General features: G+C 39.4%; 2 protein-coding genes and 1 pseudogene across 4 annotated transcripts; 1 reads left to right on the top strand and 2 right to left on the bottom strand.

Moving 5' to 3' along the window:
* The first annotated feature begins 19771 nt into the window (after positions 1-19771).
* Positions 19772-113682, top strand: LOC149835959 (CAAX prenyl protease 1 homolog). 2 transcript variants are annotated; one of them, XM_090008877.1, is made up of 14 exons: positions 19772-19864; positions 19987-20018; positions 27037-27184; positions 27375-27459; positions 27546-27641; positions 28145-28210; positions 28354-28452; positions 28646-28759; positions 28940-29050; positions 51910-52002; positions 60312-60425; positions 112867-112938; positions 113022-113087; positions 113159-113682. In XM_090008877.1, exons 2-14 carry the CDS (start codon positions 19988-19990, stop codon positions 113273-113275), a joined length of 1212 nt encoding a protein of 403 aa, XP_089865003.1. In that variant the 5' UTR covers positions 19772-19864; position 19987; the 3' UTR covers positions 113276-113682. The 2 variants fall into 2 exon arrangements, with proteins under 2 accessions (XP_089865003.1, XP_089865004.1); XM_090008878.1 differs by adding an exon at positions 30257-30319 and having other exon boundaries at positions 19778-20018.
* A 4218-nt stretch (positions 113683-117900) lies between these two features.
* Positions 117901-120805, bottom strand: LOC149835960 (putative serine/threonine-protein kinase At1g01540). The gene is made up of 7 exons (XM_090008879.1): positions 120060-120805; positions 119537-119641; positions 119230-119352; positions 118946-119116; positions 118724-118853; positions 118424-118633; positions 117901-118332 (listed from the first exon to the last, which is right to left on the bottom strand). The coding sequence occupies exons 1-7, from the start codon at positions 120692-120694 to the stop codon at positions 118198-118200; spliced, it is 1509 nt and encodes a 502-aa protein (XP_089865005.1). The 5' UTR covers positions 120695-120805; the 3' UTR covers positions 117901-118197.
* Positions 120806-136848: 16043 nt separating this feature from the next.
* On the bottom strand, positions 136849-139347 carry LOC149835961 (pentatricopeptide repeat-containing protein At1g11290, chloroplastic pseudogene; annotated as a pseudogene). Its single transcript, XR_016432669.1, has 2 exons — positions 139012-139347; positions 136849-138920 (listed from the first exon to the last, which is right to left on the bottom strand). The product of XR_016432669.1 is annotated as a pentatricopeptide repeat-containing protein At1g11290, chloroplastic pseudogene (transcript).
* Positions 139348-144179: the final 4832 nt, after the last annotated feature.

Below are 144179 nucleotides of genomic sequence, written 5' to 3' on the forward strand. Positions count from 1 at the left end.
ATTTGCTCTTTGTGGTTAATCACAATAGAAGTTGCATGAAATCAATCATATATCATAATTTAATTATTGATTATAATACTCAAATTGATTCATTTTAGTAACCTATTTACAACTCCACACATTAACAAGAATATGCATGGAACCGGCCATATATCACACAACAATCATTGAATAACACAAATTAATTCATTTTAGTAAACTAGATACAATACACAATAATAGATAACTAATCCACTAATGCATTGAATACATGATTATTAATTGCATTATCCAAGCTAATTATCTTTCAAACATGCTTCACAAGCACACACATATATCACAATTTAATAATTGAATCGCAGTATTCAAATCGGTTATCTTACAAATATGCTTCACACACATACCACAATCTGATCATTGAATTGCATATTGGAATTAGTTATCTTACAAACATGTCTCATGCACACACATATATGAAAATTTAATTATTTAATTGTAATATTTAAATTAATTATCTTACAAACATGTTTTACACACACATACATATATGATAATTTAATCATTAAAATGCAATATTCAATTTGATTATCTTATAAACATGCTTCACACACATATCATAATTTAATCATTGAAGTATAATATTCAAATTAGTTATCTTACAAACATTCTTTACACACATATATATATATGACAATTTAACAAATGATTTAATGTAATATTGAAATTGATTGCAAACATATTGCATACACTAACAAATTAAGAAAGTATATATTCATGAGCACTGGACTTTGTTTGTCATTGTGACCTATTCGTCAAAACATGCACTTCCTCTTCTAAGGAACGATCTTTCATCTCCTTCTCCACCCTCTCTGCCTCAACCTCCTTAGGATCCTTCACCATGTCCACCTCAACCTCCTCATTTTTTTGAGGATCCTCCTTTACCATCTTACCAACCATACCCTCTCTCTACCTCACCCATCGACTCCTCCACTTGCTGAGGTTGTTTCTCTATCCTGTCACCACCATCAACATCAATCTCAACCTCAGACTCAACATTGGCTTCTTCGTTTGCTAGAGGCAATTCTTTTCTCTTCTCCACAATCTCCTTCACATCAACCTTGACACCCTCCTCTTGATAAGGTTTTTTCTCCATCCTTGTCACCCTCCTCTTGCTAAGTTTTTTTCTCCATTTTTGTCACCCTCACGATGTTCACATTCTCCCTATCCATGTCACCACTTTTACTTTAGGTGGCAACATCTCTTGCTTTCTCTAGTCATGCATGCTGGTTAGTAACTACTAAAGACTTCAATGTCAATAGTTCATTGCACTTCTTTACCACTGATTTCTCACTAACATCCCCCTCTTTAAATGCTTTATAGATGTGAGACATGATTTTAGACACTACATTTTAACTTTTCGTACAACAACAACCTTTTTTAATGACATTGAATATGTTTGTTGTTGCTTATTTGAACACAACAATCTCGACTTTATCTTATTAATGTTGCATTTGTTATAAAATATATCAGTCATCCATATTCTTGGCCACAAAGAAAGTTTTCTTTCATGCAACAACAACCTTTTTTAATGCCATTGAATATGTTTGTTGTTGCTTATTTGAACACAACAATCTCGACTTCATCTTATTAATGCTGCATTTGTTATGAAATATATCAGTCATCCATATTCTTGGCCACAAAGAAAGTTTTCTTTCTATCCACGTGTCAAGCCTCTTATGTACTTCATAGTAGGATGAATTAGCTAGTGTGTAATCTATCAGTTGCTTTGTTCTATCAGTAGGTGTTGGTGCCCCTACAACTTCACTTGTCATGTTTATAATAAATAAACAAGTTCCTACACAAACAAATTTGATAATTGAGGTAAACAAGCAAACAAAAGAGAAACAAAATAAGCTATTGGAATAGACTATTTCACATGGAATCAAATTGCAAAAAACAAACATAATAAGCCATTGAAAATACAAAAATAACTTTAAAATCATCTAAGTGTTCTCTAGTCATCTTTATAATACAAGATAAATAACCAAATTCAAGGATAGAGACATACCAAATTAATGATAAAAAGCAGGCAAAAGAGATTCACATGATAATGAATTAAACAAAAAAAAAGAATAGGCTATTGAACATGCAAAGATAACTTGAGAACCATGCAATTGTTTCACAAATTAATTGATTCGCCAATGTTTTAAAAAAAACTGATTCATGCCATTGTTTTAAAAAATAATTGAAACTATTACAAAAAGTGAAACAAGCGCTTACTAGAATATCTCACCACTGATGATGTACTGGATGCTAAAAAAAATGCCGATGATGTGCCACCGCATAATGGAGATAAAGCAATAATGTCGAACATTCACCAAAAAATATTGCTAGGGAAAATAGGTTAGAGACTACAATTACCCTAATTTTATGCAAAAGTAGCCCTTAAACATAAAACTCACATTTTGAATATATGAAGTATTGCATTTTATGAGTGTATGGAGATTCATAAATATCAGGTGGACGTTTACAAATTTGTGAGGACATTCACATGCACATGTCATTTAATTAAATACTCCTGACATAAGTTCTCAGATATAGTATGACCCTCGTAAAACATTTTTGTAAATGTCTCCAAAATGTGCGAACCTTCTTTAACTAAATACTCTTGATGTAAGTCCACAAATATAGTATAATTGTCGTAAATAATTTTTGCAAATGTTTCCAAAATGTGTGAACCTCCTTTAACTAAATACTTTTGTTGTAAGTCTACAAATATAGTATTACCCTCACAAATCATTTTTGTGAATATCCCCAAAATATGTTAACCTCATTTAACTAAATACTTTCAACGTAAGTTCTCAAATATAGTATGACCCTCATAAATAATTTTTGCTAATGTCCACAAAATGGGTGAACACCCTTTAACTAAATACTCTTGACATAAGTTGACACTTATAGTATGACCCTCACAAATCATTTTTTTGAATGTCCCCAAAATGTGTGAACCTCCATTAACTCTCCTAACGTATGTCTGCAAATGTAATATGACATTCACAAATCATTCATATCTTAATTATATTTGTTTTGCATTAAAAGGAGTTATGCATATTATGCTTGCGAATGTGGCACATTTGTGAATTCTAATTTTTGTGGATATATGTCCAGACCTTATGTGATTTTAGTAAAAGGAGGTTCATCCATTTAGGGACATTTGCAAAAATAATTTTCGAAGGTCGTACTATATTTGCTAAGTTACATCGGGAGTATTGAGATTCATACATTTAGAGACATTCACAAAAATAATTTGTAATTCTATATTTATAGAAGGCCAAAAATGTCATAAAAAGTCAAGAATCATACATTTTGGATATAAGTAGGATTTTGGTAAATTGTGAAGCATTTTGAATAACATGCCATTTTTAAAAGGACACTACGATTATTTTTCATATTTTTTTATGTTTGTATTTGTATATTGTTATATATGCATTAATTGTTTTCTCAAGATTCTTATGAAAAAAAAGGTTTCCTTCAAAATTTCACGAGATTTTCAAGAACAAAACTTGTGACATTGGCCAGGTAACCCCAATGACCCTGATTGGATGACATCTCAAAACTTAGTTTGGTGGCTTTTTTTGTGCCACCAAACCAAGTATTGGTAAACGTGGTTTGGGGTTATGACCTGATCCTGACCCGTACTGGATCTAATAGGGTCAAGATTTGGTTACAAAGAAGGGGTCCAATTAACCATCCAAAGTCATCCCCACGAGGTCCGATTATTAAATGGGTCGGGTATGGTTTATGAAATTTTATACCAAACTTAAGTTCAACCCTAGTTCTGGTTAAGATTCACAATTTTTCAATGTAAACAACTTAAAAATTATTAATATTTTTTGGGTATGAACCAGGTCGAGTTTATGTAATTCTTATCAAATCCGGGTATGGTTATTCTTATGAAAAATCTGGTCGGACTCGAGTCTGGATCCAATACCCACATTATTTAGTCGGATTCAGATTTGAACCCACCCATTTTAGTGGGGTTCCGACCGTTGACACTCTCTTTGTAGGGGGGGGGGGGGGTGTTCCCAAACTCCTCACCACCTCTCTTTCCCTCCATAAAGTGAACCCCAACTACACCTTCCTTGGTATGGCCATTTTCTACTGGCTAGAAAATGGTTGGACTAGTACCTCCCTCACCCCACGATAGGTCATTTTTCCAGTCATAAGTGATAAGTTTTATGGCTGGGTCAACTAAACTGGTATCACTCTCATCCAACAATACTAATCTGTCCATTTTTTTGGCCAGTTTTTGTTTTTCGTTTTTTTTGTGTGTGTTTTGGAGTTGGCCGGCCTTTTGTGACTAGTTGTCTTGAAAATGGCTGGACTTCTTATTTATTTGTTCTTTTTCTGTTTTCTTTTAGTTTTTTATGACATTAAGCTATTTTTGCGAGCCAACCACCAGCGCTGGTGAAAAATGGTTTGTATAGTGCAGCCCTTGATGGGCAACCACCAGCGCAGCTATTTCCAAGCTAGTTGATGACCAAAAAATGACTAGGCCCAATTTTCATTTTTTTTTATTTTTTAGTTTTTGAAAACCAAAAACCTAGAAAACTATTTTTTTTCCAGCCAAACACAATTAAAGTCCAAGATTTTGTCCAACCTCTTGACATCCAGCCCTAATGAGAATTCAACTTCAAGACCTCTTGGTTATGATAGTATATGTTTTCCCTTTGCCTTATTCGGCCTGAAAAGTGGTACTAGTGGGTAGCACTCAAAACGGGTCAATTTAGGGTTGATCACATGTTGGATTCAAGTGCATGGTGGAGGGTCATGCAAGCAAGAAACAATAGACTTTTCCGTGAGGTTGCTTTATTGAGATCGATACTGCTTGAAATCCAACGTGACCTTTACTTTGCTGCTGCTGCAATGTGGTCTCGGACTGGTGTGGACAGAGGCGTAGCTAGGGGGGGGGCAGGACTGGGCTGTAGCCCAGTCCTGCCTCCCGAAACAGTTATTTTTTTTTTTAAAAGCCCAGTCCTAGCCCAGCCCTGATTCCATATGAAATAGATTTTTATCCATTTTTTAGCCCAGCCCTGACTGCAGCAATAGTTTGATTTGTCCATATGAAATAGATTTTTATTAATAATTGTAGACATTTTTTATTTTATCTCAACTTTTTTTTTTCGGGGGCGCTGCCCGTGGACCCCCGACTATCACACAATTTTTTTTTTCTACACCCCTGTTTGCCCCCCCCCCCCCCTCCTCGCATGAATCCTAGCTACGCCCCTGGGTGTGGAGTGGATTGGGGTGCAACGCCTTGGTCCTTTTTTTTTTGGACAGAGAAAGCTGGGGTGAGGCAGACCCCTACGAGTTATACAACCATACCATTTTTTTTTTTGCTATTTACTTTTTAAACTCCCTTTTTTAATTAAATAGCCTTTTAACCCTAAGCAATTATTTAAAGATGTATGCTAAGGAATGTGGTTTCCCAGACCCAAAGGGGTTTGGCGTAGTGGGATGTGATCTAAGCCGCTAGACAGGCGGTCTAGGTTCAAATCTTATGGGTGTTTTTTGCGCAAGCCTAAGCGTGGCAACTCCCGGGAGGCAAGGGGTAAACTCACAAAGTTTTATGCTGCTAGGACAGTGATCGTAAGTATGGCAGGTAGAGCCAACGGAGCTAGGTCTCTGATCCTAATGGTGGTTTTTCCGTGTAAATATAAAAAAAATGTGGTTTTCCAAAACAGGTAAATTTTGGATAGTGCACTCAACTGTTTCTGCTTCACATCCATCGTCAGATATCCAGTCATTACGGAGGAGCATGTAAATTAAAATCAATAATGATATTGAGATATCACAAAATTATCCTGTTTTTCTAGATAAATGGATGCATCCGGACATTCCATTTGACGTTCCACATGGCAGTAGCAAGGAAAACACTCTAACCAAACACATCCACTCGAAGTATTGAGCAATATAAGCTCGATGGTTATCTACAAAACAGTAATGCATAGAGATGCACATACAATATGCTTGTGGCCATGCCCATACATAGACTGACAAAGTACATTTTTTTTTTTATTACAAGTGTCTTTAACACCCATTCAACTAATATCCAATCAAATGCCCAACATAATGCAATGTTAACTATCTCAAAGAATTGCCTTAGCAGTTGTGAGTTTCAATCAAAATAACCAAGATATAAACTTAATTTCCCCTGATGATACAAAACAATCCCATTCCCCCCCTTTCATCTTGAGTCAACCCGCCTCTTCATAAGTTGACACCATTGATAAAGCAAAAGAGAAAATAGTGCTAATATCACTGTATTTCCATCACCTTTTATTTACACCAAGGAGTGATTAGTAATGGCACTTCCTTGGACCCATTTGGGGTACGAACTTGCAACGTCATTAACTGCACCCGCCAGATAAGCCGAACCCCTGTTGTCATAGGGATGGCAGTGGACTAAGGACGTAGGACATGAAACGGGAATGGAGATGGGGATGAAGGTTAAAATAAAAACCCGTGTGGGGGATGGAAGCAGGGATGGACTTACACTTTCTCCCACCCTGCCCTGCCCCCACCTTGTCTCTGATCTCCGTTAGTAAAATAACTAAAATACCTTTGAGGATGGCGGTGAACCGGGGAGAAATGGGGCCCCGCCCCCACCTCATCCCGTTTGGACAGTGGATGGAGTACATAAAACCGGGATGAAGGTGGGGATGGAGGTTAAAATCAAAACCTGTGCGGGGATGGAAGGCAAAATTTTGAGACAGGGAGACGGTGGAGACCTTGTCCCCCTTCCCAGTCCACTGCCATCCCTAGTTGGTCATGCAAGGGTTAATTTTTTTGTATCCCTGTATGCATCCTCATACCCGCAACTTTCCTTTTGTCTGGTATTTTTCATCTTCTTGCCTCTTTTGTATTCCCTGTTTTGTTTCTTTAATAAATTTATATATTCATAAAAAAAAAACTTTCAACGAGTGTTGGCTGATGGTGTGTTTCCATGACATTGCTGGTTATTCTTTACCTTGGGACCAAATTGGTTATTGGGCAGTCAAAATTGTAATTGGCGTACCCGAGGATATCCATGTAGTGGGATCACCTTTGGTTGAGTTATTACGCGGAAGTGCTAGGGTAGGTCAATCCACTTTGACCCGTTTTTATAGTTTATACACTTTTGCATTACCTCTTCAGGACGGTCACAATAAAGTTTACAAGTCATTTTCAGATGTAATTGAAGGCAAAGAGGAAAGATTTCACGAGACTCTACTTGGTAAACAGGTCGATTATTTGGGTCGTTTCGTCATTGTGGTAGGCCCTTCGCTTTCATTGCATCGATGTGGATTACCTCGAGAAATAGCAATAGAGCTTTTTCAGACATTTGTAATTCATGGTCTAATCACACAAAATCTTGCTTCCAACATAAGGCTTGCTAAAAGTAAAATTCGGAAAAAAGAACCCATTGTATGGGAAATACTTCAAGGAGTTATGCAGGGGCATCCTGTATTGCTAAATAGAGCACCTACTTTGCATAGATTAGGCATACAGAAGTTCCAACCTATTTTAGTAGAGGGGCGAGCTATTTGTTTACATCCATTGGTTTGTAAGGGATTCAATGCAGACTTCGATGGAGATCAAATGGTTGTTCATGTACCTTTATCTTTGGAAGCTCAAGCAGAAGCTCGTTTACTTATGTTTTCTCATACAAATCTCTTGTCTCCAGCCATTGGGGATCCCATTTCCGTACCAACTCAAGATATGCTTATGGGACTCTATGTATTAACAATGGGGAATCGTAGAGGTATTTGTGCAAATAGGTATAATCCATGTAACCCCAGAAACTACCAAAATGAAAGAATTGGTCATAATAAATATAAGTATAGGAAAGAGAAAGAACCCTATTTTTGTAGTTCCTACGATACACTTAGGGCTTATCGGCAGAAAGGGATTGATTTATATAGTACTTTATGGCTACGGTGGTGACTAGATCAACATGTCATTGCCTCAATAAATAGAGAAATTTTTATCAAAGTTCAATATGAATCTTTGGGCACTTATCATGAGATTTATGATCACTATCGAGTAGTAAGAAGTGTAAAAAAAAGAATGTTTTGTATATACATTCGAACCACTATTGGTCATATTTCTTTTTATTGAGAAATAGAAGAAGCCCCATCCTCCTCTATTTGTTGCAGGTCGAGGGTTCCTTCTCCTTCCCCTTCTTCAAACCCTGATTCGTATTTTTCATATAGAAATCTCTGATCAATGATAGAACAAGATCCATTTTGCATTATATCTAACTGATTCCTTGGTTTGGACCGAAAAAGCAATGTCACTCGATCATTATTAAACTGACTGCATTATGTCTGTGAGCATCCCACCAGAGCGCTTTCTAATAGGCCATGAACTAGAGCAGAATCTCACTGAAGCTACCTTTGTTTTTTGAACTTGAGGGAAACACAATAATGTGGAAGATTTATTGAAATTATAATTATAAATTTAATGTCCAACTAATCAATGTGGAAGATTTATTTTTTATAAATCTAGGGTCCAAGTAATCCAAGTAACCCTAAACAAAGTTTCTGTAAAGTTTCACTTCTTAATATCCTATTAATTTAGATAATGGGGGAATTTGTGGATGTTTTGAGTTGCTATAAAAATCTGTTTTGTTACTTCTGGTCGTAGATAAAATATATGGTGGTTTTGTAGCACAATGCCATACAGTGGTACACATCTGACCACTAAATGGTAGATCAACATATTGAACATGGTTTATTTACTATGTTAGAAGATATTTTTTTCGTGTTTTATATACTATAAGATTTAATTTGATCTTTGAGATGATGAAAAAACAAGGCTCACAATTCATGAAAATAAAAATGATTTAAACTTTGACTCAAATATCATGTTAGAGTCAACTTTATCAAGTGAAAATAATAACTTAAATGTGTTAAGAGTTTTTGCTTTTAGAATTAGATTTGTGTAAATCAAGTGCATATAACCATAAGTTATGGTTGTAAATTACCACAATCCTTTCCAGTTCACCGATCCATCCATGAGTAATCCACTTCTTCGTGCTTGTTGGCATTTCAAAAACCTGTTGTTCATTGGCAAACTTGCATAACTGACCTTGTGCTCATTCAAACGGAAGGGAGCTCCGGCCCGGTGCAGCTCCAAGTGCAGTGAGACCTTGTGCTCTCGATCCTTAGATCACCAGTTGATCAACGAGCAGTTAGGGGACTTTGAGGCACCAGAACACCGGATTGAGGGTGACAGAGAGGAACCGGCCATGGCAGGCGAGTCAGAGGACCAGATACGGGGCCCTGGGGGCCGACTCCACCTCCCCTAACAATTCTGCCAATGAAACTAGTGTCATGGAATGTTAGGGGGTTGGGCCTGCTGGCAGATTTTGGAAGTTCTAAGAGTTCAAAAAATATATGTGGCCATCCTGATGGAAACCAAGGTCACTAGATCAAATATCGAAGATTGAAAAAGAATTTTCACATTTTGACATACACAAGAATTTCGATGCAGTAGAGAATAGCAGAATAATCTGTGTATGGAATAAGTGCACAGTCAAGTGCTGGGTATGGACCAATTCATGACAATGATTGTAGACCTTCCTACCACGGTTGTAGTGGCGACAGGCACATACGAGTGTAATGAACAGGGGCGTAGCTAGGATTTATGTGAGGGGGGGGCAAACAGGGGTGTAGAAAAAAAAAATTATTTGTGTGATAGTCGGGGGTTCGGGGGCAGTGCCCCCGATTTTTTTTTTTGACATAAAATAAAAAATGGCTACAATTATTAATAAAAATCTATTTCATATGGACAAATCAAACTATTTGCTGCAGTAAGTGCTGGGCTAGGACTGGGCTTGGCTAAAAAATGGATAAAAATCTATTTCATATGGAATCAGGGCAGGGCTAGGACTGGGCTTTTAAAAAAAAAAAAAAATTAACTGTTTGGGGGAGGCAGGACTGGGCTACAGCCCAGTCCTGCCCCCCCCCCCCCCCCCTAGCTACGCCCCTGGTAATGAAGCGATAGAAATGCAAGAATTGTGGCAACAGTTAAAGCAACATCCCCGTGAATTGTTTCGAGGGATTGAAACACTACACGTTCCACTATGGAATGGATAGAGTCTAGAGCTAGACATGTGGATAGTGAAGTATTTAACCATATGATTGCATCATGCAGGTTAATGGATATCCAAATTCCTAATTCAGTACCAACATGGTAGAATCAACAAAAAGGACTTGGCTTCTGGTTGGATACAGGTATTTCCTAACACTGAAGGTAAACTCATTCTTAGGGTGATTTTCATATTACAATAACATTCATATATATATATATATATATATATATATATATATATATATATATATATATATATATATATATATATATATATTGTTCCATCTTATAGGCCATCCCCATCATTTAAATTTTTTAATTGTTGGGCCCTAAAAAAAGATGGTGAATAAGTCATTAGTGGTAATTGGGGTTCAAAGGTACGGGGATGTGCTAGGTGTGTTCTCATATGAGGTCAGCATAGAGCCCATAAAAAGGAAGTTCATTAAGTGGGTTAAGTTGTTCATAGGCATCGTCCCAAGAAGAATTAAATTCATCTATGCAACTCTTGAGACATGCCAAGCACAGATAGAGAAAGGGGATCCCAAAAGTATAGTTAAGGAGTTTCAATTGAAGATGGCCTTCAACTCCTTCATGAAATTGAAGAATCTATGTGAAAACAGGAAGCAAGATGTCGATGGCTAGAAGAAGGGGGTTGTAGCAAGGCATTCTTTCATTCCCTTTACAAGAGAAACATCATGAGGAATTGTATTACCTCTCTCACTCTAGACGATGACTGTATGACTCATTCTTCAGATGAGATTGATGCAAAGACAATTCAATACTTCACTTTCCTCTTCCATAAGACTTATCAACATGGTCCCTCTCACGAGGGAGCAAGATTAGAGGGTCAACGAAGAAGAGAATATGATGTTTGTCCAAGAAGTAACTGAGGAGGAAGTAAAGAAGGTAGTGTTCAAAATGGATGTTAATAGCGCCCTAGGCCTAATTTTGCTTGTCATGGCAAGACTTACGAGATACCTCAACCTCTTAGTTTCAAAGGGGCTCATCCTTACAGCATCCATCAAATAATTTCAATGGCATCACTCATTTTATGTCTATGATGTTGTGTTCTTATGAGACAATAAACAATCAGTACCTAGTTTTCTTGAAAGCATGGGATCATTCGAGACGACATCTAGACTCTAGATAAGCAATGATAAAACTATCTTCGTCCCTTGCAACTTATCCCACAATACTACAATTACCATTTCTAGTTGGAGTGGTTGGCAGATCAAGGAGCTCCCTCTTACTTAGGTTTGCTGATTTTTATGGGGCGAATGAAAAGGACAATGTGTGAGCCTCTCATTTCAAAGTTTTGAGCCAAGGTGAAAATGTGGAATGAAAAACAACTCTCAGATGGCAGCTAGAGTGGTGTTGATAAGATCAGTTCTCCAATCCTTTTCCCTATATTGGATGGGATCATTTCTTCTTCCATTGAATTTTATTAATTTCATAGAGTGCATCATTCACAAGTTCTTATGTCAAAATGAGGCATCAAGGAATCATGCTCACCTTATGTGTTGGGAGAATGTTTGCTAGTCCTGATAGCAAGGGGGCCTTAGCCTTCACGATCTAAAGGAGATGAATATCGCTTGTCTTGTTAATTAGCTTGAAGGGTTGCAAATCAAGTGAAAACTCTATGGGTGCAGTTGATCGAAGCCAAATATCTAAAGGAGGAATCACTATGGGTTTCCAATTGTAATGGAAGAGGCTTTACTGGGTGGAAAGAAGTTGAGCATGGGGCAATTGTTAGCCTCCTCCCACCAAATACTAAGGAGGTCATGTAATTAATAAAACTTAAAAATCAACTGATCTTTGAAGGTGAAAGAAAGAACAAATCAAAACTTAGGAAGAAAGGCCTTCATGTGATGAGAGAGCAAGCCCTAATGCATTTTAAAGAATTTGGGTGACCCTATAACTGCAAGGAGGAGATGTTTGGAATGTTGGTTCCCACTAAAATCCGGTTGGACTCAGGCAAGCATTTGTGGGATACATCACCATTCGATCCCACTGCAGATTTCATTTTACTGCAGCTTGTTTCTCCAAGCCGGTTACCATGGAGAACAAAGAGTGGAGCGGGTTAACTGAATTTTTTTTAAATTAACTGAACCTGGGTTTAATATCATTTTAGAGACTGAACGAGCAGACCTTGCATCCAAGCTCAACAGATACTTAGAAGGGCAACACCAGGGGCATGATGTTCCTCAATAAGGAGGAGGATATATAATTTTGTAGCAATTATACTAATTTTAATGAATCTGGTAGGGGTCTGCCTAACCCCAGCTTGCCTGCATAACTGACTCGTTCTTCTTCAATATCCACCTCGACTTATTTATTTTATCGATAGCAATGTGCTCATAAAGGAGCAGACAAAATATTTAAAGCACCACAGATGCCACACAGGCACCCAAAAAAAAGAAAGAGTTAACGTAAAATTGTTAAGAACTTAAATTTGCTTTGTGGTAGTCAATACAATGATCACACGTTGAAGTATAAAGGACAAAAGGCATGATCATAATCACTTGAAAGCGTGATGCCCATTTGCATGAATCTATGTAAAAATACAAAAGAAGACGTGATGCTGAAGTAGTAAAGTGTCGAGCTCAATAGTGACAAACGTTAAAAACGGCAAAATTACGTTTTTCAAAAACTCGCAAGAATTTTTAAAAAATCATAAATTTTGCATTTTTTCTGCAAAATATCGGCAATAAAAAATGTAATTAAAAAATATGTAAAATATTTTTATAAGAAAATATTAATAAAAATATTTTAAAATAAAAAATACAGTTTTTTTATGATAAATAGTCATTTAAAACATAAATATCACATTTAAATCATGGTATTTATGTTTTTTTCGTAAATCTCACGATATTTTGAAAATCTCACAAGAAATTGCCATTTTAAACTTTCAGACAATTTCTCATGATATTCGATAAATAGCCGTTTAAAACATAAATATCATATTTAAATCGTGGTATTTATGTTTTTTTCATAAATCTCATGATATGTTGAAAATCTCACAAGAAATTGTCTTTTTAAACTTTCAAACAATTTCTCGTGATATTGTCGCGAGATTTTCATAAATCTCATGATATTTGTCACTATGGTCAAGCTTCATCCATCTATTACATGCATATTTTATAGTTTTTTAAGGCAATCTGCGGTTAGGCAAGAATGCAAGAATTGTATTAGCAAAAGTTAACGGGTACATAGGGATCACAAATTCACCTTGTACCCAAGGTTTCTTATGGCAACGCCCTTTACAAACACTTAAGGAAAACAAAAAGGTATTTACATCAAGTAACAAAAAGTGGAAATTTTGACAGTCTGAAACATGCACCCTCGTCTAAGTTGGCACCATCCTTGACGACAATCGTGCATGGTACTCTTCGACAAGTTGATGATGCTTTCACATGCTGGTTACTTTCTCCTAAGTAGCTTAACTATATGGGAGACATTTTCACTACATTAAGTACTTTACTTCACCAAGGTAGTTGTTGGAGTGATTGAGGATGACTTTCAGTTTTGTGCTTGGAACATTGACTATTGAAGGTGTGCATTATGAGATAAGAGTACACTGAGATATGCCCAATTGTAGATCTCCTTAATCTTTATGGAATGACTCCAAGTTGGATACGTGAAAAACAAAAAGACGGGATCCAACTTGCATGCCAAGTTCTCAGCAAACTTTGTGATGGTGGAGGGGCCATAATATTTGCGAATGAAGCCTTGGTGGTATCCTTGAAAACAATTGTGCATTCCGGGGAAGGGCTTCACCAACACCGCATCTCCAATACAAACTTTGCAAATTGATGCTTCTGATCTGCCGATTTCTTCATGCGCTTTGTCACCTTGTTCATATACACCTTCGCCATCTCTGCTTGATCATGCTAGTTTCTGATAAACTGGTACGCATAAGGCACTTTCCCACATCCTCAGTAGTCTACCCAAAAGAACTTTGACCCATTATGCTTTGCTTAGAATAGCACAGACACTCCAAAGGGTGTTTTGGATGGTTGAATAATCTTGGCTTCTAGCATGCCATTCAAATGTTTTCATAATTCCTTTAACTTAGTATGGTATGATGCCATTGCGGGTGGTTGTGCACCCAATAGTAACTTGATCCCATGATATACCTCTATCTATGGATGTAGCTTCCTCAACAGTTTGGTAGGTATTACATCACTAAACTTCTTCAACACTAGTGCTAATTCCACTAGAACGTCAACAACATTCCCTTCTTCAATCTCGTGGATCGTCATGAAAAAGTCTCATCACCTCTCTTGAGACCCTTCAGTTAAAGCGCAGACACAAAGTGCTCGCAAGGCTTTACCATAGATAGTGTGGCAATCATGCAAGATTGCTTCTCATCCTCAAAACTGATAACATTCCTATGAGGTTTCGATATTGCCTTATTGCTTTATAGGAATTTCATTCCAAGGATCACCCTTGCTACATGCCCAATTTTAGGAAATGCTTAAGGATCCGTGATTCAGGATCCACACGCCCTGTCCAGCAAGTAAAGAGGGTGGTCTAGGCCCAGGTGGGACCCAGACAACTGACGTGGCACTTTTATAAAGACTGAGTCACCAGGTGGGCCTTAGGAGGGGCATGAATTAAGAAGTCCTAGGGGACGTCCTATTCTAGAGAGCCCTATCTAATTGTATTAGTTATTATTTTCTTTAAGGCTTATTTAATATTGTTTCTCGGTAGTGAGGGAGTTATGGTTAGTGTAGATCTCTCTCTCATTTAGTTTCTTGTTGGTTTCTTGAGTAGTTACATTTGATTATGGATTAGGTCATCTCTCCAATCTATAAAAGAGGGTTGGGGAACACTTTGATTATCATGAAATAAAATTGATTACTTCTTGGAATCTCTCTTCTCTCTTTCATACATCCTTACAGCCATGATCTCTTTCCCTTCTCTCTCTCCTCCATACGTCCCTACCCCTTGATGTCTTCCTCTCCCTCGAGTACACGTCAGCATGTCCCTAGCTGGTAGTCCAGAATCATCAGAGGGCCCAAGCCCTTTGTGAAACTTCTTATCATTTTGAAGCCACCCCTACTCGAAAAATCGTACGAGAACCCTATCAGTCGTTTTGCTTATCAACCTCTCCAAACTTATCTCAGGTATTTTGTCAGCCCTAGATATTTTACTCTATCTCTAACCCTAGTTGCAACCTTAACCCAATCCCTATTTTTTTTTTGAATCCCTGAGACCCAAAATCGCACTCTACCAACCTTGCAAATCATACTGTTGAGCCTATTGACCTCTCCAACCACCCAACCACCCAACCGAATTTCCTGAGCCCCAATACCTATACCAGACCCCATTCCACAACCTTAGGTGTGTAACACCCCAATTTTTAAGTCTCAAAATCATGGTATTTTTTTTATATTTTTAAATACTTTTATAAAATTGCAGTAAAATAATCAAATAGGCCTAAAACTTGACGCATAACTTCTTGTTTACATTCGCATTCACACATGCAAATGAACTTAGAAATTAGACCTTCATGTATGAAATAAATGTTCATATATGTTTAACATTAATAATAAGAGTCCAATTATCAAATCAAATATCAGAGTTTTTGAGCAACTAAAATGCTTTTATTACAGCACTTCGAAGGTTTGAGAAAAGTATGACTCAGTCCCCATCGCAACCTCCCACCATTGCACGTGAGCTCATTCACTTCTAAAAAATATTAAAATTTTATAGGGTCAGACAAAACTTGTCTCAATAGGGTAGAGCTATACTAAATATGTAATCTAGAATTCATAAGAAGGAATTGCTTGAGATTTCTATGCGTTTAACAAATCAAATACGACAAATTTCGACAGATATTACAAATATCTCAAGTGAGCATGAAATTGCAAAAGTTAACATTTATTTATCATTCATTCATACTTAAATAAGTAAAAATGCATGTACTTACCAATGCAGAAGTTATTCATATACATAAACCAATTCTTATCTTTAATTATCTTTTCTTTCTTATATTATGCATGCCATGATTTTCTAATGCTTACATACTTAGGTTCATCTTCTTAGTCCCGTGGGTACAAACACACTCATATACGTTGATCATGGTTGTGACACATGCTGTATTTTTATACATGGGTGGCTTTGGCCTATCCGAACACTTTTCACTAGTACCAGGTGAGGGATGACAAGTGTGAAAGAAGCTCCCTTCGCTACTATCCTGATGCATCAGACTTTCACTCATGAATTTCTTTTCCTACGCTACAGTCTATTGCAGAGGGTTTTTCCTATCTTCGTACTAGGAGAGGAACACCCTTCAGTGCTCAAAGACATATTCTCATGAAGTCATTTGTACCGCTTGCCTTTTTCTTGCAAGCTCTTACTTTAGTGCTACAAGTTTTACTTATTTAAATTAAATGGCTTATACGCAACACCATATTTGTAACACCCTAAATATTTAGCTTTAAAATTTTGGAATAATTTTTTTTTTATAAACAACAGCGAAAAAACTTTATTAAATCCTTAGTCAAATTATTTGGGCGGGTTACAAGTAATAGCACAGACTCAAGGCATTTAAGTAAAATAAATTCTTGCATTGCAATACTACAAGTTATCATTTACAACTTAAAGATTTATTATAAGTAAGAAATCCTCAGGACATCCAACGAAGATATGGTCACATGGCACTGTCCGCAGCGATGACCGCAATTGCTCGCCATATTGTTTTCCTGAAAATATATTAATCGAGAAGGAGTCAGACTACCACATCTGAGTAAGAAGCATAATATCTATATGAATGTGCAGAGTGTCATGTGTAGAAGTATATATGCAACATGTTTAGATAAAACTAATAACCATTGAAGTGATAAATGTACAGATTACTAAAGTCAAGTATTTCATGATTAATTTTCATCAATATCAAAGCATGAAACATCATATGCACAAACCATATTCATACAAGTAATAACAACTTTAGAACTAATGTGGATGTACACCTGACTTAACTAAAACACTTCATGTAAAGTGTGCATAAAACACAAACACCAATGTTCAACACATCGTTCATAAGTTATCACAATTTTCATGTAAAGGAAAACCAATTTGAATCCTGCACCACAGGAATCACAGCTTACTCTAACAATTGCAACATCAAGCAGTATGCAACTACTTGAAGATTTTTCTTAATGCACTAACTTTAAATACTTTTCTTTACGCACTAAATTTCAACAACAATTTTTTTTTAGACATATTCTTCTTTAAATGCTCAATTACAACTAAACTCTCTAAGGCACATCTTTAAATTTTCATCTCTTGCAAAAATCGTTCTCGTCATGACTCATGTTCTATTGATATATGCTTTCTAGTAATTCACATAAAATAATGAGTTTTTTTCCTCGTTTGGGTCTCAAATTCAAGGATTAACTAATTATATATATTATTAATTTGATCTAAGATTCTTGGAAATTAATGTATTATAGATTGCCTTCAATCATGCCGTATGTCTTACTTACGGGATTTAGGGTCTCATATATCTATACTTATATATATATACATATACATTTACATATACATATACATATACATATACATATACATATACATATACATATACATATACATATACATATGTATAATGCATATCTATATGCGAAAACCTCGTAATTAATACAAGCAAATTACCTTCACTGAATCACATCATGCATTGCCTTTTTTCAGAAAAAAAGAAAAAAAAAACTCGGGTCTTACAATACCTTCACCTCTAAGGTACTGGTCCATCAAGTAAATAAAAATTTCAAGTTTTGAGTGCCCTTATACTTCGCACGCTTGGGCAACTTGATACACGACCTATCCCCATGTGCCATATTTTCTCCAATTGAGACAATTCTCAATTGTCGCTATAGCTAGTCATTTTTTTTTCGGACCTCGGTCGTCTCCTTAACCATGGTGTTGAACCTTTCTAAAAGATCATCAAATTTGGTGGCAAGACTGTCGATAGAGTCTTCCACTCCCTCACTGCATTTTTGATCTCATGATCAAGCGTCTCAAAATCAATATTAGCAACGTCGACCAACTACGCCACATTGGTCACAACATTTGTCAATTTGGCAACATCGTTCACCAAAACTGAGACACGACGATCAACAATGAACTCTTCTTGAGGAGGAACCTGACTATATGAAGGAATACACTTCTGCTTCTTCAAAGGCATTGCCAATCCAAATGTCGATAATGCTTTGACACCAACTTGTCATGCGCTAAAAGCAAAGGCCTCCATGATGTGCCTCGGTATACCTCAACGGTGAAATGATATTTCAAATGCATAATAAAAACTGAGCTAATCGTCACTTGTCAAGCGTGTGAGCACAATCACACAAGCACACACACAATCACATAAAGAGAGTGAGGAAACAAAGAGAATTGAAGAAAGTAAAAACATAAGGACTTCTATTAGCAAAAGTGAACGAGTACATAGGGACCCCAAATTCACCTAGTACATGGGGTTCTTAGGGCAAAACCCTTTACAAGCACTTAAAGAAAGTAAAGAGGTACTCATGTGATTTAGAATCACATAAGATTTAGAAAGTGAATTTCATTTGAATAGTACCCCAAAAGCAACCAAAGATAGTTTTTTTTTGTACAAAACCTAAAAAATAAGCCTCATAAAAGTGAGTTGACAGAAAACCCCAAAATGAGATTTAAAAAGAGAATCTCATTTGTCTCATGAAATTTTGAAAGTGAATCTCTTTTGAATAATATTTTCACTTTTAAGGCACATTTGAAAGTGAAAAAAAATATAGAAAAAGTGATACAAATTTAAAAAATCTGCACAATTTTTTCAACCCTTCTACACGAGATATTTGAAAGAGTTGTTCTAAAAAATATACATTTTGATACAAAACATTCCTTCATATGAAAGGTGGAGAAATGTTTTCTATCAAGAGAAAATGATGAGGTCCACTCCCACTACAAATCTCACCCCCACCCCCACGTTGATTTTCTACTATCCATCGCCACCATTCATCTCACCACTAACAGTACCACCCTCCATCACCACCTCCCCAAAAAATGGCTCCGGAGAAGAACCACTACCACTACCACCATCTTTCACAATGATTTTTCACCACCACCATCCATCTCAACACCACTCACCTTCCGAAAAATCATCCTCCCCACCATCAATTACCACCATCCATCACTACCCACCGTCACCCACATCCCAAAAAATAACGTTAGAAAAACTCCACCACCACCTCACGATGATTTTTCACCACTACCATCTATCTCATCACCACCACCACCACCACCTCCTATCATCACCCGCCTCCTAAAACACTATGCTGGAGAAGCTACACAGTGCCTTTATTTTTCTCATGCAAACCCAAACAAGTAAAAAAAAATTATCGTATCAAAACTTCTAATAGGCAAAATTTCCTTTTCCTATTAGAGTTTTTGTTGCTTCCAAATGTGCCTTAAAAAACTCAACCAAACGTAACACAAGTAACAAAAAGTGAAAAGCTTGGGAACATTGCACACTGCTTGCTTCATCAGGAAAAAGAAAAAAACGAAAAAAGTAACCGTTTGCTAGTAAATATTTTTGAAGTCGCCGCCTGTTTGTAATTTCTGTCAGAAAGAAAAGGCTCAACAGACTCTGACGATCGCAGGCTCTTTACCCTGTAATTTGAGTGATCAAGACAGCGGAGTCTTCGCTGCGAGGTTTGATTGGCAAAAAGCTTCCGCGGGAAGCTCCCAGTTCTTGAAGCTGAAGGTTTTTCTCTCTCGCCCTTCCTTCGATTCGGCGACCAATGCTTCGTTCTCGATTATTCTGAAACTCTCTCTCTCTCTCTCTCTCTCCCTGTGCTTGTTGATCGCCATTCCGATTTCAAAAAGGATGACGTTTCCTTACATGGAAGCCGTTCTAGGTGCGTCTTTTCCCCTTCTTTTCCTCCTCTTTCTCTTACTCCTTTTTTGCTTTCTTTCTTTACTCCCTTTTAATGAGTTTCGATCTGTGTTTTTCGCCGTCGTTATTGATGTTATTGGATGAGTATTGGTTTCCTTGTTCTTTTTAATTTTCCTTTATGCGTTTTTTATGGTTCCGATGGGTACTTTATGTCAATCTTCTGTGATAGGGTTGAGACTGTGGTTCTAATGATGCTGTTCTGATGAGATTGTTGGTATCAATCTGTTTTTCTGGATTAGGGTTTGTTAATTTTTTGTTCGTTCGTTTAGTTTCTCTGGATTTGTTGCAACTGTTTCTGCGAGTGACGTGCGGGAGGAGATGTGTTATTACTAGATGTTTGGGATGAGTATGTGCTGCAAGATTGTTCACAGTGGAAAAAACAAGAAAGAAAATAAAAAAAGGGCTGCCTTGAACTAGGCGTTTTTGTATTTCGATGCTGAAAGCCCTCGCAAAATTGTGCAATTCTTCTGTGGGTTTTGGTTTTAGTTGTTTGCACTACTGGATGTGATGGTTGTGAGATGATGTGATTGCTGCTGCTCGGACAGCATTAAGCTACTCTGCGGAAGAAGTTCTATAATTGTCAGATGTTCTCATTGTTCTTTTGTATGTGTATGGATACCCCAATCGGATACTGATATAAGTACAATAAGTCCAGGAAAGAGGTTTTAGATTCTGGATAAGTAGCTCTAGGTTTTAGTCCAGACATTCCAGAACTGTGATTGGTTGAATTAAGAGCACGATCTGTCTGATTGACCGAACTGCAATCTTGGATATGGCCGTTGTTGAAATGCCATAGAAAATTTCAGTTATCATGATTAGATAGGAACTATTTGAACTTCAAGTGCGTCCTACTCCAAATTGTCTACCGTCTCTCACCCCACCATTTCATAATGGTATTCAACTCAGTAACACGGTCTCCATAGATCTACCATCACCTACTTCCTTCCCATCATAGTTACCGGTACGGTATCAGTCTTGGCTATTTCTTGGTGATATGTCTCCTCAACAGATTTTGGAAGTGTTTTTTCTCGAGAAAAACCTTGGGGAAAAGTCTTGAAATTTCAAAAAATCGTAAAAGTTTAAAGAATAATACAAAAGGTTGTAATTGTCTCGGGCCGATCTTTCAGAATGGGCATGTGCAATGCGGAGCTCTACTAAGTGGAAAATGCATCGAGTGTAGGAACGTGCGGCATGCATTCGCTTGATCAGTGACGTGTTGATAGCACGACATGCGATAGGCATCGGTATCGTCGTTAGTGCATCGCTGTGTGGCAGCACAAACATAGAGCATTATTCGATTAAGCAGTGCCAGCGGATCGGAGTATGTTGCCTTTGGAGATTTGGTTAAGGACCTTTCAGCTTGCAAGATGAGTTTCCACATGTAGCGGTTGGACGCACGAGAGTGCGTGTGAGTTAGGGCTAATTCTCCCATGAATCACCTTAGGTGATTCCAATCGAGTATGATTACTCGGGGCTAGGCGAGTGAATGCCTAGGCGTCGACGAATGAGTCAGGGTGGTGCTCTTTGCTATGGTGTTCAATCATCAACTGGTTTTCGGACTCGGGGCCACAAGGTCTTGTTCCTTCAGTGGCAGGGTTTTGCTATGTTGTGCGCTTGGAGCCTCAAGACACTTCATGGCACGCAAGGTTAAGGAAAAGTTTGTGTCTCTTTCAGAAGTGATAGCTGGTATGGGACAACTATGCACTAAGCGGCATGGACTACATGGAATGCACATTTGGAAATGCGCTTGATTAGCTTTCACTAGGCAGTTGCGCATGGGGTGGTGTGCCGACACTAGGGATGGCAGTGGGGTGGGGCGGGGCGGGGGACAAGGTCTCCACCCCCGCCCTGCCTCAAAATTTTATCCTCCACCCCCGCCCCGCCTCCGCGGCGGGGATGGATTTTATCCTCCACCCCCGCCTTCATCCCCGTTTCATGTCCTCCATCCTCGGTTCAAACAGGGATGAGGCGGGGCGGGGTTGGGATATTGCGGGGAAAAGTGGTCGGGGCGGGGTTGGGTCGGGGATGAGGCGGGGATCGTGGCGGGGACGGGGCGGGGCGGGGAAAAGTTCACGTCCATCCCCGGACGGGGATGAATTTTAACCTTCGTCCCCGCCTCCATCCCCGTTTCATACCCTTCATCCCCGGTCCAAACGGGGCGAGGCGGGGCCCCGCTTTCCCCTGGTCCACTGCCATCCCTAGCCGGCACATGGAAACATGTTGTTACGCGGCCTTTGGCCGTTAGGCTGTCCAGCTTGGCGCGCCGCAGGTTTGCGAAGCATTCTATGCCCGTGATAGAGTGATAAGTAGGCTTACGGCGGTAAGGAAGGATCGTCGCGTCTTATTGGCTTATTGAAAAAAGTAAGCCCATGACAAATTGGCATTCACGGAGACCTTGTTCTTCATTATGTGCGACACTGAAGAGGACATCGATGGTTTAATCTTGGTTACGTAATTTTGCGCAGCTGAAGTGTAGTTGACCGAGCATAGAAGCAAGATGTTGGCAGGATGGTATGAGACATCTTGTCGATGATAAGTAGAAGTGTAAGGTTGTTGTTCAGTTGTTTAAGAGAATATAGATAAGCCAAAGATTCCTACCAGTTATGCGTTAGGCTCACTGGTGGAGTGTGACGTTTGCCTTGTGCATGCAGAGTGCACGTTGGATTCAGCTGGATGGATTTGCACCTTTGGCTATGGGAGACTCAATTAAACTTCTAGATACTCTCCCAAGATTGTGGGTTAGCGGAGTGCCCACGTTGAGCAAAAGACTCTTTGCTTTGGTCCCTTGAGTTGGCAGATCTTCAATGAATTGCGCATGTAGAAAAAGTTGTTGTTCGTGGCTCGTTGGTTCTTGCGGGAACGTTTTGCTGACTTTAAGAGAGAGTTCAGCGTGCTGACTTCGAGAGTGAAGTGTAACATTGGGGCAAAGTGCCCTTGTGAAGACGAGTGCCCAGGAAGACACTTTGGAGGACCGCATTGGGGTGATACGCAAGAAGGCATCCTCCACTTGAGGACTAGTTTGGACCAGTAGAAAACCACAAGTTGGTGCTTAAGGGAGTTGATATCCCTGCGGCACACATGGGTGACCGTTTTTCTCTGTGATGACCACAAAGGGCTTGGACTTGCCCTTGTTGGGGTTGGAAGGCACCCCAACCATGAGCATCAAGACGACAAGTTTGTCGTGCGAGCGAGGATGACCTGCTTGTGTTTGAGACTGCACTGAGGTCTCACGAGCAGAGAATGCTCGATGCTGATAGAGCAGAAGACCACTGTCTAAGTGATCAGTGATGCATTAAAGATATGGACTTGGCGTGTTAAAGGTTGTGGTGACGGTGAATGTAAAGCAAAACAAGTTGAGTAGGCTGAAAAAAAAGAGTAAACCAAAGATAAGTACAAAGGAAAATTGATATATCAGTGAAGACTGTGTTCTTACCTGTACCAGCATTGTCGAGGACGACAATGGTTTTGGGTGGGGGAGAATGTCCCGGGCCGATCTTTCGGAATGTGCATGTGCAATGCGGAGCTCCATTAAGTGGAAAATGCATCGAGTGTAGGAACGTGTGGTATGTGTTCGCTTGATCAGTGACATGCGGTGGTAGCACGACATGTGATAGGCATCAATATCGTCGTTAGTGCATCGCTGTGTGACGGTACAGACGTGGAGCATTGTTCGGTTAAGCAGTGCCAACGGATCAAAGTATGTTGCCTTTGAAGATTTGGTTAAGGACCTTTCGGCTTGCAAGATGATTTTCCACGCGTAGCGGTTGGACGCACGGGGGTGCGTGTGGGTTAGGGATAATTGCCCCAAGAATCACCTTAGGTGATTCCAATCGAGTATGGTAACTCGGGGCTAGGCGAGTGAATGCCTAGGCGCCGACGAATGAGTCTGGGTGGTGCTCTTCGCTATGATGTTCAATCATCAACTGGTCTTCGGACTGGGGGCCGCAAGGTCTTGTTCCTTCAGTGGCGGGGTTTTGCTATGTCGTGCACATAGAGCCGCAAGACACTTCATGGCACGCAAGGCTAAGACAAAGTTTGTGTCTCTTTCGGAAGTGATAGCTGGTATGAGACAACTATGCACTAAGCAGCATGGACTACATGAAATGCACATTTGGAAATGTTCTTGATCAACTTCCTCTAGGCAGCTGCGCATGGGGTGGTGCGCCGGGCCAATGAAAATGATTCAACATATGGAAACATGTTGTTACGCGGCCTTTGGCCGTTAGGCTGTCCAACTTGGGCAGCTTGGCGCGTCGCGGGTTTGCGAAACATTCTATGCCCGTGACAGAGCGATAAGTAGGCTTACGACGGTAAGGAAGGATCGTCGCACCGCATTGGCTTATTGAAAAAGTAAGCCCGTGACAGTAATAGCTCTTTTCTTATATAAATACAAAGAACAATTAGAAAAGTTTTTAAAATACAAAAGAAACAAAGGATACAAAGATATATACTTAAAAATGTACAGAAATGAAATTTTATTCGAAAATATCATGATTCTACCATGATAATATCTTGATATTAGTCTGATGTTTAAGTTATGGTAATATTTTTTTTTTAAATATCACTATATTTTCATAATTTGTATTGGTTTTCATGAAAATCTTGTTAATATCACAATATTTTCAAATATCATTGATATTGGTAACTATGCTTCACACTAATTTACATGTGCCTACCTTGACTAGTGCATATTCTCTCTGGTCAAGGGTAGCTTACCTGAGTTCAATTTCAAGTCTTTTCCATGATATGTTGCATAAATAATAATTCCTACAGCCTAAACAATGTTATAAATGTTGTATCTTATTGTACTGTATGATGTAGAATATCGGTCTATCAGCCCATAGGTTAATATGATTTATGCTAACAAATGATTAAGGGTTATCAAAATGTATCGGTTTGTATTGTACGATACAACCTGTATTGTATGATTCAACATTGAGGAGAACTTAAAGTTCTTGGCGTTTGGAAAAAGTGATGTCCAGCCACTTTATAGGTGTTTTTTAAGGCAAATATGTTGTTTTGAGTCTTTTGACCCATTTACACAAAAAATCTCAAAACACCCTACCCTCTTGCATTTGTGTCTTACAAATCCTGTCAGGGTCACCTCCATGCATAAGCCGAAGCCCATCATAGGCCCTGGGGGCAAGTGCAATTATCTTCATGTTGAATGTTGAAGAGGACCCTAACGCTCAAAATTGTGAGGTAAGAGGCTCAATCTATGCCATTTTAATGGGTTCTTCACTTTTTCTTATTCGGTCTTTCTTCTTCTTTTGCCAACCCTTATTTTAGATCTTTTAGGTCAGATCTGTTGATAGAGGGAGGAAGAAAACTGGCATGGCGAAATTGCAAAGCAGTTGACTTTGGAGGCGACTGTAGGGATTTCTGAAATGCCATTTGTGCAATCTATAATTCATGGTTAACATATATTTTCTACGACCATGTCCTATCCACACATTCCACCCAATTTTTGTGTTGAATTTGTTCTCTTTGCAGAAGAAGGTAGAAGAAAGACACAAACATAGTCCACATTCACTCCTAGGCATTGCTAGAGGTCATCCTTGATTTGGACTATCACAAAAATACGGGTACGACCTGAAATGTGGCATGAGTTTGAGATGTGTGTTTGTAAATTTTTGAAAAATAGAACAGTTCACAATTTTTTGTTTAATTTTTAATCAATAAAAATTTTATAATAAAATAAATTAAAAATAAAATAATAGTTGCACATGTTATAGTCTGTTTAATTTTGTCTGGTTGTGTCACCTGAGACTCACAACCAAAATGGCGTGTCTTTGTGACATTGGAGTTTGAAGATGAATGATTCGATATGATCAAGATGACTCATCACTATCACTGCCAACTTTAGGGACTGGAGAAAATGATTGAGCTGAAGAAAAAGCATTGAAAATGAAATGTTGAAGATTTTACATTCCAAAATTTTGGAAGTAATCTAGGCTTCTAAGCTGCAATAACTCTGGCTCTAATGTGTTTTATGGCTTTTCTCAAATTTTATGTGATCATGAATCATGATGACCTTATGCATGTCTAGTATTTTATTTAATTTATAACTATTTTTTTCTTATTTATTTGTATCAGATTATTTAGTTGTTCATCACTTCGTTGTTATATATTTACTAGTTAGTTGTTTCTTGGTACTTATTTTGTTTGGTGTTGTGTTGATGTATTCAAAATTTAGACGTGTTAATGCTTTGATGTGGCTGTTCTATTAATTAATTTGTTTTGATAGTTGTTGTTACTTAGCATGTTATAGTAATGTACAAATTGCTTTAATTGATGTTGTAGCAGTTTTAATGCTTAAATTTGTTTTTGTTTTTTTAATTTTGTTCTGATTTTTTTTCTTGGATTTTTAAAAGCCTTTTTGCTGTATCTTATGATATGATACAATATGGTCTGGTACAATCATATCTTAGACCCTTCAAATATGAGTTCTGATATGTTTTTCACAAAATTGAACTAAAGTTTTTGTGTCGAAGAAGATTGGGGCATAGAAATGATTCTCACCAGCACAGATTAGGTTTAGATCCATGCACACAGGAAATGGCATTAATATAATGTATCAAATGCAATAACAGTGTCCATGTTTCAGATTAGTCTCCCTAATGGCTTAGTATGTACATGCAGGCTTGCAGCTATGTAGAATGTCTGAAGCAGTCTCTAAGACTTGAATTTAGTTTTTTTATGAAGTAGATTTAGGGGAGAACTGTAGTCCTGTTAATTGGTATTCAATATACTCTCTGTGGGTAGGATAGGGTTTGACTCCATGTCTTACATTGAATCTGGGCATTTGTTTATGGCTTTTGGAAATAGGTGCCTCTCCTTTATTCCTATCAAGATTGACCTCGATGCCATCTCCACAGTGCCATTTACATAATTGTTTGTGACATGTTCATTTCTGAATGCATAAAGTAGCTATAATATGTGTACCATGTCCTCTGTTACTGATGTTTCAATTACTGCAGGTTTTATGATTTTAATGTACATTTTTGAGACATATTTGGACATAAGGCAGCATTCAACATTGAAGCTGCCTACCCTTCCTAAACCTTTGGTAGGGGTAGTGAGTCAGGAGAAATTTGAGAAATCTCGTGTCTATAGCCTTGATAAGAGGTACGTTATTTCTTATTTAAATTATTGGCATATTGTGTTTATGGGGATTTTCTCGGACATCTCGTTTTGCCTATTCAATTTGACGTAAATATGCTTAGTGTTTCCAGGACATGGTTATTGTTCTCCTTGCAGTCTTTAGGTCAGATTATATATATATATGGGGCTGATCATGCATTGTATCTTGTTTCAGCCGTTTCCATTTTGTTCATGAAGCAGTGACAATTTTGATGGACTCAGCCATCCTGTACTTTGGTGCATTGCCGTGGTGTTGGAAGGTATGTGCTCTTGTTGGCATTTGTGTGTTATTGCTTATCTCGTTTTCATTTCGTTCAGCTTTTCTAATCTTTGTTTTTGGTTGCAGAAATCAGCAGAACTTTTAGTATTCATAAGCTTGAATGCTGAGAATGAGATACTTCATACGCTAGCTTTCTTGGCTGGTGTCATGCTTTGGTCACAGGTACCATTTTGACATTTGAAGATTTTTGGGTGAGGATAAGCTTGGTGTCCATAAGAGATACTTTTATTATGCTTATAACAGTTTTTGCACAGACATTCTTAGCCTTCAAAATTAACATTGCTCTGTCTTTGTCTTTCTTTGTTTTTCTATATAAATGATTAATAGTCTACTTAGTATTTACATCAGATATATACAAACCTGCAATGTGCTTTTGGGATAAAAATCCCTAGAAATTTCTTGTTTAGTCTATTTCGTTGTCCAAAATGTTGAAAAATCTCTGGAAAATTTCTTCTTGCATTGAACCTTTGATGCTGATGAATTCTAGTCAAGTTTTATTACAATATTTTTGCTTTAGGTTATTTCTCATCCAGTTGTTGGCATGAATTGTTGAAAAATCAAATCCCTTCTTGAACATCATTATGTACCAATTTGGATGATGCTTATTTATCTATTATCTTATGATTCCAAGTGATTTCTACTGAATTCTGATTATCATCTTACAGATAATTGACCTGCCATTTTCACTGTACTCCACTTTTTTGATCGAGGCTCGCCATGGCTTTAATAAAGTTCGTGCTCTTGTATTTTTTGTTTTTATGCATTTTACTTGTACCACATTTGTTTTCCAACATGTGAGAAATAAACAGAATTTGATCTTTATTTGTCATTCTTTGTTCATTTCATACTGAATTTTTTGCTTCCTTGTCTGCAGCAAACGATATGGTTGTTCTTCAGGGACATGTTCAAGGGAATGTGTCTGTCAATTGTGCTTGGTCCACCTATTGTATCTGCAATAATTGTAATAGTGCAGGTATCCTTAATGGTGCACCTTACAGTGCTTGCTGAGCAATTCTGCTATAATATGGCTTTGTACTGTTAGTTGTTATAAGCTTTTGATGTAACTTTCTGTTCATGAACCACTCTTTTTTATGTTTTAGTTATACAAAGTAAATTGGAGTGTGTTTTTTTGTGAATACCACTGACTTTGCTTGTTTATGCAACAGAAAGGGGGTCCATACTTAGCAATATATCTTTGGGCCTTTGTGTTTGTGCTGTCTCTTTTGATGATGACCCTATATCCTATTCTGATAGCACCATTGTTCAATAAATTCATTCCTGTGAGTATATTCTTTCTATACGTTGATTGAAACTAAATTACATGGCTATGTATCTTTGAAAGCCCTGTATAATCAACCCATGCTAAAATATTTGCTACTCTTCTTTTTCTAGGCTTTTTATTGTTATTATTGATTTTTTCTCGCTATCTTATTCATCTTGTTTGATGTTCCCACCAAAAGCTTCCTGAAGGAGAACTGAGACAGAAGATTGAGAAACTGGCTTCATCACTCAAGTTCCCTCTGAAGAAACTGTTTGTAGTTGATGGATCCACAAGATCAAGCCATAGTAATGTAAGCATAAATATTTGCACCATATTCTCAATTTTTTGTTGTTGATATCTTGATACTACTGTTTGTAGTTCATTGTTTTGGTTAATAAATAGAAATAGACTCGACCTAATTCTTGCTGTTATTTCAGCATAAATTTGTTTAGAATCTCACCAAGTCTGTTTTTTAAGATGTTTATACTCTTAAACACGTGTATGAAGGCCAATGAGTTCATCCTCCTGTAGTTTATTTGGTCATTTAGCACTGGTTTCTACTATCTTCATTGTTAAACTTCTAACATGTCTTATTTGGACCTTTGTGCATGTTAAAGATCTGCAGCGAAAATGTTGAGAATTTGATAAATGTATTTCTATATCATAAATATGAGATAAGCAAGCTGAACATTTTGAGTACGATATTACAAAAATGGAAAATGATAAAAGAACTTGCAGTGGCTTGTCAAATGACGGTAAAATGGTTTTCGTTAAGCTTAATAAGCTTGAAAGAAGTTAGCTGTGGACATTTTGGAATATACCTTGACAAGAATTTTCTTATTTCCTTTCTTACTGGAAGTTGTCGTCCAGCTGTTTTATTTTACTTTGTAACCTTATCCAATGAGTGTAGCTGAGATGCGGATGCTTAGATGGATGTGTGGAAATACAATAAAAGATAAGATTCGGAACGAAGAGATACGTAAGAAGGTAGGTGTTGCACCCATTGAAAATAAGATGCGAGAGAATCGTTTACGGTGGTTTGGACATGTTCGGCGAAGGCCTAATGATGCTCCAGTTAGAAGGTTGGAGAAATGGGAAAATATATTAGTTAAAAGAGGTCGGGGTAGGCCTAGGAAGACTTGGATGGAGATGATAGGAAAGGATATGAATGCTTTGAACCTCACCGAGGACATGGCGTTGGATAGAAATGATTGGAGGAAAAGGATTCATGTGGAAGACCCAAAATGAATTTCTTTTTTGGTTCATATCGCTGACCCCAATTGTTTTGGGATGAAGGCGTAGTTGTTGTTGTTGTTGTTGTTGTTGTTGTAACCTTATCCAATATCAAATAAAACCATTTAACTGTAGCTTATATCTGTTTTCCCTTTATGTGATATTGTCACTGGTATTCTTTTGTAAATTTTGTCGGTTATCCTACAGATTGAGTGTTTCTTCATAAATGTGATGTTTTTGATCTTGTATTATGTTGAAGTTTTTTATTTTTATTTATTGGCAGTCATATATGTATGGTTTTTTCAATAACAAGAGAATTGTTCTCTATGATACATTAATTCAACAGGTAAGATAGTTTCTAATAGTTTGTAATCTGTTTTGTTCGTTTTTCTTTTTGAAGAGATCTCCAATTCATCTTATTAAGTGCTGCTTGTCATTATCCAATGTTACTGGTGAAATTGAAGTGTTTCTCTTTCTTTTGAAAATAAAAACCCACTTACTGGGCAGATCTTTCCAATACCTCTTGAGTCGGTTCGGTTGTTGTACCAGGAGCCTCTTTTTTGCAGTCATTCATATGGTTCTTGGGGATAGCTTATGGTGTAACATGATGGCTCCTTAGGGGCTTCCGACCCATCAAGCTCGTCCTCATGGACTGCATATGAAAGAAATGCAGAAAAAAGGTGGCCATGGCTGGTTGTCTTGAGAAAGCATTCAACCTTTTGTTTTCTTGTTCAAGGGCTTGTAATGCAATGAAAGGAATGTACAATTCTCAAAATTTGAAAGACAAAAGGGTATGAATCTAAACTTGAACATGAAACATGGATGATGTGGGAGGATTCAGTTGTTGAATTTGGATTTTTAATGTTTTAAAGCCTGATCAATTTGACAAGTTGCTATTGGAAGTGAACATATACGGGGAATATTTAGCTCCAAAGCATGTGATCTGGTACCAAATTGCAACCAGTCAAGTAGAGTCCAGGGCTGCACTTGCACCAAGATTGGATTGATGACTTAACATTAACCTCCTCCCGGTTTGGTGCTTTATAGACACCTCATTTTGGACCACACAATAAGTCAAGAGTTAGTTAAAGCCCCAACATGTTTACCACCAACCTATGAGGTTATCAGAAAATAATATTAAGACCACCTTTGCATAGTTAGTTTGCTATGCTGTTAGGCTTGGCTAGTGGCAGACATCTACCACAACCAAGTGGACCAGGGTTCCCTTGGGCAAGGTCAAAAGAATCACTCTAGGCAGGGCAGACATGATTTTTTGAGGTAGATCTATATTGGGGATAAATGCTTTTGGAGAACTCACAAGGGAGCAAAGTTTTATCCATGGTTGCCAGTTGAGGAAGCGGGAGCGGGAAGCGATACGGGAAGCGGGAGCGGGAAGCGAGGCACTTTCAAAATTTTAGGAAGCGGGGAAGCGTGGGACCACTTAGGAGCGATTCGGGAAGTGTCTCGGAAGCGACCTAGGAAGCGTCTCGGAAGCGACCTAGGAAGTGTCTCGGAAGCGAGGGGGAAGCGAAAAAAATAAAAATAAAAAATACAAAAAAATTGAAAAAAAACAAGGGAAGCGTGGGGGAAGCGAGGGGGAAGCGCGCTTCCCATTAAAGGGAAGCGCGTCCCCCATTAAAGGGAAACACGTCCCCCATTACAGGGAAGCACGCTTCCCAAAAAAGGGAGACGCTTCCCCCCACGCTTCGGAAGCGCGACGTTCCGCGCTTCCGAAGCACGCTTCGGGGAAGCGCGCTTCCCCTTTTAGCTAGGCGCTTCCGGTAACCCTGGTTTTATCTCATAAGCATATGGAGCTACTCCAACTCCGTTGATGAGAACATATGGAACATGCCACAAATTTTGGCCAAAAGTTAAAGACGTATGGAAGTTGCATTCTTTTCCATGCCAGCTTCACCTCCCAATGATAGATCTGAGTTTTTCGTTTTTATTTTTTATTTTTATCATGTTATGGAGACCATTATTTCTTTGTGAAAGGACAATGCTGTCCTCGTAGATAGTAGTATAAAGGTCACAAAGTAGAATATCTTCTTATCGTTTTTCATCCTCTTTCTTCACTTTTATCCTTTCACTGAAAAAACCTAATCCTAGCTTAAATCTTTAAAGATATTCAAACCACCCTCATCTCTTACCTCATCTTTTTTCTAACATATCATTCATGGCTTTGTAGCATTACTATTCAACTAGCAACAGCCCAATTATCACATTTCTGCCCATGGGTGGCAAGCATTGCTCCTTCTCTTCATCATGGCCCATGCTGTAGCCTAGTAAAAATCTATGTCTATGTTAAACTCTTCTCTCTTTAGAAAGAGAGATATGAACCACTGTTTTGTTGTGGGTATGGGAAACCATGTGGAGTCCAAATCATCAGTTGGTAAGAAATAAAAGAAAGAAAAAGAGAGAACGGTTATTGGGTTTTCTTGTGTAACAAGAAAGGGGGCAGAGGAACATGAGGTAAAGAGAGCCTAAGTTTTTTGTTGTGAAGAAAGAAAAGCCAAAAGAAGAGGAAAATTCTTTGGGTCCTTGTTGTGGACTTTTTTGTTGAGTCTTTATCTTGAGAATTAGGTTTTGGCTTGCAATTTCGTGAAGCCATGCACTGTAAAAATTTGACTAGTGTATTCCCAGGCCTACCAAACATCCGGCAGGCTGCTCATTTCATCACCCAGGAGGTGTGCACAGCTGCCCTATGGGCTAGTCGACTTGAGCCGGTTAGCTGGTTGTCCAATAGCTTGCTGCTGCTGCTGAGAGAGAGAGAGAGAGAGAGAGAGAGAGAGAGAGAGAGAGAGAGAGAGAGAGAGAGAGAGAGAGAGAGAGAGGACTTGGGGATTACATCAGCCTCTGAACTCAATTTTATTCATCCATAACTCTGACCCTGGTTACAATAATTACATACATACTCAACAATAAACCATAATTGATCAAATTGGATCCGAACTTGACTCAGTTATATCTGGCCCAAACTAAACTACTCGATTCATCCCAATAAACAATGAACTTGAGATCCCCTGCTGGGCCACCTTAACGTAACCAACTTCATAGACTAATAAAAAGGATGCCTATTAGAGATCAAACTATTTATCCTTATAATCTGTTCTGTTGATTTAATGAAGAAAAGCATTCTTTGCTATTGCTTTGTATACATAGGCTTTGGCCACACTATGTAAATCTTATATCTGGTGTGTTTGCATATTATTTTACTCTATTGTTATTTGTAGTTTTTTCTTTTATTTATCACCGATTAAAGGACTTGGAGATTTTCACATTGCCTTACATAAGTGAGTGATTGTGGACAGGTTGGCACATTCCTCTCCATCAGGAGAGGGAAACACTGGGATATCTAGTGTCACCGATATGGCCAATATTTTAAAATATCGCTATAATATCACCAATATCGGGCCAACCAATATTATCGGCAATATTTGGCGATATTTTCAAAATATCGTGATAATATCATGATATTTTTGGGAGAAAACTCATTTTTTAAATTTTAAGCATACATTTTCAATTTTTTTTGTTTTTATTTTTTATTTTTTGAGAGAGTACCTTTGCTCTTCCTCCTCTTCTTTCTTCTTATTCTTCTCCTCTTCTTTCTTTCTTCCTTTTCTTCTTCTTGGATCTAATTCTAAGAGAGAGAAGGTACTAAATCTCCCTTTACCTCTTCTTTTAAGAAAGAGAGAAAAGGGGGTTGTACTCCCTTTTCTCTTCTCTTCTTTTAATAAAAGAAAGGAAAGGAGGTTGAATTCCCTTTCTTCTCTTTTAATAAAAGAAAGAAGAGAAAGGGGTTGTGCTCCCTTTCCTCTTCTCTTCTTTTAATAAAAGGAGGGGATCTTTCCTAAAAGGGAAAGGGGGTCCTTACCCTCTTTTTTCTTCTATTATTTTAAGAAAAAAAGGAAAAGGATGGGGGTTTTGGCAACCCCCTTCCAAAATTTTCCTTCCATTTAAAAAAGACTCATTAAAGAGAGTTGGTGGGAGGAGGAAAAAAAATCAAAATTGCCCCTCCAACCAACCTCTCAATATGGTTCCATCTTAACTAGATCCAAAATATAAGGAAATAACGATCCAAATATAAGGAAATGACTGGATCCAAGTTATTTCCTTATATTTTTCCAAGAATACCTATTATTTTCTTATACTTATTATTTTTCATATTTTTAAAACTCCTAAGATTTTTCCGAGATTTTCAAACTCTTGAAAATCTCTCTGAAAAAATACCCTTGCCAAGAAACTACCTTGAGCGATATAGGTGAGTATGATGCAAACCAAATGGACTAGATGCCTCTAATCTTTACTGTCTAAACTCTCATCTTTCGGGTACATAATACTCCAACATGATTTTGCACATGCCTTGTCCTCAAGGCATGACTAACATGATCTACAAATGTTTTTCTTCTATGTCGATCACATTGTCCACGACGTACATGTGCAAAGACTTGTGTCAATACATGGTTTTATCATTCCTTGCAATCGTAGCAAACACACTGCTTCCTTTGCTCGACCATTTGTTTAGGCAATAACTTTCAAATCATCATGTCAGTCGGGGTGGCTGACCGTGGAGCCCCAAACTTTTCCTATATTTCGGATCCATTTGCAATTTGGAGATTGCTTGCTGCTCGAGGTGACTTAAACACAATGGTTTTAATCCACTCATCGATGTCGGATGCCTTAATTTACTCACCAAGTTTTGTTTCTCCTCCACTGGTGCCAAGTTATAACTATCCAACAACAATTGAAGCCATGTGGCTTGGACCTTGATCACAATGTCTTCTCGTACTTCACCAATAAATGAGTCAATCAATTCATCTTCCATCCAACTGGTTGTCAAAACTGGCGTGTTTTGATGTAGAAACCGAGAAGAGGAGAGAGAGAGAGAGAGAGAGAGAGAGAGAGAGAGAGAGAGAGAGAGAGAGAGAGAGAGAGAGAGAGAGAGAGAGAGACTTTGGTGAAATCGGCAGCCTTTTCTTTTCTGTGTAGCTGCACTAATACTTCATTAAGATAAATAGGGTTAGAGTATTTTTACATGGACAAAATTGTCATGTGTTAGTAAAACAAATTACATTAGAGTATACACGATTCATATGGATCTCCTACTGGATCCATATCTGATCCATATTCTAATACCCTCCCTCAAGTTGTGCATGGGAGTGAACCATGTGCAACTTGTTCTTCAGGTACCAAAAACGGTTGCTTGTGAGACCTTTAGTGAACATATCAGCGACTTGGTCTTCTGAAGGCACATAAACCGGCTCAATCTCTTTGTCTGCTATCTTTTGTCTGATGAAATGTTGGTCAACCTCAATATGCTTAGTCCGACTGTGATGAACCAGATTTAATGCAATTTGTATAGCGCTTCTATTATCACACATAAGAGTCGATCTTGAGATATCCTCTCGCATCTCTGTAAGTAGATGCCTAATCCAGGTCACTTCTGCTGTGGTAGCTGCCATAGATCTATACTCTGCCTCTGTGCTAGATCTTGCCACAACCTTTTGTTTTCTGCTACTCCATGAGACAAGATTCCTTCCAATGAAAACACAGTATCCTGAAGTAGACCTTCTTTCATCTGGATCTTCTGCCCAGTCTGCATCTGTATAGGCCAATATGTCATGTTTTGGTGTCTCCAAAGGAGATTGAGCATATGTGAGTCCATCACCCACCGTGCCTTTTAGATAACGAAGGATACGTTTGACAACATCCATGTGACCAGTCTTCGGTTTATGCATGAACTGAGATACTTGATTTACAGAATATACAATGTCTGGTCTAGTAAAAGTAAGGTACTGTAACATGCCCACTAAGCTGCGATAATTGCTTGCATCAGGATATAACTCACCATCACAAATACTGAGCTTTTGATTGACAACACTGGGTGTAGGCACAAGTTTGCAATCCGTCATTCCTGCTTTGGCCAGAAGATCAAGAGTATATTTGTGTTGAGTTAATGACATTTTTCCATCCTGTCTGTCCACCTCTACACCAAGAAAATATCTCAGTTCTCCAAGGTCTTTCATTTTGAACCGCATGCTTAGTAAAGTTTTAACTCATTGAATATGATCTGGAGCATTACCGGTGATCACTATATCATCAACATATATGAGTAAGAAAACCATAGTGGTTTCATCCCCGTATATGAATAGAGAATGATCTAGTTGGGAACAAATGAAACCGTGGTTCTGAATCTCTAAGGAGAAACTCTCAAACCATGACCTAGAGGCTTGCTTTAAACCATACAATGCTCTGGTTAATTTGCATACATATTCTTGTGGGTCTCCATCTGCATAGCCTTGAGGCTGCTCCGTGTAAACTTCTTCTTTCAAATCCCCATGAAGGAATGCATTTTTAACATCAAGTTGACTAAGGGGCCACCCATGTTCAATTGCCAGGCCAAGAATCATACGAATAGTTCCCATTTTCACTACTGGGCTGAACGTCTCATCATAATTTTGACCATATTCTTGAGTAAAACCTTTGGCAACAAGACGTGCCTTGTATCGTTCAATGCTACCATCTGGTTTGTACTTAATCTTATACACCCATTTTGAGCCAACAACATTTTTATCGGGGGGACGACCAACTATCTCCCATGTTTGACACTCATGAAGCGCCTCGATCTCTTCATTCATTGCTTCAATCCATTTGTTAGATTGAGCAGCTTGACAAAACCCAAGTGGTTCTTCGTGTTTTTCAATCTGGGATAGAAGGATCTGAAAATCCATAGAGAAGTTATCATAAATCACCCATTTTTCAATAGGATGCCTTATCCTGCCTTATCTTCTTGGTGCCTCTTTATTACTGGACAATGCCTCTTGTTCTCCAACAGATTCATCTATTTGCTCTTTGGGTCTCCTGGTATAGACATTTTCTTTGTATCTCGGACATTCTGTTTCTGATGCCTTATCTGAAGCTGTCTCATCATGTACGCTTTCAGGAACCAAAGTGGTATGTTCTGTAATATGTGAAATAAGTTCAACACTGAGCCATGGATCATACCAATTAGCAGCTGCGTCAATATGTTCACGATTGTGGTCTGCTTTATTTTCTAGAAAATTATTTTCATCAAAGACAACATTTCTGAAAATTCTGATCTTCTTATTGGCGGGGTCATAGCACCTGTAACCCTTGTGTTCATCTGTATAACCTACAAATTGGCAGATAAAGGCTTTGTCCTGAAATTTAGTTCTCATCGATTTATCAATGTGTACATAACATTTGCATCCAAAAACTCGTAACTCATCATAGTCAGGTTGTACACCAAAAAGAACATAATAGGGAGACTGATCTTCAAGGATAGGCATAGGAAGACGATTTATCACATGAGTGGCAGTGTGAAATGCTTCTGTCCAAAGACTAATAGGCAAGTTGCAACCATGCATCATACTCATTGCACTTTCCACAATATGTCTGTGTTTACGTTCAGCAATCTCATTTTGTTGTGGAGTGTACGGGCAATAAACTCTACGATGTATCCCATTTTCTTGGAGAAAATCTAAAATTTCTTTGGAGGAATACTCACCACCTCCATCACATTGGAGAATTTGAATATTTTTTGAGAATTGAGTTTTAACGTAGGCATGAAAGTAACGGAAAATAAGAAAAACCTCTGATTTGTGTTTCATAAAGAATATCCAGGTAAAGCGAGAGAAACTGTCAATAAATGATACATAATATTTACTTCCAGAAGAGGAAGGATTAGGGGCTGGGCCCCAAACATCAGAACATATTATCTCAAAAGGTATGAAAGCTCTTTTATTTATTTGATGAAAAGGAAGTACATGACTTTTGCAAATCTGACAACTAGGACACACTTTATCCTTTAATGAAGGTGAAACAGACTCTGAAAGGAAACCATTGGACACTAACTTTTCAATAAAGACTTTACTACAATGACCAAGACGAGAATGCCAGAGATCTGGATAAACTTAGGACACTTTTAGAGACATGATCAAACTTGGGCTTCAGGACATTGGAGGCTGGATCTTCATTGAAGACATATATGTCTCCACGTCGCTCTCCTTTAGCAAACATCTCCTTCGTTTGAAGATCCTTGACAAAGACAGAAGTTGGAGTAAATTCCACAGATGAATTGGTAGAATCAACAAGCTTAGAAACAAAGATAATGTTTTTCTTTATATTTGGTGCATGAACAACATTAGATAAAGGAATGGAGGAAGACTCAGACAAAGGGATAAGAACATTGCCTACATTTGAAATAGGGTGGTGAGTCCCATCTCCAGTTACAATATTAGATTTACCAAAATAGGGAATCAAAGTAGAGAACTTACCTGCATTGCCAGTGACATTGCTGCCCCAGAGTCCACATACCATATCCCATCATCACTCTGTTTCAGGTTCAAGTTGGCCATAGCAGACAAAAGGAGATCCTTAGCATCATCACTGACCCGAAAGGTACCTGCAGTTTCTGATGTGCCAACATTTCTATTGCTTTGTATTCTATTACGATTTTGGGGGTTGTACCAACATTTGGCTTTAATGTGACCACGTTTGTTGCACTGGTAGCATGTGGGAATAGTTTTTGAAAAGCTGGCAGTGAAATTTGGTGTAGGTAACAACCCACGTCCACCCTGGATTTGTGCTCCTCTGCCTCTACCGCGCCCTCCTCGTGCACGATCAACAATCATCCCTGTGGCAAGAACATCATGTGTAAATGGTTGTCCGACCGAAGCATCTGACATGCCTTTTAAAGACATCTTGTACTGGAATAGCTTAGCGCGTAAATCTTCAAAACTGGGCAACGTCGGCAAGCACAATAAAGAAGTGACAAGAACATGATACTCTGATCCTAGGGCATTCAATGTCTGCTGCACTTTTTCTTTGTCTGACACTGGATATCCAACAATGGCCAATTGATCTGTGATACTTTTGACTTGATTTAAAAATTCAATAATGGTCATTGCCCCCTTTTTCAAAAGTTGAAATTCACGTTTGAGAAATAACACCTTAGCCTCTGATATCTGAGAGTAGGTCTGAGCTAGAGTCTCCCACAATACTTTAGCTGTGCAATCATCAAGAATAAAAACTAATACTTCTTGCGACAATGTGGAAGTGATGTACGCAACGAGAGCCTGATCTCGCTTCATCCAAGCAACAAATGCAGGGTTGCGAATGATGTTTGGCAATCTTTCGTCCTCTTTGGCTTGTTGTGTGATAGATTCTGGAGGCGTCGGAATGGAGCCATCCAAATGACCTGAAAGGTCTTGACTTCGAATGAAGGGAGTAATCTGCCTTTTCCAGGTCAGGTAATTGTTTGTGTTTAACTTTTCGGAAACTAGTTGCCCCAAGAAATTGGAAGAAAGAACAAAGTTTGTTGAACTATCCATTTGCAGAAATTTATGGCAGAGATAGACTTTATGACAGAAAGATCGAGGTTGGCTGAAATGAGAGATAGACTTTATGACAGAAAGATCAAGGTTGGCTGAAATGAGACTGATATCATAAAGGACTCAGAAATTGGCTTTATGATAGAAGAACCTGAGAAGGTCACGACAAGATTTTAAAGAATGTCACAACAGGGTATTGGACAGCTGATTTGGGTATTGTCTCAGTGTTTGTGAGAAAAATAAGGAACCATGAGCAGATCTGAGTATATTCAGATCTGTGAATGGAATAGCGAGCCTTGAATGGAGTTGTAGGGGTGTGTTAAAAAAAATGTGTAACCAGACCAGAGCAGATTCTCGTGAAACAAGGACAACACACACAAAAGAAAGGGGAGAGCTTGGCTGGATTGACCAGTCTAGACAAAAAAAGAAAAGAAAGAAAACTCGAAACAGAGGAACTCGACTGGGGTGACCAGTCCAGAACAGACCAGATTTACGTGTGAAACAGGGAAAACTTGTAAATAGAGGAACTCGGCTGGGGTGAATGATCAGTCCAGATCAGATTCACGTGAGGAGAGAGACCATGCTAGATTCACGTGAAAGAATATGTGGAATCAACTTTTCCAGAAATAACGAGAGGAAATAGGAATAACGAGGAGAGAAACCTAAAGGAAAAGGAGAAACAGGTCGTGAGCTATCGAGGAGGAGAACTTACCTTTTGGAAATGAAGCGTGACCTGACGAGAATGAGGATGCAGCTTTTCACGTCTCTGATGGAACTCGTTTTACTCCCAGTACTGTCGCTGCTTTGATACCATGTCAAAACTGGCGTGTTTTGATGTAGAAATCGAGAAGAGGAGAGAGAGAGAGAGAGAGAGAGAGAGAGAGAGAGAGAGAGAGAGAGAGAGAGAGAGAGAGAGAGAGAGACTTTGGTGAAATCGGCAGCCTTTTCTTTTCTGTGTAGCTGCACTAATACTTCATTAAGATAAATAGGGTTAGAGTATTTTTACATAGACAAAACTGTCCTGTGTTAGTAAAACAAATTACATTAGAGTATACACGATCCATATGGATCTCCTACTGGATCCATATCTGATCCATATTCTAATACTGGTAACCATGTTACATAAATTTTGGAATTTCACTTGATATTCTTGCATGTTACTTGTTTGGTGAAATTTTTATAAGGTGACATTAAAAAGTGGCTTGAGCTTTATGGTTATCGCTAATCCCATCTATGATTTGTACCATCTAAACTACCCAATAATGTCATTATCAAAATGGAATGATGGCAACAATGACCATTTGAACCTTTAATACTTGAAAAATGGCTGCCTTAAGGACCCAACTTAAGAGGCCTTTCTTGAAAACCTGATTAGAATCCAACCAGATTGTGCAGGTTTGGATCGACCCACCTATAGTGAATGAACCCTCCATCTCACATTTGATTTATGGTTGATTGCACTTTGTATTTGTCAGACATTGTCATGATTGAAAATTAGTCCAACAAAGTTTTCAATGCCTCATGATACAAAATCTGCCTTGCATGACATCTTGTTGAACCTTCATCTTACATTCCTGGTCTATCATGAGATTTTTACTTTAAGATCCTTTATGGTTATCATGGCCGACTGAGGATTGTTGCTTTGATACCTACAACGCTCCAAAATTTTAACCCCAAAATAAAGCTATTAAAAAAAAAGAAACACAACAGAAAAATTAGTTTTGGTTTCAATTAGAATTTGGGGTGGGTTACAAATATTCAATCTCAACACTATCATTCAATAAACCAAATTGAATCATTCACCAAATAAATAAATCATTTACGGAACAAGTCTTAATAAAATTTAAATGTTCAAAACACCTCGGGAACATAAAATTAGTGGTTCTTTGCGCCATCTGCAGTATCCCGCAAACGCTCTAGTCGGCTTACTCTTGACCTAAAAATGTATAATATTCGTGTGTTAGACTTCAACGAGTCTCGTTAGATTCACAATAACAGTGCATGTATCTAGTGTATTAAGGATGCAAGATCATACGCCATTTAGAACATATTCATAGTAGTTCCATATCATAATACAATTAAATGGACAAGATATGACAACTAAATCCATGCAACAATAATTCAGAACATGTAAATAACTACAATATAACATTTACAATATCAAGGCATATTTCAGTATAAATTCAACATAAAGTTAATCTGCTCAAGTATAATATTTTGTTTCTCTATTTAACCTCTTGCGGGTACTTGTAGGCCAAGGCAACCGTAACAAAGGAAATTACTCAGAAGTTTATTTTAAATAACCCTAGTGACTAATTGAAATTGAAATCCAAGGAGGGCGGTGTAATAACCGAGATAAACTTTCCAAAGGCCAAACCAAAACAGGATGCATTCTTAACTTCTGTAGAAGAATATAGACCTATCACCTTGACAAATTGGTAGTTTGCTCCTTAACTTTGAGGATTGGGGACTAACCAAGCCATTACCACTCGAAGCATAACAACAAAAATGTTCAAAAGAGTTTTGTACCACCTACCATCTCCAAGGTTAGCCCATATCTAAATGAGTTATCGATTATTATTATTAGAGGGTTTATTGCATTACCTCACACGTGGCCAAATAATCCGGCACCCGTGACTCAATAGCCCAAGTACCCATTCTGGGGTAATTTACCACATTGTCTTACTGGCATGAGCCCCACACTACATATTCACGGTAGCTTCAAATTTTTTATTAACTCATTTAGGTTAACCCATTTAGTATGCTCGGATGCCTTTAAACCAATCGAGCATTTAATTAAGTTACGTGTGCATGTATATCAATTTTATAATTCGATGCACTTGGAGCACCCCACTGGTTTATTTAAACCACATGCTTAGTCTCGGGCAAACCCATGTGTGTGCATATCATTCATGCCTCACAACTCGGTCACATCACATGCCACACCACGTAACTCGTGCACATATGACACCACAGGCTCACTCAGGACCCAACACCTGAGCCTGCACAAATTTTTAATATATATATATATATATATATATATATATATATATTCACGTGCTGCACATTGTTATCATATCATTAACATGTTGCAAATAAAATAACATGCTGCACCTATGCTTGGCATTCACATGTCATCCGCATAGGCATATCATTAAACTGCCCATGACATTAGCATAGGCACAACATTGTGTAAAAATTCTGATTTTCCTGTTTAAACACAACCCAATACCAGCATAACAATTCAGGTTTTTCCTATGCACATACGCAGCATGATATATACATGTAAGTTCAGATTTTTCTTACAACATAGTATGCACATATGTATTCAAGATTTTACTATGCACATTCACAGCCTTATTTATGCTGGTAAATTCAGGATTTTACTGTGCACACATGGAACACAGTACATGCACATGCATTCAGGATTTTACTATGCACAGCATAACACATGCATATGAATTCAGGTTTCTACTGTGCACACACAGCAAAGTGCATGCACATGCATTCAGGGTATTACTAAGCACATCCACAGCAAAAATGCATATTAATTTCAGGTTTTTACTATGTACATGTACAGTACAACATATCTTTATAAACTTCAGGTTTATCATATGCACATGCACAGCACATCATATGCATACAAGTTCAGGTTTATCATATGCACATGCATAGCACAGCATATGCATATAAACTCAGGTTTATTCCTGTGTACAATCACAGCATAGCATATGCCTAGTATATGCAGAAGATTTCAGATTTTTCAATGCACATACACAACAAATTGTATGCCTTTAACTTCAGGAACTTCCAATACACATACACAGCATAGTGTATGCCTGTAAATTCAGGAATTTCTGATGCACAAACACAACATATTGTGTGACTATAAATTCTGAATTTCCTAATGCACATACATAGTATAATACATGCATATGCATTCATGATCAGATATGAATTTACAGTTTTACAGATTTGTCATCATATAGATTTGTACAGTCATTAACACATATGGGTTAGTACAGTCATAAACACATATAGATCTGTACAGTCATAAAACATGTGGATCGGTACAGTTATAAACACAAATCTGTACAATCATAAACACATAAATCTGTACATGGATTTACATATTCATACAATATGAATATGCAGATTCACGAACGCATATAGATCTGCACATTCATTAGCACCGTAATACACATGAATATGCATAATCACGAACACATATGGGTCTGCACATTCGTTTACACATGGAACTGCACATTCATTAACATATTCACATGAATATGAATATGCAGATTCACAATGGATCTGCACATTCATTGACATATTCATACACATATGAATATGCAGAGTCGCGAACATGTATGGATCTGCACATTCATTAACACCTTTATACATGTGAATATTCACGAACACACATGGATCTGCACATTCATTTACACATGGATTTGCAGATCCATCCAAGCACACCCACACACTTGTTAGAGCAAACCTACCTTAACGTTGGGAACAAGAACACCAAAAACATGTGAATGGCCGGAATGATTGGATCTGTTGGATCAACACACCTCCTCCAACGTGCAGCTGTACTTCTAATGTTCAGCAGTAACCTCCAAGCTTCAATGGAGGCTCCTTCCAAACTGTGTGGAAGGAAGAAGAGAGAGAGAGAGAGAGAGAGAGAGAGAGAGAGAGAGAGGTCTTTTTGTATAGGGTCAACATCCTATTTGGAACTTTCCCTTATCCTTTGTTTGCTTAGGATTCCTTCCTAAATGAGTCTCTCCTCAAAACATGTGGGAGGGAGGGGATCTCTACTAGTACTTACCTAAATCCCAAAATCTTTATTTAAGTTACCCATACCAATGAAATCCTTGGAGTAGGTAATTAAAATTCCCCAATTAACTTAACTAATTAGGGCCCTATTAGATTTAATTAGTTAATTAGGTTCTTCATGTCCAGTAGGTAGGGACATCCACCCTACTTGGGTTGCCTTAACTTAATTGGATCCACCCTATAATGGGATGCAATATCTAAGAGGGGACCCACATAGGGGCGTCCCACCCTATGGGTCACTAAAGATCCAGATTAAATCCAAATTTGGATCCAGTTAAATTCCAAATTCAAATGGGCATTTAATCTAGATTCAACTCCAATTAAATCCCAAATTCAAATTGGAATTCAATTAAACTCGAAATTCAAATTAACTCCAAATAAATTCTAAATTCAAATGCACACTTAATCTAAATTCAAATATAATTAAATTCCAAATTCAAATATACATTTAATCTAAATCCAAATCTAATTGAATCCCAATTTGTAATTAAATCCCAATTCACATTGGAATTCAATTTAACTCAAAATTCAAATTAACTCCAAATAGCCTTAAAATTCTAATTAAAATTTAAATTAATATGAGACATAAAATTTCATTTATATTTATGAAATTTTATGGAAAAATTCGCAGATATTACATACCAGCTGATATGTGCTGAACCCAATAACCTTATGCCAATCTCATCAAATTTGGAAATTTGCGACTAGAATTTGGATGGCAGGTAATAGGGTTATTAACTTATTTGCGACTATTGATGGGCATGAAACATGCCAAGCATGCTCATTGAGAGAGAGAGAGAGAGAGAGAGAGAGAGAGAGAGAGAGAGAGAGAGAGAGAGAGAGAGAGAGAGAGAGAGAGATGAGTTCGTTGGAGGAAACTCTAACCTCTTTGTTGTGGAAAACAATTTATTTTAGCCATTAAACTGTATCATCAACATTCAGTACAAGAGATTATATAAGCTAGAATCCCTGTAAAGTGTAAACCCTATCTAATTGGAACCCTCCACAGTGGGTCCATGGCTGTCATGGGGACAATTTTTTGCGTTGCTCTCATGAGGTTGAGCCTTCTACAGGCAGAGATACAACAACCTGTCCATGAAACATCAAGGGAGCGTCGACCTGCGAGGGTGCATAAGACTTGATATGGATTTAAGGGACTTATACTGAGGGATTAACTCATACAAAGGCACATTCAAGGGGTATAGAGGCTTCATTGGCTCATTTTAATACTATATGCTTGCTGTTCCCAGATACTTGCCATAGTTCTGATACGTTCTATATATAGGGCCCTGGATATACATCTTATACAAGTAATATAGTACAGATGGCACTATGACCGAATACAAGTGGCGTTCCAACCTTGCCCATATAGCCCACATCTCTGCAGTACTTTGTTGTAGTTTCTGAAGGTCATTCTCGTTGAATCCCTCAATGAACCAGCTTCCCTTCCCAACTTGCTCGCCAGTCTTCATTGTTTGCATGCCCTGTCTTGCACAACTCTTACCATGCCAACACATGCATATACAATGTGCTGCATGCCAAGCCTGCGCAAGGCAGTCCTGTGCGCCTCTCACCTAGCCTATCCATGTACTTGCCTTGTGCTGCATGTCAGGCTTGCTCATGATGGTGCCTGCAGCCACTCCACTACAAGCTTACCTTTATTGCAAGGGCCACACATTTTAGAGTTTGCAATGCTACCCAATGCTGCACAACCGCTAAGTCTGAACAGTTTGTGCCCACAACATCACACCATGCTGTGCTAATGTGAAGTTTGAGCTCATAGCACCATGTTGCATTGCACAACTCCAAGTTCGTGCATTCAGCACCACCCTGTGCTACGTAGCTACCAAGCTTGAAGGATTTTGCAACCAATATCTATCTGCTACAGCTTCTGCACCATTGTGGTGGCACTATCCGCCAGGTAAGTCCTAGTGTTAGAGGCCTTACCCACCCATAGACTTCGAGCAATGTAACTTTTACAACCCAAACCATGGCCCATTAGAAGGCTTCTGCGAAAGATTATTGTCTGCTGCAGCCGTTGCACCAATGTGGGTGCACCATCTGCTAGATAGGTCAGTGTTATAGGCCTTCCCCGATCAGAGGCTTCGAGCAACCCAACTTTTACAACCCAAATTAGGACTCATTAGACTCCAACTAATCAAAACCCCAAACCCATAAGAAGCCAACTCAAAACCCAAAACCAAGATCCCTAAAACCAAATAGATGCCTGTAACCTTTAATCCCTAAACTCTAATATCCCGTTCTGTAACATTCCATTATCTATAGGGACATTTATAATTTGTTAACAAAAAGAAAAGAAAAGATAATGTGATACACAAGTGCATTACAAGATCAGTCTAAATGTTGGTCTCTCCATGCACATGGTTTCATCTACTAAATAGAGCCCCTAGCCAAGTCTCTTAAATGTGCCTTTTTCTTGGTATCTTCAGCAAACACATATTTTGATCCTGTTTGATATTGGAAATGGATCCATCTAGTTATGCCAATGTGCTACTTCCTGTCTTAACAATTTGGAGGAAGGGATCAACTTTTCCACCCAATAGCAACTTTTGTCCTGGTAATGCTTGAGAAATCTGTCCATGTTAAACTATGTCACATGGGTGCGGGGGTGCGGCAGGGGCAAAAATGTAATATATATATATATATATATATGTGTGTGTGTGTGTGTGTGTGTGTGTGTGTGTGTGTGTGTGTGTGTGTGTGTGTGTGTGTGTGTGTCCGGGGGTTCCCTCGACGCGGGTCGGGGGTCCAATTTTTTTGCTGGTGTGTTTGTTTGAAGACTCGTTACCCACGTTCTGCTTGTTGTGTACTTTGAGGCAACAGGACAAAATTGATGAAACGAAAGGATTCTCAATCTGATCGACCCAGTCTGCTGCGTTCTGCTGACTGTCATGATTCAATCATGTCTGAAACTCCCTGGTCTTCACGAAAAAAAATATAAGCGCAAGGTTTGATGTGGTTTGTTGGAGAGAGAGTATTCATGAGGCCTATGACTCCACTGCCACGCCATAGGATTCTTCAAATTTCATTTTATATACAACTGCACAACAACTAAAAGAAATTTATTGGATTGGACATGTGGAAAAGAGAGGTCTACAAAAGGCTACAGCTAGAGCACCCATCTCGTCAGGAGAACAGTGAATACTAATAGCCAGCAAGGCTACCACCATCATTATCATTTATTATGGAGAGAGAAAATCCTTTATGAAAAAGAAGGATCTGGATTGAAAAGGCTCTTCAATTTTAGATGGTTTTAAAAGTGCCGCTTTATAAAACAAGAGCAGCAGCTGTCAGCAGATTTTTTTTTTAAAATTCCGCAACCCATTTCATAGGGCAATTTTTTTTTAAAAAAAAAATCCAAGAAAAAAGGACCTAAATGATCCTGGGTGCGGTCAACACACCTAGGATCGGGTTGACCGCACCCGGTGTCGCACCCGCACCCGCGTCGAGTCACGTCGACGCGGGTGCGACACCCTGCTAGCCGAATCCCTGTGACATAGATGTTAAACCTGTAAGGAGCCGCTCCGAAGGAAATGGCAGATCATCTGAGTTGCTATGTCACATGGGTGCGGGTGCGGGGATGCGGCAAAAATATATAAATATATTATATATATATATATATATATATAAAGTCCAAAAGTTGGACATAAATGACCCTGGGTGCGTTGACTGCACCTAGGGTCAAGTTGACCGCATCGGGTGCGGCACCTAGTTGGAGAATCCATGTGACATATAGGGCAAAAAAATTTCTTGCAATTTTTTTTTAAGTCCGAAAAATTGGACCAAAATGACCCTGGGTGCGTTGACCACACCCAAGGTCGGGTTGACTGCACCCTGTGCCGCACCCGCGTCGCGTCGCATCGATGCGGGTGACGCACCCTGCTAGTCGAATCCCTGTGACATAGTTGAGTTGTTATTTGTCATTTTCTCATGACTTGGCAAAATTAAAATATGATTTGGATTTGATTTGCTTGAGTCTTGACTCAAAGTCTCAAACCCAAGTTTTCATCATTGTTGTAAGGAGATTAATGGTGGAACGAGGATGTCAAATTAGCTATTAAGGTTAAAAGAGAGTTATAGAAATCTAAGTAAGAGTCGTGATAATGAGAATTTGGAGAAGTATATGATAGCAAAGAAGGAAGCTAAAAAAGTAGTTCGAAACGCGAGAGATAAGGTATATAAGGAGGTTTATGACAAGTTGGATACCAAAGAGGGCGAGAAGGATATTTATAGGCTTGCAAAGATGAGAGATAGGAAATCGAGGAATTTGGGTATGGTTAGATGTATCAAAGATGAAACGCAAAGGGTTTTAGTCAAAGATGAGGAGATTAAGGAGAGATGGAAAGATTATTTTGATAAGCTATTTAATGGAGAAAATGAAATCAAGAAGTGCAATTTGCTCAGATGGTATACCTATCGAGGCATGGAAATGCTTGGTTGAGAAAGGTTTAGAATGGTTGACAAATCTTTTTAATAAGATTTGACGGACAAATACGATGCCTAATGAGTGGAGGAAGAGTACTTTGGTGCCTCTATATAAGAATAAGGGTGATATACAAGATTGCACAAACTATTGTGGTATAAAACTCATGAGTCATACTGTGAAACTTTGGGAGAGGGTGATTGAGTATAGGTTGAGGAAGGTTGTCATGATATCGGAGAATCAATTTGGTTTTATGCCTGGAAGATCAACTATGGAAGCTATACATCTTCTTAGACAACTTATTGAGAGATATAGAGAGAGGAACAAAGATTTGCATATGGTTTTTATTGATTTGGAGAAGGCATACGATAGAGAACCTAGGGATGTTCTCTGGTGGAAAATGATGAAGAAAGGTGTTTCTCTCAAGTACATTAGTATAATTAAAGATATGTATGAAGGAGTAGTAACCAATGTCCGCACTTGTGGAGGGGTGACAACCAATTTTCCTATAACGGTTGGGTTACATCAAGATTCTGCATTAAGCCCTTTCCTATTTGCTATAGTGATGGATGAGCTTACGAGATCAATTCAAGAAAATGCGCCGTGGTGTATATTGTTTGCTGATGATATTGTTTTGTTTGATGAGTCTATAGCTGGGGTTAATGCTAAGTTAGAATTATGGAGATAAACATTGGAAGCAAGAGGTTTTAAGTTGAGTAAGAGTAAGACATAATATATGGAATGTCGGTTTAGTAAGCAACAAAGTAGTGATGAGGGTGTAGTGAAGCTTGGTGAACAAGAAATACCGATGGATGACTGTTTCAAATATTTAGGATCTATCATTCAAAGGTATGGAGAAATTGATGGAGATGTAAATCATAAGATAAAGGTTGGGTGGATGAAATGGAAAAGTGCAACTGGAGTGTTGTGCGATCGTAGAATGCCATTGCGGTTGAAGGGAAAGTTTTATAGGACGACAATTAGGCCCACTTTACTATATGGTACGGAATGTTGGGCTGCCAAGAGACATTATATTAAAAAAATGAGTGTAGCTGAGATGCGTATGCTTAAATGAATGTGTGGAAATACAATAAAAGATAAGATTCTAAACGAGGAGATACGTAAGAAGGTAGGCATTGCATCCATTGAAAATAAGATCAGAGATAATCGTTTACGGTGGTTTGTATATATTCGACGAAGGCCTAATGATGCTCCAGTTAGAAGGATGGAGAACTGGGAAAATATATTAGTTAAAAGAGGTCGGGGTAGGCCTAAAAAGACTTGGATGAAGATGATAGGAAAGGATATGAATGCTTTGAACCTCATTGAGGACATGGCATTGGATAAAAATGATTGGAGGAGAAGGATTCATGTGGAAGACCCAGAATGATTTTCTTTTTTGGTTCATATCGCCGACCCTAATTGTTTTGGGATGAAGGCGTAATTGTTGTTGTTGTATGGAGCTTAATGGAATTACCTGAAGTTTTTAAAATATTGGTTAGAACACATGGAAGAGTCTACTTTATCACTTTATTCTGTGGTAGAGCTAGACCAATGCATTCTACTGATTATAAGCCAAAATATATTATCTCATTGGCAATGGTTCATTGTCTCCGGAAAGTTTATATATATATATATATATAGGGTCAATATTTGGTGTTATTGAAGGTACAAAACTATTGAGCTAGAAATCAGAAGTTCAAGCTTCATTGACTCAATCTGACCACATAGATGTGTTCAACATGATTTGTTTGCTAAGGATCAAACCTTGGATCACATTATTTTGATCTAAAAATATGATTTTTTGACTCATGAAAATTTTGTACCTTGTGGACCATTGAATTTTGAAAGCTTACATGTCATAATCACATGATTCAAAACTCATTTTCTGCTAAACAAACCTTGTTGATCACACATCCATAAGGTCTAATCCAGTGTGACAAATATAGCGAGAAATACAAATTTCTTGCAAAAACATCGCGAGAAATTCATCAAATGATAAAAACTTTGTTAATTTCGTGAGCAATTGAAATTCTCGTGAGATTATCGTTTGTGGCTAAATATCGCGGTATTTTGAAAATCTTGCGAAAACATGTTTTTTTTTGTTTATTGTTTTTAAACAAAATATGCTGCTTTCCTCTTCCCCCATGGTCTTTCCCCTCTCTGCGTCTTTCCTCTCTCCTCTCTCCTCTCTCAACATCTGAGCCCCAGCCACATTGGAGCTCAGACTGCTGGTAAACGGTTGAAATTTTTTGGCATAGCGTGACTGACCAGTGAGTCCAACTCGCTCTCTCTCTCTCTCTCTATGACAAAACCCTAGCCTCCCTTTCTCTTAGATGTGGTTATATGGTGGTTTGTGGTGGGTTGGATGATGATGATTTTCTTGCTTCAGAGTTGTGCTTAACGCAATACCATTATGTTGGGAAGATGGAAAAGATAGTGATTTTCTTCCCCAACAGATTAAGAAATTTTCCTGTAGCTCTATGTGAATTCCCTTCACCCGTTTCTAAATGAGTTGTATTTGCAACTCATGCCTTATGTAGCTCACCGTTCTTGTAAGCTCTATGGTCTCAACCGCATGTCCAACACGATAAGCATGCATGGCACCAGCTTTAGACACAACTTTCTTAAAATACAATGCAGAATCACCATACTGGAGCTTTTCAGCCAGACTCTTTGCTGTTTGATTCTGATTATTGAGGGCATCAACATCAATTTGGTTATATGTAAGGAGAAGCCCCACAATTTCTGAACGGGATTTCATTGTTGCAATATGCGGAGCTGTATTTCCTCTCTCATTCTTCTCATTGAGTATGGATGGATTAACACGTAATAAGGGGTCCTATCGAAAACACGTAATAAAGGGTACCTTTTAATATAATAGATTTTATTTTTTTCTTTCATCTAAAATTTAATTGTCTAATCATTTTATTTTTAATTATTTTTGAAAATTTTGAGATATTATTTGATTTTTGTAATTTTTTCTGAGTTTTTGCAGATAAAAAATCGAAAAATATATAAAATTTTGAAAATCTCACGAGAAATTCACAGACAAATTGCCATTTTAAACTTTTGTCACTATGGTCTGATCTACAAAAAAACTAAAAAATATGAAAAATTGTGATTTATACAAAATAATTCTGTGCCTTCAATGGATCCAAATATTAACCAATATATGTATATATATGTATGCATGTATGTATGCAATAGGTATTTAAGGATAATTCTTGGTATTATTTTGGTTTTACTGATCCTTCTTATTTTGTACAACACTAATTATTCTTGCACTTTGGAATGCTGCAGTGTAAAAATGAGGAGGAAGTGGTTGCTGTTATTGCTCATGAATTGGGGCATTGGAAACTAAATCACACGATGTACTCATTCATTGCTGTTCAGGTTTGTTATTTTAGAAGGTGACTTTTACTGTTGAAGTGTTTGTTTGTATCTTTGTTTGATTAGCTTTTATGTTAGTTGTATGCTTAGCTTTCTTAACTTTTCTGTTTTTCCATATAACTATAAGCAGTAGCCCTAAGTATACTAGTCAAATGAAAAATGCAAAGCTGTAGAACAGAAGGTTCAGGTGTCTGGAGGTTGGACAACTGGAGGATTGCAAAAACTGTTTGGATGTTGATTTAGTTGTTATATGAACTTTGAAAGTTTAGTAGGACCCATGGGTTTTTATTGGATCTGTATTCATTGGCATCAGTTCTGGCTCATGTTCAAATCTGTCATGTACTATCATCCTTGTTGATTATATTAATAAACTCGGTAGTTGTAATTCGGTGTTGGCCTAATGCTCAGGTGAATGGTGCGCACTAGGTAGGCACCTAAGGGTCTGTTAAAAAGAAAAGTTCAATTTTTGTTTATGTAAGATACCACAAAATATGAAATCATCGTGTAGACTTTTTTAGATTTATTGGATTTGTTATATTTATTTGATTAAAAAAGCTTTCCAGTTGGTCTATTTGAGCACCTATGGCTATCTAGCACTTTGACTGCATGAAGCAATCCCAATGACCTAGCTTGAACTGATTGTCCAAACAGTAAAAGCATGAAACTACATTTTTTTTGAACCCAGAAGCTGGGCATCCCAGATGAAGCACAACAAGAATATAGGGCTAATTAAATCTCCTAAGTTAGATAAATCCTTAATGCTGGAATACTTGGTTTCACCATTTATTTTATAAACCATTAGATCTTTACAGAGCATGCTATTTTTCGTATAGCCAGTCAACCATTACAACCATCACAACTAAGAGCTGTTCTACTATTACAAGTATTAAAATTAAGAACATGGTTAATAGTCTTGGTTATTTTGTTTAGAAGTTTCTATATCCTTCATATGTGAGGGTTTATACAATTCTTCATATGTTAAGGGTTTATACAACTAATCTGGTGCTTAATAGATGATTGCATATTGTTTTTTCTTAGCATAGTTTCCCATATCAACTACGAGGAAACAGTTTTAATTGGGAATTTTGTGGGAAAATAAAATTGTTATTATTAATTGAGAAGATGAGCAACAACTAAAAAAGCAAACTCAAACCGAAAAGGGCGGGCTAGAACATATAATCCTTTCAGGTCCTAACCAAGATAGGTCACTGTTGGGCCATTTGACCTCATGTTTGAAAATATCCTTTCTAATGTGACGATTGATGGTCGAGACTCGAGAGCAGGGTAGTCTTCCCATAAACAACCTTTCATTCCTCTCAAGCCAATTGTACCACCAAGCCGACAAGAGCCACCATTTCCATATGAAACACTATCTCATACAGGTATACAACTTTTGTAAAACCCAAAAGTAAAGATCGATTTGAGAATGTGATGGCAAGGATATAGGAGAGGTTGGGCCAGTTTTTTTTGAATAACCATTGGAAGGCTGGACAATACCAAAGATCTTCAAAACACATGTAGCATATGCTAGCTTGCTGAATACCGTTCCTCTTCATGTTGCATTTGAGAGTTTATCTTGTCCAATGAGATTAACCAGGCAAAACTTTTTGCTCAAGGGGTGGGTGGGGGGAGAGGGAAGCTCCAAATGGCGCCCTTGAGAAATAGCTCCACATCCGAGTGACTAAGGGTGCATTGGCTGACATTCAAAATGTTATTATCAGACCCAATTTTTCTGAAAACCATATCTTGAGGGTGTTTGCTTGACAATAAATTTCAAAACTAAATTTCCATAATGATATTTTGGCATAAAAATCAAGTTTTTGAGAAAATGGGACAGACCTGTTTTTTCAAAGCCTCTTTTGAAAATAACAGGCGGTCTTTTCCTCTCCCTTTACGCCATGAGGACATATTCTTAGCCTTCTTTTGAGGGTTTCTTATAGGTACCAGACCCCCCCCCCCCCCCCCCCCCCTTCGGCAGGGGCATGGGAGGCAGAGGAAGGCTGCCTAAAAAAAATGGGCTGTTCCAATGGTGCTGGCACCCTTCCACCTTCCTTTGTCTTACTCTCAGACATAACCTCTCTTGGTCGATGATTTGGGGAACCTCCATAAATGCTATTGGAGTGGCAATTTCTAGCCATAAGATATTAGAGAAGAGGAAAAATTCTGGTCTTGAGATTTTTAGCCTTTAGATGTTGGCGGGGGTGGTGGGCATGGATGGCCCATTGCAGCTGCTATCGTGAGGTGGATGGCGACACCATTTCATGCAGTGGAGGAGCTACAGTGGCTTCCAACTTTTTGCTCAAGGGGTGGGTGGGGGGAGAGGGAAGCTCCAAATGGCACCCTTGAGAAATAGCTCCACATCCGAGTGACTAAGGGTGCATTGGCTGACATTCAAAATGTTATTATCAGACCCAATTTTTCTGAAAACCATATCTTGAGGGTGTTTGCTTGACAATAAATTTCAAAACTAAATTTCCATAATGATATTTTGGCATAAAAATCAAGTTTTTGAGAAAATGGGACAGACCTGTTTTTTCAAAGCCTCTTTTGAAAATAACAGGCGGTCTTTTCCTCTCCCTTTACGCCATGAGGACATATTCTTAGCCTTCTTTTGAGGGTTTCTTATAGGTACCAGACCCCCCCCCCCCTTCGGCAGGGGCATGGGAGGCAGAGGAAGGCTGCCTAAAAAAAATGGGCTGTTCCAATGGTGCTGGCACCCTTCCACCTTCCTTTGTCTTACTCTCAGACATAACCTCTCTTGGTCGATGATTTGGGGAACCTCCATAAATGCTATTGGAGTGGCAATTTCTAGCCATAAGATATTAGAGAAGAGGAAAAATTCTGGTCTTGAGATTTTTAGCCTTTAGATGTTGGCGGGGGTGGTGGGCATGGATGGCCCATTGCAGCTGCTATCGTGAGGTGGATGGCGACACCATTTCATGCAGTGGAGGAGCTACAGTGGCTTCCAACTTTTTGCTCAAGGGGTGGGTGGGGGGAGAGGGAAGCTCCAAATGGCGCCCTTGAGAAATAGCTCCACATCCGAGTGACTAAGGGTGCATTGGCTGACATTCAAAATGTTATTATCAGACCCAATTTTTCTGAAAACCATATCTTGAGGGTGTTTGCTTGACAATAAATTTCAAAACTAAATTTCCATAATGATATTTTGGCATAAAAATCAAGTTTTTGAGAAAATGGGACAGACCTGTTTTTTCAAAGCCTCTTTTGAAAATAACAGGCGGTCTTTTCCTCTCCCTTTACGCCATGAGGACATATTCTTAGCCTTCTTTTGAGGGTTTCTTATAGGTACCAGACCCCCCCCCCCCTTCGGCAGGGGCATGGGAGGCAGAGGAAGGCTGCCTAAAAAAAATGGGCTATTCCAATGGTGCTGGCACCCTTCCACCTTCCTTTGTCTTACTCTCAGACATAACCTCTCTTGGTCGATGATTTGGGGAACCTCCATAAATGCTATTGGAGTGGCAATTTCTAGCCATAAGATATTAGAGAAGAGGAAAAATTCTGGTCTTGAGATTTTTAGCCTTTAGATGTTGGCGGGGGTGGTGGGCATGGATGGCCCATTGCAGCTGCTATCGTGAGGTGGATGGCGACACCATTTCATGCAGTGGAGGAGCTACAGTGGCTTCCAACTGAAGAGAATGGGGGTTGTAGGTGGGCAGTTGTGTTCTACGAGCTGCCACAGTTGGTGGAGCTAGGGCTAAGGTTTGGGGAGGAGGATCAAGTGGTAAAAAACTGGTAACAGTAGTTTCTGTTATGGTGGTGATGGTTCTCTGTCCAACCAAAAACTGATGTCTGCTTCTCCCTGCCCACCTGTGTAGCTGTGCAGAGAGAGAGAGAGAGAGAGAGAGAGAGAGAGAGAGAGAGAGAGAGAGAGAGAGATTAAAAAACCCTGTAATTTTTTAAGCACCAAATCTGGTCTTAAAAGATTAGTTTTCAACTAGATTTTTTCGAATCATTTTTTTTAATCAAAGCATTAAAAAATGTCATCCGATTGGGGCCTAAAACAAACATTAAAAAAAACCCTGTAATTTTTTAAGCGCCAAATCTGGTCTTAAAAGAGTAGTTTTCAACTAATTTTTTTTTTTGAATATTTTTTTAATCAACTCTTTAAAAAATGTCATCCAAATGGGCCCTAAAACAACAGGTGAATGAAACCACCAGATAAGAGCCATTTATAGTCCTCTTCCAGAGGTAAGTATCAGCCTCTTCAAGTTCCATCATCACTGCCACTCTAATATGTGAAACCAGTCTTGGAATTCTTGGTTAAAGGGTAGGAATCATCGTCCCTTTGATTCCAGCAGTCTTTGACTAGAATAATTTTATCCTTGGCAGTGTGAAATAAGGAAGGAAACATCTCAGCAAGGGTTTGGTTCTCACACCACCTGCCTGTCCAGAACAACGCTCTGTCTCCAAAACCTTCAAACAGTCTTTCCAAATGTTGGAACCATGCATCCACTTGTTTACGATGTTCCATTGTAAATGGTATGGACTTAGACCGGACTTGGCTTTCATGAGAGTTGTCCACTGGTTGTCTACCTTGCACAAGCCTCACCACCACTTAGTGTAACGCCCCAAAATTTCGACTTGTGATTTCGAAAACATTATCGAAAAACCTTTCAAAGATTTAAAGTTTTTACTTTTAAAATCGACAACGGAAGACATTTAGAAAGGAGCACAAGTCAACAAATCCTGGGTACGTTAGCTGAAAAACCATCATTCACATAAACCACAACTTAAAGGAATTGAGGAAATAAGGCAATAGATTAAAAATCTACAGTTTATTACAAAATGAGCATCCTTCCAAAGTTCATTAATCTAAAGAAAATTCAAAAAGACTCAGAGCCAAGCCGCCAACAGAAAGAAGATAAATCTTGAGCCATATTGCACCACGCCATCGGCCGCCTGTGAAGTCCTACTCATCACCTGCCCATGAAATGGGTCAGTTTCATTACAAACCAGTAGGTACACGAATAGATAAGTATAATGAAAATAAAACAGGACATTCATGAGATAAGCAGTTATGATATTAAAACAATCAATACAATTGTAATCTATTCTAACAAGTGTAATATGTGCAAAGAGCTATTGTTTGAATCATTTCAAGCAGTGTAAGTCTCAATCATCTACAATTATTCAAGAAGATATTCTTTATGTTCTGATATTAACTGGCCTGTGGGTATGCACATACGCGAAATATAGAAACAACCGAGACCGATCCAGGGGTTTATTATGTCAGGTGTTTTCATTAACCCAGATGGCTGACTGAGTCCGCTCCTAAGGGGACGGTCAATGACCAAGAGAGTAAATCCCCAAAGGCATTCGTGGCCCATGGATGCATCCAACTTCTGCAGAAGTACCTGGGAGTTACCACCTAGGATAATTTATGGTAATCCCAATTCTCCTAACTCCGATGACGGGGGAAGCCGAGTCTTTTGCCCGTGGGGTGGTTGTTAACAACCTGTCCATCAAAGTTTTTGTACCATCCATCCTCTCCCTTGATGAACCGTGAAGGTCGAATGGGTACGACGGAGGTTTCTTAACCGCCGCCCCATCTTACATGCTCTGGTCTATTAGACCCACTCGAGCATCTTGCCTGTGAAGGCGAATTGTCATCATTTATGTGATCTCAGTATTTTGCTAAATGCACGCATCGAGGTTGCTGTAACCTCATCATCCAACCATCGTAACCCATATGGGACGTATTTGTCCAAAACTACGATCGTACCTTCCTAGAGGTACGACTACGATGAGAGGGCAACATATAATGTTTTATGATTCTTTTGGTTCATATATGACATGTATTGCTCTTTTAGCAATTGGCCTGTGAAGGCCGGTATTATCTTATTGATATCAATAAAGTGTTGATGGTTCACTTCGAGGTACTCAATGACCTCCCGTACTATTTGTATCATACCTGCCTTAAGGTCTGATTACTATAGTAAGTTCATGGGTTTCTTGATAGATAACCCATCACAGTGTTTCATAAAAATCAGTATTATACTTGGCATCCTCGAATACTAAAAAGCAAGAAGTCTCATACAAGATTCATATAACCAATAAGGTAAGGCATCTACAGTAACTTACAACAGTGAGCAAGGCGGAAATACAGTAATAAGATCTTTCTAGCAATGAGTCTACTCATAGAGCTCACAATAAGCATGTAATTTCCAAAAGCATACGGATGCGGAAACACAACACAGACAATCACCAGTTAAGTAATCCTACAGCTAAGCATGTATGCCAAATAAACCATTTGATCATAAAGTCCTTATATCTTATTTCATTCATACAAACTCTTCGTGCGACTTTCCCCTACTTCGGGATGTCGTGAGCTGCGTGCGTCTACGAGTGTAGATGATACGAGGCTCAGGCCGCGGAGCCAGAGCAGGGTTCGATGCGAAGTCTGCAAAGGTGTGCGTATTCAATTATGATAAATAAAATTTTATGGTGCAACGGGGACCAGGGTAGGATTAGGCGACTGGGGATTTTGGCCCCTTCCTACAGAACAACAAATGGCAGGGCCCTCGGCCCCTGCCTGACAAAATAGTGAATGGCAGGGGCCTCGGCCCCTGCCTGACAGAACAGCCGACAGGGGCCTCAGCCCCTGCCTCAAGAAGGCGACCAGTGACAGGGCCTCGGCCCCTTTGCTTGCCAACACTGAATGGCAGGGGTCTCGGCCCCTGCCAAACAAATTAATAAACAGCGGGGGGCTTCGGCCCCCGCCAGGCGGAACAGAGAATGACAGGGGGACAAGCCCCTGCGTGCTGAGAACCAAGGGGCAGCAGGGGGATATCCCCTGCCCGGCAAAACAAAGGGCGACAGGGGGCGAGCCCCTGCCTGCCCAGCAAAACAAACGGCGACAGGGGCATTGCCTTGCCTGCCCAGCAAAACAAAGGGCGACAGGGGCATTGCCCCTGTCAGCCGAGGCAGGAAGGCGGCAGGGGCATTACCCCTGCGTGCCAAAACCCCAGAGGCAGCGGGGGCGAGCCCCTGCCTGTCGGGAAACAGGAAGCGGCAGGGGCATTGCCCCTGCCTACTGGTGATCGAGAGGCGACAGGGGGACTAACCCCTGCCAGAGAGAAAGAGAGGGCTCGGGACGGGGGTGACAGGGGAAACCGACCTCCCGTCGGTTTCCCTATCACCCACAGGGGTGAGGGGGTGTCGCAGGGGCCATTGGTCCCCTGCCGGCACTCCGGCGCACCCCCGAAGGGAAGAGGGGACGACAGGGGCCTCGCAGGCCACCTGTCGGGCCTTCGATGAGCACAGGAGAGGCGGGAGGGCGCGACAGGGGCCGCGCGCCGCCTGTCAGCCTCCCGGCGAGGTGATAGAGAGGGGGTGAGGAGGAGAAAAGGGAGGAGAACGACGTACCTGGGAGGCGGTTGCCGGCGTCGGCGTGGGTCGCAGTGACGGCGGCGCTGGAGGCGTGCGCAGGGAAGGAGGAAGTCGGCACGGGGGGGAGCGAAAGCCTTCGAGAGGGAGGCGTGCCTCCCCTCGCCCTCCCTCGTTGAACTTAAAGGCTCCAGGGGGCGATGAAAGGGGAAACCCCGATGGGTTTCCCTAATCCTTCCGAAAACGAAGGTGGAAGGGGGGGGGGGGGCGCTCGGGAAGAGGATTTAAAATCCTCTTCCTGAGTCGGGTTATTAAAACCCTAATGAAAAGGGGCCCGGGTCGGGTCCCGACCCGGCCCGGGTCCAATAAAATAATTTTTTTTAAAAGAAACGTGGGTTTTACACTTAGCCAAACAGAAACAGCTTCATTGAGTAAAGTCCTTTAGTCCCAACCCACCATGCTCCATGGGAAATTGGATATGCTCCCAACACTCTTGATGGGCGCCCTTTCTATAAGAGGTCTTGAATGAGCTTTGAATTTCTGCTAGCAGTCTTCCTTAGGATCCTGAAGATTGAAGCGAGGAATATGGGCATTCTGAAATTACAAATTTTGCTAGCGTGGTTCTGCCTGCAAGACGGGTATCATGATGACCACACCTGGATTTTGGTAGTGATGTTGTCCTCCACTTTTCTGTTAATTTTGAATTGGATAAGAATTGTGTATATGAAATGCAACATAATGTATGTCAGGTAATCCTTTTTTATACAAGGGATGAAACACGTATTGAAACCAAACCACTTTTATATCTAATAATTTAGTACAAGTGTTCTCATAATCTAACAATGTCTGGAGTCTGGACCATTTGTATGAACTTTGTTTCTTTAGCACAAAGCTTTAAATGCTATTTCTGCTTTCTTGCATCTCGTGTTCCACATGTTTTAAGCCGCCTCTCTGTCGGAATGTAGGTTCTCACTTTTCTGCAATTCGGGGGGTACACACTTGTAAGGAACTCAAAGGACCTCTTTCACAGTTTTGGGTTTGAAACACAACCTGTGCTTATTGGGCTTATAATTTTTCAGGTGCTGCCTCTTTTTCCTCTCTTTGTTTTTTGGTCCAATCCTTTACCAGAAAGCTAACACAGAAAAGAATTTATGATTGGATAGCTTAACAGTGTTAGTCTAACTAATATTTCATTTTATCCTGGAATACCTCTTAAGAATAGACCACCATTGTCTTGTTTAGGTTTAGTTTATTACTTGATTGCAACATGCATTTGAATATTAATCCACACATGCTTTTTCTTAATAATGCCCCTGTTGGCTTATCAACTTCATTCATTAACTTCAGCTGCCAACTAGCAGCTGCTGGTGTTTGGTACACTTTCTATTATTACATATGGTCCCTTTCCTGTAAACCTGTGTTTGATCGATATAGCTAAAAGGACAGAGGACATGCTATTCTTGCATAATTTTCCACTAAGAATAGACTATATGGGGACATGAAATGGAAGTAACATAGCTGTGTATGAATTGCACACCAGTTATCTTTATCTTATGCTTGCTGGGTAGCATGGTAATTAAGTAGCATGCTTTCTTATGATATTTATTTACTAATTAACCTCATGATTTATTCTCCATTTTGGGCTGCCCCTTTGCAGTTCAATATCTTTTGGTATATACTTACTACTTTCCATCCTGTCGTTAATGGAACGAAGCTTAAATGTTATGAATAACTTTGTTCTAATATGCAGTCTGCAATGGTGCATACAGTGGATGCAGTTAAGATCGATAGGTCTTCCACTGTAGGACTGTTTCAAAAAGAAACTTTTAAGAAAAAAGTAATCCTGGATTATATATATTCTCTTTTGAGGAAGAAGGAAAAGTTGTTTTTTTCACAAAGAAATAACCAAGATATTCAATCTAAAACTTCCAAAACTATTGTATTCACAAATATGACAAAAAAGAAACCCTGAGCTTGTTGATTAAGGAGACTTTATTCAATGACGAAAGAACATTGAAAATTTAAAAATCTATAGTAGATAAAGAATCATGATGATTTTTATTCAGTTTTGCTGCAAGACTCAACTTCAGGGACCCAGCTTTGGCTACAATGCAAAACATTTCCAGAACCATCTTCCACATAACTCTGGATCAGCTCTGCCCCATCTTCAAATCTTTGAGTCTTGATCTTGCACCATTTTTCTTGCCCTTCCAATTTGACCTATTCATCAAGGTCCTGGTTATTTGATAAAAATGGTTCAGATTTGAGTTCTTTGAAAAGCAATTTCCGTTAACTAATTCGAGTACTTTTTTGGGGAGTTGTGGCCTGTGTGATTAGCTTGCAAACCTGGACTGGAATATGCAATTTTATGTCTTTAAATCTGTTTAGCCTATAGTAGAGCTTTCTTCGCCCAAAAAGCGTATTGTTGGTACCATTTTGGAACACCAAACCCTCTATTTCATTTAGCTAGAATTTGTTGATCATAGAGAAAGAAATTAATAATGGCAGTGTGATTGGTCCAGACTCTGGTCGGTATGGAAGGGAGGGGCATTATCTTCTGGATTTGAGAGGTTGTCTGTTGTTTCAACTAAGCTGCTTATACTTTCTTTGTTGGTGAACATAGCGGATTTGGTAGAAGGTCTACAGAATTCCCAAATTTATGTACTCGTGCTATCTTGAGTAAGCCTCTCTTAAGCACTTCACTAACTTGTGGAACTCATGAGGCTCCTTGGGACTTGTTCCAAAAGGCTTCTTATTTGCTACACTTAAGATCAGATCTGAACAATATTGTATGGTCCCTACTGTTATTAACTTAATGGAAAAATGTGCTATGGCATCATACTCATGTAAGAAAAGAGATAGGGTCAGGATTACTAGAAAAAGCTATGGTTTTCTATCAAGGAGGGTAAATCTGCTTGCCTTAGACTCCTGTCCACAGGTTATCAGAAGATTTGAACTAGTATTGGATGATTTAGAGAGTTTTGGAGGAGATTGAGTGTGTGTTTGAACGTGCGCTAAACTTCTCCCTTCTCTGCGGGGGAGAAGTTTACCAGGGGAAACAAGTTGCTGGGGGTAAATGGTGACTTTTTACTAGGGCTGCACACCAGCCAAGCCAAGCCTGAGGCTCTGCTGTTCAAGGTTGGTTTGGTACCTTTGGTACCAGGCTTGGTCTCCTCTTTAGCTTGACTTGGCTAAGCTTGGGTGTCTATTGTGGTACTGAATCACCGTAACCTATGCTATATGCTTTTGATATACATAGATTTAACCTCTAAGAGCAAAGAAGTACCCTTGGAGTCACGTTTGGCATGTTCTATTTACTATCTTCATGTTAGTCTAGCATGATGCAATGGGCTATTTTTAAACCACTTCCATCTTCATGAATTGTGAGCTATTGATTTTTCACTATCTTAAAAACTGAACTGAAAAACACCCCAAAAACCTCAGTTCGCTTGTGGTAGGCTCTTAACTTTGGTTGGCACCTACTTCCCAGTCTCTCTCTCTCTATATATATAATGTTAAGGAATGTAATGCCTATATTACAAGTTTGTGTACTACCCTCTTTACTTTGTATGTTTTATTATAAAGGGGTATTTTTGTAACATAGCTATAGGGATCATAGTCAACTATTTTTCTTCTCTTGTGTAGCCAAAAGGGGACGTCCTCTATTTGTTGTATTCTCCCATTATTTGAACCTAATGGAAGTTTTTCATTGCATCTATTCTCTTCTCTCTCGTTGTTATCTTGTTGCACATGGTATCAGAGCCATGGCTGCAAGACTGGGAGGAGAATCATTCTGCTGGTGATAGGAAGAAGATTTCATTCAGTTGCTGGAACAAGAGTCCTGCTGACATCATCCCTTGGGATTCGTGCCATACAATCCGAGTGGGCTTTTGGGCTTTTGTCGTAAGGATTTGCTAGCCCTCAATTTTAGAAGATTTCTGAATAAAAAATCAGGGCAATCGGTTGAGTATTTGATTTTCTACAGTTTTTTCAGCATTTTATGGATATTAGGGCCTTCTACATCCAGATTTGAGTTTTTTACTCAGTCTGATCTTATCAGTCTGTGTTTGGGCTCAAATGAATTGGGTTTTGGTCGTTTTTTATGCAAGAGGGCAGTCAGATGTGATTTGGGTGGTTGGTTTTCACATTTGGCTCAGTTTTGAAATGCCTTTTGGGTGTTACTAGAGGCTTTTGCATAGTTTTGGGCTGTTTCTCCTTATCAGCATGCTGAGATACTTGTATTTTGAGAAGTTGGTGATTTGAATATTATTGTGAATAATATATTTGATGATATGGATGTGATGTATGCAGTTTGGGTGTGATTTCGCTATTGTTTCATGCCTAAACTTGGTGCCGATAGCTGAACATTAGTTTTGTTGTGAAGCCAATTTTGTAGAACTTGTTATTTGGTGTTTTTTGTGCTGGTCTGTGTATATATATTGCATATATGCTCTTGGTTTCATGTAGTTGGTGTTTTTTGTGCAGCAATTACATTCTAGTTTGGGGGTTGTGGAAAGATGGAGAAAGGAGACCCTATCTAATTCACTCTGGTGAAACTTGATGGGGCCAACTATGCTTTTTTGGTCTGACTTTATGGTTGCCATAATTGATGAGAAGGGATTGAGGCTTTCTTGACAGGAATAGTGTGAAACCGAAAGAAGGTGATCTGAATTATGATTCATTGATGGAGTGGAAAATGAATAATGTTAAAGTGAAATCTTGGATTCTCGGGTCGGTAGAGTAAAGGATTGCTATGAATATCTCTAAGTTTCAGGAATCCAAGGATGCATGAGGTTATCTGTAGCGGGTTTATATGCTAGAAAACTGGGCAAGACAATATTGGTTGATGTAAGACTTGAGGTCCTTGAGTCAAGGAGGCAAATCTGTCTAAGATTTCTATTCTAAGATGCAACAACTGTGGGGTTCCTTGGCCTTGATTGAGAGCAACAAAAAGTGTGATAAGTGCAAGGATTGTAAGACCTATGTGGATGATGAAACACAGTCTAAGGAGAATGTGAGAGTGATAGAATTGTTGGTGGGGCTTCATCTTGAGTTTGATAATGTGAGAAGTGCGATTATACACAAGACATTCCTTCCTCTTATCATTTAGGCTCTTTGAGCTTATTTATGAGGAGACTAAGATAAAGTCCCTTCAGTCCTTTCCTACATGCTATGTCACATGGGTGCGGGTACGGGTGCGACACGGGTGTGGAGCAATTTCAAAATTTTGGACACGGGGACACGACTATATATATATATAACAATAATAAGATCCGACCTCGATACCGTCTTGGATTCGGATTCGGACTCGACCCGAGTCCAAATTAATTTTAATAAATGGACAAAAATAGACTCGGTCAAAGTTGACTGAGTCCAAAATGTGGATGGATTTAGCCCCGATGTGTTGACCGAGTCCAGCACTTAGTTGACCGTGTCCGCCCCATGTCCGAAGCCGCACCGACCTTTTAGCCGAGTCCGTGTGACTTAGCCTACATGTGACTTTGTTATGGTTGCATCCAAGCAGTAGCTATGGTGGTACAAAGTCCGGTGTATCTAAGTTTGATATGAGTAAGGAGATGAGGCACGCGAAAAAGACATGCCCAGGATTGAAAAGAGTGCGAGGATGGTTTGAAGTGCATTAGTTTCCAGTGTTGTAGGTGGTGAAAGTAGTATTGGAAGGGATAAAGAGTGCATTGGCTGTAACGCCCCGAAATTTAACCCAATTTTTTTTTTTTTTAAAAAGCGGAAACAACTAATAATTCTCGGGTTAAGCATTTCAGAACGATACAGGAAGGTAAAAGCAAACCACACCATTTATTTCTACTTCAATAATAATAAAATCCAACATCAGAGTTTTCACATTGTGAGTCTCAAAACAAAAATCTCAATCTGAAAGAAAGCAGAACCGCCAGGGAACAAATAGATAAAGTCTCGGTCAGCGCCTCATCCCGCATCGCTCATAGAACTACTCTTCTCCTGAAAATAATAGAAATTATAGGAATTAGACTACCACGTCTAAGTAGGAAAACTGTAATTATTCTTGCAAGTAGATCATGTGTCAAGTGTGATGTGAGTGTCGTGTTTGAATTACAGTCTAAACATAAACACATAAGGAATTCAATGCAATAGCAATCATAGACATATATCTGAATAGAAAGGTAGATTATGTAACAGTTATACTTAAGCACAAAAAGCATTTTATGCAACTACAACAATTAAGCAAGGTATTAAGCAATTAAAGCAGAACTTACACTAACATGAACAACATCCATAATATGAATTCAATTAACTAATAAATACACAATTCAGGATGTCGTTTCATCATAAGCACCGAATATAAAACATGATGAAAGAGTAAGCAATTGTCTCTTTAATGACTCCCACACAGTGATACCTAACTGTTCTAGTAAATGTTTATCTTTTCTTATCCCGCGGGTACACACGGGCCAAGGCAACCATCACAGAAGAGAATGTCCGGGGGTATATTATTCAGGGTTGTTTTATTAACCCGAACCTTCTAACTGTGACTGAAATCCCAAGGGAGCGGCCAGTGACCGAGAGAAACTCCCAAAGGCCAAAACCAAGACAGGATGCATCCCTAACTTCTGCAGAAGAACATGGAACTACCGCCTAGGACACAATTGGTAGTCCGGGTCCCCCGACTCTGAGGACTGGGACCAACGAGTCGCTTTACGCTCGAAACCAAACACATGTCCCCAGAGTTTTGTACCACTTACCCTCTCCAAGGTAAGCCCGAAACTGAGTGGGTTAATCTTTTCATTAGTTAATTTCCCGAAGTATGGGGCATTTCCCCAACTTCTTTCTACTATCATAGTAGTAGGATTCTCAACCTTAGTCATTCTACCCAGGTGTATATAACAGTCTCAGTCATTTGTCATTTTAATTGCATAACCCACCCACAGTGCTCCGGTGCCTTTAAACCAGTCAAGCACACAAGTTATTATTTAATTTCCTTACCAATATACTTGAACCAGACCACACACCTTCATTAGGTACTAACATGTATCGGGTAGTCCAATCTGTCTTGCCCATTAGGCAAGGCACATGTCTAAAGATTGCAGCGTACACCAAGTTATGTGTTGAATTGACATCTAATATGTAACAACTTCTATGTATGCTCAGCATAATTTATTATCATGTAGGGTCTCACTATGACAATTCCCAACAAACCTGGTAACTACCAGTATCTTCAATAGTTAACATGAGTTATCATAAGCATGCCATATCTCCCAACATAATACATAGACAAAAATAGGCTAACAGGAGTTTACCTAGACAAGTTAGGGTTTATGTAATGGAATAGTGTCAATCGGTCAGCATAATCATGCTATATTTTACAGGATGAAACCATTAGCATCAGTCAACATAAATTATGTTATGTTTAACATAGGTTTACATAATAATTTAATCAACATAGGCTAATTATAACTATGCTAAGTTCAGCATAACTTTACAGACTAAACCATCAACATTGGGCAATAACAAGAGTATCAAGTGGGTGATCAGAATTAGCATGGAAGACTTATAATCACAAAGCAACAGCTGTTCCAATCGGCCAGCATCAACATGCTATATTTTACAGAATGAAACCATTAGCATCAGTCAACATAAATTATGTGATGTTTAACATAGGTTTACATAATAATTTAATCAACATAGGCTGATTATAAACTATGCTAAGTTCAGCATCATTTTCCAGAATACTTTAACTATGAGAAAGAAACTTATGAGACTGTGACATATAGAATTTCACCCAACATCATGCATACAATTATACACTCTTATACATGGTTTCAAGTACTCAGACCTGATCACATCTAACAACTAATAGAAAACTACGGACTTAATAGAAAACCCCAAATTAACGTATTGCTCTAGTCTTATAACCATCAAAATAGCATAACATCTCTATACTGTCATACACTTAGAGATTTGTTATTTCAACAAAACACACATTCCTAATTTACTATTTTAATATGTCAATCATGCAAACTCACCATTTACTGTTTAAAACATGTCCCCAATTCCGATCAATAAATCATGAATCATGCATATACAAGATGGAAACATGAATCATCCCACAGTGATTTATCACAGTTCCTAATACGATTTATTCAGGAAAGACCCAAATCCATTTTCTATAGAACACCCTAAGAGTTCAAACCCTGACTATATGTATGATTCCCGGAAATTTCTGAAGTATACCTACTTTAATGATACACAAATGTCATCACTGTACACATGTAATCCGAGGAATTTAATTCTGATAAAAATGCATCAAGTATGGTTACCGGTAGTTAAAACATAGGTATTCAGTCTTAATAGCATTTAATAACAGCATATTAATCGAGAAAATGACCGGAAAGAAATCTGATAACCATTGTTATGAAATCTTAAATGAACCAGACTCAAGGAATCCGCTAACCTGTTATAAGTAAATTTCTATTATAACAGAATTTCTATTATTTAGGAACCATTTCACATTTTAACAACTTGTGCATCATAATGGCAACTCATATAACTAAAACTCATAAAATGTATTACAGTATACAAAATGATTGCAGCAATGATTCAACACAATATCAAATCCTAATTTGACACAGTCATGCACATTTTCAGACTTGGAAAGATTGCATAAAAACCCACAGACCAAGGTTAAGAAAAACCTAGTTCGAACTAGGGTTTTTGATAAAAAAAAAAGATAGAGTTTTCCATCTAACTTTCGATCAAAGTATCTAATCCTAGAATGAAGCAAAACACCCAATCGGTAAGAAAAACACAGTTTTCCCCAATCTCCGATCTTATTGACTGTTCGGCAACCAAAACCCCCCTTAAATCAGTCGTTTTGGTTTTTTTTTTTTTGACAACCCACACCCCACCCAATCCATGATCGACCTGAAGAAACATTAGAGAAACCCTACCATTTTCCCGGTGAGGTTGTTGCGGCAGCTACGAGAGGGGTCGGTCGGCCTGGACAGCACCACCACCGGCGAGGTTGGCTCCTCACTGCAAGGCCTCGAGCTGCGGCTTGGGATTGGAGGGAGCTTCGAGGTTTAGAAAGGTAGAAAAGGGTGAGAGAGAGAGAGAATGGGACAGCGAGAGAGGGAGAAGGAAGAGGTCGGGGTCCCCCTTTGTAGGTGGGTGCCCCCCCGAAAAGGAAGGGAAGCACACCCTCCCGGCGGCTGCGGGGTGCTCCCCCACCTCCCATCATCTTAGGTGTTAGGGTTCGGCTGAACCCTAACACTCGTTATCGCAGGGGAGAGGGTTTTCCCTCAAAAAAAAATTTATCGGGCAACCCATATCGGGTTGCCCCCCATTAACCCCTCTTTAATTTTAACAGGGGGGGTGGATCGGGTCCGGGTCCGAACCACGACCCGAAATGCTGGACCCAAATTTGATTTGGGTCCGGGTCGCTTAAACAGCAGTGGACCCAAGGGTTGGATCCACTTGGGTCTGAACCAAGGATTTGAAATATTTAATTTCTTAAATATTTATTTATATAATATTACTAAAATATTCTAATATCCAAAATTTTCTTTTGGGTCCAATAACGGATCCTAGGCCCAAATCCACATAATTCTTAAGTTTTAGTGTAAAATTTGTGGTTCTTACATTGGCAGCTGCATCACCCTCCACTTCTGATATCCAGTCTTCTGTCCACTCAAGGCTAGACCAACTATAACAGCTTCTTTCCTTATCCACCTCCTCGATTGCAACTACTCCTTCAGGTACCTCTGGTTGTGCCTTCATAGGTATCCCTAGTATTAGTTCTGGCTGGTTAGTAGACTCAGGAGCGTCATGCCATGTCTATATTAACAAATTGCAAATCATGCTGTGGTGCCTTTCACACTGCAGATGAATCTCTTATGAAAGTTGCTAAAGTCGATTAATTCACTCTTGATTCTAATCCTTGTGAAAAACTCAATGTTCCTATAAAGTTTTCTTAGTTCCATCTCTAGCCATGAATTTACTTTTTGTTGGTCAAGTTACCCAGTCCAACTGTGGTGCTGTGTTCATCCCTAATTGTTGTTTTGTGTAGGATCGGTCGTGAGGGAAGAAGATTGGGATTATGCATCTTTCCTTTCTCCACTAAGAAATCCTGCAAGTTGTGCCCCACAGACTCTCCCCGTGAATATGAGCGAAGTATCTTCACCTTACCGGCAAATTGAGTATCAAGATACACAAAATTTCTTAAAGATATTAAATAACTCACTCATATTTTTTATAAAGTAAATCCATATATATCTGGTAAAATCATCAATACATGTCAGAAAGTACATGGACCCTCCTTTTGACATCACAGGGGATAAACCCCAAACATCAGAATGGACAAGATCAGTGTTGTGAAAAGCGTTGAGGCGTAGCGAGGCGCTCCACCAAAATCTGAGGCGAGGCGCAAGCCTCAAGGCGCAAAGCGTAAGCCTCAAAAAAATTTTTTTAAACTTAAAAAAACTATAAAAATTATCTAAAATTATAAATAAATAAGAAATGCTTTATTGATGAAGCACCAACCAACATGAAATAAAAAATCTCAAATAAATACGGAAAACATATGAGATTAACATGTAAAAGTAACATTAATGTAACTAATGCAAATGTATTTAATTCTAATATCTTTCATGTAGAAAAGCGCCACTGACGGGCCTGAAGTAAGGTCATTCAAAATGTGGCCACTGAACCACCAACTCAATAAGGGTGTACCCACAAACGAAAGAGTTTGAGATGGGAGTTTGTAAAATTTTTGAAACATAGCACATGAGAACACCAATTTTTTTGACTTTTTAATCAATACACAAGAATAATTTTGTGATATTTTACTGCATCTTTTATACATTTCTATCGAAATAATTCAAAATATATATTAAAAGCTACTTTTTGTATTCTTACGCAGAGAAACCGTCCCCAAACTTTTGCTCCCCAACATTTCCTATGGAAAAAAAGATTTGTGCAGCTTTACCATCCAGCTATCTCATTCACCCCACTGTTAGGGATTGTAAGCGAACAGAGCAGCTCACTGCTCGGCTCAGTTGGCTCGCACAAAGCTCATTCAGACTTGAGCTCAGTGAGATGAGCAATAAGCAAAAAGCAGTTCGTGCAATATAAGTGAAACGAGCACGATTAGGTTTATCATATGCCAACAAACATAAGAGTAAATGAACTGGTTATGCAGATATGATAAAAACAATGAGGTCACTGGTTCATTTTTGTTGTGGCTTCTTGTAAAAAAAAACCTATTTCTGCTTAACGAGCCAACTCAGTTTTGGCTAACTCGAGCTTGTGCAAGCTCATGTTCAGCTAGGCTGTAATCGAACCGAGCCCGAACAAGGCTTTCAGTTTGGTTCGTTTACCCACTGCTCTTCTCTATAAACATTGGTACAACCAACTTCCCAACCTTGGTCTCAAGGTCTACGAAGGGGGTCGGGCCTGCCGGAATAAGTCGCACGACAGGGGTCGTGCCCCTGCCTGCTACAAAGATTCAAGAGAGGGAGGCAGACACGAAGGAAAAATAATGAAGGGGGTCGGGTTACCTTGGGTATGGCTGCTTCCGGCGTCGAAGCTGATTTCGGTGTCGCAGCAGCTTCCGGCGTCGCAGTTGCTTCCGGCGAGAAGGAGGAGGCCGATAAGGGAGAGACGCTAGAGAGGGACTGTGAGAGAGAAGGAGAGGGGCTGTGAGAAAGAGAGAGAGGGAGAGGGGCCTCGAGAGAGAGGGAGAGATTGTGAGAGATGAGAAAGAGAGGGCCTGCGAGACATTAGGGCCCCCGACCCTCGTTAGGGTCGGGGGCAAGAATTTAATTATGGTCAAATGAGGGCTTTGACCCTCATTTGACCATAATCACGAGGCGTGCGCGCCTCACCGTGAGGCGCGCCTCGCCTCGAGGCGTACGCCTCAAGGCCTATGAGGCGTACGCCTCTATGCATTTACGCTTCAAGCCTGTGCCTCAAGGCACAAAAGCCCTCGCCTTGAGGCGAGGCGCGCTTTTTGCGCCTTGAGGCACGTTTTTAATAACACTGGACAAGATCAAAAGGACAAGCATACTCAACTTCTCTAAGATTGAATAAGAGCATGACCCTTGGACAACCTACAACTCTCACAACACTTGACCTCGTCAGACACTCCACGAGTACAACTATCACCCAAAACACCAAAAGACAACATAAAATGCAACCTTGAACTAGACACATGACCCAACCATCGATGCCACAAGACTGAAGACTTGAAAATTGTAGTACTTGTACACCAAAACAAAATGGAGTTGCTGAATTAAAGAACATGCACATACTTGAAACTACGATACATTTTTTGTTTAACACTGAAATTCCTAAGGAGTATTGGGCTGAAGTTGTGGGAGTTGCATTACGTTTGATAAGTAGGATGCCATAAAGAATTATTGGAAAGATGTCAGCATATAAGAAGCTATTCGGAAGGGAGCCTGACTATAACATGTTGAGGGTATTTGGAAGTACTTGCTTTGTTCTTGTTCCTTCCTAGTGTAGAGATAAGTTGTCACTAAGAATAATTAAGTGTTGTTTTATTGGGTATCTAGAGGGGCAGAAAGGATATATAGATGTTTCGACCTTGTGGGTAAGAAAGTTTGGACTTTTGGGCATGTAGAATTCTTGGAGCACATGCCATATTATATGGGTAAACATCAAGTTGAGAGTTTTGAGTCTATTTTTTCTTTGTTCCTTTCTCCGAAGATCTTGAAAAGGATAAGGAGTGGATTGCATATAGTAGAAGACCAGTAGATGTCCCTACCCATTCTTTCCTTGGGCAACATGATTAGGAAGATGGAGCCTCATCTGCACCGAGTCCCAGGGTTCTCCAAGTCGATCTTGAAGAACAAGCAACTAAACTCTCTCATGTTCCTCCTATTGCTCAGATGCGTAGAAGCTCCCGTCTTTCAAATTCCTCCCACTCACTTTGTTTTTTATGAATCTTTTTCTGCTACTCACCAAGTATTCTTAGCCATGATACATTCCTATTATTAACCTAAGTCTTATGCTGAAGTTGTGTTAGAGCTTGAGTGGCAGAAAGCCATGTGTGAAGAGTTGGAGGCGCTAAAAAGAATGAAAGTCTTGGAGTTGGTAAAGCCACCACATGAGAAAAATATGGTTGGATGCAAATGGGTAGACAAGATCAAAACCATGGCAAACATATCAATAAAAAGGTACAAAGCTCGCCTTTAGCAAAGGGATATACTCAGCAATCCAGGATAGACTTTGCTGAGACCTTTGCACCAGTTGCACATATGACCACTATCAGAACGTTATTAGCAGTGGCTGCAGTTAGAATGCGGGAGTTGTGGCAGTTAGATGTCAAAAATGACTTTTTGAATGGAGATCTGGAAGTATACATAGAGTTGCCCCAAGGAGTGGATGATAAGGAGGGCAAGTTGAAGAGAGCTTTGTATGCTTTGAAGCAAGCTCAAAGAGTTTGGTTTGACAAATTCAGTACTGCAATTATGAGATTGAGGTTCAAACAAAACCTTCATGATCTTGCACTATTTGTTTTATCCTTTACTCAAGGGAAGGGCATACTTTTGTTGTATGTAGATACGATAATTGTAGGGGATGACAAAATCATGATTGAGAATGTGAAATCTTGGCTGGTGCAAAGTTTTATGATAAAAGACTTGGGCAAATTAAAGTATTTCTTGGGACTCGAGGTTGCATACTCTTAGAGAAGTTATTTGTTGACTCAAAATAAGTATGCTGCTGATTTGATTGGTAAAGCAAGGCTAACTGAAGACAAGAAGCAGGTGGATACTCCATGGTGAACTTGATGACTACTGTATATAGACAGTTGGTAGGTATGATCCAGAACCTGATCCGTTCAGATGCACATCAGGTCAGATCCAAGAAGCTGTCGATAAGATAAGATCTAAGGATAAATCCCAAGCTCAAAGGAAAGTTGACATGTAGCTGGCAGAATGGAACACTAAAGAGGAAAGGAAAGCTCAACAGATTGATATACAATTGGATAAATCCAAGGTAAAAAGGAAAGCTTACCATGAGACACATTTGGCCATTGCCAATAGAAGTCCATCCTCATCCGTATCAATTGAGAAGGAGAATCCTAAGAGAAGGAAAGAAGATGATACTGATAAGAGAAAGATAGTCTCTTTATCAGGAAGTGATTCTCATTTGAGAAAGTGTGTATATAATTGTACATGTTTGGTGAAAGAAAAATAAGTTTTATCGTGTTTTATTCCTGGACGTAGGCTCGTGTGGCCAAACCACATAAACATGGCTCTCTTGTTTCCCTTCTTCTTCTTCTTCTTCTTCTTCTTCTCTCTCTCTCTCTCTTTCTTTTGGCTTATGGTACCAGAGCCTCTCCCATCAGAGTGATTAATGGTTTGCAGCTTTGGCCACGATATCCGTCTCGTTGTCCAAATATCCTTACCAGTGATGTAAAACGATGCCAACTTTGTTTCTATCAAGTTTTCTCATACCAATTATCTTCTTTGGAAGATCCAAGTTCTTGGTCTCATTGGGAGCCAAGATCTTCAAGGTTTTATCGATGGGAGTGTAACTATGCCCGAGCAGTTTTCTGTTGATGGAAATGGTGTTCGTTGTGCCAATCCTGATTATGTTGCATGTAAGAAATCTGACTGGTTGCTTCATGGTTGGATTACCGGAACCCTGAATAAGGAGGTTCTCGGTTTTGTTGTGGGTCTAGATATTGCTGTGCAGGTCTGGTCCTGTAAGAACCACAAATTTTACACTAAAAACTTAAGAATTATGTGGATTTGGGCCTAGGATCCGTTATTGGACCCAAAAGAAAATTTCGGATATTAGAATATTTTAGTAATATTATATAATTAAATATTTAAAGAAATTAAATACTTCAAATACTCGGTTCAGACCCAAGTGGATCCAACCTTTGGGTCCACTGCTGTTTAAGCGACCCGGACCCAAATCAAATTTGGGTCCAGCATTTCGGGTCGTGGTTCGGACCCGGACCCGATCCACCCCCCCTGTTAAAAAAAATAAATTAAAGAGGGGTTAATAAGGGGGGGGCAACCCGATATGGGTTGCCCGATAAAATGCTTTTGAGGGGAAACCCTCTCCCCTGCGATAACGAGTGTTAGGGTTCAGCCGAACCCTAACACCTAAAATGATGGGAGGTGGGGAAACACCCCGCAGCCGCCGGGCTTCCTTCCTTTTTGGAAGGTCACCCACCTACAAAGGGGGACCCGAACCCTTTCTTCTCCCTCTCTCGCTGTCCCATTCTCTCTCTCACTCTTTTCTACCTTTCTAAACCTCGAAGCCCCCTCCAATCCCAAGCCGCAGCTCGAGGCCTTGCAGTGAGGAGCCAACTTCGCCGGTGGTGGTGCTGTCCAAGCCGACCGACCCCTCTCGTGGATGCCGCAACAACCTCGCCGGATAATAGTAGGTTACTGTTTTTTTTTTCCTGTAGGTAACTCGCGTGTTGGGGGTGTAAATGAGTGGGAGGGGGGGGATCGAAAATCCCCAAATCACGAGGGGTGTTGTGACAGTTGGGGGATTTCGGTAAATCCCACGCCAGAAAACCCCCAAACCCTAACCCTAAAGTCTCAAATCCACATCGATTTGGGTGGGTTCAACTCTTGGTTGTATACTGTAATACATTTTATGAGTTTTAGTTATACGAGATGCCATTATGATGCACAAGTTGTTAAAATATGAAATGGTTCCTAAATAATAGAAACTCTTTTATAATAGAAATTTACTTATAACAGGTTAGCCGGTCCCTTGAGTATGGTTCATTTAAGATTACGTAACAATGGTTATCAAATTCCTGTGATGCATAACTGAATCTGTGTAAATGAGTAAGGTCTAACCTGTTATCAGATTTTCTTTCCAGTCATTTTCTCTATTAATATGCTGTTATAAAATGCTATTAAGACTGAATACCTATGTTTTAACTACCTATAACCATACTTTATTCAGTTTTATCAGAATTGAATTCCTCTGATTTCATGTGTACAGTGATGACATTTGTGTATCATTAAAGTAGGTATACTTTAGGAATTTCCTGGTAATCATACATATAGTCAAGGTTTGAACTCTTAGGGTGTTCTATAGAAAATGGATGTGGGTCTTTCCTGAATAGATCGTATTAGGAACTGTGATAAATCACTGTGGGATGATTCATGTTTCCATCTTGTATATGCATGATTCATGATTTATTGATCGGAATTGGGGACATGTTTTAAACAGTAAATGGTGAGTTTGCATGATTGACATATTAAAATAGTAAATTAGGAATGTGTGTTTTGTTGAAATAACAAATCTCTAAGTGTATGACAGTATAGAGATGTTATGCTATTTTAATGGTTATAATACTAGAGCAATACGTTAATTTGGGGTTTTCTATTAAGTCCGTAGTTTTCTATTAGTTGTTAGATGTGATCAGATCTGAGTACCTGAAACCATGTATAAGGGTGTATAATTGTATGCATGATGTTGGGTGAAATTCTATATGTCACAGTCTCATAAGTTTCTTTCTCATAGTCAAAGTATTCTGGAAAATGAAGCTGAACTTAGCATAGTTTATAATCAGCCTATGTTGATTAAATTATTATGTAAACCTATGTTAAACATCACATAATTTATGTTGACTGATGCTAATGGTTTCATTCTGTAAAATATAGCATGTTTATGCTGGCCGATTGACACTATTCCATTATGTAAACCCTAACTTGTGTAGGTAAATTCCTGTTAGTTTATTTTGTCTATGTATTATGTTGGGAGATGTGGCATGCTTATGATAACTCATGTCAACTATTGAAGATACTGGTAGTTACCAGGTTTGTTGGAAATTGTCATAATGAGACCCTACATGATAATAAATTATGCTGAGCATACATAGAAGTGGTTACATATTAGATGTTGATTCAACACATAACTTGGTGTACACTGAAATCTTTAGACATGTGCCTTGCCTAATGGGCAAGACAGATTGGACTACCCGATCCGGGTTAAGTACCTAATGAAGGTGTGTGGTCTGGTTCAAGTATGTTGGTAATGAAATTAAATAATAACTTGTGTGCTTGACTGGGTTAAAGGCACCAGAGCACTGTGGGTGGGTTATGTAATTAAAATGACCGAGACTGTTATATACACCTGGGTAGAATGACTAAGGTTGAGAATCCTACTACTATGATAATAGAAAGAAGTTGGGGAAATGCCCCATACTTCGGGAAATTAACTAATGAAAAGAGTAACCCACTCAGTTTCGGGCTTACCTTGGAGAGGGTAAGTGGTACAAAACTCTGGGGACATGTGTTTGGTTTCGAGCGTAAAGCGACTCGTTGGTCCCAGTCCTCAGAGTCGGGGGACCCGGACTACCAATTGTGTCCTAGGCGGTAGTTCTATGTTCTTCTGCAGAAGTTAGGGATGCATCCTGTCTTGGTTTTGGCCTTTGGGAGTTTCTCTCGGTCACTGGCCGCTCCCTTGGGATTTCAGTCACAGTTAGAAGGTTCGGGTTAATAAAACAACCCTGAATAATATACCCCCGGACATTCTCTTCTGTGATGGTTGCCTTGGCCCGTGTGTACCCGCGGGATAAGAAAAGATAAACACTAACTAGAACAGTTAGGTATCACTGTGTGGGAGTCATTAAAGAGACAATTGCTTACTCTTTCATCATGTTTTATATTCGGTGCTTATGATGAAACGACATCCTAATTTGTGTATTTATTAGTTAATTGAATTCATATTATGGATGTTGTTCATGTTAGTGTAAGTTCTGCCTTAATTGCTTAATACCTTACTTGCTCAATTGGTGAAGTTGCCTAAAATGCTTTTTGTGCTTAAGTATAGCTGTTACATAATTTACCTTTTTATATAGGTCTGTTATTGCTGTTACATCGAATTACTTATGTGTTTATATTTAAACTGAAATTCAACCACGACACCCACATCACACACCTGACACATGATCTACTTGCAAGAATAATTACAGTTTTCCTACTTAGACGTGGTAGTCTAATTCCTATAATTTTTATTATTTTCAGGCACAGAGTAGTCCATAAGCGAAACGGGATGAGGCGCAGACCGAGACTTGATCTATTTGTTCTCTGGCGGTTCTGCTTACTTTCAGATTGAGATTTTTGTTTTGAGATTCAATGTGAAAACTCTGATGTTGGATTTTATTATTATTGAAGTGGAAATAAATGGTGTGGTTTGCTTTTACCTTCCTGTATCGTTCTGAAATGCTTAACCCGAGAATTATTAGTTGTTTCCGCTTTAAAAAAAAAAAAATCCTCAAAAATCTGGGTTAAAATTTCGGGGCGTTACAGTTATAGTATCAGAGCCTGGGAACAATAAATCAAAGTTCACGGTCATGCCACATCCTGAGATCGCTCTGTGAGTATATTTTATTTATTTTAGTAGCCATGATAATTACATTGTTTCTCCTATACAAGTATAAATATATATACCTGTAATGACTTTTGAAACACTATAATGCAAAGATAGTAAAACTGTGTGTATTGAAATGGTTATTAGATGTACCGTCGATCCCAAGCTAGTTCGAGCACGGCGAACGAATGACAGGACCAAAGGGGTTTCGTGATGGAAACTCTCGGAAATCTGGCTCAAACCATGGACACCCAAATGCGCCATCAGGCGGAGTTAGCCGCAGCCATAAGTGAGAGGCATAATACGAACACAATCACCTATGAGATGTTCTTGAAGTTGAACCCGCCTACCTTCTCAGGCAAGGCTGATCCTGAATTAGCTGAGAATTGGATTGCAGAGACAGAACGAGCTTTTCGGGTTCTGTCTGTTCCCGAGGATAAGCAAACGGACTTCGGCACTTACCGCTTGACGGAAGATGCACAGAAATGGTGGGACACAACCCGAACCATCCACTTTGCCGGAGAAGATACTATTCCATGGGAAGAATTCAAGCGGACATTTCTAGAGACATATTTCCCCCAGTACGCTCGTGATCAGAAGCATCAGGAGTTCTTGGAGCTTACACAAGGAAATATGAATTTGGTGGAATACACTACCAAATTTCGGACCTTGGAGCGTTATTGCCCAAATTTGTTCGCGAATGATAAAGCCAGAGCAACTAGGTATGTCCGCGGACTCAAGGACGGATTGCGACCACGAGTGATGATAAATCTGCCATCCACCCTCGCACAAGCCATTGAAGTGGCTACTATGCTGAATGAAAAATGTGAGAGATCAAGGAAGAGTCAAAAGGACACACCGGGGAAACGGGGAGCCGGTCCGCCGCAGCACCACAGTGGCAAGAAGTACCAGCCACCTTACAAGAAGCAAAAGTACAATGGTGGAAATCGTCCTCCGCAGCAACAAGGACAAAATCGGGTGTGCCAGAAGTGCAACCGGTCCCACTACGGACAACCTTGCCCTAGAGACACCGGAGCATGTCTCTACTGTGGAAAAATGGGTCATTATGTCCGTCAGTGCCACAAGAAGATGGCAGATATGCAGAAACGTAATGCCGGAGGAGGACAGCAACATCAACCATCTCAGCCGCAGCAAACTGTTAAAATGTATCCATCCATTGTTGTAATTAGATATATTTTATATATATAAAAGATGATACATATACATATATGGTATATATGTATATGTATCCTCCTATTTATATATATATATATAATATATTTTCCTTTTGTTTAGCCGTAGGGGTATTTTAGTCTTTTCCTCTGTTTTACGCACATTCACTTTATGAATGTGATTGTAATTTATTTTATTTTTATTTTTCTTTTATTTTTTATTTCTTTTTTCTCAAGTACCAAAAGGTACCTTGGGGGGCCCACTCAAATAGACGTTGGGCCCCTTCCAACGGTCACATTTGTGACCGTTGGAGGGGCTCCAACGTCTATGAGTGGAGCCCCTCCAAGGCTCCTTTTTGTTGTTATAAATAGGGGCTCTCCCCTTTGTATTTCTTAATCCTTGAGGGAGCTCTTGCTCCATTGTAACGGGGTTTTTACCCCTTCTCCATTATTTCTTCAATGATATGCAACTTATGACTTTATGTCATATTTTTCCCTTTTTATGGGTTTTATGTGTTAGCACATTATGTGCTTGTGTTGTTTCCCTTTAATGGGTATATTTGCACTTCACGTGCATAGGTATGGGTTCATTATTGAACCCAATGTTTTTCAAGTCATTTTCTAACACAAACACCACAGCAAAATGCACAGAAGAGGGTGCCGGGACGAGTATATGCCACCACTGCGGAAGAGTTGGAGAAAGGAAATCTGGTACAAGGTACTGTATTTGTCAATGGCTGTGCTGCACTTGTCCTATTTGACTGTGGTGCTACACATTCGTTCATATCCGTAGAATTTGCAAAATTACTTGGTGCACATACTGAATCTCTGAAACATGAACTATATGTGTACAATCCAATAGGATATAATTCGATATGTGTAAACTACATCCCTGATGTCATAATTGTACTTGAAGGGCAGAACTTACCTGCTGACCTAATCTTGCTCGATATGACTGAATATGATGTCATTTTGGGGATGGATTGGCTATATGAACATTATGCCAACGTTCTCTGTCGACAAGGGAAAGTGGTTTCGTCCCGACCAGGATTGCCAAAGGTTGAGTTTCGACTCTCTAGACCTACAGTGAAGGGCCGAATTGTATCGATATTAAAGGTTCAGAAGTATGTGCGACAGGGGTGCCGAGCATTCCTAGTAAATGTATTCTCCTGCGAGTCTAAAGTCACACCATTAGAAGAACTTGAAGTGGTTCGTGAATTCCCGGAAGTGTTTCCGGATGAGTTGCCTGGACTACCTCCACTGCGTGAGGTGGATTTTCATATCGAGTTGGTGCCTGGGACGACACCGATCTCGAAAGCGCCTTATCGTATGGCCCCAGTAGAGTTGGAGGAGCTGAAGAAACAACTCCAGGAGTTGATGGAGCAAGGTTTCATCAGACCGAGCGTATCACCCTGGGGAGCACCAGTTCTTTTTGTGAAAAAGAAAGATGGTTCTATGAGGCTGTGTATAGACTATCGGATGTTGAATCAAGCAACAGTCAAAAATAAGTATCCCCTACCTCGCATTGAAGACTTGTTCGACCAATTGCAAAAGGCTAAGGTGTTTTCAAAAATCGATCTTAGATCTGGGTATCACCAACTTCGGATCAAGGACGAGGATATTCCCAAGACCGCCTTTAGAACACGGTACGGTCACTACGAGTTCGTAGTTATGCCATTCGGACTGACAAATGCTCCTGCCGCATTCATGGATTTGATGAATCGGGTATTCAGAGAATACTTGGATACTTTTGTGATTGTTTTTATTGATGATATACTTATATACTCTGAAAGCGTAGAGCAATATCGTGAACATTTGAGGATCGTATTGGGGACTCTCAAGGAACACCAGTTGTTCGCCAAATTCTCCAAGTGCGAATTCTGGTTCGAGAAGGTCATGTTCTTGGGTCATGTCATATCGCGAGACGGAGTCGCTGTAGACCCGGCTAAGGTTGAAGCTGTATTAAATTGGGGTCAACCGAAGAATATCAGTGATATCAGGAGTTTTCTGGGATTAGCAGGCTATTATAGAAGATTCATTCAGGACTTTTCACGGATTGCTATGCCCATGACCAAGCTCCTGAGGAAAGGAATCAAGTTCGAATGGACGGATAAGTGTGAAGAGAGTTTCCAAATCTTAAAGAAGAAGCTGACCACCGCACCAGTGTTGGCTTTACCTTCAGGTCATGGTGGTTTTGTGGTCTACTCAGACGCATCAGGTACTGGGTTAGGATGTGTTTTAATGCAGAATGGTAAGGTGATAGCGTACGCCTCTCGCCAATTAAAGATTCATGAGCGAAACTATCCAACTCATGATCTCGAATTGGCAACCGTAGTGTTCGCTTTGAAAATATGGCGACATTACCTGTATGGGGAACAATTCGAGGTATTTACTGATCACAAAAGTCTCAAGTACCTGTTTTCCCAGAAAGAGTTGAACATGCGACAACGACGATGGTTAGAGTTTATAAAGGATTACGATTTTACCATTTCCTATCACCCAGGAAAGGCAAATGTGGTAGCTGACTCTCTCAGCCGAAAAGCTGGTTGCAGTTTGTCTAGTCTTTTGACAAAGGGGTGGAATTTGGTAGAGGAATTCATTGATTGGAAACCGTTCGCAGAGGTCGTGGGAAGTATCAAATTATCTAATTTGTCTGCTCACCCGGAGATCCTTACAAAGATTATTGAAGGTCAGAAAGAGGATCCCCAGTATGAGAAACTGAAGTCACTAGCCCAACAAGAAAATTCACACTTCTCACTCAAAGAAGATGGCAGTATCTGGATGAAAAAGCGACTTTGGGTCCCTAGTGACCCCAAGTTGAAAGAAGAACTATTGGGAGAAGCACATAGGTCCAAGTACACCATACACCCGGGGGGCACAAAAATGTTTAAAGATTTACAACGAGGGTATTGGTGGAATGGAATGAAGCGTGAGGTCTCAAGTTATGTCTCGAAGTGTTTGACTTGTCAGCAAGTCAAGGTAGAACATCAAAAACCTGGTGGAATGATGCAGCAAATGGAGATTCCACAGTGGAAATGGGAAGAAATCACCATGGACTTCGTGGTGGGTTTGCCCAAAACACGGAAACAACATGACGCTATATGGATAATAGTGGATCGACTAACCAAATCGGCTCACTTTCTACCCATACGAATAAATCAATCCCTCGAGAGCTTAGCAGACTTATACATCAGAGAGGTTGTTCGACTGCATGGAGTACCAGTTTCTATTATCTCAGATCGAGATCCTCGATTTACTTCGCGATTTTGGGGTCAGTTGCAACAGGCCTTAGGTACAAAACTGAAGCTGAGTACTGCTTTTCATCCCCAGACTGACGGACAATCAGAGAGGACTATCCAGACACTAGAAGATATGCTGCGAGCATGTATGCTGGATTGGAAAGGGGAGTGGGACAAGCATGTTATTTTAGCCGAATATGCTTACAATAATAGTTACCATGCGAGTATCGGCATGGCTCCTTTCGAAGCTCTGTATGGAAGACCATGTAGATCACCTGTGTATTGGGATGAAATTGGTGAACGGTCGGTAGAATCACCAATCGTGTTACAACATTATACCCAACAGATCAAAATGATAAGAGATAGACTGCTCACAGCTCAAAGTCGACAAAAAAGTTATGCAGATCAAAGGCGCAGGGAGCTCACTTTTGATGTGGGGGATCGAGTCTTTGTAAAGGTATCACCCACCAAAAGTGTGTTTCGTTTTGGTAAGAAAGGAAAATTGAGTCCCAGATATGTCGGACCTTTTGAGATTTTGGAACGGATTGGAGAAACGGCCTATCGTGTAGCCCTACCTCCTCAGTATGCTCAGATACATAACGTATTCCATGTATCTATGTTAAGAAAATATCTTCAAGATCCGTCACGTCATCCAGTATGAGGACGTAGATATAAGGGAAGACCTAACAATGGAAGAAAAACCAGTGGAGATATTGGAACGAAGTGAGCGAATCTTGAGATCAAAGACCATTCCTCTCGTCAAGGTGAGATGGCAACACCATGGCATCGATGAAAGCACGTGGGAACCAGAGGCTAATATGAGAGAAAAATACCCCGAGCTGTTCGAGTAAACACCGACAGGTAAATTTCGAGGACGAAATTTTTTTTAGGAGGAAAGGATGTAAGAACCACAAATTTTACACTAAAAACTTAAGAATTATGTGGATTTGGGCCTAGGATCCGTTATTGGACCCAAAAGAAAATTTCGGATATTAGAATATTTTAGTAATATTATATAATTAAATATTTAAAGAAATTAAATACTTCAAATACTCGGTTCAGACCCAAGTGGATCCAACCTTTGGGTCCACTGCTGTTTAAGCGACCCGGACCCAAATCAAATTTGGGTCCAGCATTTCGGGTCGTGGTTCGGACCCGGACCCGATCCACCCCCCTGTTAAAAAAAAAAAAAAATTAAAGAGGGGTTAATAAGGGGGGGGGGGGGGGGGGCAACCCGATATGGGTTGCCCGATAAAATGCTTTTGAGGGGAAACCCTCTCCCCTGCGATAACGAGTGTTAGGGTTCAGCCGAACCCTAACACCTAAAATGATGGGAGGTGGGGAAACACCCCGCAGCCGCCGGGCTTCCTTCCTTTTTGGAAGGTCACCCACCTACAAAGGGGGACCCGAACCCTTTCTTCTCCCTCTCTCGCTGTCCCATTCTCTCTCTCACTCTTTTCTACCTTTCTAAACCTCGAAGCCCCCTACAATCCCAAGCCGCAGCTCGAGGCCTTGCAGTGAGGAGCCAACTTCGTCGGTGGTGGTGCTGTCCAAGCCGACCGACCCCTCTCGTGGATGCCGCAACAACCTCGCCGGATAATAGTAGGTTACTGTTTTTTTTTCCTGTAGGTAACTCGCGTGTTGGGGGTGTAAATGAGTGGGAGGGGGGGGATCGAAAATCCCCAAATCACGAGGGGTGTTGTGACAGTTGGGGGATTTCGGTAAATCCCACGCCAGAAAACCCCCAAACCCTAACCCTAAAGTCTCAAATCCACATCGATTTGGGTGGGTTCAACTCTTGGTTGTATACTGTAATACATTTTATGAGTTTTAGTTATACGAGATGCCATTATGATGCACAAGTTGTTAAAATATGAAATGGTTCCTAAATAATAGAAACTCTTTTATAATAGAAATTTACTTATAACAGGTTAGCCGGTCCCTTGAGTATGGTTCATTTAAGATTACGTAACAATGGTTATCAAATTCCTGTGATGCATAACTGAATCTGTGTAAATGAGTAAGGTCTAACCTGTTATCAGATTTTCTTTCCAGTCATTTTCTCTATTAATATGCTGTTATAAAATGCTATTAAGACTGAATACCTATGTTTTAACTACCTATAACCATACTTTATTCAGTTTTATCAGAATTGAATTCCTCTGATTTCATGTGTACAGTGATGACATTTGTGTATCATTAAAGTAGGTATACTTTAGGAATTTCCTGGTAATCATACATATAGTCAAGGTTTGAACTCTTAGGGTGTTCTATAGAAAATGGATGTGGGTCTTTCCTGAATAGATCGTATTAGGAACTGTGATAAATCACTGTGGGATGATTCATGTTTCCATCTTGTATATGCATGATTCATGATTTATTGATCGGAATTGGGGACATGTTTTAAACAGTAAATGGTGAGTTTGCATGATTGACATATTAAAATAGTAAATTAGGAATGTGTGTTTTGTTGAAATAACAAATCTCTAAGTGTATGACAGTATAGAGATGTTATGCTATTTTAATGGTTATAATACTAGAGCAATACGTTAATTTGGGGTTTTCTATTAAGTCCGTAGTTTTCTATTAGTTGTTAGATGTGATCAGATCTGAGTACTTGAAACCATGTATAAGGGTGTATAATTGTATGCATGATGTTGGGTGAAATTCTATATGTCACAGTCTCATAAGTTTCTTTCTCATAGTCAAAGTATTCTGGAAAATGAAGCTGAACTTAGCATAGTTTATAATCAGCCTATGTTGATTAAATTATTATGTAAACCTATGTTAAACATCACATAATTTATGTTGACTGATGCTAATGGTTTCATTCTGTAAAATATAACATGTTTATGCTGGCCGATTGACACTATTCCATTATGTAAACCCTAACTTGTGTAGGTAAATTCCTGGTAGTTTATTTTGTCTATGTATTATGTTGGGAGATGTGGCATGCTTATGATAACTCATGTCAACTATTGAAGATACTGGTAGTTACCAGGTTTGTTGGAAATTGTCATAATGAGACCCTACATGATAATAAATTATGCTGAGCATACATAGAAGTGGTTACATATTAGATGTTGATTCAACACATAACTTGGTGTACACTGAAATCTTTAGACATGTGCCTTGCCTAATGGGCAAGACAGATTGGACTACCCGATCCGGGTTAAGTACCTAATGAAGGTGTGTGGTCTGGTTCAAGTATGTTGGTAATGAAATTAAATAATAACTTGTGTGCTTGACTGGGTTAAAGGCACCAGAGCACTGTGGGTGGGTTATGTAATTAAAATGACCGAGACTGTTATATACACCTGGGTAGAATGACTAAGGTTGAGAATCCTACTACTATGATAATAGAAAGAAGTTGGGGAAATGCCCCATACTTCGGGAAATTAACTAATGAAAAGAGTAACCCACTCAGTTTCGGGCTTACCTTGGAGAGGGTAAGTGGTACAAAACTCTGGGGACATGTGTTTGGTTTCGAGCGTAAAGCGACTCGTTGGTCCCAGTCCTCAGAGTCGGGGGACCCGGACTACCAATTGTGTCCTAGGCGGTAGTTCTATGTTCTTCTGCAGAAGTTAGGGATGCATCCTGTCTTGGTTTTGGCCTTTGGGAGTTTCTCTCGGTCACTGGCCGCTCCCTTGGGATTTCAGTCACAGTTAGAAGGTTCGGGTTAATAAAACAACCCTGAATAATATACCCCCGGACATTCTCTTCTGTGATGGTTGCCTTGGCCCGTGTGTACCCGCGGGATAAGAAAAGATAAACACTAACTAGAACAGTTAGGTATCACTGTGTGGGAGTCATTAAAGAGACAATTGCTTACTCTTTCATCATGTTTTATATTCGGTGCTTATGATGAAACGACATCCTAATTTGTGTATTTATTAGTTAATTGAATTCATATTATGGATGTTGTTCATGTTAGTGTAAGTTCTGTCTTAATTGCTTAATACCTTACTTGCTCAATTGGTGAAGTTGCCTAAAATGCTTTTTGTGCTTAAGTATAGCTGTTACATAATTTACCTTTTTATATAGGTCTGTTATTGCTGTTACATCGAATTACTTATGTGTTTATATTTAGACTGAAATTCAACCACGACACCCACATCACACACCTGACACATGATCTACTTGCAAGAATAATTACAGTTTTCCTACTTAGACGTGGTAGTCTAATTCCTATAATTTTTATTATTTTCAGGCACAGAGTAGTCCATAAGCGAAACGGGATGAGGCGCAGACCGAGACTTGATCTATTTGTTCCCTGGCGGTTCTGCTTACTTTCAGATTGAGATTTTTGTTTTGAGATTCAATGTGAAAACTCTGATGTTGGATTTTATTATTATTGAAGTGGAAATAAATGGTGTGGTTTGCTTTTACCTTCCTGTATCGTTCTGAAATGCTTAACCCGAGAATTATTAGTTGTTTCCGCTTTAAAAAAAAAAAAAAAATCCTCAAAAATCTGGGTTAAAATTTCGGGGCGTTACAGGTCCACTTTGGAAGAAGCTTTCGCTCTTGATTCTCAAGAGTGAGAGTGCTACTTGATTAAGAAATTGCAGACGCACCACAAGAAAAGGAACCAGTCTATTGCCGAGTACATTAGCTCGTTCAAAATCATTTGTGACGAGCTTGCTGCTACTGTAAAGCCCATCAACGACTGAATCAAAGTCTTCTCTTTATTGAATGGGCTCAAACAACGCCATTAAGCTTTTGTCACCATTATGTTGAAGCCACCGATCCTAACATATCAGCAGCTGGTCCCTCTTCTCCAGAGCTATAATACGCTCAAATAAATTCAGAACCCTGAGAATCACATTGCCATAAATCAGAATATGGCTTTCGTGGCTCAACGTCAAGCAAAAAACAACTATAGCAGGGGCGGCTTTCAAAATCAGTTTACTTCAAGAAGTCGGAGATTTACCCAAGTTGGGCAGCAATCTACTTGCCAAGCCCAACAAAATCAAGGCCAGAACTCATCCAACAACCAGCAGGGGAAATCCAACAAGGTGAACCAGAGGCAGCAAAAGGACAAAGGTGTCGTGTGTCATATTTGTCTCAAATCCAATCACACAACGCTCAAGTGCTATCGTAGGTTCAATCAGTTGTATCAAGCTCGTGATATCCTTCAAGCACTTGCTGCTATGTCCATCTCTGATAACCAAGCCCATGCTTGGTTCCCCGATATAGGAGCAAGCTCTCATGTGACTGCCGATCCAGGTGTAAAAATGTCTTCAAAGAGACAATTGTGCACAAAGGCACTAAGTCTTCAATATGTAATGTGTGCACAAAGGCACAAAATGAGAACTTGAAACAAGTGTGCACAACACAAATGCTCAAAGGCATACAAAATAAAATGAATCTTTATTGAAATGAATAGGAGCTTTTGCTAAAAAGCTTAAGGAATAGAAAGGGGGTTTACCCCTATATATACTACACAAGGAGCAAAGGAGGGGCTCCAAAATAGTCGTTGGAGCCCCTCCAACGGTCAGAAATCTGACCGGAGGGGTCCCAACGCCTATTTGTGGGGCCCCTTAAAAATGAAAAAGAAAGAAATAAAAAAGGAAAAAGGAAAAAGAAAAAAGAAAAAAGAAAAAGAAAAAGAAAAAGAAAAAGAAAAAGAAAAAGAAAATAAATAAATAAATTACAAATATATTAAAAAAGATGAATATGCGCAAAAGAAAGTGAAACGACAAAATTACCCTTATCGGGTATTACAAAATGAATACACTTATATATATATATATATATATACATATTTTAACACCCCCTCTCAAGCTTACGGTGCAATGACCGAAAGTTTGCCAAGGATAAAATGGAAGCGCGGTGAATACGTCTTAGTGAAAAAAATCAGCTTGTTGATATTCTGATGTCACGTAAGGCAGATCAATGATATTTTTTAGATATTCTTCTCTAACATAGTGACAGTCCATCTCGATATGCTTTGTGAGCTCATGAAAAGTGTCATTCTTTGCAATATATATATAGCACTCTTGTTGTCATAGCATAACTTTATAGGCCCTTGAACACTAGCCCCCATATCTTTCAGTAACTGTTGAATCCAAACAATTTTCATGATGGTGGTTGCCATGGCTTGATACTCAGCCTCCGTGGAAGATAACGACACTTTTTGTTGTTTCTTGCATCTCCACAAAACCAAAGATTCTCCTAAAAAGACACAAAAACCAGTGGTGAAGTGACAATTATTTGGGTCACCTCCCCAATCAGAGTCAGTGTAAGCAATTAAATTTAACTCAGAAGACTGGGATAGAAATACTCCCTTATTTATAGATCCCTTCACATATCTGATGATCCGAAGCACAACACTCAGGGAGATATCTGGCCTGATAATACTAAGATACATTAATGAACTAACAAGTTGCCTGTAAGGAGTAGGATTTTCTAGAGGAATCCCATCATCAATATTCATTTTTGTTCCTACTACTTTAGGAGTATCACAAGTTTTGTCATCTAAAATGTCTGACCTGTCAATGATCTCACAAGCAAGTTTAGTTTGAGACAAAAAATACCCCCTCTGAGAATAAGCAACTTCAATGCCCAAAAAATGTCAGAAATCTTAAGTCTGACATGTCAAATTTTTCTGTTAGAGTAGATTTGGTACTTTTGATTCTTATTGCATCATCTCCTGTGATTAGCATATCATCAACATATAATAATAAAATTATAATTACCAACATCAGAGTTCTTGACAAATAGAGCAGTGTTAGTGTAACATGAAACAAAATTATTTTCTACCATTACAATGGTAAATCGATCATACCAAGCCTTAGGAGCTTGCTTCAATCCATAAAGAGCTTTTTGAAGACAAAAAACTTTACCTTTAGGCACATTCATACCCGGAGGAGCATTCATATAGACTTCTTCATGAGCTATGGCTCAGACAACAACTGAAATTATGTGGGTAAAATCAGTTTTGACTGACCTTCAGGTGAAAGTATCCCTACCTATGACGATGGTGTGTGACAATAGGGCTGCTACATATATTGCCAACAACCCAGTTTTTCATGAAAGGACCAAACATATTGAAGTTGATTGTCACTACGTACGTGACCTGGTTCAGGCTGGTTATATTTGCACAGATCATGTATCCTCCGAAGATCAAGTAGTTGATGTCTTTACCAAGGCTCTAGCGAGGCCTAGTTTCTCTCATTGTTGTGACAAGCTGAGCATGATTGATATCTATGCTCCAGCTTGAGGGGGAGTGTTAAGATTAGTCGACCATCTGAAGCTTCTTTTATTCTTAGTTGTTTTTTTAGTATTTTATATATAATGAGGGACCCATATGTAATTTTCTTTTTAGGCTAACCTCTATTTAAACTAGAGGAGATTAGCCCTAATGAATTAACTTTCCCTCTCTCTCTCTCTCTCTGCCGACCTCTCTCTCTCTCTGCCTCGGTTCCTGTGTGCTTAATTAAAGTTTCAACAATAGGCATTACATTCCCCCTCAAACTTGAGATGATGAGAACACAAATATTCCACGTTTGAAAAGAAAGGGTTAGAATGTTTTTAAAGGTAAACTCTTGGCGAAATAATTCACTATCGGACTAGCGATTCCAATGTAATACAATGATAGGATCACTTCCAAGTAGGCACTACGAGTGAAGTGTCAATCTATCTCAATGTGCTTGATTCTCTCATGAAATTCTGGATTTTTGGATAGATGAATAGTACTTCGGTTGTCACAATACAAGGTAGTAGCACCCTCAACAATAACTCACATATCTTGAAATAACTATCTCAACCATGTATTTGCCGCAATGACCTGAGCCATAGCACAAAATTTTGCTTCTGTTGTGGACAAAGCAACTCTCTACTGCATTTTGCTCTTCCACAATATCAAGGAATCTCTCAAAAATATGCAAAACCCAATAGTGGAGTGTCGGTCTTGTGAGTAAGAGCTTTCAATTCTAACGTAGAAGCATGTTAAAATGTAACATGTAAATACATATATAATATATATTATTTTATAATATATATATTATATTTATATTTTTTATTTCTTTTTAATATTTCTTTTTCATTTTCTTTATTTCTATTTTTTTCTAGTTCACTTTGAACTAGAAAAGTCATTTGTCATCATTGTCATGAATCGAGGGCACTATAGGCCTCAATGTCCAAAGTTAAAAAGAAGAGAAGAAAAAAAGTTGCATCTGATGAATCCGAGTCAAAAGATCAAAAGAAACCTGTATCAATGGCTCAATTGTTGGAAATTCTTCAACATCTTCTCAAAGGGATATCCTCCTCAACTGAAGCCTCAACTGGAGCGGTTGTTGCATCTTTCTCTGGTCCAGGTAACTTTCCTTGGCTTTTAGATTCTGGTGCCTCTTTTCACATAACCCCGAATGTCAATTGTCTATCCGAATGCCTTAAAAATAACTCAAGTGTGTCAAAAGTTTTTATAGCTGACGGCACATCGATTAAAATAAAAGGAGTAGAATGCTTTAAAATTTTTCAAAAATCCAAAAAAATTGTTATTCCAGAAGTTAGATATATCCCTAAACTAAATTTGAATCTCTTATCTGTTTCGCAAATATCTGACTATGAATATAATATCTCATTCTTTTCTCATGGTTGTTGGATACATGATCGTCAGTCAGGGAAGCTGATTAAGAAAGGCCATAGAGAAGGAGGATTCTATTACATATACTTTTTGGAATTGCCCAAGAATGCATTTTGTTATAATGTTCATAAATTGGAATTGGACTTATGGTATAAAAGACTTGGCCATCCTCACATGTCTAAAATTCAATATTTTCCAAGTTTGAAAATTTTTTGTAATTCTGAAAGCTTTTCTTATAAAGACTGCATTCTTGGCAAAATGAAAAGATAATCTTTTTTTAGTAGAACTTTTGTCTCTTCACGACCACTTGAGTTAATCCATTTGGATGTTTGGGGCCCTGCACCAATTATATCCAAAGGTGGTTTTGCATATTATGTCATTTTTGTTGATGACTTTTCTAGACATACTTGGATTTATTTTCTTAAACATAAATCTGAAGTTTTTGCAACTTTCAAATATTTTATAAAATGGTTAAAAATAAGTTTCAAAATGATATTTTCATTTTTCGCACTGATTCAGGAAGAGAGTTTACATCTAAAAAATTCAAAGACTATCTCAATTTACATGGCATTACACATCAAAGATCATGTTCACACACTCCACAACAGAATGGCGTAATCGAACGTAAACATCGATACATTATGAAAAGTACTAGGACCTTGCTAATTGCAAATCAGGTTCTAAAAAGTTTTTGGGTTGAAGCGGTCATAACTGCCACCTACCTCATCAATAGGATGCATCTTCCTCGTTAAAGAATATAACTCCAATAGAAAAACTTTTTAAGTTAGCTCAAGATTATTCTAGGTTAAGAGTTTTTGGATGCAAATGTTTTGTTTTCACCAACAAAAATGACAAACTTTCCCCTGGTGCAATCCCATGTACCTTTTTAGGATATGGTGATAATAAAAAAGGCTACAGGTGTTTCAACTTTCAAAATGAAAAATTATGTGTCAAGAAATGTATCTTTTTTGAAAAAAGAAAGCTTCTTTAAATTCGAAAAATCCAAGGATGACACTAAATATTCTTTTTTAATTGATGTTACTTCAAAATCCAATGATTGGGATTTTGAATGTGACCTTGACAATGATCAAAGTCCTATTGCTATTGAAAATAATGATGATGATAGAGAGCAAATTCATAGGGATGTTAGTCTACAATATTCAAAACGTAGAGAGCAAAATCTTTCATCTGCTTTAAAAACATACTTCGAAGTTTCACCTAGAAGGATGTCTAGAATTTCTAGACCTCCTGAAAAATTTGTGTCTTACGAATCTTTTTCACCCACATATAGGGCAGCCATTGCATTAATACAATCATATGTTAAACCATCTTATTCTCAAGCCAAAAATCATATAGAATGGATAAAAGCCATGAAAACCAAATTGGATACATTAGAAAATGCCAACACCTGGACTATCCAAGATATTCCTCCGGGTAAGAAACATATAGGTTGTAGGTGGGTATACAAAGTCAAAACCAAAAGTGATGGAACCTTGAAAAGATATAAGACCCGACTAATGGCAAAAAGATATGCTCAAGAGTATGATAGTGATTATGAAGAAACATTCACTCCTGTGGCCCATATGACCATTGTCAGGACTTTAATAGCCTTAGCCTCAATTAGAAAATGTCCTATCTTTCAATTAGATGTTAAAAATGCTTTCCTGAATGAAAATCTCATCGAAGAAGTATACATGGAAGTCCCACCTGGTATTAGTATTCCTAAGGATAAAGCTCTTCGTCTAGAAAAGGCTCTCTATGGTCTTAAACAGGCTCCAAAAGCCTGGCATGACAGATTTAGTCATATTATACTTGATATTGGTTTTCAACCTTGTTTAACTGACTCTTCTTTGTTTATTAAGAAATCTGCTGCAGGCATCATTATTTTTCATCTTTATGTGGATGATATGATCATCACTGGTAGTGACAAACAAGGAGTTGCAAATATTAAAACTCTCCTTAAAAGTCACTTTGAAATGACTGACTTAGGTTTATTAAGATATTTTTTTAGGCATTGAAGTTGCTTATTCCCCTCGTGGGTATTTGATATCACAATCTAAATTTGCTTTTGATATTGTTTTCAAGTCTAGAATTACAGATGATAAAAAAATGGACACTCCAAAAGTTGTCAACTTTAAAATGAAGATTGATGATAGAAAACTTCTTGATGATCCTACTCTTTACTGACAGCTTATTGGAGTCATTTCTTATCTTTTCATTATTAAGTCAGATATAGCTCATGTTGTTCATACTGCAAGCCGATTTCAGCATGCTCCTACCTCTGTGCATATGAGAGCAGTTTTGCGAATTATTAGATACTTAAAGTCTTCTCTTTCACGAGGACTCTTCCTGTCTGCTTCATCGTCTTTAAATTTAATTGCATATACTGATGCTGACGGGGGAGGTGATCCCAATAATAGACACTCAACCACTGGTTTTTGTATGTTCTTAGGTGAATCTTTGATTTCGTGGAGGTGCAAGAAGCAACAAAAAGTCTCTCTTGAATACAGAGCCATGGCAAGTACCACTATAGAAGTTGTTTGGCTCAGACGATTGCTAGCAAATATGGGAGCTGAAAAGACGCAAGCTTCAAAAATGTGTTGTGACAACAAAAGTGTCATTTACGTTGCAAGCAACCGAACGTTCCATGAGCACACCAAACAAATTGAGATGGCTTGTCACTATATCAGAGAGGAATACTTACATGAAACCATTAATCTGTCATATGTTGCATCTGAATATCAATTAACAGATTTCTTCACAAAGCCTCTTGTTACTCTCCAATTTTACTTTCTCTTATACAAACTTCGCTCATTGTACTGTAAGTTTGAGGGAGAGTGTTAAAATGTAACATGTAAATACATAATATATATATATATATATTATTTATATTTATTTATTTCTTTTTATTCTTTCTTTTTCATTTTCTTTATTTCTATTTTTTTTCTAGTTCACTTTGAACTAGATGGTCAAGATCTCGTTAGATCTTGACCATTCCTATAGCCGTTGGACCTAGTCCAATGGCTACAAATAGAGCCGCTGGACTAGGTCCAGCGACTCTTAGGAAGAGCTCTTCCTCTCCTCCTCTACTTCTTTTATAAATAGGGATGAACCCCTCCCTTGTAAAGCAATGCTTCTTAAGCATTTTTAGTGTATGAATAAATTATTATTTATTTCAAGTATTCTTCCATAGACACATATTTGTGAATTATTTGCGCATTTGTGGAAGACCACCATTTCATTACAAAGCAAAGAAAAATAAAGCATAATGCATTTTGCTCTTAATGTATCTAATAATCCTTAGCATAGCTGCCAAGTGAGAAGATATAGAAGCACTCATGAGTTAGCTCACCACATGCACAACAAAAGTAATATTCGGCCTGAAAAGGGTCAAGTACATCAAACTCCCTACTAAGCCAAGAGAGAGAGAGAGAGAGAGAGAGAGAGAGAGGGGAAACAAGAAAGCCAAGTTTATGTGGTTTAGCCACACGAGCCTACGTCCAAGGATCAAACACGTTAAGACTTATTTTTCTTTCACCAAATCTGTACAATTATATACACGCGTCTAAAAAATCACTTCCTGATAAAGAGAATAGCTTTCTCATATCATTATCATCTTCTTTCCCTCTCTTAGGATTCTCCTTCTCAATTGATACAGATCAGGATGGACTCCTATTGGCAACGGTCAACTGTGTCTCATGATAAGCTTTCCTTTTCACCTTGGATTTATCCAGCTGCATATCAATCCGCTGAGCTTTCCTTTCCTCTTGAACTTCCCATTCTGCCAGCTGCATGTTGACTTTCCTTTGAGCTTGGAATTTATCCTCAGAGCATGGATTTGACCTTAATCTGCATCTGAACGGATCTGGTTCTAGATCATACCCCCCTTCAAACTTGGTTGGGGTGATAACCAAGGCCCAAGTTTGGTTCTAATCAGAGTTACCGGAAGCTTCTTAGGTAGGTGGGAAGCTCGCTTCCCGGAAACTCGCTTCGGAAGCGCGATACTCCTCGCTTCATAAACTTCATGGGAAGCTCGATTCCCACACGCTTCTCATACACATGGTCTATGCATACTATATGTTTTTCTCACGTTTCATCTTTTTCATGTATTTTCTCTCACGCTTTCACTCACTTTCCATGTACTTTCTTTAAATTGATAACCATCATTGTTAGATTTTAACAAAAATTTAACTCTTTTATGGAAAAATCATGAAATATAAGAATGATCAATTTTATTTTAGTTTTTATTTGTTTCTTGTTTGATTCCATATTACTTTATTTTTTATTCATATTTCGCTTTTAAATTGAAACTTCGCTTCCCGCTTCGTATAAAGTTTAAAATGCCTCGCTTCTCACTTCTGCTTCTTAGTTTGGCAACCTTGGTTCTAATAGAAGAGAAAGCAAAGCAACTTTGGTAAGGGGCCATTATATATATATATATATATATATATATATATATATATATATATATATATATTATAACAGTTTGCCTGATAGCGGCATTTTGTCTTTTTACATGTAATAATAGTTGTTTATTAGAAACAACTATTTTCTTATTTTTCTTTTTCTTTTCTTTTTTTAGTTTGTCTTTTTCTTAGCAATGGACCCCACTCCATAGAGTCGTTGGGGCCCCATTTGTCATAAATATAACAGTAGGAAGCTCCCCAACGACTATGAAGGGGAGCTCCCAATGGTCTCCCTTCTCTACTTTTTGTATATAAATAGGGAAGTGATCCCTCCTATATTGTTCATTCCTTTTTCCATCATTCTCAATAATATATTTTTTTTAACTTGTGATATTGTTTTTTAGTGGACTTTTGTTTATGTACTTGTGTGCTAGTCTATTTTCTTTGTAATTGTCCATTATTAGACTTATATGTGCTTTTGCACTTGATTTTTGTAATTCCGCATACTTCATTACATGGTATCAGAGCCCATTGGGTTCTCTTGATCTTGGAAGTATTACTTGTGGTGAATAAAGATTGTGACAAAGGTGCATATCACTTTCTTCGACTTTATCTATCTTTTTTAATCATGAAGCATGAATCAAGAGTGGAGCTCTCCTTCAAACTCAATGGATCGAACTACTTGACGTGGGCATCAACCATGAAAAATCATTTTAGAGGAAATAAACTTTGGGGCTTTGTGATGGGAGCTTCTCTTGAACCATCGTTAAAGTTCACCAAGGTTGAAGAAGGTGTTAAAAAAGCTCTTGTTGGAGAAGATCGTGTTAAAGTCATCAATGAACATTAAATAAAGGTAAAGGATTGAGAAAGTAACCATGCCAAAATTTTGGCATGATTTATGAACAATGTTGACATAAATGTGCCAAGATTGCTAAATTTAAAAGAACCAATGAAGCTTGGTTCTTTCTTAAGGGTACGTATACCCAACAAGATCTTGCTAGACAATATTTTTATCAAGACAATATTAGATTCACTAAGGAAGGGGGACATGCATGAAATTATTTTAGCATTGTGTCCCTTCTTTGAGATGCATTAGCACTTCTTGAGCCTAAATGGTTGGCTCCCGAAGATGTTGAGATTAGAAGAGAGCAAATTGAGAATGAACATTTTTTCCAATTCCTCCATGGTCTTAGACCAGAATTTGAACAAGTGAGGTTTTCTCTTTTTCATAAATCCAAAGCTATGCCTCTTGAAGATGCTCTTGCCGAGGTATGTCAAGAAGAAACTAGTCTTGACATGACCAATAAGAATGATATGTTTTACCCGTTACTAGGTCGGGTTCCAATGTAAATGCCTATAAGCCACCCCACTTTGTAAAACAAAATAACTATAATAGTGGATATAGGAAGGGCGTTATTTGTCACAATTGTAATGAACCGAGATAAATTAGATTGGTATGTCCAAAGCTTAAAGATAAAATAGTTTCTGTTGGAGAAATCACACCTAAAAAAGATGCAAGTAAAAATGGATGAGATATTAAAGGCACACTTAACCAAATATTGGAGGCACTTCAACAACTTCTCAAATCATCCTTTACTTTGGGTGCCATCATTGCATCTTCACCGTCTCCTCCAGGTATATGGATTCTTGATTCGGGTGCTTCCTTTCATATGACACCTAATAAGAATATTTTTTCCGAAGTTTGCACTAATTTTATGTTTCAACGACCGGTGAAACTTCTTAAAAAAAAATATTAGAACACATGACTAAAAAAATTCTCAAAAAAAAATTGTTCCAAAAATAATGGTGGTTCCAAAATTAAATTTAAATCTTTTTTTTGTCTCTTAAATTTCTGATTATGGTTGCAAAATTTCTTTTTCACCTAAAGATTGCACTGTGCAAGATCTCCAGTCAAGAAAGCTGATTGAGCAAGGCCATAGGAGAGGCAATCCTTACTTTATAGATTTTTTGTCCCTTTCACCCAAGTCATTTTGTAATTTTGTACATGACAAAAGTATTGATACTTGGGCATCCTAGTTTTTTGAAAATGTCTCTTTTTCCTTTTTTGGAAAATATATGTAATAAAAAAGATATATCTTGTAAAGATTGCATTTTTAGAAAAATGAAAGCCATTTTCTTTCCTCAAAGAACTTTTATTTTTACTCGGCCTTTTGAATTATTGCATTTGAATGTATGGGGTCCTTCACCCGTTATATCAAAAGGAGGTTACTCTTATTATGTTATTTTTGTTGATGATTTTACTAGATACACATAGATTTGTTTTCTAAATCATAAATCCGATGTATTCTTCTTTTTTAAAGAATTTCATATAATGGTTAAAAATCAATTTCTTAGCAACCTATCAATTCTTAGATTGGATTCGAGAGGAGAGTACATGTCAAATAATTTTCAAAGCTACTTGAAACAAAATGAAATTTGTCATCAAAGGTTTTGTCCTATAAATCTGCAACAAAATGGGTTAGCAGAAAGAATGCATTGACATATAATAGAAACCACTAGGACTATTTTAATTTCAAGGGACATTCTAAAAAAAAATTGAGCCGAAGTCATTCTAACCTCAACATACTTAATAAATAGAACTCCTTCGTCTTCGTTACAAAATGTTTCTCCATTTGAAAAACTTTTTAAAATGACTCCCGGTTTTAAAAGACTAAGAATTTTTTGTTGTAAGTGTTATGTTCTTACTCATAAAAATGATAAACTATCCCCAAAAGCCATTGAATGTGTTTTCTTAGGCTATAAAGAAAATAAAAAAGGATATCGATGTTTTGATTCAATAAATAACAAACTCTGTTTCAAAAGATATCACCTTTCTTGAAAATGAAAATGGGTTTGATACTATGTCACAGGGATTCGGCTAGCAGGGTGCGGGTGCGGCACCGGGTGCGGTCAACCCGATCCTGGGTGCGTTGACCGCACCCAGGATCATTTAGGTCCATTTTATTTTTTGGATTTTTTTTTTTTAAAATTTGACCAAATGGGCTGCGATTTTTTTTTTTAAAAAAAATGCTGACAGCAGCTGTCTGTCCGCTGCTGACAGCTGCAGCAGCTGACAAACAGCAGCAGCTGACAGCTGCTGACAGCAGCTGTTCTGTCAAGCAGCTGACTGTGAAATTTGAAAAAACCCGCCGACCCCTTTTATTTATATATATTTACATTTTTGCCCCTGCCGCACCCCCGCACCCGGGTTTTTTGGAAGTGCCGAATCCCCGCACCCGCACCCGCGCCCGCACCCGCACCCATGTGACATAGGTTTGATAGCAAAGAACCTAAAGAAGAAATTGATTACTCATTTTTATTTGATCTATTACCAAGACATAATGGGTCTAACTCTACTGAGGTGTTTGATTCTTTTGACAATGACTCTAATATTGAGAGTATGATTGTTGATGAGGTTAGTAATCAACATGAAAATTTGAATGAAAATGTATTGAATGATACAAGTGTATACTAGACGGGGTGAAGGTAATCACCCATGTGCCCTTCACAAGTTCTCTCAAAACATACCTTTAGAAGAATCCCAACTTAGGAAATCAAATTGAATCTCTAGTGCTTCAAGTAAATTTGTATCATATGACTTATTTTCCTAAAACTTTAGAGCATGTTTAATAACTTTTCACTCTTAGTATGAACCATTTCATTATAATGATGCCAAACAATACCCTTATTGGAAAGAAACAACGAAATTTGAACTTAATGCTATTAAAAAATCCAACACGTAAGAAATAGTTGATGTAATACCCATGATTTTTTTTATCAAATAAATAAACAAGATTCATGGTTTTAATTTTTATTCCAATTGGATCTGGGACGCATCGTAATGTGGATCCTTGCATCGAAGATGTATGGGTCAAGGTACATTTGGGTGGATCCATAACAATTTCGGATCCAAAGTTTCACCTCATGGTAATAATTTGAATCCTCGGATGGATCTAAATTGCATCTAAATTGCCCAACTGTGTGGACCCATTAAGGATTTGGGTCGTGGGTCACGGTTGTGGCCAAACCAGAACCGTACCCAATTGGTGTGTGTGTGTATATATATATGTATATATATATATATATATGGATCCGCATATGGACCCATATGGGCCCAAAGTGCGAACCCATTTGCCGGTGGCTCGCGGGTTACGGACCCGGTCGAACCGAGCCCGCACCCGCTGGTGTGTAATACAGTAAGTAATAAAAAAAATTTATTAACCCCGTAAAAGGGGAGGGCTGCATTTTCACGCAGGTGGTGGAGAGGGGGTAACCGACCCACCTCTCCCACCACGATCTTCTTGCCAAAAATTCCCCCCCCTCCCGATTTCTTTCCTTTTCGCCTCTCGCACGGTTGCGTAACCGTCTCCCCCTCTATGTAAACCCACCCCTCCCCCTGCCTCCTTTACCTGTGCTCTCTCTTCCTCCCTCACTCTCCTTTCCTTCCTCTCTCTCTCTCTCTCACGATGTCACAAAGGAGCAAGGTTGCAAAGGAATTCGGCAAAACAGGGGGAAAAGCTCTAAAAAAGGTAGGATTTTACTGGGGTTTTGCAAATGTATCGTGTTTCGAGCATGAGATGTAGGTGTCTCTGTGATTTGAGCATATGCACTCATGTGCAAGCGTGCAGTGGGTTATTGTAGAACCCAAAAAAATGGGGATTTAAGGGTTGCCGTAAACCCCGAATAGACAGATTTGGGGATTTCGATTGTTGTGAATCCTTAATCGAAAAATGAAGAACATAACGAGGGGATTTCGATTTTTTTTTTTTTGTAATTCACAATTGAGGGGTTAGACTATGAGTCGGTAACAGATGGAGATTTAGCATTTAATTTTTTTTTGTTATCTTAATCTCTTTCGGATTGCTGATAGTAGGAAATATTATGCCCTTTTGTAGTGTTTGTGTTTCTAGAATGCAAGTGTAGCAACGCAACTCATCATTATAAGACTGAGATTTGCGTAAATGCAAAATCTCATCCCTGCGTGTTTGCTATACAAGAAACAATGGAATTTGCACGTATTAAGTTCTGGAAATGCATCTTGACCATCTGAGATTAGGTTTGAGGTTAAGGGATGCTGTGAAAAAAAAAATGAACGATACACACTTGTGGTCAAATAGCAAATATCAGTTGTATTTGTTTGCACTATTAATGATTCTGGTCCCCCTGCCAATTGAATGCAAGCTGCAGTTACGTGGGTGTACCTTTATAAATTTTCTTTCTTACTGCTACCGAATATAAACCATCGGATTTAAAACCTTGATACCCATTCTCTGGCTTAGCTTCCCTGCTTGAAGTAACACATGTTCTGAAATTTTATTTTCAGATGATTATATGTTCAAGAGTTTGAGTTTAGTACCTATCTGTTACGATATGCTAGAATCATGTAAGTGTGTACCGTGAAGTACATTGGTAAACCTTATTAACGACAATAAGTGTAACACCCCAAAATTTCAAGCTTGCAAACCTTTCGAAAAAAAGAAGAAAAGAAAAAAAAAAGACAAGAGACTAAAAAGGAAACTCTTCATCTCAGAGATGATTTACGAAATCAGCGGAAGACTATACTTTTATTAATTTCAGAAAGGCAAGCTGACAACTTTGAGCGCGTTAGCTAAAAGAACCAAAAAGCACAACACATGCTACTTGCGGACACTTGGAAAAGCCACTTTCATTTAAGAAGTTCTCCAAATAGTACAAAATTAGGATCTCCCAAGGAAAATCCGTTACAAAACCCCAAACAACAGGACGCGAGCTAAGAGCAGGAAGAAGAACGTCTTGGAGCCATCTAGCCATCGCGCCATCGCCTGTGGTGTACCTAATCATCACCTGTACCCATAGAATGGGTTAGTTTCACGAAAAACTAGTAGGCGCACAAGAGAGACTACAAGGATCTGAATTATGTAATTTAATTCAGTAAGTTACACAGTTTAAAGCAAATATGCAGTTAAACATGTAAGCAATGCATGCAGATAACCAGTGCAAACGCGTAAGTAGTGCAAGCGAATACGTAGTGCAAGTGAATAAGTAGTGCAACGAATCAGTAGTGCAAACAAGTCGGTGGTGCAAGTGAGTCAGTAGTGCAACGAATCAGTAGTACAGCGAATCAGTAGTGCAACGAATCAGTAGTGCAGCGAATCAGTAGTGCAACGAATCAGTAGTGCAGCGAATCAGTAGTGCAAGCGAGTCAGTAGTGCAACGAATCTCACGGCCCAGCAACCAAAGTGAACAGACTTTATGTTCCGATATTACTGGCCTGCGGGTACGCGCAGGCAAAACATAGAAACAACTGAGACTAGTTCGGGCGTCTATTATTCTATGTATTTTCAATAACCCGAATAGCTAGTTGAGTCCGCTCCAAAGGGGACGGCTTTAGCCGATAGAGGATTCCCCAGAGGCTGAAAAGCAGTGCCACGGATGCATCCAACTTCTGCAGAAGTGTTAAGCTAACTATTGTAGCCCCTTTCCCCTAACTCCAATGACTGGGGAGGCCGGATCTTTGCCCGTGGGGTGGTTGTTAACAACCTGTCCATTGGAGTTTTTGTACCGATCTGTCCTCTCCCTTGACAGACAACCAGAAGCGAACGGGTGCGTTAGGGGTTGCTTAACTAACGACCCATTCTATGCTGTGGTCTTTAAACCACTCGAGCATCTTGCCTGTGAAGGCGAATGTGAGGCCATTTATGTGATTACAACAGTTTGCATTTAGCGTTGTTCGAGGTCGCACGACCGTCTCATCCGATCATCGCAGTACTAGACGTGTCGTGCACGACTATAAGTACTCTACGATAAAGGGGGTATAGCTCCTCAATAGAAGCCTCAACAGGAGTGTTTCACAAAGATGTAAAGTTTATCAACTTTACTCTATCTTTTGAAACAGCAGTACCTTGTGCCAACATGATGCATGTGATTATCTCGAATCACATCTGCTATCGGGGTATCTACATGTCTCGCATGACTCGATACCGGCCTCGATAGACGAGATACGGGTTTCTCAACAGAACACCCGCTAAGAAGTTCGCTCGCTCCCGACTAAACTCTTGTCGCAAGAGGGAGAGTGGTAAATGCTCCTTGCATCCTCCACGAGGATGCCCTTAAGGCATCCGCAAAGAGCAAGAACCTGCACGTCATCTGCAACAGCCAGGCAATACCAACACGTATGCAAAAGCAAGAGGCTAGGCGCAGAGCGCGACGGCAAGGTAAAGGGCAAGGATTTGCGAAACCGCATCCTTGAGTGAAGTGGATACTCGTATAAATATATACATATATATATATATATATATATATTCAATGGTCGCTTTTAGTTCAATTGAACTTAATTCAAATATCCAAGTCTTCCGTGCAATTTTCCCCTACCTTGGAGGGTTACGAGCTTGCTGACGTCTGCGGACGTACACGATTGACGGCTCGGGTCGCGGAGCGCGAGTGGGATCCGTCGTAGCTGCAAATATGCGATATTAACAAGCAAACTCTGACAAAAGCAAAAGCAAGGCAAAGACTCGACTTTTCCGATACATAGGGTTGGGGCCAACCGTCCCAATTGACTCGAAAAGAAGATGGGGCAGGATCAAAAGACTCTAGCTGCCAAAAGAGGGGTGTAGTCAAATGCGAACAGATGACTCACGCTACTAGGAATTCCTCGTTGGAGACCAACAATTGTAATGATCTGTCCCCATCACGATATAGCTTCCAAAGATTCCCCGGGCTTGTCGGCCAAGGGTATCGGCTTGCGCACAAAGGGCAGGGGGCCATCGGCCCCTGCTGGCAACAAAAAGGCAGGGGCCATCGGCCCCTGCTGGCATAACAAAAGGCAAGGGCCATCGGCCCCTGCTGGCATAATAAAAAGGCAGGGGCCGATGGCCCCTGCTGACAAACTAAAAAGGCAGGGGCCATGGGCCCCTGCTGGCACAAACAAAAGGCAGGGGCCGATGGCCCCTGCTGGCATAACAAAAGGCAAGGGCCATCGGCCCCTGCTGGCATAATAAAAAGGCAGGGGCCGATGGCCCCTGCTGGCATAATAAAAAGGCAGGGGCCGATGGCCCCTGCTGGTACAATAAAAAGGGGCAAGGAGGAGGGGCTCGGCCCCTCCCCTGCCGTAACAAAAAAAAACAGGGAGGAGGGGCTCGGCCCCTCCCCTACCGAAACGGAGAGCAGAGAGGGGTGTCGTGCCCCTCCCCTGCTAAAAGGGGGCAAAGGGAGGGGGTTTGACCCCTCCCGTGGCCACACAGAGAAATGAGGGAGAGAGAGAGAAGAGACGGAGAGGGAAAAGAGGGAGAAAGAAGAAGCGATGGCGTACCAGGGGGTTTTCGGAGGAACTCGCCGAAGAGGAGCTCGCCGGAAGGAAAAGGGGGGGGGGGGGTCGCCGATGTCGGTGGCGGCGGCTGTCGGGGGTCGCCGGCGTCGGTGACCGTGGACGAGCGAGAGAGGGAAACGGAGAGACAGAGAGCGAGTGGCGGTGAGGGGGGTTTCGTAACCCTCCTCCCGCCTGCCTCGCTGTCTTTTAATGACAGCGAGGGGCGGTGGCCCGGGTCGGATCCGGATCCAACCCAAACCAATTTTTTTTTTTTTTTTTTTGATATTACATCCTACCCTCCTTAAAATAATTTCGTCCGCGAAATTTCTATAGCATAAATTGGTCAAAATACAAGTCGGGGTATTTATCCCTGATATCCGACTCAAGCTCCCATGTACATTCACTAATTCCATGGTGTTGCCAACGTACTTTTACAAGAGAAATCGTCTTCGATCTGAGCACTTGGTCTCGACGATCAACGATTGCTACTGGTCTTTCCTCGAACGTCAAGTCCTTATGGATATCCACATCATCATAATGAATGATGTGCGATGGGTCGTGAACATATCTTCTCAGCATGGATACGTGAAAGACGTGAATCTGAGCGTACTGAGGAGGCAGCGCAACGCGGTAAGCCGCCTCGCCGATCCGATCCAGGATCTCAAAAGGTCCGACGAATCGCGGACTCAGCTTTCCCTTTTTCCCGAACCGGAAGACGCTCTTGGTAGGAGATACCTTAACAAAAACCATATCTCCTGTTGAGAACACGAGCTCTCTACGTCGACGATCGGCGTAACACTTCTGCCGACTTTGCGCGGTACGCAGACGTTCCCTGATCATCTGCACTTGCTGAGTATAGTGCTGTAGCACTATAGGTGAATCTAGCATCCGTTCACCAACCTCATCCCAGTAAACGGGTGATCGACAAGGCTTCCCGTACAAGGCTTCGTAAGGGGCCATACCGATACTGGCATGGTAACTATTATTGTACGCGAATTCTGCCAACCCAGTATGAGAGTCCCATTCTCCCCTCCAGTCCAACATGCACGCTCGCAGCATGTCTTCCAAAGTCTGAATCGTGCGTTCAGATTGTCCATCAGTTGTAGGGTGGAAGGCAGTGCTGAATTTTAGCTTTGTGCCCAAGGCCAACTGCAGCTGCCCCCAAAACCTGGAGGTGAACCTCGGGTCACGATCGGAGATGATTGACACAGGAACACCGTGCAATCTCACAATCTCCCTGACATAGAGGTCTGCCAAGCTATCCAGTGACTGACTGAGCCGTATAGGGAGGAAATGCGCCGATTTAGTGAGTCGATCCACGATCACCCAAATCGCATCGTGTTTCCTCCGCGTCCTCGGCAAACCGACGATGAAGTCCATCGTGATGTCCTCCCACTTCCATTGTGGAATCTCCATTTGCTGCACCACTCCGCCTGGTCGTTGGTGCTCGATCTTAACCTGTTGGCAAGTCAAGCACTTCGAAACGTACTCGGCTACGTCCCGCTTCATTCCGTTCCACCAATATCTGCGCTGCAAATCTTTGAACATCTTTGTGCCGCCCGGGTGGATCGTGTACTTGGACTTGTGGGCCTCAGTGAGAATCTCATCTCTCAAAAAAGGATCTTCTGGCACCCAGAGACGATCCTTACGCCATACACCTCCTTCCTCACTCAGTCGGAAGGGGGTATCGGCCTGCTGCGCTAGAGCCTTCAGCTTATCATACTGCGCATCGATCTTCTGACTGACAAAGATCTTTGACAATAGCTCAGGCTGAGCTACCATGCTGGAAAGACTGATCGAAACTGGAGTGACCACAAACGGTTCCCACGATATCAGATCCTCGACCAGCTTCCACCCCGCAAACAACAAATTTACGGAAACGCTGGGAGACTTGCGGCTCAGAGCGTCGGCCACAACGTTCGCTTTTCCTGGGTGGTAGGACAAGGTAAAGTCGTAATCCTTGAGGAATTCCAGCCAACGTCGCTGCCTCATATTCAGCTCCTTCTGCGAGAACAAAAATTTTAGGCTCTTATGATCTGTAAAAGCCTCGAACCGCTCCCCATACAAATAGTGCCGCCATATCTTCAATGCGAAGACTACCGCTGCTAACTCCAAATCATGAGTCGGGTAATTCTTCTCATGTATTTTAAGTTGGCGCGATGCATAGGCGATCACTCTATCGTTCTGCATTAAGACGCAACCCAAACCTGTCCCGGAAGCGTCTGTGTAAATCACGAAGCCGCCTTGACCCGAAGGTAAGGCCAAAATGGGAGCAGTCGTAAGACGTTCCTTTAACCTCTGAAAACTGCTCTCACACATGTCGTCCCACACGAACCTAGCTTCTTTCTTCAGGAGCTGCGTCAAGGGTAGAGAGATCTTAGAAAAGTCCTGGATAAATCTTCGGTAATACCCAGCTAATCCAAGAAAACTCCGAATGTCACGAACATTCCTCGGTTGCTGCCAACTGAGTACAGCCTCAACTTTCGCTGGATCCACGGACACACCTTCCTTGGAGATGACATGTCCCAAAAACATGATCTCCTCGAGCCAAAACTCGCACTTAGAGTACTTAGCGAACAACCGCTCCTTTCGCAAGGTTTCGAGAATAACTCTCAAGTGCTCACGATGTTGCTCCCAGCTATCTGAATACACCAAGATGTCGTCGATGAACACGATCACGAAGGTGTCCAAAAAGGGTTTGAACACCCTATTCATGAGATCCATGAACGCTGCAGGAGCGTTAGTGAGTCCAAAGGGCATAACCGTAAATTCGTAATGCCCATACCTGGTCCGGAAGGCCGTCTTGGAGATATCATCTCCCTTAATTCTGAGTTGATGGTACCCAGATCTAAGGTCGATCTTTGAGAAGATCCTGGCCCTCTGCAACTGATCGAACAGATCCTCGATGCGCGGCAACGGGTACTTATTCTTTATTGTCGCCTGGTTAAGCATCCGATAATCGATGCACAACCGCAATGATCCGTCCTTCTTTTTCACGAACAAGACGGGAGCTCCCCAGGGCGAGACACTTGGGCGAATGAATCCCTGATCCATCAACTCCTGCAACTGCTTCTTGAGCTCTGCGAGCTCGGCTGGCGCCATCCGATATGGAGCCTTAGAAATTGGCGCAGTACCCGGCAGCAACTCGATGCTGAACTGCACCTCGCGAGGTGGAGGAAGGCCTGGCAGTTCCTCCGGGAAGACGTCTGGGAAATCTCGGACAATCTCCAAGTCTCCCATCGGGACTTGCGTCGGCCCGGACTGGATGACACTGACCAAAAAGGCAGTGCATCCCTTCCTCAGGTAGCTCTGCGCCTTCAACGACGAAATCAACTTGCTCGCCCGAACGGGTTTCAGGATCTTGAATTCCATCTTGGGCATTCCTGGTGGAGATAAAACAATCCTACTATCTCGGCAGAAAATCTTGGCATGATACTTGTGCAGCCAATCCATGCCTAGGATGACGTCAAATTCTGTCATCACTAGCAGGATAGCACAAGCCGGTAAATGCCGATCTGCTAAGACTACGTCCAACTCTGGTACGTAGGCCGCACAAATGGTATTTTTCCCAATCGGGTTATACACTTCAAGAGTATTATGCAAGGGTTTTACAGGTATGTGCAAACACTCGGCAAAATTTACCGAAATAAAAGAGTGTGTGGCACCACAATCAAAAAGCACAAAGGCCGCTTGGTTAGCGACAAAAAGGGTACCTTGCACTAGGTCGCCCTTGGTCAACTGCTCAGCCTTGGCTGAGTAGACACGTCCCGGCGCCCTCTTTTGACCGCTCGTCTGTGGTGGTGGCGACTGATACTGCTGTTGCGGCAGTGGCGGTCGAGGGAGCAAAGGTGCTCCGCTGGTCTGCCTGGAATCATCAGCCGCCTTTTTGCGGCAATCACGGACGTAGTGGCCCATCTTGCCACAATACAGGCATCCGCCTGTGTCGAGCGGGCACGCCTGCCCAAAGTGAGATCGCTGGCATCTGGGGCATACGCTGCCAGCCTGCTGCCTGGCTGGAGGATTGCCCTGTGGCCGTTGACGCTTCGAAGGAGGATATCGTTTCCTTCCTCCTTCGCTCTTTACAGGAAGGAACGGTCGTTTGCCTGAGTCGCCGGAAGGTGTCTTCGGCTCACCACCCGTAGCGGGTGGCCTCCTGCCCTGAGCACTCTTAGTGCGCTCCCATGCTTCACTCAGAACGGTAGCGGCAGCAACTGCCGCAGAGAAGGTCGAGGGCATGCTCGTTAGGACCCGATGCATGAGTCCCTCCTTCAGCCCCCGAACAAACTTCCCTGCTCGCTCGCGATCATCCGCGAACAGGTTAGGGCAGTAGGGTTCCAAACTCTGGAATTTGGCGATGTAATCCGTCAAACTCGAATTGCCCTGGCAGAGCTCCAAGAACTCCACCTTCTTCTTCTCCCTTGCGTGAGGTGGGAAGTAGTTCTCCAAGAAAGCCTTCCTGAAAGCTTCCCAAGGAATGAGCGAAATTCCCGAAAACTGCACACCCCGCGCCATGTCCCACCAACTGCGGGCATTCCCCTTCAGCCTGAAGGTCCCGAAAAGCGTCTTCTTGTCATCGGGTACTGACAAGACCTCGTACACTCGTTCTACCTCCTTCACCCAGTTATCAGTCATATCTGGGTCGGGCTTGCCGTCGAAGGTCGGGGGGTCAAGCTTCAGAAATTTCTCATACGTCACTGCGGTATGCGGGATCGGCTCAGGAACGGGCGCTGGTTCCCTTTGGGAACGAATTTGGTCTCGCATAGCCGCTGCCAGGGAACCCAGGGAATCCATCACGAATCCCCGCTGATCTGACCATTCGTCAGCAGACCCTTCGTTCGAGTTCCTTGCCATCCTTGGAGTAAACAAGGAATACCCATAATTAGAAATTTTAGGAAACTCAAAACAAGCAAAAACATAAGTACTATTCATGTTTAACATGAGTAGTTTATGAAACCCCAACAATGCTGGTATACACACAAAACACGTCAAGCCACTTAACTTAACAATGCCTTGAGCACCTACTAAGCAAGAGGAAAAGTATACTCACAGTGCGATGCGGATGCCCAATGGTCAAGAATCCTTGCTTCCCTTAGCTCTGATACCAAGTTGTAACACCCCAAAATTTCAAGCTTGCAAACCTTTCGAAAAAAAGAAAAAAAGAAAAAAAAAAGACAAGAGACTAAAAAGGAATCTCTTCATCTCAGAGATGATTTACGAAATCAGCGGAAGACTATACTTTTATTAATTTCAGAAAGGCAAGCTGACAACTTTGAGCGCGTTAGCTAAAAGAACCAAAACGCACAACACATGCTACTTGCGGACACTTGGAAAAGCCACTTTCATTTAAGAAGTTCTCCAAATAGTACAAAATTAGGATCTCCCAAGGAAAATCCGTTACAAAACCCCAAACAACAGGACGCGAGCTAAGAGCAGGAAGAAGAACGTCTTGGAGCCATCTAGCCATCGCGCCATCGCCTGTGGTGTACCTAATCATCACCTGTACCCATAGAATGGGTTAGTTTCACGAAAAACTAGTAGGCGCACAAGAGAGACTACAAGGATCTGAATTATGTAATTTAATTCAGTAAGTTACACAGTTTAAAGCAAATATGCAGTTAAACATGTAAGCAATGCATGCAGATAACCAGTGCAAACGCGTAAGTAGTGCAAGCGAATACGTAGTGCAAGTGAATAAGTAGTGCAACGAATCAGTAGTGCAAACAAGTCGGTGGTGCAAGCGAGTCAGTAGTGCAACGAATCAGTAGTGCAGCGAATCAGTAGTGCAATGAATCAGTAGTGCAGCGAATCAGTAGTGCAACGAATCAGTAGTGCAGCGAATCAGTAGTGCAACGAATCAGTAGTGCAGCGAATCAGTAGTGCAAGCGAGTCAGTAGTGCAACGAATCTCACGGCCCAGCAACCAAAGTGAACAGACTTTATGTTCCGATATTACTGGCCTGCGGGTACGCGCAGGCAAAACATAGAAACAACTGAGACTAGTTCGAGCGTCTATTATTCTATGTATTTTCAATAACCCGAATAGCTAGTTGAGTCCGCTCCAAAGGGGACGGCTTTAGCCGAGAGAGGATTCCCCAGAGGCTGAAAAGCAGTGCCACGGATGCATCCAACTTCTGCAGAAGTGTTAAGCTAACTATTGTAGCCCCTTTCCCCTAACTCCAATGACTGGGGAGGCCGGATCTTTGCCCGTGGGGTGGTTGTTAACAACCTGTCCATTGGAGTTTTTGTACCGATCTGTCCTCTCCCTTGACAGACAACCAGAAGCGAACGGGTGCGTTAGGGGTTGCTTAACTAACGACCCATTCTATGCTGTGGTCTTTAAACCACTCGAGCATCTTGCCTGTGAAGGCGAATGTGAGGCCATTTATGTGATTACAACAGTTTGCATTTAGCGTTGTTCGAGGTCGCACGACCGTCTCATCCGATCATCGCAGTACTAGACGTGTCGTGCACGACTATAAGTACTCTACGATAAAGGGGGTATAGCTCCTCAATAGAAGCCTCAACAGGAGTGTTTCACAAAGATGTAAAGTTTATCAACTTTACTCTATCTTTTGAAACAGCAGTACCTTGTGCCAACATGATGCATGTGATTATCTCGAATCACATCTGCTATCGGGGTATCTACATGTCTCGCATGACTCGATACCGGCCTCGATAGACGAGATACGGGTTTCTCAACAGAACACCCGCTAAGAAGTTCGCTCGCTCCCGACTAAACTCTTGTCGCAAGAGGGAGAGTGGTAAATGCTCCTTGCATCCTCCACGAGGATGCCCTTAAGGCATCCGCAAAGAGCAAGAACCTGCACGTCATCTGCAACAGCCAGGCAATACCAACACGTATGCAAAAGCAAGAGGCTAGGCGCAGAGCGCGACGGCAAGGTAAAGGGCAAGGATTTGCGAAACCGCATCCTTGAGTGAAGTGGATACTCGTATAAATATATACATATATATATATATATATTCAATGGTCGCTTTTAGTTCAATTGAACTTAATTCAAATATCCAAGTCTTCCGTGCAATTTTCCCCTACCTTGGAGGGTTACGAGCTTGCTGACGTCTGCGGACGTACACGATTGACGGCTCGGGTCGCGGAGCGCGAGTGGGATCCGTCGTAGCTGCAAATATGCGATATTAACAAGCAAACTCTGACAAAAGCAAAAGCAAGGCAAAGACTCGACTTTTCCGATACATAGGGTTGGGGCCAACCGTCCCAATTGACTCGAAAAGAAGATGGGGCAGGATCAAAAGACTCTAGCTGCCAAAAGAGGGGTGTAGTCAAATGCGAACAGATGACTCACGCTACTAGGAATTCCTCGTTGGAGACCAACAATTGTAATGATCTGTCCCCATCACGATATAGCTTCCAAAGATTCCCCGGGCTTGTCGGCCAAGGGTATCGGCTTGCGCACAAAGGGCAGGGGGCCATCGGCCCCTGCTGGCAATAAAAAGGCAGGGGCCATCGGCCCCTGCTGGCATAACAAAAGGCAAGGGCCATCGGCCCCTGCTGGCATAATAAAAAGGCAGGGGCCGATGGCCCCTGTTGACAAACTAAAAAGGCAAGGGCCATGGGCCCCTGCTGGCACAAACAAAAGGCAGGGGCCGATGGCCCCTGCTGGCATAACAAAAGGCAAGGGCCATCGGCCCCTGCTGGCATAATAAAAAGGCAGGGGCCGATGGCCCCTGCTGGCATAATAAAAAGGCAGGGGCCGATGGCCCCTGCTGGTACAATAAAAAGGGGCAAGGAGGAGGGGCTCGGCCCCTCCCCTGCCGTAACAAAAAAAAACAGGGAGGAGGGGCTCGGCCCCTCCCCTACCGAAACGGAGAGCAGAGAGGGGTGTCGTGCCCCTCCCCTGCTAAAAGGGGGCAAAGGGAGGGGGTTTGACCCCTCCCGTGGCCACACAGAGAAATGAGGGAGAGAGAGAGAAGAGACGGAGAGGGAAAAGAGGGAGAAAGAAGAAGCGATGGCGTACCAGGGGGTTTTCGGAGGAACTCGCCGAAGAGGAGCTCGCCGGAAGGAAAAGGGGGGGGGTCGCCGATGTCGGTGGCGGCGGCTGTCGGGGGTCGCCGGCGTCGGTGACCGTGGACGAGCGAGAGAGGGAAACGGAGAGACAGAGAGCGAGTGGCGGTGAGGGGGGTTTCGTAACCCTCCTCCCGCCTGCCTCACTGTCTTTTAATGACAGCGAGGGGCGGTGGCCCGGGTCGGGTCCGGGTCGGATCCGGATCCGGCCCAAACCAATTTTTTTTTTTTTATATTACAATAAGCATTGGGTGCTGTGATTTTTTTTGTACTTAGAATGATAAACACATTACGGCATCTGAATACAAATAGATTTTTTAAGTCCGTTAAGGTATACAGTAACAGGGTGCATGGAAGGAATGTGTCCAGTTTGTATCCAAATTGACAAGTTATGTTTCCGCTGCATTTTCAATTGCAAATGTGTCCGGTTCATATGAGGCAGTAATATACAGCATGGTGTGTTATCCTTTGTAAGGGGATATGCCTCTGTTGTAATTGAGAAGAGCATAATAGATGCACCTTATATGAAAGCCAGAGTAAATTTATTTGGGGTCCAGACTTAACATATGATCAGGATGTAGTGTTGTAGCACACACTCGCGTTAGGGTGGTTACATAGATACTGCACATATCGTTTCACCCATTACTGCACACACAACGGTTACACTGGTTTTATATTGTTAATCCGATTATAGTTTAGTTCATGACCAGTATAGGAATATATATATATATATATATATATATATATATATATATATATATATATATATATACCTGGTTGTATATTGCTGCACATACACACTCATGTTATGACAGATTTGATTTGTACCTGCTAGTGCACAGAAACATGCATATTAAGTTGAGGTTCAAGTGCATATTAAAATGCATAATTTCTGAGATTACTCCGCGTGCTCTCTAAGAGAAACAAATGGGTCTCTACTTGTTTTGCAAGAGCTGTCAGCACACGTCTCCATGGATTTGACCAGACTTCAAAGCCATATGTTTTTAGAGTTTGGGTATCTGGTACAGAGTAATGACCTGCATGGGTTCATCCACCTGATCGGTTGGTCATGGTTTGAATTTCAAACTTACCTTGTCCAAGCTGCGTATTTCATTTGCACTGGCCTTGCATATTTCCACTGTTTGACTTTCTTTATTTGTGTTATTGTTCGGTTGTTCTTATTCCTTAAGAGCATCACTTATGAAAGCTTTCAGTGACATGGCACGTCAATTATTTGATCTCCTTGTATCGACCAAGTGTAAGCAGTTGCCATTCTTATGAAAATGTTCCACTTTGGCAAAACTTGGCAGTGTCTTTATTCATTCACAGAAGAAGCTTTTGGTTTTTTATTGAAAAGAATTGGGTTTGCCTCATTCTAGGAAAAATCCTGCCACCCTTTCTTACAATGGATTGTTGTTTGCAGCATACAGTGATACCCCTTCAACATCTTGTAAGCTTGGTTCTTAACCTCGTTAGTCGTGCCTTTGAGTTTCAGGTAAACTACATTGACTTTTATATCTTCACAGTTAAAAGTGCACTTGACTATGTAGTCTAAACTGCTTGGACCACAATCTTTAGGCTGATGCTTTTGCAAAGAAGCTTGGTTTTGGTTCCCCACTGCGAGCAGGGCTAGTGAAACTGCAGGTGCGTATGTCTGCCCCATTATTTTATCTGCTTTTTGAATTGAGGCTAATGTAAGATAATGCATCATTTAGGAGGAAAACCTGTCAGCTATGAACACAGATCCGTGGTATTCTGCCTACCATTATTCTCATCCTCCTCTAGTTGAGAGGCTAGCAGCTCTGGATGCCCCTGACAAGAAAGCAGATTAATGCATCCAATTGTTAGTATCTAAACAATGAGCAAGACGGAGCAACTTACAGAGTTTGAGCTCCCGTGGTCGCATTTTGTGTATGCTTACCATACAGTCATGCAGGTGTCGGGCGTTGGACAAGTAATTCCATTGTATCGACGTTGTTCCACAGAGCCTGGTGCCAACATTCCTTTTTGTTTCCACAATTAGGAATTTGAATTTTTCAGATGAGCCCGTTCCTACTGGATGGTGTTGAATCGAAAAACATGATCATTGTACTGTCATTTACCTTTTACACCAGTGACTTTTGTCCTTGTTGATTTTTTAGAGTGATTAAGGTGTGCTAAAATTATCTTGAATTTCTACTTTGCCACACTTTACTCTGGTAAGAGCTATACATATAATGATTGTATTGTCCTTGTAAAATAGGGTATTGTCGCAAAAACTAACATGTCAAAATTCTCAGCATATATAAAATCATTGATTCTTGACTTATTTAAGACCATTTTACCCTTCATAACATATTTATACGGTCCTCTTGATGTTCTCACAAATATATTGTGAACCTTCAAATATGGTTAAAATCACTGAAGGGATTCACAACATATTTGCACGGACCTCTTAACGTTCACACAAATATGTTGCGAGCCTCCGAATATATTTGCACAAGCTTCCTAGCATTCACATAAATATGTTGTGAACCTCTAAATATAGTTAATTTTAACCACATTCACTCAAATAGTTGTTTTTTAGATGTCATATAAATGTTGTTAATCTTCTCGGTGATTTTACTTATATTCGAAGGTTCACAACTTATCTATGTGAATGTCAGGAAGTCAGAACAAATATGTTGCAAATCTCTTTGTGATTTTAACTATATTCGAAGGTTCGTAGCATATCCGTGCAAACATCATGAGGTCTACACAAATATTTTGTAAATCTCTTCGATGATTTTAGCAATATTCAGAGGTTCACAACATATTTGTTCGAACATCAAGGAGTATGCACATATATGTTGAGAATCTTTTCAGTCATTTTAACCATATTGGGAGGTTCACAACATGTGTGTGAATGTCAAGGTCTGCACAAATATGTAGTGAATGGTAAAATGGTGAATTTTGGCATATTTGTGTGTTTTTATGATAACATATTATTTTATAAGAACAATTCGATCATTATATATATATATATATATATATATATATATATATATATATATATAGAGAGAGAGAGAGAGAGAGAGAGCACTCCAAACAAGGAAATAACTTTTAATTGTTTGAAAGAAATACCAAAGTAGGGTACTATATCGGCTGCACCAAAAGTAGAACCCTTTGTATAGGCGTTGTGACTGATTAAAAGTTTAAAGTCAAGATATGGTTGTGCTGCACTCATGCAATAGGAAATGTGTTTAAAAATTAACAGGTGTGGATTCTTTGAAGATTAGTGAGTATAAGATTAAAAGCGATCTCTGACAGAGGTCACTCAGATGCCGTTCATTCATGCGATGAATGACATAAAAAATACCACGGCTGGACTATGTTTTGAGCCATTCATTTTTCAAACTCTAGATGCAGTTCATATAGGGTCTCAATAGTTCTCAAAGAAAACGTGACCCATTTAAGAGATGCTGATCAACCATGTTATTTTGGATGCCATTTATTACATGAATAAACGGCATCAGGGTGACCTCTGACAGATTAACCTCATCTGCACTGAGATTACCGCACCGCTAAACGTGTCAATTGAAAGTTGTGGGACTTCATTCATTTCATGAGAGGGAGAGAGAGAGATGTCTGCCATTAATTAGCTTCATTTTTTATTCAATAACTTCATTAGGTTATATAACTTCGTAACACTTGGTGGCGACAGGTTTTTTCTGTCATTTTTCATGATTTGACATGGCATTTTTTTTTGGTTGGATAATCCAAGGAAAAACCCTTCACCGACCGCAAATTGGGAGGCCTCTGGTTAGTAAGACCCCCACCAGAGAGATTACAGTCATTTTCGTCCACACTGTAAGAGACACTACCCATGGATTTCGAACTTGTGACATCCCGTCAACTTAATGACCTTCAGAAGTTTCTCCTACCATATGAGCAGGAGCCCTTCTAGACGTAAGGCAGTCTTATTTTTGCTATTGCAAATCATGGAAAATGGTTTGCTTTTAAAACATATAACAGGACATCACAAGTTTGAAACCCATGAGTAGTGTCTCTTGCCACAAGGTCTGGGTGTACTTTTCGGTGAGCAAGACCTCAAGTGTTTAAACAACTCAAAGCCAGCCAATGTGTAGTGGGTGATGGGGTTTTTTCCTGGAATTATAAAAAAAAAAGAAATCCCCATCAGATTTTGGGGGTTTGCTGCCATTTATGGCCATTATGTATCTAAAAAGAAAAGATTTGACAAACTTGTTAATGTCTACTCAACATGTCCCACACAGGATTAAAAACCATAATTCCAATAATTTAGGGATGACAGTTGGTTCTCAAGTTCTATATAAAAGCTGTGTTTAAGTAAACTTTCTCAACGAAAAGATAGACAAAAGCAATTTTGTCACATATGATCTTCATGCTTCCTTTGCTGATTATATTAACAGGATCTTGAGCTAAATCAGCAATCTTTGATATGCACTTGTCTGGGTTCCAAGATGAGGCCCACATCCATTATAAATAAAAGAAAACAATTAAAACAAGATACTTTGATTAGCTTTTGCAAGGGAATAAGAGCTCCCTTCCAGATTGCAACTTTACTTTTGAGTTTCAATAGGTGCTTCTTTTTCTTAGCCTTTCTTGGCAAAACACTGCCGTATCTTGTAGGCAATTTTAATGTGAATGGGACCCGAAGGTGGCATCACTATGATGATTTTGGCTAAAAAAAAAAACGAAAGAACTTCTAAAGGACTACAAGAAAAATAAACAAACAAATAAGTAAATAAATAGATTTCAATTCCACAAATTATACAACCACCATGATAGTAACCTCTGGGATCAGCACCACCAGGACATGGCCAGGCCTAAACAAAACACTACCAGCTGTTCAATAACAGAACCATGCTTGTGGCTCTCACCACGTGTCTGCAGTCCATCGCCAAAACTGACAATGGTGATTGAAACACGATCATTTTCGATCTCCATCATCGATTTTCAAAGTGGACGACAGATATAAGATTAGCCACCAAATTTCAGTGCCTCTGAAATGCAGCAGCATAACGAAAACGGAAGACCCAGCTCAGCCATGGAGGCCCAACCAACCTTGTCAGAGCCAGTGCTTAGACAAAACAGAGAGTACCCTGATTTCGCAGCTCTATCGCTTCCATTTAACACCAACTAGAAGAAAAGTGTTTCTTTATATCTGCCTACCAAATGAGACACAAGTTGTAACTATCAGGCCTAGCTGCCTAGACCTTGAGGAAAAGCTCCAAACCGTGACTCTTTTTCTCCCAGCCAACAATTCCAGCCTGGAAAAAGAGGACCCCCTTTGTCTTGTGTGTGTCAGACCTCCATGTGGAGTTTGGCACAACAATGGGTACCACCATGACCTCTCCACTACTCCATCCTTCTTAATTGACCTGAAAACCTCAGTTTCATAGTTTATTTACTTGGTAACATGTACTAGGGAGGTGGAGACAGAATCTGAGACCACCATACCTCACCGGACCGTTTGACCATGTGAATTTCTAATTAAAAGCTTGGTGTTCTTATCAATGACAGAGAACAGCATCTGATTGAAGACCTCAAATATTGAAAAAACAATACATGTGGACAATTGTCAGGTACCACCCAATAAATTGGAAGAGAAAGGTCAATCGATTCATTCAACAAGGATACAGCAAAGATATGGAACTGGGTTTTCCATTGCATGGCCTTGTGAACATCCAGATACTTCCGAACATTGTTCTCAGTAGGACTATTTAAGCACTGAGTTGTGTTTATGATATAAACTTGACTAGAGAATGGTGATCATCTGTTCTTATTAATGCCTATCAAAGATGAATATCGTTGAATAACAAGATGGGTCACAGCGTTTGGTTCATCTCAGACTGGACATCAGTAAAGCCGAATGGACTTCATGATCAAGAACTTCGGTTAGATATATATTTGGGAGTTTGATTTGATTCAAACAGAACAGACCTCAGCCAACTTCGTTCTATCTGGAACGCAATAAGGAGTGCTGATTGCAAGTGTCACAAGAAACTGATGCAGCTGCATGCGGTCCCCTGGATATGAAATTACAAGTTGGCTGTAACTAGTGCTTCTAATAGAAAAAGTAGAATTGAACATGGTTCACTCGAACACAAGAAAAAACAAAAGGATAGACCGCATAACTGTACTGATACTTCACAAAAAGATACTGTATACTGCATTGGTACTAACTGAATTTCCACTAAGTTGGTTTATATTAACGGTTCATGAAAAGATGCGATGAAATTTGATATGTAAAATGCCCCAGAAATGCAAAGTTAGAATCCTAATAATTCTGAGTAAAGCCCCATCAATGTGATGGGGGTCAGCCAAGATCTTACGCAGATAAACTACAGAATCAGCACGGCTGTACAAAATGTGATTGCCTGATTAAGAGAAGGGGAAACTCTTCAAATCCAGAAAAATTTGAGCAGACATGGAAAGATCAATATTACCCAGAAGATATGAGAAGTACAGATTTCCATTTATGATCTATAACTTATACTGCTTATTGTGACTTGTCCATACCTTCTCTATGATACAATGACACAAAAATTCATTGCGATTCTTTTAACATTGTGATACAAATTAGATGCAGTATGCCAAAATACCCGCTTCTGAATGCAGAAGCTAATCATCTTCTTGAATTGACCATACACTTCGACAATGGCCCTTTAGAACATATAGAATTCCAGAATCCCACATACCCAAGAAATCACATGCTCCATACTATCTCCATCTTGTTTTAGTGCCATGATTGTTAGCTGCCTCTTTCCCATTCATGTGTCTGACCAGTTTCAGTTTCAATAGGCTGCTTGCTTGTTGATATTGCAGTCCCATTTTCGTGTTCATGAGAACGATGTGAATGAGATACACCTCGACCAATTCTTCGATCCTGTCAGTGAAGAAAAAATCAATAGTTAAACGCTTTTTACAGGATAAATATCACTCAACCTTACACTACATCTAAAGATATGGCATCATACATCACGAAGATGAAAGTCATCCACTTCGAGCATGTGGATTACATGTCCCATTTTAAGCCGTTTCTGAGCATCTGGGTCGACACATCGGAGGGCCACCAACAAAGCCCTCTTTAATGCTTTTGAAGAAGGCTTGTCAGGCATCTTAGGATCCAACACTTGCTCTAAGTTCTTATTCCCAACCATAGTTTTCAGCCACTCCACCAGATTCACCTGAAGCGATTCATTTACATTGAGCATAGTTTCAGCAGGCAGTTACTAATTGACAAAACCGGGTTGGGATGGTTAACAACAACCACATACCTCTCCAGGTGGTCTACTGTAATCAACAGGACATCTTCCAGATATTATTTCCATTATGAGCACCCCAAAGCTATAGACATCACTTCTCTCGTTCAGCATCCCTGTACTAGCATACTCGGGTGCTACATAGCTACATTAAACAATAGGAAACAGAAAAAAACATGATGAACAGATGACCATAAAAGATGGATCGGAAAGTATTTAGGGGCTTATAAAACTAACCCAAATGTCCCCATAACACGAGTTGTCACATAGCTCCTCTCTGAACCCAGGAGCTTTGCAAGTCCAAAATCTGAGACCTTTGGATGCCATTGCTGATCAAGCAATAAGTTGCTAGCTTTGATATCTCGGTGCACAACCTTTGGTTCTAGACCCTCGTGAAGATATGCTAATCTGTTTTAGAACACAGTTTCAGTATTAATCCGCATAATTCTTATGATCTCATTCAAAGCTACATGATGTTCCATATCACCAACATTAATGGAGTCAATTACTTATTACCATACCCCTTTGCTGTTCCAAGGATGATGTTCATCCTAATGTCCCATGTAAGAGGACTAACCGGCCCTATATCCCCATGAAGCCACTGATCAAGATTACCATTGTCCACACACTCATAAACAAGCATCCTAATCAAGCATACAATAAAGAATTCAGATTACACAAACATTATAAAAATATATAAAAGCTTGGAAGAATCAGACACAGAGAAAAGAATGTTAAGTAGTCATACGATCAGAAATTGTATTTAGATGAATAACTTATATTGAACACGTCGATTACGTAAAACGAATGTCATACAGAGCACAATACCTGTGTGCACCCTCGACACAGTATCCAAGCAACCTCACCAAGTTCTTGTGTCTAACACGTCCAATTGCCTCCACCTCCACCTTGAACTCCCTCTCAGCCTGGCCCCTATTAATTCATCACTTAAAATTCAAACATGATTACGTGGAAACTTCCTAAGTAATGCAAGGCAATCAAAATATGATCAGCCCCAGAAAATATAGCTCCCCAAAAAATGTAAAGCCCTATTACTCGAATTCGTTATGGAATGACAGACAGAAAAAAAAATCAACCAAAGAAAGGAAAAGTAAAGCCAAGGGAAAAAAGGAAAAGAAAAGAATCGAACGAGCTTAATTAAAAAACACCACCAAAGTATCAACAAAGTGGCAGAAAACGAAAAACAAAATTGGAAAACATAACCAATTCGAGAACATATATACAGAACAACAAATGGCTAAAAAGAAAATGAATTTCACAACCATCGAATGACCAGAAAAAACAGAGCCCTCGTCTCTCAATTTCCCCATTTCTTGAGCGAGTGGGTCACCTGTTATTGAGCAGGTTCTTGACTGCAACAATAGAATTATCGCGGAGAACCCCTCTGTAGACGATCCCGTATCCGCCCTCCCCGATCACATTCTCGTCTGCGAACCCATCGGTGGCCACCTCGAGCTCCCTGAGAGTGTACCAATGCCCCCAACCCAAGTGCGACACCTCCGGGGCGGCGGCGATCGACACCGAATCGGCTGACCGGCTCTCGCCGCCGCTCGTGTGCGAGGACGGCCGGTCGGAGAAGACAATCCTATGGTCCCTCCCGATATCGATCTGGATCTCCTTCCTCGGCTCGTAGAGCCCCTGAAAAGCGTGCTCGGCCTCGGCAACATGTACCGCCGACTTCTCGAGCGAGGTCTGCTGGCGGAGCTTGACCTCATGGATCTCTCTGGAGACGACGGGGGTGGCTGCCTCGGGATGGCGGTGGGCTTTGGTGGTGGTGGTGGTGGCGGAGCACCTCCAGAAAATAACGCAAAGCGCGAGGACCAAGAGGATGAGGCAGATGGAGATGCCCACGCAGACGGTGATGGCAAGCCAGAGGTGGAGCCCAAATATGGAGGTGGGCTTGTAGAGTTGCGTGTCAAGGAACGTGGTGTTGAATAAAGACATGGCTCTGGTGGCCACAAACATACCAGAATGAGGCTTGCCTCCTTCTTCACTCCCCTAACTTTTTCCGATGCTAGCTCGCCAGAAAACTGGTTTTCCGGCACATTGGTGGTGGTGGTGGTGGTGGTGGTAGTAGTAGAGAGAGAGAGGCGCTGCTGTTTTGGAGTCACAGGCCCACTGCTCCTTCGACACTATTTCAAAATAATTCTCTCACTAAGAAGGCCGAAACCTAGAGTAATCTAGTCAGATTCTGAGTTGCATTGCATTGATGAAGTGAACTGTTTGATCGGAAAGGACACCAACGGGCCTTTACTTCTCACCGGCAAGAGTGCCCTTGTCCTGAAAATTGGTCATGATGTGTCACGTGGTCATGTGATGGTTTGTGGTGGGATTGGATGATGGCCACAATTACAGAAACAATTTTTTTTTTCAGATCACAATAATAGAAGCTCAAACGTGGGTGAGTTTCTTGCTATTGTTTTTGACAGGTTGTTTTTTTTTCCAGAATAATGGGATGATAAAGGCGTCTTTTTTATGCACCCACTTGTCCCCAAAAAAAAAAATTTACAATATAAGGACGTCATGGGGAAAAGGATTCTTAGGGATGCACCTTTTCCTTCAAACTAAGCATACTATGAAGTGTTTCAAAAGGATGGTATCCAGGAATGCCCTTTGATGCTGATGAACATCCAAGAGCTTTTGGTATTCTGGTGATGCTGCTACTAGTAGGAATTCAAAATCAAGGAAATTCCAGATATTTGAGGGTTCTGACTACGCCCCGAAAAACCTGCAGTAAATATAGGGTGGTTCTTGCCATGGCAATTGCAGCACAAGTTTTGGAAGATTTGCATGAATGGGACAGGTTGTCGTCTGTCTGACTTGGGTTTGGGAATCGGGAGTCCTTTTCTTTTATGGTTGCGTTTGGATTAGGAAAACACAGTTCTCCCTTGTTCAGGAAATTAAAAAGCGATTAGTTTTTCAATTGCCCATTACAAGTTTGGAAACGTTGAGTTCTATTACTAGGCTTGCTACACATTCTACGCCCACAAAGTATGCAAATTGCATCATTATGAAATTGAGAGTAATGAGGGGATGGAGAACGGATCCATATGATGGGATCCCTCCTGCATTCAATCTTAGCCGTCCAACCAACGACTGAGATTAGTCCACATTCTCACCTAAATGTAGACTAACCTAGCCGTCCATATGCATGAATTGGACGGCTACGGTCAAGATAGATCCCTCTGACATCATATGTTGGAGGATAGGATCCTTTCTGGAGGAAATGACCCTATGCTCTTTGCAAGCAATAATAACAATATTTTGAAAATATTGCTATTTTAGGGCCATGTTTTTAGTGGCCAATATTTTGCCCAAAAATCACAATATTTTCAAAATATTACTTATTTTGAAGAATATCATGCTTTCAGCATGATATTAACACATTGGAAGGATTTTTTTCCTTTGCTTGCATGATTACCAGATATCAGATTTGTTAAAATGCAATAAGATCTTCTCAAGAATGAGATTTGTGACTATGTTTGCAAGAATTTGGTGAAAGTTGTAGCCTATCCAGCTATCCTTATTGCATTGAATATAGAAAAAAAAGGCAGGGACTCCTCTCCAAAAAGAGTATGGTGAGCTAATTGTCTGGGATAAGGTTGTCTTAAGATAATGAGGAGGTGTGAAGCCTAGGGGTGTCAACGGAGCCGACCCGGACCAAACCCTATAGTGTCCGGGTAGGGTGCCAAATAAGAAGACCCAGGTCCGGACCCAAAGGTCTTATTAATACATGGACCCAGATATAGTTTGTGAAATTTTATACCAGACCCAGACCTGACCCAAGTTCCGATTAAGACTCGCAAGTTTTCAATGTAAAAATGATAAAAAAAATTTTACTTTACCGGGTCTGGTTCATGTAGTTCTTACCGGATCTGGGTATGGTTTCTCTTATAGTAGACCTGATTAGACCTGGATCTGGATCTGGACCCGATACCATAGGCAAAAATCTGGTCCAAGTTTGGTTCCACCTGGGTCCGAACCAAACCTGACACCCCTAGTGAAGCCTGGTATAAAGTTAATATATATAGAACAACATTTTTTCCAGTCATTTATTAGCCGCAACTAATTCAACAAACCTGCTGCTTTTATGTTGTCTGTACTGTCCATCTAATTAGTCATGCCTTATCCATGATCACTAATGAGCATTGTTAAGCCATCCAACTTTTGTTGGTTCTTGCTTGGTGAGCCATTAGGTTGTCTGAGATTTTAAATCTCAAGTAGTTACTCTTCCAACTTGCAATTATGAGTACAAGCACTTCTCTACTACTTACCAACATTTTTAACACTTTTGAAAGGGGGTGGGCCCACTAAGTGACCCTGTTCTCGGCTAGGGTTCCTCATCCTAAAAAAATTAGCTAGTTAAGTAACCCATAATTAATGGGTAATAATAGTTTATCAAAAAATTTATGTAAATATATCGATCATTTATCATTAACATGAGATCCACCATTGATAATTAATTCAGTGGCTACATTATTGAGCCAACTAGGACAATTCATTTCTCTTGAAGCAAATTATTACAACTGGGTGGACAAAATGCTCATTTTTTAAACAGTGTGGATGGAAGCACTGCTGCTCATCACTTTTCGCTTTGACGATTCCTCTCCTAATGCCCCTTTGGTGCATTTCATCATCAGAAACATGTTGCTTTGTAAACGCACTTTTTGGCGATCCATTAAAACTATATATATATATATTTTTTTTAAAGTCCATCTGGGTTTAGGCGGACCCCTACCAGAACAACACCCGCCCCATGTGGCAGAGGGATTCGATCCTGGCCTTCAGCTTGACACAGGACCCCCGCTTACCACATGGGATACCACCTACGTGGTATTAAAACTATTTTTACTCTGAATAAAATACTAAGTATAGGCTATGTCACAATGTCACACCATTTAAAGGGTATCATAAACGACACAAGTCGTTATATTAATTTAATATTTTAACAAAATTTCAATTATATATATATATATATATTAAATATCACGAAACAGGTTCTTTTACTCGGAGAAACCGCGCCAAGAACAGAGATCTAGCTACGCTGGCTCAGCCTGCCGTACTTACGGTCCATGTCACCCTAAAACTCCAAGGGCTTACCCTTCAACCCCTTGGGATTTAAACCTAGACTGCTCGTCAAACGGTCTAGACCCAATCCCACTACGCCAAACCCCTTGGGTCTATCATAAAATAGTTTTTATTGATTAAAAAATACATGTTTTATCTTTATTTTTTTAGAATTCATGTGTCAAACTTGCATAGTGTATCTTTGTGACGGACAAAGATTGGTTTCACATGTTCGGATGTTTTGTTGTCCATTCACCACTTTCTCCAACTCCTTAAGGAACCATGGATCCAAAGCATCCTTAAGAGTGCACGTGGGTACACCGAGAAGGATTCTCAAGATTGATGCTTTGGATGGTGTAAGTTGGGATGACCGTTGCTTTGATGGGGCTGCTTTTATAATATCTGAGATTTTTTTTTTATAGTTTTCTGAGAAATAAAGATGAAATTCATGTTTTAATTTTTCTTTGAATTTCAATTTGGATCAATTCGAGTATTTGAATTTTAATAATTATAAACTCTAGCATCTAGATCTATAAATAGACCTTGGATATGAAAATAGGACTCACAGGGTGGGACGCCCAATAAGATGTGAGCCCTCTTGGAATGAGAGTCCGAGATATGGACTCAAATCCAATCCCAAGGTGAGATGTACTCACCTACTTTCATGTTTTCTCCTACTTATCTAATTAGTTAGGTTGACTTCTTAACTAATTAGAAATTCTAATAGTTTTCTCAATTAATTAGGAAACCTAGTGAGCTAAGAAGGCTTAATTGTTTTCTTAATGCATTAGGAATCCTAATAAGCTAGTCATAAAGGTTTTCTTAAATTATTTGGAGACCTAATTAGCTAAGACTTTTATACGGGGTTTCCTTATTCAATAGGAAGACCTCGTGAGGAAGGATTACACAAGGAGAGGCTCTTTCCTCCTTTCTCTCACACGCCCCTCCCTATCTCTCTCTTCGTGCCTCTTTCTGAAAGAGTAGAACCCCATAGAAGCTAGTGGAGTGTGGCTACCACTCCATTGAGGGTGCAGCTCTAATGGAAGGAGTCGTTTGATAGAGATGATTTTAGGAAGATCATACGTAAGAGCTAACGATTTTGAGGTAGATTCACCGTAACCTTGTGTGTGTATAGTACAAGATTGATTTTCGAATGCATATCAACATATATATCGGCGTATATTTACATAAGCACTGATATTGTTTTGAGCATGAAGGTTTTAAAAACTCAAAATCCTTTTTCAAAAGCCGATTTTGATTTTTATAGAGAAAATATGTTCTTTTTGAAAAGCAGTTGATTGTAGATGTTAAACTCATATTATATGTTGTATTTTTGTATTTACAACCTGATTTCATAGTTGTATGAATGAATTTGATGTGTTCTTGCTGGATCTAAAATCGTTGAATGATTTTTCTTGATGTTCTTGTTGAAAATATGAAGTTCTTAGTTGATTATTGTGATTTCGTTTTGTGTATTTTGATTAGACCAGTCAGAATGATAAATGAGTCTAATTCAAACCATAGACCCATAAATTCTAAAAATTTTAAGAGATGTTTCATATATATATAAAAGTGATCTCAAATCAAATCTTAGACTCAGATGAGTTGTGGATTGATAGATATGTTCTGTCGACACAAAAATTTTGTCCTGACAACGAGTATATGAAAACAAAATATTTTGTAAAAATCATCTCTTAGAATACTTAGAATTTGTGAATAAGATTTTAAGGTGTGTTATTCTAGATATGGATAAACATACATTTAAAATTTGAGAGGTGGATTCTTCATGTTTTGAAAATGAAAATTCACGAAAGTTGGTTTAGAATATATAATTTTCTAAAACATGTTTTGTTAAATAACAAAAACAGTATGTGTTTTAAGATTTTTAGCTCTATGTCAGAATCAAAATAAATTTTGAATTTTTGTGGGTTTGAATACGATATAACAAGTCACCCACACTAAAAATTCAAGCATCTAATTCTTCCTAAATGATTTATAACTGAGTTTTTATTGGAGAGATAAAATTGAACAAGATTGTCCTGTGATTTAAAAATAGACTCTGTTACAAAAATTTCAATTCTTGATCTATAAAGAGTTAATGGCTGGGTTTTTGCTTGTATGCATGTAACATATGTAAGAACCTTTTGTTAAAATTTCAAAGCCTAAATCATTTTGTAAGATTTATAACAAAATTTTTAGTGACAAGTAAAATTATGTAATATCAATCCCCAATTAAGGAATTATTTTATTGAAAGCATGAGATGGTTCTAGAAGTGAACCAGATGAATATGTGATGGTTTCAAAAGTGAACCAAATGGACATGTGACATACTTATGAAAATGAGGCTCCACCCTACCCCGACCCGCCCTGTTTGGACTACAAATGGAGGACATGAAACGAGGATGGAGGCGGGATGGACTTATGCTTTCCCCCGCCCCATCCCCATCCCAATCCCACCTTGCCCCGTCCCATCTCCATCCTGATCTTGCTTTGTCCTACCCCATCCCCAATCCTTCTTTAGGGACGGCAATGGACCGAGGGAAAATGGGCCCTCGCCATGCCTCACCCCGTTTGGACCAGGGATGTTGGACATGAAACGGGGATGAAGGTTAAAATCAAAACCCATGCGGGGATGGAGGGACAAATTTTGAGACGGGGCGGGGGTGGAGACCTTGTCCCCCGTCCCCGTCCACTGCCATCCCTAGACATAGGGATGAACAACATGTATGCCTATTGAGAGAGTGTGCTTGTGCCATCTTTTGTGAACTTTTGAATGGGCATGAAAGAGCAAGTGATTTAAGAAGAACCAATGTGATATCATAAGAACACAAATATGGCGTGATATTTGATGATGATGTGCAACAAGTTATGAAAAGCATACATGCATACGTGAATGCTCATGAATGAGCAAATTGTTTAAAAGAATCAATTTGATGCTTATGAAAACCATATATGCAAACATAAACATACCCTGGAGTAAATGTAGTGGTATAAATGCTCAATTAATTTAAAGGTACCAAGGGCATACTAAAAAATTGTGTAACTACCATAAGTGGGCAATATGATACTCTTGCCATAAAGGCAATTTTGGAAAGTTACCCTTAGCAGTTGGCGGAAAGGGATGAATGGTAAGTGACACGTTATAAAATGCATTGACACTTTGCCTTTAATAAAAAGGACCAAATAATCATTTAGCTCCCCTCGACACTTTGCCTTTAATAATGCTCAGTCCAAAACCGCGTAAGAGGCCCATCAATCACCTTACAAGAAATAAAAACTTCAATCTTCGACCAACCCCACAAAATACCTTTTCAGGCACCCAAAACCCCAAAAGTGGCTCCCCAAAAGTTCTTATTCATAGGTATTTAGCCCTTATAAAATAAGCCCACATGGAATTACTAAAATAGACATCCAAGTAGGCCATTTTCAGCTCCTCAATTCTTCTGAAACCAATACCACCCTTTTCATTTGGCTTGTTGAGCACCTCCCAAGCCACAAGGTGAGGACGTTTCCCATACTCTGAATCTTGTCACAAAAAGTTCATGAATAAAGATTTCAGCCAAGAAATAACCTTCTTGGGTAGTTTAAAAGAAAGAAGTCAAAAAACAGGATACTAGATACTGTATTCTGGATAAGCAATATCCTTCCTACATAAGATAATAACTTTGCTTTCCAAGAGTTTATATGTTGTTGGACATTAGTTAGAACATGATGGGATAAAACTGCATTCATCTATTTTTTACCAATACATAGAGGGAGACCCAAATATTTAATAGGCAACTCATGAAGCTGCCAATCAACCAAGAAGGAGAGCCGGGTTGCATTATCATGCTCAACATTAAATGGAACAATAACAGATTTATTATCATTTACCTTCATTTTAACAACTTCAAATTCATTTAAAATGCTTTTGAAATTTCAAATTTGCTCCTCCAACGACTTGTAAAAAATGAGCACATCATCAACGAAAAATAAATGGATGCATGCTGCTCATAATGAGGGAATTTAATGATCTCCAACTGATTTTGATCAACACTCAAATTTATTCTTCTAGACAACCACTCCGTAACCACAAAAACAAATAGGGAGAAATAAGATCTCCCTGTCTTAGGCCACGAGAACTCATAAATTTATTTCTAAGGACTCCATTCACCACAACCCATAAAGAAGCAGTCGTTACACACAACATAAGATGATGCACCCAAGTAGGATGAAATCTCACGCGAAGGAGAGAACTCTCCAAAAAATCCCAATAAACTCTATCATAGGATTTAGATAGGTCCAACTTTAAACACAATATGAAAATTTTTAACTTACCAATAGAATTCAACAATTTCATGAGCAAGTAAAATACTCTCACGAATATACTTACATTTAAGAAAAGCTCCTTGTTTAGGATAAAGGTTGGGTGGATGAAATGGAAAAGTGCAACTGGAGTGTTGTTCGATCGTAGAATGCCATTGCGGTTGAAGGGAAAGTTTTATAGGATGACTATTAGACCCGCTTTACTCTATGGTACGGAATGTTGGGCTGCCAAGAGACATCATATTCAAAAAATGAGTGTAGCTGAGATGCGGATGCTTAGATGGATGTGTGGAAATACAATAAAAGATAAGATTCGGAACGAGGAGATACGTAAGAAGGTAAGTGTTGCACCCATTGAAAATAAGATGCGAGAGAATCGTTTACGGGGGTTTGGACATATTCGGCGAAGGCCTAATGATGCTCCAGTTAGAAGGTTGGAGAAATGTGAAAATATATTAGTTAAAAGAGGTCGAGGTAGGCCTAGGAAGACTTGGATGGAGATGATAGGAAATGATATGAATGCTTTGAACCTCACCGAGGACATGACATTGGATAGAAATGATTGAAGGAAAAGGATTCATGTGGAAGACCCAAAATGATTTTCTCTTTTGGTTCATATCACTGACCCCAATTGTTTTGGGATGAAGGCGTAGTTGTTGTTGTTGTACCCTAGTAAGAATATCTCTCATAAGATTCACCATAACCTTAGAGATGATTTTATACATGATGTTGCAAAGGGAGATGAGCCAAAAATCCTTCGGTTGATCCACACTTGAGGCTTTGGGAATAAGAGAAACTATTGTAGAGTTCACATTCTTAACAATCTTCCCCTTTAAAAAAGAAATCCTTCATAGTTGTAATGACATCAATCTTCCCGACGCGGTTTTGAAAAAGGGTCGCGGGTCACCGGCGTGAGAAGCAAAAAGAGAGGAGGTCGGGGGTCACCAGAGCGAGCAACGAACAGGGAGAAGCGGAAGTCGTCAATGCCAGACTAAGCAGCAAAGAGGAAGGGGTCGGGGGTCACCGACGTGAGCAGTGAAGAGGGAGGGGGTCAGGGGTTGCCAGAGTCAGCAGTGAAGAGGGAGGGGGTCGGGGTTGCCGGAGTGAGCAATGACGGGGAGAGGGAAAGCGGAAGTTGCGAGAGGGAGACGGGAAAGGTTGGGGCAGCTCGTTCTTGTGGGGTTGGGCTTCACAGTAGCATAATAGAGGTGATGGTTGGATGTCTGAGGTGACGACCGATGATGGTAAATCATTTATGTTGGGTTGGGCTTTACAACAGAGGCGATGGTAAATCGTTGGAGGCGACAACCAGGGAGCAGCGAGAAGGAGAGGGAGAGACAAGAGAGAGCTTGAGGGAGACATTTTTTTTCACAAGAGAGGGTGGGAAAGGGAAACTAAAGGGTAAGGTTTTTGTTTTTTTCAAGGTTTAAGTAGCTTAGATGCTAGCCGTTGGATCTAAAGAAGATCCAATGGTCAGAATTAATTGGTTTGGATTTAGTGGGTAGTGATTTAGTAGCTACCACTTACTCTATATGTATATATATTATTTATAATGATATAATAGGTAAATATCCTCTAGGGACATTTTCATTATTTTTCTCATGTAATAGGGATTGTTTGTTACGAACGGGCTCTGTGGTCTTTTGACCATAGAGTCGTTGGGAACTCCCATTTGCTCTCTCTCTCTCTCTCTCTCTCTCTCTCTCTCTCTCTCTTGTAATATGTATAAATAGGGGCTTTGTTCCCTCCTCAATGTTTAATGTTTCTCTTAAGCATCCATGCTTAATAATATCAACATTTTTTATATTTTGTGCTTTTCTCTTTACTTCTTTAATGTCTTGAATGCACTAAGTGATTGTGTTGTGCCTTTGTGCTCTTGTATTGTACCTTAGTTTGACTTATGTATGTTTATGATCTTGTAAGGCCTTAGAGGCTCTCATTTTGTATTTCTGCATATTTCATTAGATGGTATCAGAGTCAAGAAATCCTTTTTGGAATTTTGTCGTTTTTGGGTCTTGGGATTCTTTGGTTCAAGTTCATGCTTTGTGAAAGATTCATGATCATTGTATGGCTTGGATTAAAGGGAAATCTTGACCGGATATGTATCTTATATATTTAGGTATTTCTTGTGTTATCTATCTCATGAATTATGCATGAGAAATCACTCATTTTTCTTATCTTTGAAAATTCATTTGTTATTTCTCTTAAAAACTAAAATTTTTAAATGTTTCTTTTTAAAATTATAGTTGGATTTATTTTTATAAGGTCTATAATACTTGTTTGATTTTGTGAAATTATATATATATATGCTTTTATGAGATCTAGCTTGAATCTTAGTTTTTTCAAAACTTGCTTTACATGTACATATATGATCTAGTATTCTTGAGCATGTATTGTTGACATTTAGATGCTTTATTTGAACAATTCACGATTATAAATATCAAATCATATTCGTATTTATTATTGAACTTTTGTTTTGTTTCCTTTTAAAAAATTGTCATATATTTTAAAAATAATTTGAAATGGTGTTGTGTATTTTTCACAAGTATGATCTATTGAAATTGTGTTTAACTTGATTTTAATTTTTCTTTACTCGATGTATTCTTATGTAAAACTTAAAGTCAATTTTGAAGTATTAAAAATTATGATCTAGCATATGAATAAATTATTTTTATATTGATATTTGATTCTTGTGCACTTGTAATTGCTTTACATGATGAATGTGATTGTCTATTTGTGCACAAGGTATTGAACATGATTTCTTATGGGAGCCATTCACTTTAATAAATGTCTCTTGTTGGTCCTTATGATTGTGTTGTTTTTCATAGTCTCATGGCTCTTTAATGAACATTATATTACATGTTTTGCATGAATTTAAATATTATGTTTTTATTGCATACTTAGTTTTCAATAAAATATTAAGTTGAACATTGTGAGAAACTTTTTTGTGTTTGCCTTTTGTGGGTGTTATAAGTGTTTTTCTCATGGTTCACTTTAGTTCTTGTCCATTATTGATGGACGTTGTCCACTTAAATCTTTGGTGGACATGTGTGTTCTTGATTCAAAACTCTTGATTCATTGCATACTTGTTATTTGTAAAATATTGATTTTTATAATGTGGCATCTTTGATATATACCTTTAGTGCCTTAATCTATCACTTGCATATATGCTTAAATGTGTTCCTATGTGTATCTTATGTGATCCTTTATAGCTTTTATATAAGATATGTGACTTTAAGTTATTAAGACTATTGTATATACATGCATTTTATTTCTTTATGAGTATCCATGATTGGTTGTACTTGTGTATACACTTGGTTTTCTATACGGTTCTTTGAGAATCTCTATATATGTTTTGGCCCTCTTTAATATTATATGACAGTAATTGTCTCGTAGTAGACTTATAATCTATATTGAGCTATCTCTCTATATAGCTTGCTTATATTGACTACTCATATGATTGCATCAATTGACCTCTCGGTGTGCATATGATTGCACTATATTCATTCTAAGTTTTTCATCTGCCGCTATTAAGATTTGATTTGAAATTGTCTTTTTGAATCAGTTTTATATATGAAATCACTTGAAAATTGATTTTCGTGAGTATTTATTGTCTTCTTATGGCATTTGTGTTGTTAATCACAGATTTTTATTTGATACATAATTTATTTTTGGCCTTTTTATTGAACCAAAAATGTTTGTTGGAATGAGTTGCATGCACCTCATTTTTTGTCGGTTTAGATTGTTGGCTTATAGTTCGACTCTAACTTACGGTTCTTTGATCTATGGTTCTATGAGTGTGTTGTATCACTCATTTGTTTATTTGGCCATTGTTAGAATAGATGCTTATAATTATGTTTATCTATGATGACTATCTATTTTTTAAACCATGATGTTTTGAAAGATTGTTAAAATTGATATTCTTATTCTTCTTGGTGACAATAGTTTATTTTCATTACAAGCACTTTTACCTCGTATGTTTTTCTCCTGTCATGCCTCTTAAAGTGTCAATATATATAGACAAAAGTTGTTTATTCACACTTTTAAGTGTTTGTTTAGCTCATTAGTGGTATTATAATTATGTATTTATTTTAGTCGTTGACACACTTGTTTTGAGTATCATTATATGTAGATAATAGATGTTTATTCACACTTTTGTGTGTTTGTTTAGCTAATTAGTGACATTGTGATTATGCTCTTATTCTAGTCGCTTTTGAGTGTCATTATATGTAGACAAGAGATGTTTATTCACACTTTTGTGTGTTTGTTTAGCCCATTAACGGCAATATGATTATACCCTTGTTCTAATCGTTGATACATTTATTTTTTAAGGGTCATTTTATGTAAACAAGAGATGTTGGTTATTCACACTTTTTGCGTGTTTTGTAACCCATTAATAGTTTTGTTATTGTGCTCTTGTTCTAGTAGCTAATACACTTGACTTTTGATGTTTGAAGGTCTAATGAGGTGATTGCATATGGTGGTCAGAATATTGTTGAGGTTTGCAAAATATCACTTTTTGATATTTGTGAAAAATTAATTCTCTTCATATTTTTCGCAAATTGATGTTGATTTGCAAATAACATTCTCTTTGTTATGTGGGATTTTTAAAATCTCTCCATGAAATTTCTAAACTTTTACTTGTTTTTTTTTGTATGGAAGATGTTTATTGATAAAAATTTCATGCATTTTTGCATATTTGTAATGTTTGATAAAAATCTTATTCTTTATACTGTGAGCCTTCTTGTGTGTGCCTCTTTGTGGGTTTTGAGAGTGTGTTCCTTAAGTGAACACTTGTATGTTGTCCACTTGATATTGGTGGATACTTTGGTTCATAATCGAAGGCTAATTGATTCTTTACATTAAATTCATACATTTTATTTATAGTTATTTTTTGTTGTCGTTTCATGTGCATTAAATATGCTTTAATTACATGTTGGATATATATGGGTTTCATATTAATTATCTTGTTCACAATATTATATGCATGAATTTAAATAGCTCCTCTTTTCTTGAGGTCTCGTTTTGAATTGTTATATTTTATATGCATATTGTTATTTGAAATGCTTAGGATATTATTTATGCATAATTGTTTATCTCTTCTTGATGATTTATATGACCTTTAGTGATCAAAATTTCTTATGATTGATATTTATGTTTTCTTGAAAAATATGTTGAATTTGAGTTTATGGTTTGATTTCATAAAAATTTATCCTTGAGGAATACTCCTCTTATCTTTTTTAATGATTAGCCAATATTTCTAAAAATTATTACTACTTTATTTGAAAATTCTACTTAAGTGTTATTCTTGTTTTAAAAATATATTGCTTTTAAAACTTTATGACTATTGGGTTAAGATATTTTCCTTGTGTAGTTGGAATATTTTGGTTTATTTTCTCTACAAGTTCTTAAAGATGTGATGGATTGAGAAAGAAATATTTTTGATGCATCATATCATGAAGATAGTGATAGCCGATGAAGGAGTTTGGGGATTATCACCAATAAAGACATTTGAAGACTTGTATTTACAAAAATTTCTAATGTGTCATAAAGATGGTGATTTCCTTTGAGGACACTTGAAGACTTGAATGCTTTCCATTGAATCTGTTGTATTTTCAAACTTTTAGTATATCACACTGTAAGTTTGAAGGGGAGTCTTAAGTTGTATATATATATATATATATATATATATATATATATATATATATATATATATATATATATATATATAGGAGAATGAAAACCTCCCCAATGGAAACCCTCCCAAACCTCCCCAATGGAAATTGTTTGGTGTATTTTTCAAAATTTTGACCGTACAGATGTGTTCAGCAAGATTGATTTAATATAAATCGACACTTGGATCATGAATTTTGGATAGAAAAAATGGTATTTGGAGCTTAAAAATGTTATGAAAATTGTACGCCGTTGATTTTGAAACTTATAAAAACCTATTCATGCATCAGAATCAAATGCTCCAATAACTAATTCCTATAAAAAAAAGTACAGTACAAATTTTAAAAAAAATACCAAAAATCCAATAAAACATCCATTGAGAAGGTTTGGGAGGGTTTTCCTTTGGGAGGGTTTTCCTTTGGGAAGGTTTTCATTTCCCTATATATATATATATATATATATATATATATATATATATATATATATATAATAGGTAAATATTCTCTAGAGCTATTTTTGTCATTTTCTCATGTAATAGTGACTGTTAGGAACAATTTTACCCTTATTTATTTTTTCCTTTTTGTATTTTGCCCTCTTAAGCAAGGGCTCTATGGTCTTTTGACCATAGAGTCGTTGGGGGCCCTCCAACGGCTCCCAACGACTCTATTGGGAACTCCCATTTGGTCTCTCTCTCTCTCTCTCTCTCTCTCTCTCTCTCTTGTAATGTGTATAAATAGGGGCTTTGTTCCCCTCATTGTTTAATGCTTCTCTTGAGCATTCATGCTCAATAATATCAACATTTTTTATATTTTGTATTCTTCTCTTTACTTCTTTAATGTCTTGAATGCACTTAGTGCTTGTGTTGTGCCTTTGTGCTCGTGTATTGTCACTTAATTGGACTTAATGTATGTGCATTACCACTTTATGTGTATAATTTGTAAGCCCTTAGAGGTCCTCATTTTGTATTTCCGCATATTTCATTACAATTTCTTCTTCAACCATAGGATAATTTGATCCAAGGCCACATCACTCAACAGAGTTAACAAATGACATTATTGAGATTTATGAAAAAATAAGGAATAAAAAAGCATGAAAAATCTAAGAATTATGTATAGTTACTCTGAAACTTAGAACAACTAGGGTCTTGATTGTTATGCACCTTATATCGATATATAGATAATGCCTAAAAAGCCAAATACCAAATCGGATTTAACATTGGGTTATTGGATACAGACAGGGATATGCCTAAACTTTGTATTCTTCACCTTGCTCCCAACCTTAAACTCCCTTCCTGAGAAGCTAATTATTGAAATTTTCATAGGGATAAATCTCCAGAGGACCCAAGCGTTCACTTGAAATATCTAGAGTTCTTAAGGTTCCAAGTTGGTGTTGTACTGACAATAACCAGGAACAAAACATGCTAAAGTAAAAGTATGTCACAAGTAAAAATTTTGAATGAGCTATCCTAAAGCCAGTTACAGTATCCAGAGATTCAATGTAATCAAGAATGGATATATCTACCAAAATATTCAGCAATAGATAGCTAGATGAGAAGTCATTTACTCCATTCTGGATGCAAAGCATGTTGGTTTACTATGCTCTTTTATGTTAATGCCAATAGAAAGAACTTGAAACTCCATTGAGTTAATATCAGACAAGCTAGAAATCATGTACATATTGCAAGTAAGTTCTTTGTTATCAAGAATTTATGCATGCCATTTATTATTGACATTAGTCATTTCATTTCCTGAACTGAATTTTCACACAATGCATGTAATTGCTTAACAAGCAGATCTACCAGAAAAAGATAATAGAGCATATAAGCATGTTCTAAAACTGAAGTCACCATAATCAAAGGGAGTAAAGTGACATCATATCATAAGTGTGCATGCGCATAAGTATCATCCAGTGGTGTTTTCAATAGGCTAAAGAGGCAGTTCATGACGTACAACAAGACAATGATAAAAGCTCAAAATTGAAATTCTGGTTTGAAGCAGCCTGTTACAGAGTGTTATCATTGCTCAAGGGTGATAAAAGATGGAAGCATATTTTGGTAAGTTGGTTACATCCATCCTTGTGCATGCTCTTTACATTTATATGTGATATATTTTGGGTGTCAAGAGCAGTTTTGTCATAGTAATTCTTATAAAAGATTATAAAAGACCAAATTGTGATAAGTAATGCAGTGAGAAAAAATAAGATATCAACATTGGCCCAAATCTCTCCTTATCTCTTATTTTCTCTTTTCATTTCCCTCCTTTTGTCTTTTTCTTCATTATCTCTGCTTCTATCTTTATTTCTCCAGAAGAAATCAAATGTAGTTCATTGCTGATAGAAAATAGGTGTCAGATCCATCTGACCATCTAGTCAATCCTATTTACGTGGTGCAACCTTTAGACCAATATTTCACCCAATTCTGAACTAAAAAGTAAAGAAAAAGATAAAAAGAGAGAAAACCAGAGTTTGAAAATGTAAATCTTCTTATCTGCAAGATTTCAGCCATCTGATGCACAATGCATCAAGATATCTATGTATCATGCACGTGTTACTTGGGCATTAAGGTGCACATTAAAGTTAAATCATAGGTAGCATCAAAGGTTAAATCTTTGATGAAGAAAAGGTGCATCTGTCTCTCTCAGAATGTTTTATCATGTGCTAAATCAGCATGGACCATCTTTAGGATAACTATAATTTGCGATTAAACCATACATGAGATAAAGCACCAAAAACAAAGAAAAACTCATGGGTTAGTTCCACCTATTATGGTTGGTGAACAATTTTTTGAATGAAGTTGCAAGCTGCAAGCCGTTGCATCATTAGTTGCAAGTTTCAACAGCCCTCCTGACAGTTGGTCAACTTTGCATTTGGAAATAGACTCACGTAGAAATGAGAGGGCAAGTGGGGAGACAAGTCAGAGAAACACTTGTTCTATCAAGACCAGTGTAAATTTTCGCTATAGCAAAACCAGTGAGAACAAGTACACATTTATAATTCATGGAAACTGCAGAAAGGGATGTGTTATTCATACCATAAGCTTTTGTGATTTAGAGAGGATAATGAAATAAAAGCAGGTATAACTAGGGCAGTACCATTATAAACTTCTTTAATGTGGAAAAGAATTCATGCATGAGAAGATTATAAGTGACAAAATAAAGCAGGCTAACGAAAGCCTAGAGCAATAATTTTGCAGGCCTTGATTATGAAGCAGAGGAACCAACAACCGTAGAATGTGACAGTCCGATACTATCTACTGAATAATGTTTACCAGTAATCTTGACAAGAACATACTCCATCTCTGAAATGATGAAAACGTGTTGTGTCCCTCATAACAATTTCTCGGCCAGTTACCTTTGAAATGTACTTGGTAGCAGTATGACAATCACCACAAATACGAAGATTCTTTGTGACCAGAATTCTGGTTTCTGGTGATGTGTTAAGCAGCGCAAATGTGATTGCTAACTTTTCACTATGGTGACCTAGAATCCTTTCCTTGTCACTATCATCAATATCATGAAGCTCAGCTTCTGTATCAGGAACATAACCAGCATCTCTCAGAACAGCTGCCAACTTGTTCCACATCATGAAAAGTTCTCCTGTGTATGAGTGATTTGTTTCACCAACTGTAAACGAGTATGTAACATTCTTGACAGTCACCCAGCTGCAACCGAGTTTCTTTCTTAACCCCTTATCCTTCATCAATTTCCTAACATCAGCAACCTCCTTCCACCTATTACCTGCTGCGTACAGATTCGCAAGTAACACATGAGTTGGTATGGAATTGGGCTCTATTTGAAGCAAACGATCTGCAGCTTCTCTACCAAGATCAATGTTTTTATGAATTTTGCAAGCACTCAAGAAAGTACTCCAAATTACATGATCAGGTTCAAATGGCATCCTATCAATGAAGGCTTTTGCTTCATCTAAACGTCCAGCACGAGACAAGAGATCAACTACACATCCATAATGATCCATCCTTGGCAAGATATTATAATCTTGGCTCATGGTTTCAAAATAATGTAAACCCTCTTCTACAAGTCCTGCATGAGTGCATGACGAAAGGACCCCAACAAAGGTAATGGAATCAGGGGTCAAGCCACTCTGCAGCAACGCCTCAAAGAACTTAAGTCCTTCTTGACCATGCCCATGTTGAGCATGACCAACAATAGTCGAGTTCCATGATGATATATTTCTATCATCCATACCCTCAAATACCTTTCTGGCATCTTCTATACAGCCACATTTAGCATAAAAAGTAATCAGAGTGTTGCAGACAGAAATGTCGATGTGAAATCCATTTTTCACAATGTCAGCTTGAAGCTGTTTCCCAAGATTCAGATCATTTATTGTAGTGCAAGCATCAAGTGTGCTAATGTACGTGTGATCATTTGGTCTGATTCCCAGTTTTCGCATAGCAGCATAAAGCTGCAGAGCCTGATGCCCATCACCATCTTGTGCATATGCTGCGATGATCGACGTCCATGAGACAACATCTTTGTTTTCCATACTCCCAAAAATCTCCCTAGACATACTCAATTCACCACACTTTGAGTAGGCAGTCGTGAGGGCGTTGCTAACAGCAACATGACAGCATAATCCAATCTTGATACACAGGGAATGTAGCTGCAGAACCGGCTCTAAAATTCCCAAACCTCCACAAGATGCAAGAGTACTAGCCAAAGTGTGCATGTTAGGCATAATTCCTTCAAGAAGCATCCACCTAAACGTTGACAAAGCTTTGCCATCATCGCCGTGTTGTCCATATGCAGCAATAATTGCACTCCAGGACACAACATCTCTCCTGGGCATCTCATCAAAGACTTGGCAAGAAAAATCCAGAGACCCGGACTTGGCATACATAGTCAAAAGGGCATTGCCAACCGCAAAATAGGAGACCAAGCCAGAAACAACAACAAGTGCATGCAAGACCTTCCCCCGGTTTAGCTCCGCAGCATCATTACTGCATGAGCTCAGCATACTGGCGAATGTAAAATCATTCCCCTTCACCCCAGCTCGATGCATGCCAACAAACAACTCCCACGCATCCTCACCCATCCCCTGCTGGGCATAACCGAAGACCATTGCCGTCCAGGCGACCACATTCCTCTGAGGCATTTCATCAAACACTTTGCGTGCAGCGGCCAGATTGCTGCATTTCACATACATGGCAATGAGAGAGCTTCCTACATATACATCGGAATCCAAAAAACTGGTTATGCAGTGCGCGTGAATCTGCTTACCCTGATCTAGAGCTCGAATTCCGGCACACACCTTTAGGACCGATGCTATAGTGAACTGATCCAGCGGCAACCCACCTGAGACCATGTTGCGGAAAGATAGAAGAGCGTCTTCAGGACGGGCATCTTCTCCAAATTCCAACTTCACAGAAGAAGAACGCGCAGAAATGGTGATGCCCATGATGCTAAAACGCTTGAAATAGCCACTATACCCATCTCCAATTCTTGCATGAAATGACCCCAGACGCAGAGAAGGAAGTGGTTTCAGAAAAGAGAAATTCAGGAACATGGGTGTCTCTTTGCATGACTAGCCTGACGAGATGACAGCGGGGAACGTTGAGTGGGTGGTGTGTGTTCTCCCCCGAAGACACGGTCCACAGTGAGGGAAGGGTTGTGTATGTTCGCCCCCGATGATTCACTGAATCCCACGTCCGTGTTCGGGGGATCGAATGAGCGTCACGTATTCATGCACATGGGGCTCGTATTCCCGTGTATGTTGACATAACTTTGCATCGGACTCTGGTGCTGTTGCAAAGACTTAATCACCCTTATTTGCTTTTCTTGCCCTGAAATGACGGTTCGAGGAAATGACAAAAATATCCTTCATTCAAAAGTTGTGAAACGACGGGTGGGGAAAAGGACAAAAAAGTCATCCTTCAAGAAAGTTTGATGTTAACCATTTAAAGTGGAGACGTTCGCCTGCGCCATCTGCTGTAACAGTGCTCACATTATCAACGTTCCAGTGTTACAAAACATTCCAGTGTCTTCTCTTCATTACTGCTGTCGTTAGGCATCATGGAAGAAAGCAATGATTCACAAACATTTCAACCAGTGCCATCAAGGCACAGTGAGTAGCTTTTCATCTCATCATGCTATCGATGAAGAAGGCATGTCGTCTTGTGTGCCATTAAGGCATTGTTTGGTTATTGCAGGTAGATCTTGTTATTACGAAGGTTGGAAACTTATCGATATTTGTAAGACGCTGGGACCTGTTGACAAGAACGCTTGTTTGCAGATGCTAAGAAGGGTCTCTACCCCATCAGGTATCCTACAGTCACTCATCATATGCATTGTATCTCAAACCGCTGTATTAGTAACAGACTCTCGTTTTTGTGAGATACATTTTTGTTAGTTAATATCGATTTGTTTGCTATTATGTTCAAGTTCTTCTTTATCGATTTGTAATTTATTGTGTGATATATTTATCGACCTTTTAGATAGTATATTTTTGTATCGTCGAGTTATAAGTTATAAAAACTGAACTGCCGTATCAATTTTCAATATCTGACAAATCGCTATACATATCGTTTTGTAAGATATTATATGTTTTGTAATATGTATTTGTAAGATATTTGTACACAGACTTTGAAAATGTTTGGGTGCAGAAACACATCTTGACACGCATGGCGGAGCGATTTTCGCATGCATATCGTTGCTCTCTCAGCGACTTCTATTGAACTCGCTTTAGAGCCTCATGGATATTATGAGAGCGTTATCGTCAACACACATGTACGACATGTTTATTTTATTGGCATGGTAAGCAACACGTCGATGCTCAGCACAAGCAAACATCAAACCGCACTTGCTTTGATACTTTCATTCCTTAAATCGTTGCTTTGACTTGCGTAACCCTAGTGGTATCCGTTCTTATATGCATTCTGATTAAATCGTAGTAAACCTATGCCGCTTGCTAACGGAAATTGATATATTGCTTACAAAACATTCCACTGTCTTCTTTTATTTGTCGTTGTTGTTAGGCATTAAGGAAGAAAGCAATGATGCACAAACATTCCAACCAGTTCCATCAAGGCGGCGTGAGTAGCTTCCCAACATCATGCTATCGATGAAGAAGGCATGTCGTCTTGTGTGTCATTAAGGCTTTGTTTGGTTATTGCAGGTAGATCTTGTTCTTACGAAGGTTGGAAACTTATCGATATTTGTAAGACGCTGGGACCTGTTGACAGGAATGCTTGTTTGCAGATGCTAGGAAGGGCCTCTACCCCATCAGGTATCCTACATTCACTCATCATATGCATTGTATCTCAAACCGCTGTATTAGTAACAGACTCTCATTTTTGTGAGATAATATCGACTTGTTTGCCATGTTACTGCAAACACAAATTGATATATTGCTTAAAACATTATTGAGCTTATCATCAGATTGTAATAAAGACGATGTAGCTCAATCAATAGAAAGATCTGGAGAATTGAATATCTATACCTATGACCCAACTGAAGAATTGAACATCTGCACTAACGATGCACATGAAAAGAAGGGTGCAGGCATTAGACCCACTATTGACTTGAATGTTCCAATGGAAGAAATGCAATTCAATGATGAGGTAGACTACCATGACAGCGCACATAATAAAAGTGTATGCACCGGGAATGTACACGGAAGTACACCTGACTTCAATGTTCTAGGAGAAGAAATGCAATTCAATAATGATCCTGATTTTGATGTCAGTACACTTAATAAAACCGTAGGAACTGGGAATGTACATGGAATTGCACTTGACTATGTTCCTGTAGAAGGAATGCATTTTAATAACGAAGAAGATGCATATAAATTTTACAATGATTATGCCTTAAAAGTTGGCTTCAGTGTGAGAAGGTTTTCTTGGTCAAAAAATGCACAGGGTGTCTTGGTTAGAAAGACATATGTCTGTTCCAAGCAAGGTTGAAAGAAATCAATGGGAAATCCAACTAGGAGCACGCCAGAATCAAGATGTGGATGTCAGGCGAGATTGGTTTTGAGAAGACATCCGAATGAGAAATTTGTCGTGCGTACTTTAATCAGTGATCATAATCATGATTTATCTGCATCATTTATGACTCCTATGCTAAGGTCACATCGTAAAGTAACTGTAGCTCATGCTGCAATGGCTGAAATAGCCGATAGCGCCGGCATTGCACCAAGGAAGACATACAATTTGTTTACCCGCATAGATGGTGGTCGCGAAAATGTGTCATTCACACCTTTGGATCTTAGAAACCACTTGAGCAGGAAGATGACAGATAACATGAAGAACGGAGAAATATGTTGTTTGGTTCGTTACTTACAGAATAAATCAAGCAATGAACATGGTTTCTTTAGTGCAATGCAAGTGGACGCAGATGGATATGCCGTGAATATGTTTTGGTCAGATTCAAGGTCTAGATTAGATTATGAATGCTTCAATGATGTGCTTGTGTTTGATACTACAGTAAAGATTAACACTGAACAGTGGCCATTTGCGCAGTTTGTGGGAGTGAACCATCACGCACAGAGTTGTATATTAGGCGGTGCTTTTGTGTATGACTAGACCAAGGAAACCTTTGAGTGGTTGTTCAGAGTATTTACATAGGCAATGAACGGGAAGCATCCTGAAACTGTACTCACAGATGGTGATCACGCAATTGCGGCTGCAGTGCTTCATGTGTGGCCAGATGCACATCATCGCCTGTGTTTGTGGCATATCTTTCAAAATGCAGCAAAGAACATAGGACACATATTTAATCAGAATACAGGGTTTGACAAACATTTTACAAGGTGTGTACTTCATAGCGTAGACGAGGTCACCTTTAAGTCAGATTGGGACAAAATGATTAAGACATACGACCTTGCTGACTGTCTGTGGTTACAAAATTTATATGTAGAAAAAGAGAAGTGGGCATTGGCATATGGAAGACAATACTTTTGTGCAGGTATGATAAGCACACAAAGAGCCGAATCTATGCATGCCACGCTGAAGAAAACCCTGTATTCATGTTTAACAATGTTTCGTTTCATGGAATAATATGAATTATTTGTAGACGGTCTAAGACAGAATGAGCTTGAACAAGACGTGAAATGCTTCAATACATGACCTCTAACTTTTGGCATGAAAATATTGATGCGACCTGCAGCTCTGTATACACTAACTGTATTTGAATGGATCAAGAAAGAGGTGTTGCATGTCATGAATTGCAGAATAGAAGAACTGGTGCAAACCGAGAATATGCACAAATACCATATTTTTTGTCAGGGCGAAAAGCATCAGGAAAGGCAAGAAGCGCATGTCACGTACAATGTCGACAACGGAAGGGTAGAATGTTCGTGCAAAATGTATGAATTCAAAGGTATCCTATGCTGTCATGCATTAAAGGCACTCAATCAAGAGAAGATACAAGAAATACCTGAGTCTTACGTAATGCGAAGATGGACGAGACGCGCGAAGATTGAAATGCTCGTTATGGACAATGCGAGTAAATCTGGTGTTGACGAGAAGTGCCACATAGCCTCCCGTTACCAACAACTGTGTAGGTCATTCATGCATGTTGCTGATTTGGCATCGAGAAGCGAAGAAGGCTATGCATGTGCGAGAAAAGCTGCAACGAAGTTACTTGAAAATGTGGAGTTAATTCACATTAAGTCTTTTGCAGTGAATGAATACCAGCCGAAGATAATGGGATCGAACAACGTAGGTCAAAATCATGTCTCGCTTGACACTCCCGAGAAGTTGCGCCGAAGCGTAAACATTATCTTCAACAAGTCAGTAGTGAACGTTGTTGATTATGATGGACATATTCATGAAGCAAAGGGTATCAAAAGAAAACCTGCCTCTGATCGCAGTCGTCGGAGGGCAAAGGGTGCACTAGAATTGGTTGGCAAGAAAAGGACTAAGAAACAACCAACCTGTAATAAAAAACAACAAAGCTCTTCGAATGAACAGGTATGTAAAACATTATATTGCTCCCCATTGCGTGAAGCTTGTCAAATAGCTAACTCGTGTAATGTCCATCATGCATCAATACCCTGCAGAAGTACCGGCAAACGTTCAAACCTACATTCCTCCCAACCAGATTTCCGGCAACGATCACTACAGTTTTACAAGGCTTTTGGTATGTAATCGATGTTGCGAGGAGGTAGGCATTTCTTGTGAAACTTAATTCAGTGTCTAATATTTTCTCTTTCATGACAGGCTACGATGCAGTCGACAGATAGGTTTGGGACACATGAATCTCGTGTGGGCTATTAACTTAGTTGGCATGCCTCTTTGCATGACCCGATCTCCACAATGCCGGTTTTTTGGAGAGTTTATAGTCGTTTGTCATTGACGACTTGCGGTTCGTGGTTGAATTTGTTCAAATCGATAGATAACGGGTTTTTGCTTCTAGTTGTTCTAGTTGTTTCAATAATATACCTATGT

Source organism: Nuphar pumila, chromosome 6 (assembly GCF_984573655.1).
Source record: "Nuphar pumila chromosome 6, dmNupPumi1.hap1.1, whole genome shotgun sequence".
In the NCBI taxonomy this organism is placed as follows: Eukaryota; Viridiplantae; Streptophyta; class Magnoliopsida; order Nymphaeales; family Nymphaeaceae; genus Nuphar; species Nuphar pumila.

What these genes read in the sequence shown, in the direction of transcription:
- LOC149835959 (XM_090008878.1), top strand. Translation starts at nt 19,988, where the DNA reads ATGACGTTTCCTTACATGGAAGCCGTTCTAG. An exon ending in GTGTCATGCTTTGGTCACAG is followed by an intron (nt 27,642 to 28,144) that starts GTACCATTTTGA and finishes ATCATCTTACAG; the next exon opens with ATAATTGACCTGCCATTTTC. An exon ending in ACTCATTCATTGCTGTTCAG is followed by an intron (nt 52,003 to 60,311) that starts GTTTGTTATTTT and finishes GTCGGAATGTAG; the next exon opens with GTTCTCACTTTTCTGCAATT.
- LOC149835960 (XM_090008879.1), bottom strand. Translation starts at nt 120,694, where the DNA reads ATGTTTGTGGCCACCAGAGCCATGTCTTTATTCAACACCACGTTCCTT. An exon ending in AAGAACCTGCTCAATAACAG is followed by an intron (nt 119,642 to 120,059) that starts GTGACCCACTCG and finishes ATGAATTAATAG; the next exon opens with GGGCCAGGCTGAGAGGGAGT. An exon ending in TGTGTCGAGGGTGCACACAG is followed by an intron (nt 119,353 to 119,536) that starts GTATTGTGCTCT and finishes ATGCTTGATTAG; the next exon opens with GATGCTTGTTTATGAGTGTG.